Genomic DNA, 135,163 nt, shown 5'->3' with positions numbered 1-135,163 from the left:
AGTAGGTCATCGAAACAAGTTTTTGGTCGTGGCTGTTGCTCCCTCCGTCCCACATAATTTTACACAGTTTGACTTAGCACGGGTTTTAAGAAATGTAATAGAAAGTTAGTTGAAAAAATTGATGGGATGTGAGTCCTACTTTTAAAGTATTGGTTTTATAATAAAATGTGAGTAGGAATGAGATAGTGAAATATTGGTGGGATGTGTATCCTACTTTTAAAGTATTGGTTTTATAATAAAATGTGAGTAGGAATGAGTTAGTGAAATATGGGGTCCACTATCAAAAATGGTAAAAATGAAATGAGTAAAATTATGCGAGACGGACTAAAATGGAATACTGGATAAAATTATGTGGGACGAAGGGAGTATAATTCATCGCTGTGAATTACAAAGTCTGAAGTTATTTAATCATAACTCTGCTCACTCAATTGAAAATTAAAGAAATCATTTTAAAGAAGAAAATGAATACACTTTGAATGAATTGGAATTCATTCTCTTTCATTATCCTTTTGAGGTGCATGTCCACTTTATTAGATATGGACAGATATGGGATAATATCTAGTCATTTAATGTGGGATCCACAACTATAATAAACCTTTGTTTCTTGGCTTCCCACATCAAAGAATGTGAACAAAAGCCCTAAGCATCGACTTGCTTTATGGTTTATATACGCATTCGAATACGAACTTTTGTCGAGAAAGACAGTTGACGCCCTATAGCTTTGTGGTATTTTCCAACCTCGCTTGTGTTTATGATAAGGTCATCGTGATTCAACCATTGGTTACACTATTTTTATGAATAAGACCATCTCCAACATAAAATCAATCCCATTATAGGTTTTCGAAGAAAAAATACCTATCTTTATGTTTGCATTAAAACTATACAAAAAACTTTTCAGATTTTATTTTATTACATTCAAGTACAAATCATTTTATATTTATCAAAGTAAGAAAGAAAAGGGAAGAAAGAGGGGAAGAGAGAGAAGGAAAAATACACAAAAACAAAAACTTACGGGCACTGTTCCAACTGCTGGGAGAAGAAGATAGAAAATAACCTAATTTTATTCTATTAATACTTGGTTGGTAATTAATTAGTGGGCTGGCCCATATTAGTATGTACACATGTTATTGATTAGTTAAAAAGCTACACACGTTTTTTTTTTCCTAATTAACAAATAGAAATACTCCATCAGTTTCACTATAGTTGAGTCATTTTACTATTTCGGGAAGTTTCTTTATAGTTGAGTCATTTCCTTATATGGAGTAACTTTTTTATCTTTCTTACTTTACCCTCTCTTACTTTATTCTCTCTATTTTATTCACTTTATACTTTATTCTCTCTGCATTTTCCTCTCTCTTACTTTTTTATCTATTTATTTAACACACTCAATATTCATTTCTAAAACTCCGTGCCGAAAAGTTTCGCCTCAACTATGGCGAAACGGAGGGAGTATTAATTAGTTATGCCTATTAATATTGATTAGTTATGCTTTATTAAATTTCTACATAATTTGATAGCTTTTGAATTTTAATATTAACAATTGATTTATTTTAGTTTAAAAACTTGACAAAAAAATATTTAATTTTAAACTAATATTATGCCTAATGCATAATATCAAACTATATAGGTTATAAGTATAACAAGCAACAGTTAAACATTAATAATTAAAACGATACCTAATTTATATACTTGTGGTAGTATTTTTTATTGTATTCAAGTTTTCTAAATTATATAATTTTTTTGATTTAATAAATAATAGATTTCATACATAGATATATTAATTAATAAATCTTATCATATTATTTAATTTAATTTAAGTTATTGATAGGTGTCATTGGGTTAGTGTATAATTTAGATAAAATATATAGGTATAATTGAAAAGTATAATAAGTTAATGAGAGAGGAATATTCTTTTGGATTTGAGTTTAGTATAAATGGTTGGAGCAAAATCAATATTTAGTGTGAGATTTACACTAAAATGGGTTTGAGTTTAGTGGAATGGTTGGAGATGCTCTAAAAGTTATAGTTGTGAGTAAAAGTTACACTATTTATATGAATAAAACTATTTTTTGGAATAAAAGTTAACATTTTTGTGTAAAAGTTCATTGCAAATAAATGTTACTATTCTTATAAAATAAAATTTATTATTTTGCAAATAAAAGTTACTATTCTTATAAAATAAAATTTATTATTTTGCAAATAAAAGTGAATGGTCACGCGAAGGAAATTTATTGTTATTACGAATAAAAATTAATGTTCTCGTAAAATAAATATAATGTTCTTATGAATAAAATTTAATATTCTTGCTAATAAGAATGATGTTCTTGTGCATAAAAATTATTATTCTTGAATAAACGTTATTGTTCGAATAAATAGAAGTTTGAATAAAAGTTATTGTGTCAATAAATTAAAGTTATTATTCTTGTGAATAGAAATTATCATGTTAGAGAAAATTTATTGTTGTAATATAAAACTTATTATCCTCATTAATAAATTTAATTATTCCTTTGGATAAGAGATTATTTAAATAAATAAAAGAATTGTTCTTATTAATTTTTAATAATAAAAAAATAGTTTAATAAATAAAATTAAAAAAACTTCAACGCATTGCTACTATTGGGCTTTACTTCAGCAAGATTTATTTGGCCCAATATTAAATAATGAGGAGGGTAATTTATTTGGCGAGTAATTATTTGGATCGATTTTAACCTAATAATCAATATTTTGCTTACACTTACCGAAATCGGAGCGAAATCGAAAATTTTAATTATGAGTTAACCATTCGGGTAAAGCCCACTACAATCGATGAGCACAGCCCAATCCACCAAGTCCGTTCTATCTCTTTTGTGTGCTGAACTTGGCCCGGCTTGATAAGTGCGTGTAGGCTAATTAAGCCCATCACCATTTTTTAGTTCTTAGAATTCAATGGTGTGTGGAAATCACTTCTCTTTTAGCAACTCCAATGAGAGAAGGTACATGAAAAAAGTATATTATATTTATATCTTCTCAAAAAGTGCAATATATCTTTCTAAAAATAATCAGCTCCAAGGATAAAAAGTATATAGAAAGGTATATTATTTTAAAAAAATAAAACAAAGGTACAAAAGCATTAAAAAAACATAAAGTGTAATATATCTTCTCAAATACCTTACCTCTTGGAGAATGATTTTTTATGAAAAGAGGGTAAATATGGTGGTTATATGATTTTACCTCTCCATCAATGGAGAGGTAAAGATACCTATTCAAAATGAGAAAATGTATAATACCTTCTCAAATACTTTTCCCCTTAGAGAATGACTTTTCATGAAGAAAAGATAAATATGATAGTTATATCAGTTTACCTCTCCATTTACTTCTCCCCTTGGAGATGCTTTTAGCAAACACCAATGCCGGCGAGTACTAAATCATAGCTCTAAGAATTTGGTCATTAAAAATAAAAAAGTACAGTACTACTTAATAAACAACTCATAACTAAAGAAAATAATACTATCATACTTGCTAACTTTTTTTATTAAAATTAATTTAGGTTGATCATATATTAATTCCTTTTGTGAAACTTTTGTTATTAGGAGATAGCAGATGTACCAAATGATTTGTTTGAAAGATTCATGTTCCGCAAACTTAATAGTAATTGTTTTTACGAAAAATCGACCCATACCTACCAAACTTTTGGTGATGAAACATAAAAGAGTCAATAAAAAAGAATCCATTTGAATGCAACTCTAAAAAATATCCCGCGTCCATGATTAATACACCTATTTTTTTTGGATTGTCCATAAAAATTAGTTACAAACAAATCAGTGGATATTAATTAGTAATGTATATTTTTCATTAAAAATATTTCAATATATTTTTTCTCACTCTCTCATACGATAAATTTTGCATTAAAGTATATATGTAGAAATGTAGTTCACTATCAATATTATTGGTAGCAGACAAGTGAACGTGAGTAAGTACTATATTTTGTCCAAGATAATATAGCACAACAACATACTATTATAACTATATACGAATGCAGAGAAATGATCAATTGCTAACTAATTAGCAATTCCAAACTAAAATTAAATCTTAGCCATTAGATTGAAAGATCTAGTGGTTGAAATAATGTCATATGGATTATATTTTTAATTAAGAAAATTAATAAATAAAATTAGAGGGTATTAATGTCAATTCTCTCTCATTAAAATCATTTTAAAACTTTAAATTTACGTAATTCTCTCGATTTAAATTATATTTTCGCAAAAAATATATCAAATTAAAGATAATTTTATAAGGATTCCAACGAGATCTCAATTGCATATGTTCCGACGACATTCGGATGATGAAATTTGATATTTTTTATTTTAGTTTTCGTAAATATTGATAACCAGATTTTTATTAACAAATACATCAAAAAATATCAATAAAACCATGTAAAAATCTCAATAAATATGTGTTGATATTTTTTTGTACTAATGTTGATATTCTTATGTCATATTGTTGATATTTGTAATACACTATGTTGATATAAAAAAACATTCATTAAAATTATTATATGACAACATGATGACGATATTATCCTTTTGTTGATATTTTGTCTACTATTTATTAAAATTCGTAGGATTTAATCTTATCCATTCATTTTAAAATTTAAGGATAGAGATTTGGTCTTGATTTTAGATTAGAGTGTTATAAATATTAGAATATGATTATATGAATGCAACTCTAAAAAATTACTAGTACTATATTTTTGCCCACCTAATGAGACATGAAAGACAGTGGGAGGTGGGTCACCTAACAATAGGATTATGTCGTCCTTGCTAAATTATTTAATGTTGATTATCATAAAATACTAAAGCCTTCTAGAAGCAGGATGTATTAACTATAGCATGCTCTTGTCCGCGCGTGACAAATCTTGCTTCTTTACTAGTAAATGATTACTATATCTAGTGGACATGGACATATACATCTGCCTGAAAGTTGGTGAGTTTTTATGATATTTAACAAATGAAAAAAGTAGTGTCAAGTGACATACGCCAAACATGCATGGTTCCTATTAATTTTTTCTGTTGAAACAAATTTGATACATATATTTAGATGAATGTTCAATTGGGATTGGCAAATTGATAATGTATTGACAAGACCATAAAAGTACTAATTAATAAAATTACACAAAGTCTCATGTAGTACAAAATTAGATTATCCTCACTATATTTGTACATATACAATCATACAAGTAGTCCATCTCATAAAAATAATATATCATCTCATCATTTTTACTAGTATGTCGACAATTCATTTTGTAATACCTTGACTTGATTATTTTATATTATATGGTCACCCACTTATGGTGGTAATAGAAGTTGTTGGAGAGGTGATGAAATACAAGAAGGTGATGATGGTGTTTGTTGCAATAATGATTAATTAATACTAAAATATTTTATCGTTTTTTTTTTCAACGGGTGTAAGTGTAATTAATATCCACTGATTTGTTCTAATTGTACTATTTTCCCGGCAATCTAAATGTATTTAGACTGATGGAAATCAAAAGAGAAATTAATCACAAACAATAATCAACAGAATTATTAAAGATGACTTGTCAAATGTCATACTCATGATTGATCATCCCAATCGTTCCCTTATCTTTACTACTATATATAATGCCTCTAAAAGCGAACAAGTAATAATAGAATAGTCAAAACAATTAAAAATGGTCTAAGTGTATAAGAAATAAAAAGAAAGTGACAATTGTAAGTGGAGTAAGTGACCACAATCTTCTAGAAACATTAAGACAGAGTACAAGTGGAAACTTGCTAGAAAATGCGGAAGACGCTTCAACGAAAACTACTCCTCCATCTTAAATTATTAATTACAAAGCATAGCTCTCAAGCTAAACAATTAAAATGAAGGAAAAAATTAGATATCGAAAGTTTCTTATTAATTTTCAAGACACTAAAAAATGAATTGGAAAATAAATTATTACAAAAAGCGGAAAAATCGCGAGTGACTGCACATAATAAAATAATACTATAAACACTGGTAAACAAGGTTTGGTGGGATGCAAAATGTTCTTTTGCAGAATATGTGGAGTCTGTAACAACCCACCACATAAAAAATAAGGCTCCAACAACTTGTATTTTTAATTCAGCCCATCACCCAAAATTGCAGCCACTTATCCTTAAATAGATCTTAAATTAATTAGTACTCCGTATTACATAATTATAGCTTAATAGATATGAAACGTGACTCCACAATAGAATAAGTGCATGGGAATTTTGACCCAGTTGCAGATTTTGGAGTTCCATAAATCAAACTTTAGCCAACGCTTTTAATCAAACGGATAGAAATCCATATCAATTACTACTATATATTTTTAATTAAAATCAAATGTCAATTTAACTTAAAGTATGAAATACATTTAAAATTAAATTCAATAAAACTCAAAGATAATGAAATTTTAAAAATTACTATATTCTAATTAAATTTGTATGCAAAAAATTTTGAATGCAGAATTAAGAAAGAAAAGGTAAAAAAAGACACAAAATTCAAAAGCAACGAAAAACGAATCTAAGCAAAAATAAATGAATGAATACAATACGAACTAATAAAAATTCAATATAATTTTTTTTAAAAGAAAAGACAAAATATTTTAGTTAAGCTTTGTTTTTTGTTTTTTTAGATTTCATTTGGTGTTTTAGTTTGAAAAATTCCAAAGAAAAGGTCAAAAACATTTAATTTAAGCATCTTTTGATTTCGTGTTTAGCTTCTTAATTTTTGTGGCATTTTTATTGATCTTCGTGTTCATCCTTACTAATTTGTTGCATGGTTTAATTATGTTGATTCAAAAACTCCATTATATTGCTAAGTATTGAAGATTAAGTACTTGTTTAGCTAATTTTAGCTTTGGTAGCTTCGTATCTTAATTATAAGAAAAGTCAGTAAAAATGACAATAATTACTTTGTTGTATCCAAGGGAGAGTAGTAGCAACTATCGTAATTGTTTCCTATTGAATTAGCTATCACTTTTGTAGGATAAAAAGTAATTGTTTACTTTTTATATACTCCTTCCATCCCACAAAAATATATATTATAATACAATATATTTTTTATCTGTTCCACATAAATAGTCTATATTCATATTCATTTATGACAATTTTTTTCTCATTCTCTTTTACTTGATATTATGGATCCTACCTTTTCACTATACAATTTTAACTATTTTTTCTCCACCTCTTTTACTTTATCAATTACTCATTAAAACTATATCAAATCTAAATGGTCTGTTTATATGGGCATAGGACAGGAGTAGTCTATAATTAGCTAACTTACATTTTTCCTATTCAACATTATTAGGCACTGATATTACTCCCACCAATTTTTACTTTAGTCTTGTTTTGTTCGATAGTAGATTCACTACAAGAAAAAACTTCTTTTAAGGATAAAAAAATTGACAACGCAATTACTAGCGTTGAATTTTTTTAAAAATAACTACAAATTGACGTCCTTAATAGCATTAAAGTTTCTTTCATGTTACTGAGTACATTAAGTCTATCTTTATTTCTCAAAGAGAGTTTTTTGTATAGTCCCCTTGAGGTTTGAAAAGGATATATATTTAGTCTAAGGACTATAATACACCACACGGCCTTGTTTCAATTTGACTTGTGCAAAGGCATGAAAATAGGGATGAAATCCTGCTACACATACTTTAATACTCCTATATGGTAATTATACCACCATTAGATTTCTTCACTTGAACTGATTCTTGTATGGAAGAGTGGAGTAAATGGTGGGGTTGAAAAAAAAAAAAAAAACTCACCATAAAAAGCAGAGCTACCTACCAAAATGAAGCACTAACTTAAATGCATTCCCAACCACTCACCAAGTTGGTCAAACAACACTAACCCCCCTTTGTCCCTTCCCTCACTCACTCACCTCATTTATATTCCCCCTCTTCCCCCTCACATACTCACTCCCTGTTGCTGTCTCTCTCTCTCTCTCTCTCTGTTGTGTGTGTGAAAATTACATAGTCTCACACATATATAGATAGACATGGGCCGATCCCCTTGCTGTGAGAAGGAGCACACCAACAAAGGGGCTTGGACCAAGGAAGAAGATGAGCGTCTCATCAAGCACATCAAACAGCACGGTGAAGGCTGCTGGAGATCACTTCCTAAAGCTGCTGGTCTCTCTCTCTCTTTCATACCCTTTTAATTTTTTAGGTCAATCAATTTAGGGTTTTGGCGATGACATTATTTTCAATTTCTGAGACAGGTTTGTTGAGATGCGGCAAAAGCTGCAGGCTTCGATGGATAAACTACCTGAGGCCTGATCTCAAGAGAGGAAATTTCACCGAGGAAGAAGACGAACTCATCATCAACCTTCACAGTTTGCTCGGCAATAAGTATGCATTTTTATCTAATGGTAGAAGCTTATTAATTTATACTATTCATTAATTTGTCTTAATTTAATGTTATAGATGGTCTCTTATTGCTGCTCGGTTGCCGGGGAGAACGGATAACGAGATCAAGAACTATTGGAACACTCACGTGAAGCGAAAACTCATCAGCCGCGGCATCGACCCGCAGACCCACAGATGCCTCAATCCGAGCAACAAAAACCCTAGAAATGTGTCCATGCAGACAGACATGGACGATGCCATGCCGGCGATGAGAAACGACGTCGGTTTTAAGGTAGAGGAATACTCCAACTGCAGCAGCGTGGAATTTTTGCACCCACAGATCAATTTGGATCTATCAATCAGACCTCCTCATCTCTACTGACGAACCCTAATCAATGAATGTAACTGCGCATGTGCAGATATTTTTATGGGCCCTTTGATTATAAGTAATTAATTAACTTGGTACTTCATTTTTTTGAGGTGTTTCAATGATGTTATTTTTCTTCAAGATGGTGGATGTAAATGTTACCAACAACCAACAACAAGTCAGGGTTTTAAATGTGGAACTTTTTTGGCCTTGGTGTAATCTACTAACTGATGAACAATCACTTCTCTTCACTCATCATTTATTATAAGCACCTAGGTTTTAGTATTAATTTTGAGTTTATTTGGGTGGTGAATCTCACTTCATATTGGAATTTGGAATTTTTTCTACTTCCAATCCGGCTATCAAATTCGTAAAGTAGCGGCTAGCTTTAAATTATATAAATTGAGAGGAACATATATTGATTCGGGAATATATTGATTCGGGAATATGATCAAATGCAAACTCTAAATATTGTACAAACTCCAAAATATGATCTGAACTGTTAAAAAATTTCAACAGATTACAAAATAACAGCAACAGAAAATATCAACATAGTGTCAACGGTTGACATTGTGTTGATATTGTGTTGACATCAAAATCTTGAAATTTTACAGTGTGTTGACACTATATTGAAAAGTTTAGAGTTTATATAATATATAAATTTACATTTTATCACTATCCAATTGATTCATCTATTTGTATATCGATTCATAGAAATTTATGGTTTGCTTTAAATATAAATGAGAGGAACAGATAGGAGTATTTGGTTTTGGCCTTTGATTGTAAATAAGGCCGTTGAATTTTGGCGTTCTTCAATAGACAAATACGACCTATTAATTGTTAGGGTTCGTTTTCAGTTTTACTTGTACTCTATATTAGTGGAGTATTATTGTACTATTACTATATGTATTGATACCTACCTAAATTTAGGTTCAATTCAATGTATTTCAACACCAAATTTTACTCCTTGGTCTGGTCCTATAGAAATAGGTCATATTTCCTTTTTCGTCTGTCCCATAGAAACAGTCTATATTCATTTATGGTAATCTTTTTTCTTTTTCTCTGTTACTTTATCATTTATGGCCCACAACCCACTCTACAATTTCAACTATTTTTTCTCATATCTCTTACTTTACCAATTACACATTAAAGTCCGTGCCAACTCTAAAGGGCTTATTTCTATGGGACGGAGGGAGTATAAAATAACAACAAAAGAAAACGTTCCTAAATTAAGGACTAATTAACTTAATCTTTGCTTTTTTAGGACACTTCCATTTGCGTCTTCTAATTTTAATTGAGACACCAATAATAATGACAATTTTGAAGTCTTTATGGTATATTTAAAAACATAAATTAGCAGTCTTAATTGCATTAAAAAATGTCTTTAACAATTTTTTTTAGTGGTACATTTTTCCAATTAAAGAAAATCAAAACAAATTAAAATACTCCATTTTTCAATTCAAGTAGTAGCGTATCATTATTTTGTAGTTCACCGTCTCTTAAAAGCATCCACAATAGCGGCTAGCCGATTCGCGTCGCTAGCCGATCGGCTAGCCGAACCATTGCAACCGGCCAGCCGAGAATCGGAGAGAAAATCGGCGTGGGCTAGCCGAGAATCGGGTGCGCTGGCCGCCATTGTGGCGTGCCGATCGGCCAACGCTTATTTTCGTTTTTTTTTAAAAAATTTTTGAAAACCTATATATACGCGATTTTAGTTTCATTTTCATTTGCACCACTTGTTTTAACGAGTTTTCTCTCTTTCTAAATTTCTGTACAAGAGCAACATCGAGCGATGAGTAACGCGGGTGGTAGCAGTGGTGGTAGTGGTGGGGATACTGAGGAGTACGAACGACAAATGAACGAGGCTATGGAGGCCTACATGAACCGCGAGCTAGAGCGGTACATGCGAAGGGTCGAACAGCAGGCGGTACCTCGCCCACCACCGGTTGTCCACCGCCGAGCAGTGATTGATCGGGATCACGTAGCTGCACATCAGCGGCTATATGACGACTACTTCGCTCCGGACCTGCGGTTTCCAGCAACCATGTTCAGGCGGCGTTTTAGAATGCGCAGAGAGTTGTTTATGCGTATCGTTGACGCTTTGGAGCGTCGATATCTTTATTTCCACTTCAGGCACGATGCAGCTGACAGACCCGGCCACACCTCTGTCCAAAAGTGCATGGCGGCAATCAGACAATTGGCCTACGGAGGCGTGGCAGACATGTGGGATGAGTACCTCCACATCGGTGAGACGATTTCTCTGCAATGTCTGAAGTTTTTTTGTCAGGGCGTGATTCACATTTTCGGTGAGCAGTACCTTCGAAGCCCTACCCCCCAAGATTGTCAGAATCTGATGCAGATGCACGGGGAGTAGCATGGGTTCCCCGGGATGTTAGGCAGCATAGATTGTATGCATTGGGAGTGGAAGAATTGTCCGACTGCCTGGAAGGGGGCCTACAGGACCAGCTACAAGTCAAAGAATCCCACGATGATCCTCGAGGCCGTAGCTGATTACCGGCTGTGGATCTGGCATGCGTATTTTGGGGTAGCCGGGTCGAACAACGACCTCAACGTCCTCAACTCGTCGCCCCTCTTCAACGAGAAGTGTCAGGGCATCGGTCCAGCCGTCTCATTTGTGGCCAACGACAACCGGCATGATATGGGCTACTACTTGGCGGATGGGATATACCCTAGGTGGCCCGTCTTTGTGAAGACGATCAGGCACGCGGCAGATGACAAGAAGGCCTACTTTGCGGAACGACAGGAGTCGGCGCGCAAGGACGTGGAGCGTGCATTTGGTGTAGTCCAGTCTCGATGGGCGGCAATTAAGGGTCCAACGCGTTTGTGGGATGTCAAATGCGTTGCTGATATAATGTACGCTTGCATTATCATGCACAACATGATCGTCGAAGACGAAGGCGTACAACTGACTAGTTGGGCCAATGACGATGAAGCCGGTCCAAGCCACGAAACGGTCACCCCGAGCGTACGACATGGGGTACCTCTCGATGAAGTCGGCCGCCTCCAGGAATATGCCGGCATGCGCCAAGTGGATGCTCATATTCAACTCCAAAAGGATATAATTGAAGAGTTGTGGGCACGGAAGACTGCACGGCGATAGTTTTTTTTTCTTTATTATGTAATTTATTTTTTTAAATGAATGTACTTTTTTTTAATGCAATTAATGAATTTTCCCGTATATGTCTCGTAAATTTAATTCCGCAATTTAATCGTAAATTTAATTCCGTAAATGTAGTTGTTTTTGAATTATTTTTATTACGGCTGACTTATTTGAGTAAATGCTGACGTGGCAGGTGGATTTTTAGTGCTGCTGACGTGGCAGGGAGAGAGAATGGTTGGCCTATGGCTTGGCGGATTTCTACCGTGGATGCTCTAATTTTGCAAAATACTCAAGGGATATTTGTACATTTTAAACAAAACTCTCATGATTTTGTTCTTTATAAAACTCACCAAAAAGCATCATCTTAATGAATTAAGTAGGAATTGCACTTGCATATTTTATACTACTATAGTATTTTTCAATATTAATATATGCAGTTGAAGATGTTAGGATCGAGTTTAGAGTGAGGAAACCGGAGTGTAGTCATAAAAAATGCATTAAACTTATTCACCGAAACATAGTTGCACCTGCCGTGCAAAATGAAATAGTTAAAGATGAACTGAAAGTCTACAAAAATATGATAAGGACGACATAGAAAATGACTGTAAAATAAAAGTTAAACACAACTCATGAGTCCAATTGATTTTGTGGTGATCTAGCTCATCCTGCCAAAAATAATGACACCAAAAATAAAATAAATAAATTAAGAGAAACTGAATACACAAAATACAAGTACGAGAAAGCAATGAAACCACCCAATTCACCAAGTAAAAAGAATCACAAAAAAATTGGCCATCACATAGAACTACTAGCAGAGTCAGCCACATCCTTGAGTCTCATCTTCCCACGCTCGGCCGAGCCATCGACGGCCCTATCCAGCCGCTTCAGCCACGCGTCGTAGTCCACTGCGTATGGGGTCCCGCATATCCCGTCCACGTAGTCCGCGAACGCCTTCAAGATAGGCGAAACCTCCCCCACCTGCTGCTGTATCACCCTCTTCGCCCAGCTCCTCTGCCTCCACTTGAGCGCCGATTCCATCGAATCCTGCTGCGGCATGGCTCCCCCGCACACGTAATACAGCAGGTACACGAGGCTCTCCACGTCCGACGACGGGCACAGCTTCCCGTGCTGGAGCGCGTGAGCTGACGAGAACTGCAAGTTCAGCGCCGGGCTGTCTCTGTCCTCCAAGACCGCACGCCCCCACGAGATGAGCACGAACACGCTCCATGCCCTCCCGCCTCGTTCCTCGACTATCCGTATGATGTTCTCCGGCCGGATGTCGCCATGAAGGATGTTAGCCCTCTTCGCGCTTCTCAGCGCCGATAAACAGTCGCGGCAGCAGCGAGTCGCTTCCTCGGCCGAGAAAGGCCCGTCGTGGGCGATGATGGACGAGACCGTTTCCCCTACCGGGCACGTCATGAGCATCGGCGTCCCGCACCACGGATGGTCGCAGCGCCCCTTCGGACTCTGCTTCTCACACGGCCCCGGGTGGACGATCCTGCCCGACGCGATGATCTCTGGTAAATGCTTGCATGAAACACCCTGCTCTTTGAAGATGTTCACCACTTTGGTCTGCCTCTGAACTTGGTACCACAGGTTCATGTCCTCCCACGACGGCTCCAAACGAGACGGGTGCGCCCCAACGTACAACGTCAATAGCTGCGCGTGACAGTCAGCCGCAACAGCAATGTATGAACAGCCATTCCCGTCATTAAGAAAATCTTGAATCTGAAAGCTTTTTATCCCATGGTTCTGATCTTCCAACATCAAAATTTGGCCCGGACTGAGGTCCAACCCTCGACCCTTCCTCTTCGAATCGTGATTGCTTTCGTTATCTACTTCCACAATCTCTCCATTATAACTGCTCTCGTGCTGATAAGGAACGAGAGTGTTATCGTTCTCAACCACCTGGCTCTCCATTCTTCGTTTTTGGAGACGGAGACTATGTTTTGCTGCAAGAGATGCCATAGACTTCCTTGGGGGACCATTCCATTGCACGATTGAGTAAAACATCGCCATAAGTATTTGCAAGGTTCCTAAGTCGCCCCAGTTCACGTTCCCAAGTTTGTTCCATATTCGATCTACACGGGAAATGCTCACTTCTGCATGACACGTGATCCAATCTACCATCGACTGATAAGGGTTATCCAAATCAACTTCCAGCTTTCCAAGGTCACCACCGAGTTTCAAAACACCTCCAAGGTTAGAGTCGAGAACGGATACATAAACATGATCGGTGGTAATATTGTTGTACTTACTCAAACTCCTTGACAGCAGTATATGAATAGCATAAAAGAGTGCTTCACAAATAACCTCAGGGGGAAGCCCACATTCGTCTTCTTTCACAAGATTTTGTTTGAACAAGACAAACTTGACCACATCATCCCAACGAGCGTGTAGGCTGCCTTTGTTTTTTGACATCAAAGCCGCACCACAAAGCCCTCCAAGTCTTCCTCTGGATATTGCCTTGTCAACGGTGTAGAATTTGGAGCCTGGATAACGAGGAAAGGACACAAAATATGGCAACGGTTTATTCCTATGCCAAAATGCATGCCATAGCCCTTCAGCAGCAGTATGTAGAAAATCTTCGAGGGCAAGAAACTCATCTTCTTTAAGATTGTCAGAGGCATACGGTGGGTAAGGCATGCGTAGTAGCTGTTGAAATAGAACTCCCTCCAGTGCAAAGTCAAAGGTTCGCAGGTCATCAATTGAGAAAGGAGAACTAAAATGATGTTCTCCATTAGTCGTGTCACTGAATAAATTCTTTCCAACCCAGTCCTCTAGATGCTGAGCGAATAAATTGAAGTCAACAAGCTTCAACGAATACTCCTTCAGGACCTTGTACACCCTTCTTGAAGTGGGGAGGAATTTGCTTGAATTGCTGGAAGTTGTACGAACAGAAGCCACTGTGTTCATGAAGAATTTATTTGTTAATTTATTTTACCAAGGATAGGGAATCACAACATATCGAAGTAGAAAACAACAGAAACACAATGTTCACACTTAAGAAAGGTATAACCAGTTTTAAGTGGCAGCACAGGTTTCTGTAGGGAAAAATATTCATCGAGCTTCGTTGGCTCTTCTAAACTGACAGTAAGAAACTCATGAACTTTGTGGATATGTTGAGCTTTAACTAACCTATGACAATCATATGATAGATTTGGAGAGTTTTATTGACTGATCCTGTTCTTTTATGCTTTTTCAAGTTATGACATCATTTATATGGCACACTAATACAGTGTGCAAGCTAGAAAAATATATGATATACATCTAAGACTCGACGCATTAATAACAAGAACAACAATGCACTGCGATACTTTAGTGTAATGATACTGTTTTTTAAAGCTTGGATATACATTTTCCTTAACAGAGACCCTCCTCAGGTGGATATTGATGCTTTTCATTCAGCCATCAAACAATGAATCATGGCGAGCACAAAGGTTAGCTAGTCATGTTCATACACTACCGTTATTCAGATATCACGAAAATTGTGTTTTCATTTTCAGACAAAGATAAACCAAAACTAAAAGGTACATTGAAGGATACATACCGGATGCAGATTTCCTGAAACTTCCCTCCAAACTTGGGCCGGGAGATGAATCAGAATCATTTTTCTGCATACCTGAACGCATAAATATAGGTAATTACAAGTCAGGGTGTGAAATACGACAAATTTAGGGAAAGAATAAAAAAAGTATCAACAAAGAAATTGACTTCAAGAATATGACTAAAAGAGGGTGATAAACAGAAATAGAAGAAGCACTCTCGTTAATTTGGTAGTAGAACAGAACAAGGGCAAGACACGGACAAAGACGTAACAACAACAGTTAGATACATTCAATAACTGGTTGCTAGTGTAAGCATTTTGCAACTTGATAATCCAGGCTTGAGATTCCAGAGCAACAGACACAAAGAGATGATCTAAACCAAATTAGGAAAAAAACTCTTTTCCAAGGCAATGCAAATTCCATAGGGTGAAACGAGACAGAAAGCATCTAGCAGTGAAATTTAATCGTTTCTATTGCAGTGTGGGTTCAGAATTTCAAACTATACACAATGATTTTCTTGAAAATGCAGTGCTTTTTGACACAGGTGAAGTTCAAACACAAATCAAAAGCAATTTACATCTAACTTGCTTGTTGAAATAAAAGATCACCTAAAGATATCAAATTGCAGCTAAGTTCCCTCTCTCACTTCCATAAAAGTAATTGAATAGCAAGAGCTTCACCAGTCATAAATGAATCACATTATGAAAAATGGCAATTCAAGCATCAGAGAGTCAAATCCCATGGAATTAATAAATCAAAATATGTTGACCTACGCTATGCCTCATTTCTATCTACCGCCTCTTAACTCCACATTCAAGCATAAGAGATTACTAATTAGGAATCAGAAAATGCTTCATTTTCTCATAGCTCCCAGCATTCAAGATACGACCTTTAGAAATTAAAGTGTAACTAATTTCAATGAAACCGAAAATACAAAAAAAAAACATAGCACAAATTATAAGGCAGAAAAAGTAGCAAATGCGAGCGAGTTTGAGGTTTAGAACTAACCGAGTCTCATATTAACTGAAATTTCCAATCTCAACTTCCAAATCTGTGGCGAATCTTGGCTGCAAAATATTCTTGAAACTCAACAACTTGTTCCCACATAATGCCAAGGCATTATGTGGCCCAAATAACAAGGGAGCAAGAATGTAGAGAGAGAGAGAGAGAGAGTGAGAGGGGGGTCAAAAAAGGTAGAAGCTTGGGTAATGGAAATGAATGCAGAATGTGATCCAGAAAACGAAATGGGTGGGGGGTTTTGAATGATGATGTTGATGGTGCCTCCCACAAGTTTCTATGCCATTATTCAAATGTATGTGGCTGTTGTTTTGCTCTTGTTCTCATGCTTCTTCTTCTTTTGTCTGCTTTCTGTTCTCTCACCATTATTATTTTACTATAAAACTGGTTGAGTATTTTACTAAAGAATAATTTGGCCAGAGTGGATCAATGAATTCTTGCATTATGGGCAATATTGTTTGGATAATTCAAGTATGCTCCCAACCCCCAACTTCCTCACACTGCTATTATTCCCCTCACATTTAAACATTTGACTTTCAAGATTGGTAAATGGTAAAAGCTAAAAATATTGTAGTGTCTCATTTAAAATGAAATATCATACAGTGTTATTTAATAATTTAAATGAGAAGATAATAAAACAGATGCTGGAGTAAAATTGAGATGATAATATTTCAATTTAGAAAACCTATCATTTTAAATGGAACGTCTTAAAATAACAAATCACTTAGAGTGAGATACGATGCATTGATTATTTTAGGGTCAAGAATTGACTTTACGTGTTTTCAATTTTTCGAAGTATATTCAATACTAAGAATTTTATTTAGCAGAATGCATGTTAATAGGATGAACTAATGTATATTAATAGAATGCGTGTTAATAGGAATAGGATGTTAATTTATCCGTAAATATTACTCCTAGTACAGTACTAATTTTCTTTTTGCGTCATAGTTGGATATTGTTTGTGCCTTACAAATGAATTTTCTTATTCCAAATTTGTAAAATTTAAACTACGAACCACGTAATTTAACCTCCAAAAAACAGAATCAACTCAAACTTTGATTTTATTAATAGCTTCATAAATATTATTATCAATTAATATTGTAGGGATAGAAACTATTTTAAGATACACAGACGAGAACAAAATAATGTAAAATTGACAACAAAACCATACTTCTAACTACCCTATAAAAAGATTCGATTTTTATTCTTAGACAAACAAATTGAAGTGGTCTCCATAACGCAATTAAACAACATTTATAAGTTAATGCTATAGCCTATAGGGGGAAAACTTGCGAGTGGTGAAGTTGTGATGGGCTGGAACAGAAATAGAAAAGATATAAGGGATTTAAGTGCAAGGCTAAATATGTACAGATCACGAGCTCAAAAAGGGTAAGTGGGCCCATCCACCTATTTAAATAGGAAGAAACAGCCAACTGCTATTCACATAGCTCGCAACCTAAGCAGTTAGTCCCACTTAAAAGTGAATGCTGCCCATGTCATATTTTCATTTAGAAAGAAAATACTACTCTTTCCATCCAAAAAAATAATATTCCGATTTCAGCTAATTTGAGACTCATTTCGATTGATTTTAAGAATTATAATAAAAATTATTATTAATTGTTTCTACTTTTATATCTAAGTACTATCCATTTTATATTCTCTTTGTTCCCAATAATTTGTCACCATTTGACTCAACATGAATTTTAAGAAATATAATAGAAAATGGATTTTAAAGTTGATGGCATATGGATCCTACTTTTATAATATTAGTTTTATAAGAGCATCTCCAATAGCGGCTAGCCCACCGGCTAGCCGATTCGCGGCGCTAGCCGATCGGCTAGCCGAACTACTGCAACCGGCCAGCACCGAATCGGCGAGTAATTAGGCGAGCGCATGCCGATTTCTAGGCGTTGGCCGATGCGCTGGCTGCCATTGCAGGCTGGCGATCGGCGAGCGCAATTTTTTATTATTATTATTATTTTTTAATTTTTGAATCACTATATATTCGCGATTTTCACGTCATTTTTCATTTGCACCACTTGTTTTAACGAGTTTTCTCTATATCTAAATTTTTGTACAAGAGCAACAACGCGAAATGAGTAACACGGGTGGTAGTAGTAGTGGTAGTGGTGGTAGTGGTGGGGATGTTGAGGAGTACGAACGGCGAATGAACGAGGCATTGGAGGCCTACATGAACCGCAAGATAGAGTGGTACATGCAAAGGGCCTTGCAGCCGGCGGTACCTCGCCCTCGACTCGTTGTCCACCGCCGAACAGTGATTGATCAGGATCACGTAGCTGCACATCAGCGGCTATATGACGACTACTTCTCAGAGAACCCGCGGTTTGGGGCCAACCTGTTCAGGTGGCGTTTTAGAATGCGCAGGGAGTTGTTTATGCGTATCGTTGACGCTTTGGAGCAGCGATATCTTTGTTTCCGCTTCAGGCACGATGCGGCTGGCAGACCCGGCCACACCCCTATTCAAAAGTGCACGGCGGCAATCAGGCAGTTGGCCTACGGAGGCGCGGCAGACATGTGGGATGAGTACCTCCACATCGGTGAGTCGACAGCCCTGGAATGTCTGGTGTTTTTCTGTCAGGGCGTGATTGAAATATTCCGTGATCGGTACCTTCGAAGCCCTACCCCCCAAGATTGTCAGGATCTGATGCAGATGCACGGGGAGCAGCATGGGTTCCCCGGGATGTTAGGCAGCATAGATTGTATGCATTGGGAGTGGAAGAACTGTCCGACTGCCTGGAAGGGGGCCTACACGACCGGCTACAAGGGAAAGAATCCCACGATGATCCTCGAGGCGATAGCTGATTATCGGTTATGGATTTGGCACGCGGATTTTGGGGTAGCCGGGTCGAACAACGACCTAAACGTCCTCAACTCGTCGCCCCTTTTCAATGAGCAGTGTCAGGGCATCGGTCCGGCCGTCAGTTTTGTGGCCAACGACAACCGGCATGATATGAGCTACTACTTGGCGGATGGGATATACCCTAGGTGGCCCGTCTTTGTGAAGACGACCATGCACGCAAATGATGACAGGAAGGCCTACTTTGCAGAACGGCAGGAGTCGGCGCGCAAGGACGTGGAGCGCGCATTTGGTGTGCTCAGTCTCGATGGGCGGCAATTAAGAGTCCAACGCGTTTGTGGGATGTCGGCTGCATTGCTGATATAATGTACGCCCAGGGACGGATGTACATTCATCCTACAAGGGGCAAATGCCCCACCTCAAAAAAATTCATTAGTGCTATTTTGATCATTATTTTAAAATTTTTTTTGAAATACCATTATAAATGCCAATTCTAAAATCCTTAAATGTCTTTGTATGGAATTTTGCCCCACCTATACAGAATTGCTGGATCCGTCCATGTGTACGCCTGCATTATCATGCACAACATGATCGTCGAAGACAAAGGCGTACAACTGACTAATTGGGCCAATGACGATACAGATGCAGCCGGTCCAAGCCACGGAATGGTCACCCCTAACGTACGACGTGGGGTACCTCACGATGAAGCCGGCCGCCTCCAGGCACATGCCGACATGCGCCAAGTGGATGCTCATATTCAACTCCAAAATGATTTAATTGAAGAGTTATGGGCACGGAAAACTGCACGGCGATAGTTTTTTTCTTTATTATGTAATTTTTTTTAATGAATGTACTTTTTTTAAAATGAAATTAATATGTCTTGTAAATTTAATTCCGTAAATTTAGTTGTTTTTGAATTACTTTTATTGCGGCTAGCCTGTGGCTAGCCTTAGGCTAGTCTATTTGCTTAAAATGATGATGTGGCAGGTGGAATTTTAGTGCTGATGGCGTGGCTAGCTTGTGGCTAGCCTATCTCCATTGGAGATGTTCTAATAAAATGTGAGTAGAATGAGCTAGTGGAATGTTGGGTCCACTATCAGAAATGGTAAAAGTGAAAGGTGACAAATTTTTAGGGACGGATAAAAATTGAAATAAGTGACAAATTTTCAGGAACAGATAGTAATAAATTTTATGTGAGATAAAGTTAGTGGAATGCGAAGTTCGTTACCAAAATTAATAAAAAGCAAATGAGACCATTATTAAAAGACATATGAAAATAGTAACTGACGGACAAAGAGAGTACTATTTGTGGCCAAATGAATTTTAATAATAATTTTTAAACAAAACTGATATAGAATTTGGTTGATAAAAAGTACGCCCTCCGTTCCATAGTAGTGGAATGAATCATTTTGTCATTTCGGTACGTTGCATAGTAGTAGAGTCATTTCCTTTAATAGTAAAAGTCGAACATATTTCTTCTCACTTATTTTACTTTCTATTACTACCTCCGTCCCCCAAATTTTGACACAGTTTACTATTTTTGGTAGTGGATCCCATATTCCACTAACTCATTCCTACTCACATTTTATTATAAAACTAATACTTTAAAAGTAGGATTCACATCTCACCAACCTTTTCAACTCACTTTCCATTACATTTCATAAAACTCGTGTCGGATCAAAGTTTGTCAAAATTTGGGGGACGGAGGTAGTACTTTATTCTCTTTTTATCTTTCTACATTTTCTCTTTCCTACTTTATTCTTCCTTTACTTAAATTCACTTAAACATATTTTTTCTTAATTTCCCTGTAAAAAAAATGTCTTTACTGCTATGGAATAGAAGGAATGCTCCATACTAAGTGTCTATTTGATTAGTGGGGATCCTATGCTATGCAAAGCCCCTATTGTTACTCACGTATAAATAAAAAATTAATCAAATAAATAAAATAAATAGTGGCTGCTGTGCAAAATTGTGCAGCTGAGGATCCTCGTCTCTGTTTGATACTTAAAACTAAAAAATGGTAGGAGTACTAGTAAGATAATAAGGTTAAGTATAGAAAACGGCCTTCTCTTCGCTTTTTTCATGTATCAAGCATCAATAAATCCGCAAAATTAGACTTTACTTAGCTTTTCATACGAATTCACACTAAATTTTATGATTGATTTTTTTGTAATATTACAAAGTTAATAGTACTCCTTAATACTCGTTTCCTATTCAGGCCAGACTGCGAAAAAATGGTTTCCTAGAATGAGTAGTTAATAATAGTATTGGGCTTTGGCTTTGAAAGGTCCATCCCAACTACTCCCTCCGTTCCATAGTAATGGAGGCAAAACTTTTCGGTACGGAGATTAAGAAAAATTGTGTTAGGTGAGTTAAGTAAAGAGAGAATAAAGTGGAAAACGAAAAAGGTAGAGAGATGAAGAGAGAAAAAAGTAAGTGAGAGTAAAGTAGGTGTGGAAAAATGTGTTGACTTTTACTAAAAAAGAAAATGACTCTATTACCATAGAACAGACGGAAATGGAAAAACGCCCCTATTACTATGGAACGAAGGGAGTACTATTTGATGTACTCAGTAGTACTCCCTCCGTTCAGTGGAAGCATTTTTAATTTTTGGCACGGAGATTAAAAAAAATTATGTTAAGTGAATTAAGTAAATGAAGAATAAATGAAGAAATGAAAAAAAGTAGAGATGAAAAGAGAATAAAGTAAGAGAGAGTAAAGTAAACGAGAAGAAATGTGTTAACTTTTAGTAAAACAGAAAATATCTCTATTACTACTGTATGTACCAAAATGGAGGGAGTACAAGCTAAACAGTATTAACTGTATTATTATGCTTGTTTTCAAGATTCTTATTCTTTTTCCAATTTCATTAAAACAAATGTCACTATTTAAAAATGAAGGAATTGGATTGCTTTTTCAAATAGGATCGTGACAAATAAACATGACCAAAAAGAACTGGGAACACAGGAGGTAAAGGAGCAATATTTCATTATAAATTTTTAATCACATGATATAAGTATATAATTTGGAAACACAGTTTTCCAAGTCAATCAGCTGACTGTTTTATTATATTAAAAAGACAACACACAAAACATGTATGTCCATCTTAATCAGAATGTTTAGTTGTTGGGCCAGAACTGAGCCTGAAGGTAATCGATGATATTCTTCTCAACCTGGAAGGCCTTGGCCAACACATCAGGGTTGATCGGGGGGTCCGACCCAAACACGGCGTTGGCAATGGTAATGACACCCGGATTCTGGCTGCCGAAGCCAGCAAAAGCAACAGCGTTGGTCTTGCCGACGTTGATCTGGAAGTGGATGAGGCCTTGTGGGAAGACGAAGACATCTCCGGCTTTCAAGTACTTGGTGAAGAGCTTGTTCCTCTGGTTAGCATTGGCAGGATTGGAAGTGACGAACCCCACGTAGAGTTCCCCTTCCAACAAGAAGAAAGCTTCAGTTGCACGCGGGTGAGTGTGGGGTGGGTTCAAGCCGTAGGGGGCAAAGTCGAGCCGGGCCAAGGAAACACCCAGCGTGTTGAGGCCTGGAAGCTGATTAACGTTGACTGCAGTCACGGCCGATCCGAGCTGGTTGGATGTGTTTCCGGGAATGTTGAGACCCTGGAAAAGGAAATCCTCCGCAACCACCAAGTTGGGGTCTTTGCAAAACTTCCCATTCACAAAAACTACATGCAAACAATTTTATTAGTACATACAGATTATAATACTATTGGTTTGAGGGCAATTTGGTAAAAAACAAAAAACAAAAAACAAAAACTATGTATTCTGATCATGTTCTGTTTATTGGTACTTTATTTATCTTTACTACCAAACTGTCCCTTAATAATGTACTAAATTTTAGTAAATCGAATTACCACCGGCCTTGTTATCAGGAAGAGCAACACAGAAATCTTGAAGAGGGTTCGGATCTGCTGCATATGCAATCGAAGCGCACGACAACAGAACAACAACGACGGACAAAGTAAAACCAATCTTCATTTTGATTACTAATTAAGCTGATAAGTATGCTGCCCACTTTTGTTGTAGCTGTGAATTGTGATGAGAAACCCTCTTTTTATAGGACAAAAAGAGTAGTAGTCTTCGTTAATACTCATCAACAATTAAATTAATTTAATTATTTTTAAATATTGAGTCGACCACTTGACTACCTATGCAGATTGCAGAATTGCTTTTAACATGAAAAGTCAAGGCTGTTAATATCTCATTTTCACCATAGCCAAAAATAATAGTAGTATTAAGCATCGACGTATGAACTTGTTGGAACACTACACTATACCTTATCATCAGCCATATAAATAGCAACTGTGACATCGCCATACCTTTCTATGCATGCAGATTCTATTTTTTCTATGTTGTAAACATTACGAGCCAGCAACATTGTCGTCATATTTAAAGTCAGTTTGAACCTTCTCTCTCAATATTTCTGTACCAACCTTCTCCCAAAATTAAACCCTAATTAACCTTTTTCACTAAAATTTGAAGGTTAAAAAAATTGATATAATCTCAATTAAACGAAATAATAATAATAAATTATTAACCAAACATTTGAACTTAAATGCTAAAAAGTATATGTACTATAGTTGAGAATAATAAACAATATTTAACAGTTAATCAATCAATCAAAAGTATAAAATATTACTCCCTCCGTCCAAAAAAAATTGACATAGTTGTGTATGATACGTGTTTTAATGTAAAATTAGTAAAGTAAGAGAGATGCGGAAAGTAAGAGATGAGTAGTGTTAGTGGATTGTAGGGCCATTATTAATATTAAATGTTTAAAACGTTCCATATTTAGAAAGTAGTCTAATTTTGGTGGACAGCCCAAAATGGTAAACCTTATCTATTTTTTGTGAACGGATGGAGTACTACCTATTATTTAAGAAAAAAATAAAATAAAATTTGAAATAGGAACATGGAACCAAACAATGGAATTGAGTAACATAAACGTTAGTTAACATTTACAGAACTAAATTACCTAACTGAAACACAAAAGAAATTAAAATTGAGGAATAAAAAAACTTAAGCACAACATGGTTGGTGAAATACCAAAAAACGGAATACAGAATCCCATCTAATTAAAGCAGCGATATAGATGAGAGATGTTTCCATTGCTAAATGATATCCTTCAAAAGGTGATGTTAATCTACTTTAGCTGTATAAGATAGGTAAGAGTTGAGACTGATTTGTTGCTATCTAAGCATGTGTTCCTAGAGAGTTGGCTCTCTTATTGTAACCCAATAAAAAAAACGAAATACAGACTCATTGAATCCTGAAGACTTAGTGAATATGTAGCTAAGCTGTAAGGTTAAATGACTTATAAATTGTCTGACCAGCTTGCATATGTGGATTAAAGAGCTTATCAGATGTCAAATGTTTTGATATATTATGGAGTATTGTGTTTGTGTAGTTGAATTTATAAATACAAGTTAGATAGAATCATAGAAAGATTGAGGAAAATGAATTTGGAATGTTATAGGGTATGGATCAAATTAAAATCAATTCTTATATTAAAACTAATGCCAAATTTGAGTCCTTATATTAACGCAATGTCGTAGCGCAATTTAGACAATGGACTCGATAAGTTGTTATAATTTTGTAGATTTTTCTAATCTTTGATGTCATATGTCATTTTTAGTGACATTTATTATTTGAATACATATGATCCATTGATAACTAATCTTTAATGGCTAACTACAATTAATTTATAATCATAAGATTTGTAAAGATCCAGTGGTTTATAAATTATCATGTGTAATTTCGTTTTATTATTATTTAAATTTAAAAAGATAAAAAGCCTACCCAAATTAGAATTTTGGATCAAAATGTCAATATATCGTATTAAACATATCAATACGATTCATTGAATATATCAAAACAATTTAACATTAACATTGTATATGCATTATGTTGACATATTATGATAGCTATATTGACATTAAGTTGCTTATTGAAAATTATGAAAATTCAAGATTTTTTTTTCAAATTTTGACATTGGAACATATGCAAGTGAAATCTCGTTAGAATCCTTATAAAATTATCTTTAATTTGATATATGTTGTCTAAAAAAGTAAATTAAATTGAGATAGACATGCCTTTTGAAACAGATAACTCTAGCAATAGACATATATACGAGCATCTCCAAGGGAAAAGGTAAAGGTAAAGTTAAATAACTATCATATTTACCTCTTCTTCGTAAAGTTTCATGCTCCAACTGAAAAGTGTACTTGGGGAGGTATTATACCTTCTTTCATTTTGAGAAGGTATCTTTACATCTTCTTGATAGAAAAAGGTAAAAAGTTAGTTATTTTTGTTTGACATTTTAATTTATCTTCTTTTCTTGGAGTCTATTACTTTTTATGAAGGTATAATAATCTTTTTGAGAAGGTAAATGAGAAATATACTTTTTTCTCTTGGAAATGCTCGGATAAATGGGAAGATTAAGCTCTAAGTTTGTTATATTTAGCAATTAAGCTCTACATGATGTACGCGATCAATCCATATGATGTATTAGTAGTATGAATGCTCATTTTGGTGATGTACGCGATCAATACATATAATGACAACAGAGCATATCTTATGTCATAAGCTTGAGAGGATAATTATTTTGGACATAACGTGAATTTTTATTAGTATAACATCACCGCAGATGCACTTTGGGAATACATAAGTTTCCCAGAGTGGAGCAGTTGTAGTAAGTAATTAAAAAAACAGAACATATAATGTGTGCCTCATCCCAAAGTCTAGTATACGTAGAATGTTTAGTTGTTGTTGGGCCAGAACTGAGCCTGGAGGTAATCGATGATGTTCTTCTCAACTTGGAAGGCCTTGGCCAACACATCAGGGTTGATTGGGGGGTCTGACCCAAACACCGCGTTGGCAATGGTAATGACGCCCGGATTCTGGCTGCCGAAGCCAGCAAAAGCAACAGCGTTGGTCTTGCCGACGTTGATCTGGAAGTGGATGAGGCCTTGTGGGAAGACGAAGACATCTCCGGCTTTCAAGTACTTGGTGAAGAGCTTGTTCCTCTGGTTAGCATTAGCGGGATTGGAAGTGACGAATCCCACATAGAGTGCCACTTCCAACAATAGGAAGGCTTCCGTTGCACGAGGGTGGGTGTGGGGTGGGTTTAAGCCGTAGGGGGCGAAGTCGAGCCGGGCCAAAGACACGCCGAGTGTGTTGAGGCCTGGAAGCTGATTAACGTTGACTGCGGTCACGGCTGAGCCGAGCTGATTTGATGTGTTTCCTGGAATGTTGAGACCCTGGAATAGGAAATCCTCCGCAACCACCAAGTTGGGGTCTTTGCAAAACTTCCCATTCACAAAAACTACATACAAAAAATTTATTACTATATGAATACTAGAATAAGAATATTATAATTTTAATATTCGTAAGTTAGATTACCATCAGCCTTGTTATCAGGAAGAGCAACACAGAAATCCTGAAGAGGGTTGGGATCTGCTGCATATGCGATTGAAGCGCACGACAACAGAACAGCAATGGCGCACAAACCCATCTTCATTTTGATTACTTGCTATATATGTGAGTGTGCTTTGTTTCTTTTTTTTGTTTGAGCTGTGCTGTGATGGATAACTGAGCATGAGAAACAATCTATTTATAGGAGAAAAATAGAAGCCTTCTACTATAATACTCATCACATTTAATTTCAAGTCGATACCATCAACATACGTTTTGCCTTCCAAGTGCTAATTAGCTTCCTGTTATTTCATAATCATACCTAATACATTTCTAGACTTGTTGAACACAAAACTATGCATGCAGGTTCTATATTTTCTATCCAGTAAACGTTAAGAACCTGCTACTTTGGCTTGACAACTTAATTTTGAGGTACTTTTGTTAGTTTTGTGAATTACTGCTATAGACCTACCATGGAGTACAACTTTACACCACATCAAGTAAGAGACAGAGGCATTAGCATATGATTATTAGTGTTGCGCGATTTCTCCAAAAGGGAACCTAAAATAGACAATCACCAACCTTAACACTCTCTCTCAGCTTCTCCTCCTTTGTCGTGCTGCTGCCTCGCTTCTGAAAATATGTCAATCAAACTCTCCTGCTCTTTAATTAGCTCCTCGTGTTTTTTTGCTGCCTCCTCTAGCTGTTGAATGATAATTAATGGTGATGCATCAACCCAAAGTAGAAATGCACTATATACAACCCACACTATAAATCACAGCTTAACGCGCTGTTATTTAAGAGCCCACGGGATTTTACAAGTGACAGAAGTGACCAATTATTTTGCAATCAACCTTACAGGATCATAAACAAATAAATCATGCAATAACATATCAACAAGGTATTAATAGGAAAATATAGTGATGACAACCAAATATCAATGAACACAACCTGAGCTTCGGAGAGATTTGGATCTTTCTTTTTCTTTTTGCAAACTATGCAGCAAATCAAGGCACCTCTCTGATTCACTTGGATTTTACATGATTTTAGAGGGTAGTTTTACTTGGTTTTGATCATATATTGTGTACTTTGAGACATGGTTATAGCTACTTCTTTATTATGTTGGTATTTTGACCATTTTGTGAAGAATGTGTAGAAAAATGTACAAAATATGTGGATGTGCAACTGCTCAATGTTCGAGACAGCTTATCTGGAGATTTTGAAGTCCGATTCGCATGTAATGCATACCATTCTCTTCGTCTTCGAAAGAGCTTCGCGTGGATATCTTACACGTCTCAATCGGAGTTCGGTAGAAGAAGTTATGGCCGTTTTACCAAGACTGCGCAGTGCAGTGACATTGCTGGCGGGTCGCCAGGTTCGTTTGCACTGCACTGCGCAGTCTTGGTAAAACGGCCATAACTTCTTCTACCGAACTCCGATTGAGACGTGTAAGATATCCACGCGAAGCTCTTTCGAAGACGAAGAGAATGGTATGCATTACATGCGAATCGGACTTCAAAATCTCCAGATAAGCTGTCTCGAACATTGAGCAGTTGCACATCCACATATTTTGTACATTTTTCTACACATTCTTCACAAAATGGTCAAAATACCAACATAATAAAGAAGTAGCTATAACCATGTCTCAAAGTACACAATATATGATCAAAACCAAGTAAAACTACCCTCTAAAATCATGTAAAATCCAAGTGAATCAACTCCCCCAAACTTAAACAATTGCAAGTCCTCGAGCAATGAAGAAAAAGAACTAGAAGAAACTTGGATTCAAAAGAGGTTTAGACATCATCATCGTCTCAAAGAATACGGAATAAAGGAGCATATCACAATACAAATTCCATCAAGTCAAGCCGTCGAATGCACTTTTACTACTAACTCGTATATCACCTTGGATTCATGCTTCACTCGGGATGTATATATGTGTGTATATTCACCTCACTCAAAGTGTATAAGATATAAAGTAACACTCAAATCAATCAAAAATGCATGGTTTACCATAGGTTTGCTCAATGTCTAACCTCTCTTCTACTTCGTGTGACAATAAATCTAGAGTCCGAAAGGTCTTTTGTTTAGGTTATAATGTAGGCTCTTTGGTAAGGTAGGGTATATTTGGCTAAAGTGACTAAATTCCCAAAAAGATAAAATCCCAAGAAATTGCACAATCCACTTTCAACTTCAACCATTCGCCAAAACACTTTTCCACAATAACTAGACTCTGTCTAATTTCTTCCCAACTTCCGAAGGCCTTGAATTATTCTCTATATACTATATATATTTTTTTCCTTTTTCTTTTCCATTTTTTTTCTTTTGTTCTTTCTTTTCTTTTCTCTTTTTTTTTTCTAAGTACAACCAATTTTCAACTTGATAAGCTAAACACGACCAATTTCTTTCAACAACTAAACTCTCCAAATTCTTCTTTTCATAGCTCAACAATTCTAGAGTCTAGGATTCCCAACCCACTTGATTAGCTTGACAAAAGAAAAGGCAATAGGCTCAAACTTGGCTATCAAGGGTATTATTATATAATAAGGTTAGTGTTTAGGTAAAAAATGAGGCTAACAACAATGGCCTAACATCTTCCCCTATCTTTAAGGTCACTATGTAAACTCAAGAAGACAAGGAGCAAGTTCTAGAAACACATACACAATTGATGATAAATCACACATGAAAGAATTAAAAGCTCAAGTCTCACTGGGCAAATAGCATGAATCAAGGCAAACAAGCAATTCGTTACTTATGCATCCTATTACTCAAACTCTCAAGTCAATGGTCAAGTGATAGCTCAAAGTGGAAGGTTCTTTTATCATAGACGACTAGTCTTCACCCAAATTACTACCAAGTTTTTCAATTCAATTTCAATTTTTTTTTTCAATAAATCCCAACCAATCAAAGCAAAAATTCATGGAGTTCTAACAAAAATAATTCTATCCTAAAAAAAATAAAGCAACAAAAAGCAATAAGATACGTACCTCGTTAGTGTCCCTATCCACCATATCATCCCCCCAAACTTATTCAAAGCTAAGCAAAGAATAAGTTTGAAAAGTTGGTGGAGAAGGGAGACTTACATGGTAAGCAAGCAACAAAAAAAAAAAAAAACACACCAAAAACAAAATTAAAAGTTACCTACTAGGGGTTACCTCCCCTACAGTGCCTTTGGTTATCGTCGTTGGCTCGACGTCCTCCATGAGCTGCATCATGTCACGCCATAAATGGTGGTGTTGGATTTTCTATCAATCTTGGACGCATATGATCTAGCCAATCTCTTCTTCCACCAAGTAGTTTTCAAAGCTCCATCACAAATTTTGGTTTCCACTTTGGGTGAATTTGCAGCTTTTGTTTTCTTCTCCTTCACTTTAGGATTTGATGCAGTCTCTTCTTTAGAAAGTGATCCACTACATGAACCAAACATCCACCGCGGCAATGAAAAATCTCCCAATGTGGACTCAATTGCTTGTGTCTTTTGGACCTCTGCAACATACACCGCTTTGCACTCCATCTTCATAACAAGTTCCTCATCTTCACGAGTCTTCATAGCATTATAGATAGACAAAATGTGTGGTTTGTTTCCCATACGAAGAGTGAGCTCTCCCTTTGCTATATCTATCAATGCTTTTCCCGTTGCTAGGAATGGGCGCCCTAGGATAAGCGGCACATTCACGTCTTCCTCCATATCCAACACTACAAAATCGACGGGAAATATGAAGTCGTGTACCTTCACCAGAACATCCTCAACAATTCCTTTAGGATAGGTGACTGATCTATCTGCCATCTGGAGTGTGATTGTAGTCGGCTTGAGAGTGCCGATCTTCATCTTTCTGAAAAATGATAATGGCATCAAATTTATGCTCGCCCCCAGATCACACAGTGCCTTTGTCTGTCTGTCATTTCCAATGACGCATGAGATATTGAAACTCCCAGGATCTTTAAGCTTGGCAGGTAGCTTCTTTTGAATTATCGCACTACAGTTTTCAGATATGTTCACCGTCTCATAATCAATCCACTTCTTCTTCTTGGAGAGCACATCTTTTAGGAACTTTGCATACGTAGGCATCTCTTGCAGAGCTTCCACCAATGGTATATTAATGTGCACCTTCCTAAAAATATCGAGAAATTTGGAGAATTGCTCATCCAACTTCTTCTCCTTCACCGCAAATGGGAAGGGCACTCTAACTGTCGTAGGAATGGAGGGAGAGGGCAGCTTTTCTGGCATTGCGTCTTTCTTGGTCTGAATGTCCACCTTATTCTTTCCCTTGGAATTCTCTTCTGCTCTGACATCTTCCTCTGGAGTACTCTTCTTTTCCTCTACAGGCATGGAAGGTCCTTCATAGCTTTTACCACATCTCAAGTGTATGGCCTTGCAATCTTTGGGATTGTTTATGGTCTGTGCTGGAAATTGGCCCGATTGATGTTGGCCTCCCACAGCTTGAGAGATCTGACTTATCTGATTGTCAATGCTCTTCATGTGTACATTCAAGCTTTGCACGTCATTCTCAACTTTTCCCAGCCTTTGATTAGTAATCTCCATATACTTGTCAGTTTTCTCCATGTACTTGGTAGTCTGAATCATGAATGCTGCCAAGATATCTTCTGTAGTAGGCTTCTTCTGCCCATCGACCATTCCATTAGCTACTGTGAATCCCGGTGGTGGTTGTAAAACATTGTTAGGATTCCCATAGGAAAGATTGGGATGCACCTTGTTACCATAGTGGTTATAGTTACCACCCCCTTGGTTGGGGCGATAGTTGTTGAAGTTCATGTTATTCCCTCCTTGGTGCACATAGTTGACACCTTCAACTCCTCCTTGGATCTCTGGCCCTGACTGTTTCATCTCCATAATTCCCAATTGTGTGGTCAAGAGATCAAACTGCTTTGACATTCTATCTATTCTATCATCTTCTGTAGCAGAGGACACCCTGTATGACTTGTTTCTTTCATTATTCCACCCTTCATCAGTGGAAGCTACTCTCTCAATCACTTGCATGGCATCATTCTCTCCTAATTGAAGGAGTGCTCCTCCTGCGCTCCAATTCAGTTCACGCATTGCCTCTGGAGTACATCCCCTGTAAAAAGTTATGACTTGGTGTCCCGGGCTTAGACCATGTTTGGGGCATCTTTTCAGCAGTGTCTTGAATCTAGCCCATGCTTCTCGGATTGTCTCATGAGGCTTCATCTTAAACTGAATTATCTCTGCTTGCCTCCTTAGAACTTCACTTGTGGGAAATACTTCTCCAAAAATAAGTCTACCATGGCATCCCACGTTTTAACAGATCCTGACCCCATGCTGTCGTACCAGTCTCTAGCATCATCTCTCAAGGAAAATGGAAATAGCCTTAATCTGATTTGTTCATCTCTCACCCCATTAAGCTTCACCGTGTTACTGATCTGAATAAACTTAGTAAGATGCTTGTTGGGATCTTCATTGGCCTTCCCCGCGAAAGCATTAGCCTCAGCCATATTTAGCAATCCTGGCTTGAGCTCAAAATGATTGGCATCGATCCCATCGTTGCCAATTGGTGGGTCCTCTACCCCTCTGTAAGCGTACATGTTTTGCACTGGCACCATGGCTTGTTGTCCCTCTTTTTCTTTCAGCTGTTTCACCACATCTGCAAGTTGTAATTGGAGTTGTTGGACTACCGGATCTGGATGTGGTATATTGTTCTCTTCGTTGTCCGCCATTGTTACTGCAACAGGAGCAGGCGGTTCTCCCTTAAGAGGCGAAAGTGATCGCCTTTGGTTGAGCCTTCTCTGAGCGTTTCTCCTTCGGTTGGATGCTTCGATCTCAGGATCAAATAACTTTAATGGTTGCCCCTTAGAGCGAGTGAGCATACAACCTAAAAAGAAAAACACAAAAGTGAGAATAACTCAAAAAGAAAAAAAAATAAAGCAAGTAAAATCTAGATTAGTAATCTTAATTTTTATCACGATATTAGGCTATAGTAACACAAAATTGTCCCCGGCAACGGCGCCAAAAACTTGACTCAACGTATTTTTAACACAAGTATACCCGCCAGCAATCCACGAAAAAAACGCCGTAAGCAGCTGGCGACTCGCCAGCTTCGACGCACACCCAACCTGGCGACCCGCCAGCTTCGTCGGACAGCTTATTTCGGGCCCAAAGTCAACCCTAGGTATATATATATGCCTAGGAAACGCCTCCAAACACAACTTACACGCCTCCTACCCCAAAAATACCACTTTTTCACCTAGGAAGAAGAGAAGAACGAGCAGAGGACGAGTATTCATCGCAAGATTGAAGACGAGACCTCCAATCCGCCCAATCCAATTCTAGGAGTTTCTACTTTTAGTTTTATTCTTGTTCAAACAATGTTTTTGAATATTTCTTTGACTTTTGTGTTGAACATGAGTAGCTAAATCCTTCGTAGAGTTCTACGGGGGAGATACAATGATTCTTATGTTTAATTGATTTCCTTTTTCTATGCCTTAGCTCATGTGGTTATTTTGATTTCTTCTGTGCTTATACATTTATTTGACTGATCACCTTATAAATGCATGTGGATTTTACTACAAGAACTGAGAAGTGAGTAGTTTAATTTGAAAGAGAAGAAATTGACGTCTTTGCCAATATAATCGAGAGATTTGAGCCTTTGAATGAAGCTAAGTATCTTAGGAGCTATTAGGAGTTGTTGCCTTAGTTCTAGGAAGGAGACTTCGGTTCTAGGTAGCAATCTACAAATTATATGCTTTGAGAAAAGATATAGTTTTACCTTAGTGATAGCTTAATAACCCTTGAGACCCTTTGTTGGCATAGTTAGGAAGATAGTTGAGCATAGGATAGTTGTTATCGATCCCGTAGGATTCTACCCTTCCCATCTTTGATCTACATCCGTTTTCTTATTTGCTTTTAGTTCTCTAGTTGTTTTTAATTGTTTTTACCTTACTTTTAAATAGATTTAGAAAAACCAAAATTCTGATTCGTCTAGATAGTAGTTGAGGTTGGTTCGTGGTAATTAGGTTGACACTCATTGTCTCTGTGGATACGATACTCTTTGCTTACTATTTGCTACATTAGCCCCGTACACTTGCGGGTATACTTGTGTTAAAAATACGTTGAGTCACTCTCCTGAAACCGGAGATTCTCTGCTTTCAACTGAGCCAAACTGGAACTTGAATTTCCAGCATCGGTGAAGTGATTCACCTGATAATCAAATAAACAACCAAAATGGAGTACCAAATAAAGAAAGGGATTATCAAACGGCCTTTTCACTCTTTAGAGAACGAGGACTCTTGCAAATGATGTCAATTCACATTGTATAGGTTCAATTTTTAATGATACACCATGAGTCAAACATCCTTTGAGACAGACCTGTCTTTCCTGAAAACATCCTTTGAACACGTCAACCCATCTCTATTACCTCATCAATAGAGCAGTTACTTAAACACTAAAACCAATTCCATCCAGTCCTGGTCGAGTCAAACTGATGAATGATGATCATGGCCTTACAAAAATACTGCTACTTGTGTGCAGTAGCAACTTATTGAGAGAAAAAAATGACATCAGCGTCAAGTCCCATCGTGCTAGCCTTAAAACCTTTTCCATCTGAGACATAGAACTGAGATAGAAAGTAAAGGAGCACTACCGGAACATGTTTCAAAGTCTCTTCGTGCATCAGTCTATTGATGCATGTGTGAATATGTCTGAAGGTGAGATGGGGATGTGGGAGTGCACGCATATTGCAAAGGATATATGTATCAGTGCGTGACACATTTTCTCCATATCCATTATTCCACCGTTATCTAAGTGAAAAGGTTGCGGGTGGAAGAAAACAATCATAAAAAGACCTTTCACCAAACAATCAGAATAGAAATAAGTTTCAAATGATGTAGTAGTTACTTTTTTTTTAATAGTCTACATACACTATGCATAAATGCATACACTACCCAGATTTATTCCACCACCATTGTCTAAGGAGACCTAAAGGCTAAATGTAAACAGGTCAAGGATGAAGACCAACAATTAATGAAAAGATCCTACTTTTACTTTCAAAGGCAAACAAGTATATATTGACGCTTTAGAGCCTGCACAATGCATTACAAAAATACCAGCAAATAACTCAAACTGATGAAATGCCAATGTAAGTTGTCAATTAGTTCAAGTTTATACTGGATTCCAGTTGGGGAAAAAGTGAAAGATATTCACAATCTATTAATTCTCTATACTGAATCATCCATATACAGGGTAAAGTTTACAAAAAAAGCAGTAAGTGAAACTTTCATGATAATACCTTCAATAAACAACATTTTGCCACCATCTTTCTTAGCATAAGTCGCTCCATTGCAGAGCTGTAGGAGTAAGAGTTAATAAAGAACAAGAAGCCTAAGGCAAACAAAGTCCTGTGAGAAAAGGCACTCCATATCATAAAGCAGATGGCAATTGCAATTGCATATGAGGAAAGAACCTCAATCTGTGAAGTGAAGATGAAATGTTTTTATTGTGTTGGGCTTATTGGGCCAAAATTATACTATTCGGCATGTAATTATTTGAAACACCCATCAGCCCATTTATAAATCCAGAAGAAATCAAACTTCATTGCATCTCATATCCATATGCAGATTTCATATACAGTGACATAAAAAGTGTGTTCATCTGATTTGTGTTGGATTTCCGAATCCAATTTGGCATGTGTTACTTCAATTTTGCATACATTGCATTCTTATGCATTGATCCAACCTTCTTTTCCCTACTAATTAAATGGATCATCATGCACTACAACATTATTGTTAATGATGAGAATAACAGAAGCAGAGAAATTAATAAAAGTAGACAAGTAGAGTAATGTTGATAACTCTAGAAACCAATAGCATATATACATTGAGTAATTGTAATCCAATGAATTTTGGGATTCTATTGGAGAGTATTAGTACAATTTACAGCAGAGAAGTAGTACTAAGAAAGGTAGAGTTGTTCAAAACTCTAGAAACCAGGGGTGTTGGAGAGCATCTTTGGCAGTGATCCTGTCGTTGGGATCGAAAGCAAGAAGGCTTATCAGCAGATCAAGTCCAGCAGGAGTAAGCATCGGCGCAGAAACAGAGAGCATCAATTGCAGGGCGGGGCCGAGGGTGAGGTGTATGTAACCCAACTGCTGAATCTCCGAATTCCCCGGGAAAAGCGCCTTCAACAGCACCAATTCCGCCATTACGCACCCCACCGCCCACATATCTATGGCGCCCGTGTAGTTGGTCTTTCCCATTAGAAGCTCGGGCGCTCTGTACCACTGCGTCCCCACTTCCGGCGAGTACGATCCAGACTCACTCTCCCACCGCGAAAGTCCAAAATCACAAATCTTGATACGATCCTTTTGGTTGATGAGAATGTTGGAGGGCTTCAAATCACGATGAAGCACGCCGTTCTCGTGTAGAAACAGAACACCCTTTAGTATCCGCCACACGGAGACCTTGAGTTGGGGCGCCGTGAACGGCTTCTTTCTCGCGGCGATCAGCCTGCTGAGATCGCTCGGCATAAACTCCATCACAACGAGCACTTTCCCGCGCTCGTCCACCGTCACTTTCTTCAACTCCACGATCGAACGGTGGCGAGGCAGCGACTGCAGGATTTTGATTTCACGCAGCGTTGATCGGCTCAAACCCGTCAACTCGTGCTTGATCGCCACGATCTCGCCGGCCTCCGTATCCCAAGCGCGGTACACGACGCCGTAAGATCCCCGGCTCACCACATTCAAAACTTGGTAGCGATTTTGTTGTGGTTGAGGTTGAGAAGAAGGCGCCGTGGTTTGAAGAAAAGACTCGACGAGAGGCATCGTTGGTTTCTTTTCTGAGAAACGATGGTAAAATTCTTTGAAGTTGTAAATGAATTAGGAAGGCAGGTAGGACTTATATAGAATAACATTACGAGAATAAGGAAAGTTACCATTCGCAACGATTTGAACTCTAGTTTGACTATGGTAATAATAATCTTGATTTTTAATTAAGGAAACTATTTAGGATCAACCCGTTCACTTTTTTATGTAAAAATATCTCTTCTGCTTCAATTTGTAATCGGAAAATCTATGACCTTTCTGATTTAGTGTATTAATTTAGTGAATAAATATATTACAATCTTTTGCATTTTATGCGTATTAAGTACGTTTTTATTCTATTTTGAATAAATTACAATCCCTACTCTAGTCTGTCCAATAGAGGTTAGGGGTTTGAAACTTAGCTCCATCTTTGCATTGTGTTATTTTATTTCACATTTATTTTCGAATTTTTCCAGTTTTTTTTATAGATTAACTTGATAGAGGAATTTAAGTAGGATTAGAAAGTCGATTAGAAATAGAAGAGGAATTTAGGGTAGGTTGTTGCTGTTTGGGCCTCAATAATTAAAATATGACTGTTGGGCCTGTATTGATTAAAAATTCATTAGCCCATTTAATCGTACATAGTTTTAAGTCCTAAAGCCACTTTTTTATGTCACAATGTGTTACTCTATTTTAAAATTATTTCGATACGATTATGCGAAGACCTTTGTTCTCTATATTTTGAATTCTGAAATATCAATTCCTCATATAACACCATTAAACAATTACTCCATTTATTTTGCCGAATAAGACTAAAAGTCTGGTGCCGCAAATTGTTCGTAGCCTAAGATGTATTTTACTTTTGCAGATGATTTCTTACCTTTTAATTTTTTATTGATCCTTTGCTATCTCATTTGCATATACTATATCGAATAATACTATTAGAAATTTTATTATAGTATATTAATCGACCCCAAACATAATTCTGATAAAATGATAACAAAACTTTGCAAGAAGTTTGCATTAAATTTTCAAATATAATTATTTAAATATTAGATATATTGCTAATTTTAAGCACTCAGGTATGTATACTTATTTCACTACGAAAACTTATCTTTTAGTAACATAAAAATTTAGACACAATTACTTATATTGGAGATTTTTTTTTTAAATTATACTACATTCGTCCTTGAAATTTTGTCACTTATTTCCATTTTAGTCCGTCCCTAAAAATTTCATCTTTCACGTTTATCATTTTTGCCAGTGGACCCCACATTCCACTAACTCATTATCCTCACATTTTAATACAAAACCAATATATAAAATTAACTTTTCAACATACTTTCTATTAGAGCATCCTCATCCGTGCTCTTAGCTAAGAGCACAGAAGTGGGCCCGGACCCACTTTTACTGCTTGTCCTTAGCTAAGAGCACAACACCCACATCCGTGCTCTTAGCTAAGGACAAGCTCAAAGGTCCCACCATTCTATTATTCAATTTAAATAAAAACATTTCCACAATATTAAAATGCATTAAAATATCCGAAATACTATTACAAATTACAAAATAATTAAAAATTACATAATTAAAATCCTAAAAATTAAAAATTACACAAATAAAATCCTAAAAATTAAAAATTACACTACTCGTTGCCGAATTTCGCCCAAATGTGATTGATTAGATCTTTTTGTAGCTCAGTGTGGGCTCTTGTATCGCGCATTGTGTGTCTTCTTTCCATCCTCTCGTTCACCGTCGTATGCACACCTCGACGTGGGGGAGACCTCGCGGTTGAGCTTCCGGCTTCATCCTCGTCGTAAAAGTTACCCGCCATCGGTCCTTCATCGGCGACATAGGCTTCATAGGCGGCATGATATTGTTCATAATATTCTTGTTCTTCGCGCTCCGCTTCCGCAATGAGATTGGTGAAATCCATTTTTGAATTTTTTTAGAGAGAGTTTGGGTGAGAGAGGAAGATGTAGATGATTTAGTATGAAAAAGTATAAATGAGAGATAATTTGATGTGAAAAGTGGATGATGAATGTGTGTAAGTGGATGATGAATGTGTGTATTTATAGATGATTTTGGGATAAAAAAAAATAAAAAAAATTCACAAAAATCCAAAAAAAATGTCTATAAACGGCTCTATTTTTTTGGGAATCCAAAAATATTTTTTTTTTATTTTTTGGTATTATTTTGAATTAATTATGAATTTTTTTAAAAAAAAAAATTAAAAATCGAATTTGCCAACGGCATAGCCGTTGGCCAATAAAAACACGCCACGTATGGCTGCTCAGCGGCACGGACGAGCTCCAGCGGCGGACGGACGAGCTCTGTCCGGCAGCACGGACGGACAAGGCAACGGACGAGCACCGCTGCGGATGCTCTTACATTTCTTAAAACCATGTTGAATCAAATGATGACAAATTATTTAGGACAGGGGAGTACCAATTAAGGACGCAAAAGAAAGCGCCCTCAAATTAATGATAAATTAACTTATTCTTTTGCTTTTTTATGACATTTTTATTGCGTCATCCAATTTTAGTTGGGACACCAATAATAAAGACGTTTTTAAAAGTGTTGGTGGTATATTTAAAAATACAAACTATCATCCTTAAATGCATTAAAAACGTCATTAACAAATTGTTATGTTGATACTTGTACTATAACCTTCAATCTTCGTTAAAAGGGCGTGTTCACTTTCATAGATATAGTAAGAATTGGGGTCAATTCTTTGAAAATTCTTGCGTTCACCTTTATAGTTTCATATCATGGTGGCCCTAGAAAAAGTCAAGGCCCGCACTGTTTAGCCATGAAATAGCCAATTTCAAAACTCTACTCTGAGGTGGTTTTTAATTTTGGGAAAGCTGCTTACACCCAGAATTGAAGGGGAAAATACATTTTTACCCCCCTCATTTTCGTTCCACCCACACCACTTTCCCCCAAATTCTCCCCAACCTGAAAACCCCTTCAGCCATAGCTCCACTGCATTTTGCACCAAGGTCGGTCGATAGAGGTGAGCATTTCATCTCTATCTCCTTTCTTCAAAATTCCAAAAAAATTAGAAACCAAGCTCAGTTGTTTCTCTCCTCTTTCTCGCGGTTACTCAACACCGTCTCCATCGCTAGTCTTCGCAACACCACCTCCGCCTTCCCACTCGCCGATTCGCGGCTGCTGGCTCCGACACGGCTGGTTCTGCCCGCCGCCATCGCGAGCGGCCGAGAATCCCGAGCAGCTAACCAAGTGAAACTCATCCCTAAAGCTAAGTTTCTTCCTTTTATCTAATTCGAGTTCTTGAAATTGAATTAATTGGATTTGTGATTATCGAAATAGCTTCAGTAGTTTGTTTGATTTCTGGTTTTGATTCCAATTATCTCGTCTCTAATTCTTAATCTTTATTTCGCACTGTTAGTTATAGTTTGGATACGGAGGAGCTTGCAGCTTGAGGTGAAGCTATTGGTGTTGATTCAAGCTTTCACATTTTCAAGCTTTCTTAATTATAACCCCCTCTCTTGTAATCGGCTTGTCGCAATTTTGACGGCTATACCATTGGCGGCGACCGAATAGAAGAGAGAGAGGAGATGAGTCGGACAACAGCCAAAGTGTTTCTGTTGAGGTCGTTGTTGATGAAGAGATCTGCTCCGTGTAGCGCTGAAGTTTTCTGTCGCCGGAGATGAGAAATTTGAAGAATAGAGAAAGGCGTCTGAAGGCGTCTGTGTTGGGAATTTTAATGGGGGTCATTTTCGTCAGAATACATAAATAAATAAATTGTTTTATGTCAAAACTGTGTCTATATCTTGCATACTGAACACTGCATTTTAATTTCAATTATGTGGGACCTACACATGTAAATCTGATCCAGATTTATTTATGTTTCTTTCCTATCAAAGAAGGTGAACACACCTTAGTATTAATGTAGACGTCTGATTTCGGCCGCATTAGCTTCATGTTCTATATATCTTACTAGCTCCATGGTCCTTGACTGTTTTTTCACATTTACTTTTATTTATTTTTGTTCTTTTTCACTTTTTCTGTAATCTCCAATTATTGAGAATTAATATAGTGAAGGCGCGCAAGGAGGATTTTAATTAGACAAAAAGTATTGACCCATATGTACATAGATAATAGGGGTGAAAAAATATGCCGAAATATCAATATATATAGCACTTATTGTATCGAAATATCGATATATACTATACTTAATGTATCGGAAATATCAAATTTTTATTATACCTTGATTTTTGAAACGGTGTGATATTTTATTGAAAAGTATTGATCCATATATACATAGGTAATAGGGGTGAGAAAATATGCCGAAATATCAATATATATTGCACTTATTGTATCGAAATATTGATATATACTATACTTAATGAATTGGAAATATCAAATTTTTATTATACCTTGATTTTTGAAACGGTGTGATATTTTATTGAAAATTTTTAGTATGATAATAGGCGTGAATTTTTGTTTACCATAATATACCGAAATATCTAATATTCTGGCATTCAATAAAATGGATGTTACTTACTTTCTAGTCATATGGATTTCCACGGTGTAATTGTCCAGTAGCTAGTTATTCTAGGATTTTGCTCTTAACTAGTAGGATTTCTGGTATATTATACTATCTTCATTTCACATTAGTAGAGCCATTTCATTTTCCACGTTCGTTTCGAAAAAATAATACTTCCTCTGTCCCATTTTAGGAGTCCCGGTTTATCATTTTTGGGTGTCCCACTTTAGGAGTCCCGGTTGGAATATTCCATAAATGGTATTAGGCCCTACATTCCATTAACCTTTTTCCACTCGCATTTTCTTAAAAAACTAATATAAAAAGGTAGGACGCACATTCCACTATCTTTATTTCACCAACTTTCCTTTACATTTCTTAATACCCGTGCCGTACTCAATCGAGACTCCTAAAGTGGGACAGAGGGAGTAGTAATAAATAGTTAAAGTGAATAAATAGTAAAGTAAAAGAGAGAATAATGTAGAGAAGATGTTCACATTCTTGTATGATATAGGATTTTAGGTGGAGTAGTTGAATATGTTAAAATTGAGTGAAAAAAGTGATTGAATATTTTTGTCCTCCTGGTTCAGTTCCAAGGTTATACTCCCTCCGTCCGTGAATAGGAGTCCCGGTTTTTCATTTTAGTCCATCCGCAAATAGGGATTCTGGTTCACTTTTACCATAAATGGTGAAAAGGGTCTCATATTCCATTAACTCATTTCACTCACATTTTATTTAAAATTAATATATATATATATATATATATATATATATCTATATATATATATATCCATCGGGTTGCGTTAGTGTGCTAACTAATTTACAGTAATAACTAATAACTTTCAATTCTGTGTATTAAAAATATCAACACAAAGACATAATTATACCAATACAACATGTAAATTTTAAATATCAACACAAAGACATAAGTTTATCAGCACAAGAAGATTGATAAATGTATGTTTATGTGTTGATATTTTTAACATACAACATTGATATTAGTTATTAGTTATTAGTTATTACTGTAAATTAGTTAGTATTTGATCATACACCTATATATATATATATATATATATATATATATATATAACTCATATTTCACTAACTTTTTTTTCACCCATTTTTCTTATCATTTCTTAAAATCCGTATCTATAAGAAATGAGAATTTTAATGGTGGACGGTGGAAGTATATTATAGTAAAACTTTTAATAAACGGATTAATTGGAAAATGAAAGTAACCAACTCAATTTGTCACTAATTTCTTTTATTAATTTCGCTTACCATGTATACTTTATACATCAAGGCAGACATTAAATCAGGTTGTCATGCTTGGATGTTTAAATTGATAATTAAGAACCACATTTTGTTGTTTGTACACGTCTGTGCTGTGACGTCTGAATGTTTCAAAATCATTTAGAATCTCTAGTCTCTAGCAAGTAAAGGTTACTAAGTCTAGGTAAAGCGCATTATATATTGTATTATTAGGTAATTTGGTTGATTTAAATATCAAGGCAAAGTTGTTGAATCTTCACTTTCACTCACTGTATGCATAGAAAATGGTATGATGATGTCAAAATTTGATGCATAGAAAATGATTAATTTATAAGGTGCCCAAGAATATTCAAAAGGGATCTGATAACATATTGGTCAATTTAACTAAGTTTCACTGCAAAAAATTTACGGACGTAAAAATTGAAATACCATTAGTTATGTTGGAAAATTTTCAAAAATAACTATAGTAAAAGACTTAAAAGAAAACGTGCTTACATTAATTATACATTTACTTAATCTTTTAATTTTTTTTTCGAACACTTTTATTTGTGTCATCTAATTTAATTGGGACACCAATAATAAGGACGTTTTTTGAAGCGTTGGTGGTATATTTAGAAACACAAATTTGCGTCTTTAAATGCATTACAAAACGTCCTTAACTAGTTTTTTTGTTGCAGTGTTTGTCTGATAAAGTACCAGACTAAATTCTTACAAACCTAAATCCAATATTTTCTTATAAATCATTTTTTGGATTTTCTTTTAATAAAATTTAAATTATATTATCCCATTTTTTGAAAATAAAAATTATTTTTCATTTGTCTGTCTTTAAAATTAAAAACTTTATATTTTAGGAAATGTTTTTCTCTCTAATAAGGTCTGACTCATTCTCCATTAGCAATAGTTTAATCGATTTTCTCTTTCTATTTCTCTTTTATTTTATCAATCGATTATTAAAGTTGTACCATTTAAAAAAAATATTTTTAAAAGATGGACGAAATATTGAATTGAAATTATATAAATCATTTTTTTAATTGGGGCCTCACAATCACTAGCCAATAGGCTTTTCTCTAACGTCTTTCGTCGTTCATGGTTCGATATTCTAGTGTCCTAGGTGTTTATTAGTATTTTATCAACAGAGAGTTGCTAGGAAAGATTTATGAAAAAATTCACACATCAATTTTTGAGCTTGATTTGAAAAAAATTATGCAATATCCATAAAAAAGTCAATCTTATTTAAGTTTGACATTATAAATTTTAATTTGAAAATTTAATCTTTTCCTAAATTGTTGTAGAAGGTTAATATGTAATTTACTTTAAATTTATTAATTGTTCATGAACTCATTTTTAATGTAAAACACCAACCGAGTCCAATTATATATAAAATTTATGTATATTGTGTGATAAAGATACTTATAGGATTTAGTTAATGCATTTACTCAGGCGACCACAATTAATGCACTTGTTTGATTATGCACATAACTACATAAGCGTGCATGACAATTTCAATTTTAACTCTCTTCAAAATAAGATAATTTCAACTATATCACTATAACTCACCTTCTCTTCGGTTGAATTAATATATTTTAAGATAATTTCAACTATAACAGTATAACTCATCTGCTCTTCGATTGAATTAATATATTTTAAGATAATTGGTAAATTGTTATGAACTTAATTTCAACATAGTTTGGTCTTTTTCCGTAAATATTAAATGTTGCATGAAAAGTCATGAACTTTATCGAACTGTGTAAATGTCACATCCGACCCAGCTCGATAGATTTCCGACACAAACTTATCATACGTGACGCGCCAGAGGCGTGACTTGACAAATGACAAATTTAGGATTCAATTCGAATTGTTGAATTAATGCTACTTTTATTGAATTCGATTCGTATATTTATGTCGATTTTTATGACGAATTCGATTATGTTTTCATTTATTCTACATGTATTTTTGTGATAAGTCTAGCGCCATAGATTGCAAAGATAGAAAAGAAATAATCAGAATTAGTGGAGTTTTGCCAAGTCATGCCTCCGGCGGCGCCACCTAAGATAAGTAATTGTGTCAGAAATCTATCAGGTCGGGTTAGATGAGAATTTACACAGTCTAATAAAGTTCATGACTTTTCATGCAACATTTAAAGTTCACGAAAAAAACCCAAACTATTTCGAAAGTCCATGACTCCTAAAAAATCGAGTAAAATGACCGCAGTTTATAAGAAAATATTGGCCTAGTCAAATGCATGATTGGTACTCTAGATTTTATTTTTACTTAGGTAAATTACAAATAAATTTATTCATCCATTATTCATAGATATTCAATCAGACATACCCTTGTGTTTTTTGTGTACTACTTAAATTAATATTTGTCCAGCATGGTAGTAATCATATCCAGAGAAGGCTAAAACTGCATATATATGTTTTCTGATCATTCTAATGCACGACTATATGCTCATTTCCTCACTTTATCCACAGTGGATATTCATACACCAATGATTTCTAGTGGTAATATCTATATTGGCTAAGGTGAAAATGAAAGTTCTACAGCCTTGACTTGCATATTCAAAGCAAAGGAAACTTGCATATCTCAGTTTGCTAAGATATTCTATGTGAGTTGTTTTACACCAAAAATGAGCAGTAAAAAATCAACTTAATTATTATACATATGGAGGTACTTCTACTATATATTATCAATTGATTTTGGGAAGTGGAGTAATTTTTATGGTTTGGTTTGTCTTCCATTCACGCATCATAAATGATCATGTTCAAATATTAACATATACGAATGATAGGCAGTGATGGGGCATGGCCGCAGCCCTTACTACCAAGTTTTTCTGCATCCGTCCCTGGGCATGGTAACATAATCGAGCAGGTGAGCTAATGAGAGAAGATAACAAGAAATTAGAAGAGAAGAAAATTCCTAGCACGTTGTTTGAAAAAGTTATATGGGCTGGTTTATATCCATCGCAATATTAGTTGATGATAAATGGAGAATTGGAGATTGAAGAAGTTAAATATGATTAGATATGGAAAATATGAAAACGTATTAGGTATATGTTGAAATAAGATAATGCACTAATTAGAAGTTAAAACGTGTGAGGACTCCAGTTACTTATTAAATAAAATAAGTTTGAAAATGTGATGAATTTTCTCCTATAAATGGAGGGTTTTCTCATGCTAATTTCCCATCACAGGTTAAACAAAAAAACAAATATACTAGTGTGAGCAGCAATATCATCAGCTAACCAAAATGAAGATATCTTTTGGTTTCGACACCATTTTTGTTGTTATGTCATGTGCTTGGATTGCATATGCTTCTGATCCAAGCCAACTTGAAGATTTCTGTGTTGCAGTTCCTGATGCTAACTCTGCAGGTAATTCATTCAATTATATAAAACCTACATTCATCATTTTCTAATTTCTAGTAGTAATTAAATTGTTTGCATGCAGTGTTTGTGAACGGGAAGTTTTGCAAGGACCCCGACATGGTGGTTGCGGAGGATTTCCTCAAACAGGATCTAAACATTGCGGGAAACACATCGAACCAGCTGGGATCGGCTGTGACTCCAGTGAACGTTAACCAGCTTGCGGGGCTCAACACTCTAGGCGTTTCCCTGGCTCGCCTCGACTTTGCTCCTTACGGGATCAACCCTCCCCACACCCACCCTCGTGCTACCGAAGCTTTCCTCTTGATGGAAGGCACTCTATATGTCGGCTTCGTCACTTCCAACCCGGCCGATCCCAACCAGAAGAACAAGCTCTTCACCAAGTACTTGAACCCCGGGGATGTCTTTGTCTTCCCCCAGGGTCTTATCCACTTCCAGTTCAACGTCGGCAAGACCAATTCTGTAGCATTTGCTGGATTCGGCAGCCAGAATCCGGGCACCATAACCATTGCCAATGATGTCTCCAGGTTGAGAAGAACATTATCGATTACCTCCAGGCTCACTTCTGGTCTAACTATAACTAAAACTTAATTATGCTTAAGATACACAAACAGTATATGTCGTTTCTTTTTGTATAATAATAACTGAAACAGTCATAACTGCTTGACTTGGAAAACTGTGTTTCCAAGTTATATATATGTATGATGTGATGGTGCAATCTTTGCCCCACATAATAAATAAAAGTCTTCTTGTATTCTCTGTTTTTCACATAATTTTGCTTCTCATCCTGTACTATGAATAGAAGAATATACACTGAGTTATGACTGAATGATGAATCGAGAAGATATACATAACAATCTGGAGTCGAGCTTTTTTGGGATCTACTAAGAATATATCACAGATTGGCATCTATCTGGAACTAGTAGAAGCTTTTTTGGGATTAAACACAGTTGTTCAAATATCATGGTTCAATAGTTGCATTTATGAGTTTAAATACTTATTAGAATGAATTTGGTTAACAATTCTCATTGACACACAATTATGATACGAGGACATTAATTTCCGATAATTTGGAGGAAGTTAGGAAATGGTCATAAAGAAGAAACTGTGCCAATGTGTAAGATATCAGCGTTGACCCTGAGCGGCGAGCACCTGGTCTCTTTGGGACGTGTGGGACTTTCAGCAGAGTTGGTTTGTGTGGATGTCAAGGGGAAGTCTGAGGCTAGTTGGTAAGCTTTTCGTGTCTTGGTCCGGACAGTGTGTTTGATGTTCCTTTTTGTTCTCGTTGGTATCCTTCTACCTGCTTTGTTTTGGATGAAGTGTTTTGCTCTCTTTCCTTGTTTGTGTTTTTGCTTTTGCTCTATATTCCGCAGCTCGCCTATCTTAAGACTCGAGCATTTTGAGTGATAAAAGAAATACTAGTAAAACCAGTACCAGACTCTGGCAGCTCCTATGCCATACAACCAGACAAGGAAAAATACTTTGATTTACAAATACTAAATATAACGAGAATCTAATGATGCATGCATATAGGCAGCCACCTATAGTGTTATGTGTTTCAAATAACTTTTTCTAATTGTCTACAGTATGGATGTATGAAAATTTTATCCAGATTCATTCCACCAGTATTGTCTATAGAGACCTCAAAGTAAACAGCTCACGGATGAAGTTAAAAGTATTAGAGCCTGAACAATGCATAAACTGAAATTAACAAAGCAAAGAAATCAATCAAGAAGATGTGGACAAAAATCCTAATTCACACCAAATAACTCAAGACTGTTGTCACACTGAAAGATTTATTAAAGGCCAAGGTTAGTTTCCAAATATAACTTTATACTACTCCTTGATTCCTAAAGTTAAAACAGAGAAAAAAAACTTCATTTCATCTCATATCTAAATGCAGATGACACTGCCATTTCATGTCCAGTGACACCAAATAAAAGTGTCTTCATCTAATCATTACAGTTAAATTTTCAAAATTCAATTTGGCATGCGTTTATTATCCGTTTGTTTGGTTACTGTTACTTCAGTTTTGCATACATTACATGCACTACAGTCTACAACATTGTTTATTTTGAGTTATTGTAATCCAATAAATTTTGTGATTCTGCTGGATTGTTCACTCCAATCCAATTACAGCAACAGAGAAATTAATAAAAGTAGACAAGTAGAGTAATATTCATCACTCTAGAAACAAACAGGATATATACATTGAGTAATTGTAATCCAATGAATTTTGGGATTCTATTGGAGAGTATTAGTACAATTTACAGCAGAGAAGTAGTAGTAATAAAGGTAGAGTTGTTCAAAACTCTAGAAACCAGGGGTGTTGGAGTGCATCATAGGCAGTGATCCTGTCGTTGGGATCGAAAGCAAGAAGGGTGCAGAGCAGATCAAGTGCAGCACCGTTAAGTCCAAGCACCGGCGAAGAAGCATAGAGCATGCTTCGCATCGCAGTTTCGGTGGAGTATTTCTGAATCATTCCTAACTGCTCAATCTCAGAATCCCCCTGGAAAAGCACCTTCAACATCACCAGTTCCGCCATTATGCATCCCACTGCCCACATATCTACCGCGCTCGTGTAGTTGGTCTCTCCCATTAGAAGCTCCGGTGCTTTGTACCACTGCGTCCCCACACCGGGTGAGTACGATCCCGACTCATTCTCCCACCGCGAAAGCCCAAAATCACCAATCTTGATACGATCCTTTTCGTTGATGAGAATGTTGGCGGGCTTCAAATCCCGATGAATCACACCGTTCTCGTGCAGAAAGCTGACCCCCTTTAGTATCCGGCATATCATGACCTTGAGTTGGAGCACCGTGAACGGCTCCTTTCTGGCCGCGATGAGCCTGCTGAGATCGTTCGGCACAAACTCCATCACGACACGAACTTTCCCGCGCTCGTCCCTCGTCACTTTCTTCAACTCCACGATCAAACGGTGGCTAGGCAGCGACCGCATGATTTTGATTTCACGGCGGCTAGAACCCTTAAACACGTGCTTGATCGCCACGATTTCGCCGGTCTCCATATCCCAAGCGCGGTACACCACGCCGTACGATCCACGGCTCACCTCGTTAATAACTTGGTACCGATTATGATCATGCGGTTGATGACGAGAAGAAGAAGAAGAAGAATTCTTCAGTTGCATGGGTTTGGCGTCAGACATTGTTACAAACGATGGTAAAATTATGAGTTAAATGAATTGGGATTGGGGGGTTTATATAAGCATAAGAGTCGTCCCATTATATATAAGGTAAGTTACCATACTTGAAAGAGTTTTTAATTCTAGTTTGACTCGGTAATAATCTCGACAAGCTCTATTTATAAGTAACCACAAGGAAACTAATTAGTGTTAAGGATATCTCAAATTAAAAAATATCTCTCCTGATTCAAATTGTAGTCGGAAAATCTAAAACTGTATTAATTCTTGAATAAATAATTAAATATACAATCTTTAGCATTTTATACGTATTACGTTTGAATACAAATACAGTACCTACTATAGTCTCTCAAATAGAGGTTTAGAGCTTTCAATCTTAGCTCAATCTTTGCATTTTGTTATTTTATTTCACATTTATTTTCGAATTTTCCCAGTTTTTTTTATAATTTGATAGTGAAGATGAAAAAATAGTACTCCCTCGGTCCTCCATCCCAAGATATTAGACTAATTTCTTCTGGCTCAAGAATTTAGAAGGTATTGTTTAGTAGTGTAAGTGGAGTTGGTAATATCAATTCCTCGTATAACTAAACAATTGACGAGTAATTAAGTATTTATTTTGACGAATAAGAATAAAGTCTAGTGCCGCAAATTGCTGCAAACAGCGAAATGGACCAAGAGATCCAAATTCGTCAATCGATCTTCTTATATGAAGTGTCTAGCCAGGACAAGAAACAAGTCCATGGGTCCTTGGGGATAGAAAGAGAGATACTCCATTGATTGCAACAAAAATATCAAAGGGCACTCAATATCTTGCATGTGAAAATAACGTGTTCAATAGTCTCCACCTCGTTCTTACAGAAGGTGCATCTATCATCTTCAATTCCTCTCTATCAGCAGAAGCAATCTATCCTTTGTATTGAGCCTTCCATAGAATATAGTAAACAATAGAAGTAATTGAGCTCGTGGTGGTGTAACATTTCTCCAAACAAGTCTTCTATGCTCGCAAGTAGGATTCTCGATCGTTCTCATGCTTGTTCCACAAATCTTATTTCAAGATATATTTAATCAAAATTACTGGCCAGCCCGGCCCAATGTCATTCTGTACACATTAACACAATATTTTAATTACATAGTAATATAGAATTTAATTTTTTAAAAATAATAAAATTGTATTTTAATGTTGTCCCGTGTGTATAGCTTCCAAACTAAATTACTAGACGTTTTTGTCCGTTCCAAATTATATAATACTCGTATAAATAGTATAATATTCAAAGCTAAAATCCAGTAACAAATAAAAGAACCCAAAATTAAATAACAAAATATTCAAGTACCATGTACTAAGTTTTTCTAGAAAATAAGAGAAAGAAAAGAAAGAAATTAGAAGAGAAACAAACTTTTTCGCGTCTTTCCTCTGCAGTACTATAAATAGTCATAATTTACTACTTCTTTCTGTCCTTTAAAAATATAAAATATTTTATTTTTAATATATTTCTTAAAATTATAAACTTTTAACTTAAAAAAATAAACACAATATGGATCCTACTATCGATTAGCCTTTTGTTTTAGTTTCAGAGAAAACCGATGGTAGAATTAGAGAAAGAGTTTGCAATGGTAAATGTGTTGATGGGATGGGGTTTACTTTGTATAAGAATAAGACAGTCGATAAGTTACCGTTTGACTTGGTAATGTTTGAAGTTCTCTACGGATGTCCCAAATTTTGGTTGGTCTTACCTTACATGCGACCCACGGCGGTGCCAAGTCTCCTCTGTGGCACACAGCTGACTCTGCCTCAGTTTGGCACAACATTCTCACGTTGTACTGGCGAACGGCGATGTCGGGCCGCCATGACAACCAGGGCAAAAGGTCGTAGAATGTGGTGCGGACGCAAGGCCCGCACGGTGGCGGTGGCTCCACCACGCCTGGCTCGCCGCAAAGAATGATGTAGATATGGACTCCAATTCCGAGGTTTTGATGGCCGATTCTGATTCTATTTCCAAAACAAATAACTACCGGGTGACAAGCGTCATCGCAGATGGGAGATGCTTGTTTAGAGCGATTGCGCACATAGAGTATTTGAGGAAAAGCCAAGAAGCCCCAACTAACGTGGTTCAAGAGCTCATAAAGAGGCGAAAAGAAGTAGAATGGTTTATTGATGAAGAGTTTGAAATGTATGTGAAAAGGAACATGTACTGCATATGTGCTCACATATTCTAAGGTGTCAATCAGTGGCGGAACAAAGGGTCCAAATTGCTGTTAAAATTTATTAAATATTTTCAGTGTCAATAATGCAGAAACAACTTGAATATTAGTAATTGATAGTTATGTGTGAGAAATGGATAATGAGATGAAAAACTAGAAAATGAGTAATAGAAATAGTATGAGATGAAATGATAACATCGACATCTAAATAATTAAAGATTCCATTTTTATAATAAAGAGCATGGTAATGAAATTGATTTTACTAATATTATACTACCTCCGCCTCCCCAAAATTTGCTACACTTTGATCCGACATGAGTTTTAAGAAATGTAATGGAAAGTGAGTTGAAAAAGTTTGTGGGATGTGGGTCCTACTTTTAAAGTATTAGTTTTATAATAAAATGTGAGTAGGAATGAGTTAGTGGAATATGAGATCCACTACCAAAAATGGTAAAAGTGAAGTGTGTCAAATTTTCAGGGACGGATCAAAATGATAAACTGTGTCAAATTTTCAGGGACGGAGGTAGTATTTTTATGTATTTTGAATTTTTTTTATAATTAAGTGTATAGTATTGAAATAATTTCAATCATAAATTATTAAAATTATTATTTTAAATATAAAACAATGTTATTGATACAAAACAACTAACTATAAGATTATGATAAACAAAAAAGAATGCATGAATGAATATGCGCCGGAGGGATTTTGATCACTGGTCTAAAAATTGCCAGCGTGAAATTTGAACCAACTGCGCCAGACACATAGTACATACGGAGTATTATGTATTCTCTCCGTCCCAGATAATTTGGGACACTTTGATCCGGCATGGATTTTAAGAAATCTAATGGAAAGTGAGTTGAAAAAGTTGGTGGAATGTGGATCCTACTTTTAAAGTATTAGTTTTATAATAAAATGTGAGTGTGAATGAGTTAGTGAAATATGAGGTCCACTACCAAAAATGATAAAAGTGAAATGGGACAAATTATGTGGGAAGGTCCGAAATGGAATACTAGGTCGAATTATCTGGGACGGAGGGAATATATTTCATGCATATATAATACTCCCTTCGTCCTTCTATAGCTGAGTCGTATTCCTTTATTAGTTGTCCCACCGTAACTTAATCATTTCCTATTTTGGTCAAAAGGACCAACTTTTCTTCTCTCTTACTTTCCTCTCTCTTCATTTCTCTACCTTTTTTTCTTTTCCTGTTTTATTCTTCCTTCACTTAACTCACTTTTAACACAATTTCTTAAATCTCGTTTCGAAAAGAAACACTCCTACTACAGGGGGGCGGAGGGAGAATAAAAAGAAAGGAGGGAACATCTTTTTTGGTCCATGAACTTTGTCAAAGAATCATTTTAAGTCCGTGAACTTCGAAATATCATTCGAGGTCCGTCAACTATGAGTTAATATCAATCGAAGTACTTTTTACTATTTCCAAGTTTTTCGGACGAAAATACAATACCTTGAAGAGTGTATATTTTTATGAAACTTATTATATACTCATATTTTTATAAATATCTTTATTATATATTTTTGACGAATTTTCTAAATATAATTTGACCTTCAATATTGGTATCATTAATTTTGTGACACGCAAGAAAAGTTCATTCTTTAATTTTTTTTATAATTAAATAATTCTTCAGCTAATTTGGCTTGACAACTTAACTTTGAGGTAATTTTGGTGAGATAATTGCTACGATAGACCTACCAAGAACAACTTTACACCACCCCAAGTAAGAGATAGAGGCATTAGCAATCTAACTCTCCTGCTCTTTGATTAGCTCATCATGTTTCTTTGCTGCCTCCTCTAGCTGTTGAATGATAATTAATAATGATGCATCGACCCAAAGTAGAAATGCAGTATATACAACACACACTATATTGCACAGCTTAAGGCGTTGTTATTTAAGAGCCCACGGGATTATATAAGTGACAGAAGCGACCAATTATTTTGCAATCAACCTTACAGGGATCATATACATATAACTCATGCAATAACATATCAACAAGGTATTAATAGGACAATAAGATAGTTATAAAAACCAAATATCAATGGACACAACCTGAGCTCTGACAGACTTGGATCTTTCTTTTTTCTTTTTGCAAATTATTCAGCAAATCAAGGCACCACTCCTGTAACTGCAGATTCTCTGCTTTCAGCTTAGCCAATAAACTGGTAACTTGAATTTGATGGTGGATTTCCAGCATCGGTGAAGCGATTCTCCTGACAATCAAATAAAACAATCAACAAATACCAAATTTTTAAAAAAAGGTCAAGCTCACAATAGTTGCAATGTACTCCCTCCGTCCCACATAATTTGACCCAGTATTCCATTTTAGGTCGTCCCATATAATTTGACACACTTCACTTTTACCATTTTTTGGTAGTGAACCACATATTCCACTAACTCATTATAAAACTAATACTTTAAAAGTAAGACTCACGTCCTACCAACTTTTTCAACTCACTTTTCATTAGATTTCTTGAAACCGGTGCTGGGTCAAAGTGTCCCATATTATGTGGGACGGAGGGAGTAAATGAAATACAGGTCAATCATGTTATGAAACGACCTTTTCACTCTTTAGAGGACGAGGACTCATGCAAATGGCATCAATTCACATCATATAGGATCACTTTTTATTGATATATCAATTCACATCATATAGGATCACTTTTTATTGATATATCAATTCACGTCATATAGGACTCACCTGTGACTTTGAATTTTATACGTATTACGCTTGAATAAAGATACAATACCTACTATAGTCTCTCAAATAGAGGTTTAGAGTTTTCTAACTTAGCTCAATCTTTGCATTTTGTTATTTTATTTCACATTTATTTTCGAATTTTCCCAGTTTTTTTTATAATTTGATAGTGAAGATGAAAGGAAATTTAAGTAGTAGTATTAAAAAGTCGATTAGAATTAGTAGAGGAATTTGGGCTAGGGCTTTGCTGTTTGGGCTTAAATTATAAACATACGACTATTGGGCCTGTATCGATTAGAAATCCAGTAGACCATTTATTCGGCACTTTACTTTTTAAGTCCTCACGCCTCTTGTTTTTGTCATAATTTGTTGCTTTGTATCAAAATGATTTCGATACGTCATAAGATTATGAAAAGACTTTTTTTCTCTATATTTTTTAATTCTGAAATATCAATTCCTCATATAACTAAACAATTGACGAATAATTAAGTATTTTATTTTGACGAATAAGAATAAGTCTTGCCGCAAATTGTTTATAGCCTAATGTATTTTTCTTTTTCAGATGATTTTCTTTCCTTTTTATTTTTATTTTTTGATGCTTTGCTTTCTCATTTGCATATACTATATCTAATAATACTATTAGAAACTTTATTAGTATATTAATCGGCCTCAAACATAATTCTCGCAACTTGCATCTTACTTTTCAAAAATAATTATTTAAATATATATATAGCTAATTTTAAGCACCCACCCATGTATACTTCATTTTTTTTATGTCAAAATATTGTATAATAACATAATCAAGTGCTGAGAGAGAGAGAGAGAGAGAGAGAATTGAAGGGATACACATTAATAATTATATATAAAAAAAGTAAATAAAGGTAAGATAATGGAGAAAAATGAAGAAACTTTCCATTGTGAAGATTAGATGACACCCATATCCTGGGCTTTAAAGCAATTTTAAAAATATAAAAACTCAAAGTAGGAGGGGGGAAAGATTGCTATGATATATATATAATATAGAAATGAGTAGATTGATGTTATCTCATATGCATTTTGTTAATTATTCATCTGATCATCAAGTGGCTGCTTAGTGCTTACATAAACATGGGACACCTGCTGAGGCCATTCAGCAATTTATCCTTTTATAATTTCCACTTTTCAAATTAAAAGTGGAAAACAGGATAAAATCAAATCTACTGGTCTTCTATCTCCAATTATTTAGGGATAGAGAATTAATAAGCAATTTTTTACATGCATGCATGCACGTCCCTTTGGCTACCACCAATTTGGCTTAATAGTCAATACAACTCTTACATGAGAAACTTACTTGATAATTCTTGCAAATAGATTATCAGTTTTATTTCTTTATTGTTTTTAAATATTACTAGTAAATAGTAATGACTAAATTTTTGTGGGCATCGTACTATTATAAATTTTATAATTTAAACAACGTGAGTAATAGCATATTAACCGCGAGAAAGCAGACGAAATTAAAGAGTGCACTTGGATACTATTATATCCACTATAAAAGGGGAAGTTAAAGATAGAAGGTGAAAAGCACAAGATAATGGCAAAACGTTAATTATGATGTCATTGTTTAGCTTTTATTTTTCGTTTTAATTAGCAATATATTCATTCTCTACTTCGTTGCGAGTGTGCTTTGAATATACTCTTTCGTACTTTGTAATTTGATACAGTGCGCAAATCATAATTAAAAATCACTGTTTAAGTAAATAGCCGCACCACCCTAATGTGCAACTAGATTGAGCTAATCATTTCATTAGGAATTAATTAATTAATTTTCTAAAGCACCAAATTGTGTCTATATTTAGAAATGATGCGTCATTTTTACCTTTGATAAGTGTTACTTTTGTGAATTAGCTAATGGTCTACCTACTAATTAAGTCTATTGTGAATTAGCTATAAAATACAAAATCCAGTAAAAGGATGGTCACGAGAATGTCTACATGTCCAAAATCTAAAGAACGGACAAATAAATTAATCTTGTTAAAAGTAGGAGGAACGAGATTGTTGTTTAATTAATTAAGTTATATACTATACTCGCCTTTTTAACAGAAAAGGAAAAAAGTGTCAATTCTTTATTTCTCATCTTAAGACATGATACAATTAATGAATTTCTCTTTTTTCTATTTCCTTTTTTTTTTGAGGCCAATAGTTCATATATAATCTGAATACCAACTTTAATCATAAGATTAGACACCATGATAATAAACTACTAGTATTAAATACCAAGATTAGCTGAAGACGCTGAAGTGATATACTCAACAATAACAACAAAATATTAAAGATTGAGGCGCTTAATTATCATCCAATATACAAACATTGATTGATCAAATTAAACATACAGACAGTGATGTAGCTGCACTCACAAAGCCACAATTGAAGGAGAGATGGCAGAATTAGCAAGCTTTCATAACATGATGAGAGTAGTATTACATATGATATGCAATAAAACTCCTCTTGAGATCACACCTAAATCCTCAGTATTTACTTTTGATCATGTGACCCTTCAACTTCATCATTATGTATCTCACCATTCTTAGAAGCTTCTCGAATATTCTGCGAATCTAATGTTTTGTTAAACTTGATAATTTGCTCTTCAGTTTTTGGCTCCTCCAACACTACAATTTGAGTTAGCACAGTTTCTTGAAGCTTCTGCTTTATGTTCATTTTCTCCCCATTTTTGTACTTAACGTAGAGCCCCATCTGAATCAACCCGAAGCTGAAACCAAGCACATTTGGAATCTACACAAACACAAAAAAAAAAAAACAATTAATCATATATTACATTTTAGAAAAATAAAACCAATGTATATTCATATACTATGAACTTACTGCAACGTTGTAATCTTTGATTAAAAGGCCATAGAAAAACCACATGACGGCGCTAAGTGTAAGGAATAGTGATAGTAGAAATGGCATGTATTCAACACTCTTAGTTTGTATCACCTTTCTCTGCAAACATCAATTTATACAAACTCATCAGATTAATTTTATAATTTCATATATATTATATATATATAGTAATTAACAAATGAATTTAATATGCTGACCAGAATGCACAATGGGGCAACGAACACACACAAGGAGAACACCAGACAGATCCAACCAACCACCATGGCACGTTGCGATGGCTTCACCAAAAAAATAGTCGACGCAACGATGAATCCAAACCCACAAATTATTAGAAGCACAATCATCTTTAGGGTTTGTACCTGCATTTTAATTATAACCTTTTGGTTTAATTATAGGAGAGATTAGAAGAAAAAGATGTTTTGCAGTGTGTGTGTGTGCGCGCACGCGCATGTTTAATTAATTAGAATTACGTACCCTGAGCTTCTTTGGGGCGTAGAAAAGATAGAAGCAAACGTAAATGGTCTCGATGAAACAGCCAAAGGCGTTGATGGTAAGGATAAGAGTGGCATTGGACGACTTGAGAAATGCATAGAAAATCCAAAGCATTGAGCTAAACAATGCCACAACATAAGGAATAGATTGATATCCTTCGCTTGTTTTCTTCTTGTAGATTGCATAGAATGTTGGACTGTATCAATTTAACCATTAATCAATATTCAACATAATAATCAGTCACAAATAATAACAATTGTTGTCTATTGAACTTACATTGGAGAAAGAAACACCATGAACGACACAATGTTACCTGCAAAATGTTATAAAGTGAAATAAATAATCCAATTAATTACACAAGATAGTACGTACGTAGTAATAATAAATGTATGCATGTGTGTAAATTTAATGGCTTTTCTGACATAATTATATAAAATACAAAGGTTATTAGTGTTTACCAAGTAGTCCAAATGCCAAAGCCCATTGCCCTGAGAAATCTGCCATCTCTTTCTTGAAATTTTTGGGATTAATTTCAACTTAAGCTCAAAATAGATTTTGAGTTTGCTTATTAGCTTGTGGACAATACTGAATCCTTAGACAACCTATTTATATACATAGAAATCATGGGACACCTGTGCTAAAGTTTCAAAGCTTAGCCAAAAGGAAAAAAAAAAATCTCAGTTTTGATTTAATTTTAGAATAAAGAACTAGTGATAAATTCTGTAGAGAAAAGCAACTTTTTTGTGCAGATATTATAATTTTATCGTAACAATTAGATATTTAGATGAATCAAATTATAAAAGGGAATCTATCCTTGAATGTGTTCTCCGATTCAGCAAAAACCCAATCGATAATTGTGAATTATTTTAAATTATAAAATCAGTAGTAATCAAGTGGTAGGCGTCGTTTTGCTACTAAATTTGAAGATCATCTAGTGTTACAGGAATTTTGCTTTAAAGAAGTATATATTTATTACAGATATGTTTTAATATAAGCTAATCTTGTTATAGTGGTTTAATTATGTCATTTGATTAGATTTTTTATTTATTTTTTGCTGGCAATTGAAATTCGTTTTTTAGTTTTTATTTCAATTTTACATTCATCAGATAGTAAACAAAACAACAATTTACTTTCTCTATTCATTAAAGACTTTCAAACCTTCCAAATTAACATTTTTTTTTTGAGATGTCTAATTTTCCCTTCCAAACTCACCCATGATGTAAATTTCATTCTATTCCAAACTTGGTAGTGAATGCATGTTTGAGTTTGTTGTCAACTCAAATTCAACTTTACAATTGACTGAACATAAATATTTAAATTTAACTTTTGGGTGATCAATTATGCAATCCATTTTAAGAATCTAACTGATTAATTTTTAAATCACTCCAAAAAAATCTCAAATTATTTAGTGTTTCGGAAACACTTTGGCTTGCACCAACACATATGATCCAAGAAACAACAAATTATGGTACTACGTCATCAAATACTTTTTATTAATCGAAAAAGGCTCGAACCGGCAAATGGCGAGCAAAGGTTTATGCTAAGTGGTCAAAAGCCAAATTGCAAAAAAGTGAAATAGAGAGTACAAAAATTGTAGTATTTCATTTTGTCAGTGAATTAAAACTTTACCTGAATGAAAAGAATTCAGTCTTAATTTCTTAATTAATATGACCAGTCATTTTGACATTTACATTTTCAAATGAATAGTAAATTAAGATATGTACCACTCCCAAGGGAAAAAAAGGAAAAAAAGTGAGTAAAACGTGTGCCAGTTAATAGGGTGGAAATTATACCTTCGTATTTCAAAGTTCCAACATTTGCGATAGTGATGCATTATTTCGATTATAGCCAGTTTTTTTTTTTTACTTTTTATTTTTAAAGTTTTAGCATTTCTCACCTTCGAAAAAATCGATTTTAGCTTTCCTTAAAACTAATTTTCTGTCTCACGTCCTTAACAGAAATAACAATAACCTATTTAATTAAATATATTAGAAGGGTTAATAGTACTACTATAAATTGAAAATTACGTATCGTTAGTAATTTAATGGAGTATTACCTAGTTTGCTAAATTCGTAAAAAAAATGTAAGAACTATTCAGATCAAATCATGCTTTTTTTTTCTTTTGGCTCTGCCAATTTTATGGGTAGGTTAGCTATGTTTGCCACTTCGAATATAGTCAAAATATAAATATATAGAAATTAAATTGCTAAAGAAAAAAAAGGGAATATTTTCCATTTCTGGATATCTCAACCTTTGGGAAAAAGTTGTGGCGCCCAATTCAATTCCAAATATGCCCCTAAATAATTGGGGCATAAGGTTGAATCTCAATCCCAAAGGCTCCCTCACATCCTGGCAGTGGCGGATCCAGGATTCATAAACGGAGGGGGCGAAATATATTTTAGTAGGTTGGTTTAGGGCGAGATTGACAATTTTTTTCAATTTTCGGAGTGACGTCGGGGCAAACAGAGGGGGCGGACATGGTAATTTTACGTTCCGATAAGAGGAAATTAGTCGCACGGAGGGGTCCTGCCCCCCTAGATCCGCCACTGCTGATCCTGGTCTAACGAGATATCTGAGAGGATGTAAATCAAGTATTCAACAGCTTACTAGGGGAGGTTACGTTACCCTCCATGCCTATGATGGGCATGAGAAGCTCACACTATAGGCTGCGAGACTCGAACCAACTGAGTACACACCTAAAACGATTTTTTCTTTAGCACTATGTTTCATAATTCGTAGGGAATGGTCTTAAAGTTTTACTGAATTTAAGCGACGAAAGGTGAATAAACAATTTCCTTCCTTTTAAATTTATGTAATAGCATTATGGGGAACGCGAATTCATTAGTTTTATTACTTTGTTTTATTAATTGCAATTTACAAATTAGAGTAAAGAATTGGCATGCTCAATTAATTGTAAACCAACAGTTTGTAAATTGGATGGAATTGTGGGTGTAAATCTATAGAAAATATTAATTGGTTTCTAAAAAACGTACACCAAACTATGTAGTCACAAATAGAACTTCTATACAGGAGTAACTTATTTTTAAGGGTATATATTATATAATGGTAACTAATGTATAAAACTTTATTCCAAAGAATTGCTTAAACTAATAAAAAATATCTCTGGCCAATAAATCACACATAGAAACTAAGTAATCACTTATGAATTCATACAACTTAGTTTAGTTCCATTTTGATATACGGAATATATATTAATATACAATTCATTTATTTGCTAAAACTATTAAATTCGACGATTAGGCTTGATTTTTTTTTTCAAACTAGCTAGATCAAATCAAACCAAATCATAACCCCAAAACAAACCAATTATTTCCAATTTTCCAATTCCTTGAAATTGATTATTTCATTTCCTGAGAAAAGCCACGACAATCTGTAGCATTGCGACGCCTACACTACACCACTACAGACTATAGTGTACAGTTTAATATTATAGAAACTGATTTGACACTAAACAAAAAATGTTAAGTACATTTGCAGGTATTTCAAAGAATACTTTATTCATTCAGGTATCTACAGTCGACTCTATTATCTCATATCTGTCATGTTTTTGGCTCTTATAGACTATAGTGGAGTTTTAAATTTTAATTAAAGAAGTACTATTGGCCTCCGTCAGGCCCCACTAATAATTCAATTTAGAAAATGATTTGCACCAATCAATTTTTTAGAGGATTATTGCATTAGCGGCGAATAATTATACTATAACCAACGCATATTTTATCTTGTGAAATATTCAGCCTTAATTACATTTGGTTCATTTACGAAATTTACTCGTTAGAAATTTACAATTGATACTAGGCTGATGGATATCTAGCAAATAATAATTATAACATGACAGTTACTAGCTATTAAAAAAATGATGAGATGGACTTATTGTGGATATTCATTGATCAATAGAAATAAAATCACATATATACATTGAAATACTAAATCACCCTCAAAAGTACAACGAGGAAGGATATTATGGGTATAATAAGATTCCAGAAAAATCCAGAGTCTGTAATCATGTTAATAGATTGAACAAATAGTGGAAGTAGCACATTATCTGTTTAATGGTGTGAATCACTATATTATTGTCTTTTTCGGTGCTATAAATCATTATACTAATTATTTTGTGTTTTTTAAAATTTGATGTGAGTCCAAATTTCATTGATCAATAGTTTGATTTTCCAGAATTTGAGAAATAAAATGGAATTGTGGATAGTTTACAACAATAACTTTCTAATCAAATTCTAAGCCAAAAAAAAATTAGCGTTTTGTGACAGTTACTATTAACAATTTTCTAACTATTTTTTAGTTTCGATTAACAAAATCCAGCACATTGGGTAACACTAGAAGTATACTAACATCTAGAGCTCTATATCAATACCTACATACATATTTATATCACCCACCAGATTCCAGGAAATGGGCTTATTGTGCACGAAATTGGGAACTCATGTCAAATTCCCCGAGAGTTCATTTTTTTTATCAAGGATTAGAAATCAAAAATTTCCGTATAATTTTTGGGTATATAAGAAATTAACACCTTCTTTTCCCCTCCTTTTGTGAATTATCTAATGGTACATCCAAGTTCCAACATCTGCAGAAGTTATAAATTTAAAAGAGATAATATTTTCATAGTTTTGAGGTATAATTAAATATGAAGATAATTCTAACCTATATGTAAATTACTAATCTATCCTTATAATTCAAAATAACTAAGAATATTATAGGTGTATTAAAGCTTGCTGGAATACACTCATTTACAATAACAATAATAATACTTATGATATAGTACTATATTGCTTTAATTGGTCCTAGTATGGGTATAAGAGTATTTCATTAGTTAATTGACATACCTATAGTAATATAAAAAATTATATTGAGTTGATTAGTCTTGATTTGCTGATGAAAAGCTTGTCTCAACGTACAAATAAGTGATGGTGTATGTGTAAGGTAAGATCTTCAGTTATCAAGTAATCCTAGGCTATTATATTGCTTATGTGACGTCATTTTTTTCCTTCTTTTTTTCCATTTTGAATAATGTCCCGGTGATCCAAATCAAAATTTCTACGTAAGGAAGAAAGTTTTGTCAAGTTTTCATATAATAGGAAATTATTTGTAAATTGTAAATAATCAAAATTTCACTTTTCATATCGGTTTCCTTTATTTTTTTTTCCGTTTTGATAATTATACAATCTTGATTATTAGTATCGCATATTAATAAATATTTAAAGTGTACCGGGATAACAAAAAGGTTCTATGGTGTAGTGGTTAGCACTCTGGACTTTGAATCCAGCGACCTGGGTTCGACTCCCGGTAGGACCTTGCCTTATTTTTTGCTCCATTTTTGTAGTGTTTTTATTTGTAGACGTCCTAATTAATGGTTATGATAGTGTCATATATAAACATTTCTTTTAGATGAAATTAGCAGTTGCTAGTAAAATACGTGATCCAATTGTAAACACCAAATTAAAAATTAAATTCATGGGATGGAAACATACCACACATACCAAGTAGAAATTGACAAGATTGATAAACAGTGGGAGCTGCATGTCTTAGATTTGTGAACCAAAATTATATTACAAGAAACATGAATTGCTAACCCCCAATTTTATCTAATAGTAGCATTCAATTCGAACCATAATCCATCCCCAGGAAAATAATACCTACAACTACAAGTTAGTAGTAGTCACTAGTCACTGATTCATTCATGGAAACTCAACTTGCTTTTCAATTTTCAATTTTTATAGTAGTAATAAACAAAAATTGTCAATGGCAGAATAGAACCTTATAAGAAACATGCTCCTAAAAGAGACAGTAACTGAAGTATTACTATTGAAGGTACACACCATCAAGATAAGTAACAAAAGGGCTCTTTCAAATCAAAATGAAAGATTCAACTAAATTTCACTGATGAAGATGCTTCATGATGATGAGACTCATATCCATGTAACGTTGAGCACAATTTGTGAGACAATTAGCTTCACTGGAACTGAACTTGCTTCCGGGAGTGCCTGTGATGCATTTGTCCCAGCAAGAAGATGTAAGCTTCGAGATCATCTCACTAATCATGGCCCTTTCTTTTTCTTGCTGAAAATATTCAATATCTGAGTTTACATTTCTGTGAAGCAATCAACAAATAGCTCAAATCAAGCAAGACTGCTGTTATGCAAATTCTGGGGCACTTACTATATAAACCTTATTGCTACCATTACATAATCTTGAATGACTAACAAAGCAAGGCCTAACTTGTATGTAAATGCAATAAATTTTTCAACACAGCTTTAAATATAATGCAAGCTTCTCACAATTATCCTTAGCTATCAAACACCCAATCAAGATAAATTAACTATGATATCTATCACTATTTGTATCATGTCTAGCCGAAACATAACATAGCTACCCAATACTTCTGAAATCAAATCCTTGTGTTATCAAGATGTCAGATATCCATTCCCTAAAAATGATTTTCAATGGAATGGAACAGCTCCCCTCTAAGACAGAACATTTGAATTTTAGCATTGGTGATTGAAAATGGATATAGAACTGAAGTTATTCAATAAACTTATGGACTTACAGCTAGAAGGTTCTGCAACTCAGGGGAATTCAATGCCGAAGGATCCATCGAAAAATTACTCGAGTGTGTTGGTGGGAGAAGATTTAATTTTGTGAATTCGAAATGAAATCAAAACCCTAACAGAGCCTAAAACCCCTCTTCCATCAAACGTCAAAACTCGGAACTAATATGGGCTTGGGCCCATATATATTATTATGCGGTATCACGCCCAAGTCCATAAGGATCAATTGTAATATGCCCTACATTAGTTTATATTTCACTTGATACAAGAAAAATGTTTGAATTTGAAATTAAGTTTTTATTTCAAACTTTATCATTTAAATAATTATTTTAAATTATACTCCGTACATATTTATTAAATTAGGTACTACATTCCAAACACACACCGCATATGTGCACACACATAGTAGAAACACAAAAAAAAAACATTACACACACGTACAACACATTGCACACGACATACACTGCACACCGAATACACACGATACACTCTGAACAGACAAATTCAAAATATACGGAGAAATAACATAAAGTTACAAAACATTATAAATAAAAAATACTACTATCGATTAAACTGAAAAGGAATGATTCGATCATGCGAATGAAAGTTACCTAACAGAATAACGATGAGTATAATACACGTATCATTGTCCAAGAATGTAATGTACCACACACGTGATGGGATATGATGACAATTTTGGGAAGATGTACCAAAAACCATCAACAGTGAACATGATTCATCGCAGTTATTGAGCAAATAATGTGATCAATGGAGTAACATGTGAAGATAGTATTTAGCTTGTAAAGATACTAACAGAGTCATTACAGTAGTACAATTAATGGACACGTATCAACTTTTAACAAATAAAATTTGCTGAAATCAATTCAAATTTTAGTCACTCTGCCCTCGTAAAATGTTTAATAAGTTCCATGAAGATAGAACTTGCATGGATGGATTGTTTAAAAAAGTTCTAACATAGTTAAATCCCACAAGTAAAAAATCATAGATAAAATCCTTACATGGATTAAATATTAAGAAATTTAGATATAAATTTGATTAAACTATTACATATATCTACTTGTTACTGTGTAATTAATTCCAACACTTCGGCCTAAATTTGATAAATTATTATAGTAATCAAAATGGGGCACCAATTTTGTACTACCAAATAAACCACAAGCCTATTAGCTATATGTTTGCTTTTTCGTCACCCGTGAGCAGACTTTATGACTTTTTTTAGGAACAATAGAAAATGTTGCAAACAAAAGTAACATCTTCTCCATGAAGCAAAGCACATATCCATTACCATTTCAATTTTCAAGTCAATTCCCCTCTTCAACTATTTCTGCTTTTTAGGTTTTCTTACCTTTTCACTATAAAAGTTTTAGCCTTTTATATTATATTTAATTCATTCAACTCTCTAATTTTCAAAATAAACCAACGAAATTAAACATAACATGTCCCTCTTTTTAGTGGATCTCACGTTCTCACCTAATTAAAGAGGCCCAACAGTGAACTTTAGATGTCAGATATCCATAATAATCAAAGTGATTGAAAATAAAGCTAATCATGTCAAATTATAACTCCATGCACTAGAACTAGCTAATTGTACTGCTACTATATTAAATAAAATAATTAATTTGGCAAATTAATCATTTATAGAAATTAATTAGTTTGTGTAATTGTGTCTGCTATAACAAATTAAATAAATTATTCTATAGTTTGTTTTCCTTGCGCTGATATATCAATTTGGAATATTGATTATGAAAATGTCATTTAAATTAAAAAAAAATTATTTTTTGAATATTTTTTTAACATTCACCAATTTATTTTCCTCTTTTAAATTCGCAAGTCAATAATATATAGTATTTCCTCATTTTCGTATCGCCAACCGGAGTGATTTATTTTGTAATGACTATGCATTGCATTTATATGATAAAACCTCTCTATGTTTATTATTTTACCTAAAGTTTACATGTTAATCGCGTTCAAGAGATCAAGCACTAGTTTAGTAGCCTTTCCAAAAACATCTATGGAGAGGCTAATATATATTATGAGTTGAATAGATTAAATAGTAATCCAACCTTATTAGCCACAGATAATATCTTTTTACAAGCTAAGCAAACACACTCATTATACATGGAGTATTCTTCTTCACGAAGAAAATAACGTGGGAAATTTTGGCAAATTAGATATGATATATATAGCCTAAACAACTTAAAGCACATTGAACTTTAGAGTGCCAACACAATCATTTCATATTTTAAATTCTTGAATATGTCATGCATTATAATGTTTGCTACTTTTATGGGAATAATATAAAACTTACTATTATACTATTTTTCCTTTTAAAACAATCAATATGCATGCATTATAGTACCATATGCTATTATTATTATTATTATTATTATTATTATTATTATTATTATTATTATTATTATTATTATTATTACTATTATTATTATTATTATTATTGATTTTGAGTAATTGGACGTTAATTCATAAATCATGAATTTAATATGTAATTCAGCTTAGCCTCGTAATCCTAGAGAATATACCTTTTGGAATAAGCAGAAATCTTAATAATCAAGCCATTAACATAATGAGCAGAAAATGAAAAAAAGAGGGGAAAAAGGGAAGGAACCGCATAATCTTTTTCTTAAACACACAGCTGCCTAAAGAGAAAAAGAGCATAGAAGAAAAAGTTAGCCGCAGCAACTATAAAAAACCCTCCATGCAATGCAAGTCAACTACCCTCACACACAATCTATCTCCAAGCCATGGACAAATTCAACTTCATCAGAGATGGAGCAAGCAAGCTTCCTCCCGGCTTCCGCTTCCAGCCCACCGATCAAGAGATCGTCTTCCAGTACTTGGCCCGTAAGATCTTCTCCTCTCCTCTCCCCGCCTCCGTCATCCCAGAACTCGACGTCTTCGCCTTCCATCCCTCCAACCTACCAGGTTTCCTATTTTTCACCAATTTTTTTTATATAATTATATTTTGAGTTTTTGAAGCTTATTCAAAATTTTCATGTTCAGGTGATTCGGAGAGGGATAGGTATTTCTTTGCGAGAAGGGAGCTTGATCTTCGAAGCAGTGGTGGTAGAGGCTGCGGTGGTTTTTGGAAGGTGGCGGGTTTGGATAAACGGATCGTGTGCTCGAAAAGGACTCCTATAATTGGGATTAGGAGGACCCTAGTGTTCTACCAGGGGAAGCATCCGCGAGCCGTCCGTACGGATTGGTTCGTGCATGTGTACTGCATTGTCTTGTCCGAAAACATCAGATGTAATATCCACCACAAGAGACTGTCTCAGGTGACCTATAGTTAGACGTTGTCTTAGAATCATATTATTTCGCAAAAACACTGCTATCATCAGTTGGCATCGCAAAACATATCAGATTTTGACTTAATATCAGGGTCTGATATGTTTTGTGAGGTGAACTGATATTATTGTATCAATGAACTGAATCAGCATTCCTATTTTAACAAATTTCTAATGGAACCACTCCCTAATCTGAATATTTTTGTAACATGTTTATCACTTGCTTGTGTTGCTGCAGGGTGCTCAGAAACAAATAGGGAAATGGGTTTTGTGCCATGTTTTCATGAAGAGGAGTAGTATGAAAGATAATGGTTTGCAGCAGAGATGTGACCATTTTGAGATGAGTGATGCGGATTCATGCTCGTCCTCTTCCTCGTCGTCCTCCTCAGATTTGAGTGTTCTCAGTGAGGTCTCATCAACTACTGTTGACAGTGAAACCACCCCTTGATGTTTAATGATCTCATTAGAATTTATTTATATTCATTGTATGCATCAAAAATTAATAAATAGCTTTGCTCAACATAGCTCCTTGTGTTTATGCTTCAGTGAGACGAACAAATTAAGTCAACTTGTACACGACCTAATTGCTTAAAAAGTTGGTACATTTTGTGAAGGAATAGTCAGATAGAGCGAGGTTGTATAAGCAGCAAGCAAGGCATATGCTTCTCTTGCTTTATCATGTAAAGAAAATCTCTTTTGAGAAGAACATGTGCTACCTTGTTAGCAGAAGCAGATTTCTTTTGCTCTTTTTCTTTTCTCAAAAAGGGAGTGGAGTTAGGCTAAAATGCAACACAAATTATCGCCATGCTTCTTGACATGAAGCATCACAACAAGTGATGCATCCTACACTTGTGGGAGTTTTTAGGAACATGGCCTTTATATTTTTCAGACTTATCCAAAAATATTACTAGTATCTAATTACCTTATATACTCTCCCACTTTCATAAAATATAAGATACTACTATAGTATAATCAATGGCGGTGGAAATCACCTGATCAACACCAAACTATTACCAAACAATAGCTTCACATTCTCCCTTACAATGCTGCTCCTAATATCACTCTTATTTATCACCCATCCCTCCTTTGTTAAAACCGCGCCCGGTCCCGGGCCCGCGCCAACACTCGCCCTGGGGGGCGAGTGGCGCCTTCTGCACGAGAGCATCGGCATTTCAGCCATGCACATGCAGCTTCTCAAGAACAACAAAGTGGTCATGTTCGACCGGACCGACTTCGGCCCCTCCAACATCTCCCTCCCGGACGGCAGGTGCCGGGACGACCCCAACGACAAGGTGCTCACAACCGACTGCACCGCGCACTCCATCCTCTACGACGTCCACTCGAATTCATTCCGCGCCTTGACCGTCCAGACCGACACGTGGTGCTCGTCGGGCGCGGTCCTAGCCAACGGGACGCTAGTCCAGACGGGCGGATTCAACGACGGCGACCACGCGGTGCGCACGATAGCCGCGTGCGGCGTCGAGAGCTCCTGCGACTGGGCGGAGTTCCCCCACGCGCTGAGCGAGCGGCGGTGGTACGCGTCGAACCAGATCCTCCCCGACGGCCGGATCATCATTGTCGGCGGCAGAGCGCAGTACAACTACGAGTTCTACCCCGGCGATTCGAGATCGATTAAATTAGATTTTCTCCGGCAGACGAAGGATGGCTACGAGAACAATCTGTATCCGTTTCTGCACTTGCTTCCAGATGGAAACCTCTTCATCTTCGCCAACAGGCAATCGATCGTTTTGGATTACAAGCAGGATCGCGTGGTGAGGCAGTTTCCCGCCATCACTGGCGGAGACTCTAGAAACTACCCGAGCACGGGATCGTCTGTTTTGTTGCCGCTGGATGAGAATATCACTCCGGTGGCGGCGGAGGTCATGATCTGCGGCGGCTCGTCGCACAACGCGTTCCAGCTGGCAGCAAAGGGGACGTTCCTCCGCGCTGCCACCACGTGCGGCCGCCTCAGGTAATAGAAATTCATGGGCTTCCATTTTAAAACTAACTTACCACCCGGAATTCACATTAAATGTCTCAAATTTTCTTATTTAGATTATCTTGAATGTATACACATTTCAAGTTCACTATTATTAATAAGTGGTCTACATATTCCACCAACTCATTCTACTCAAAATTATTAAGTATTTTATTCGTCCCTAAAAATTTGTCACAAATTTCCATTTCCATCCGTTTCACAAAATTTCTCACTCTTCACTTTTTTATCATTTTTAATAGTGGATCCAGCATTCCACTAACTCAATCTTACTTGCATTTTAAAAATATGACTCACGTCCATTAAATTTTTCAACCCACTTTCCGTTACATTTTTAAAATTCTTGCCCAACCAAAATGTGACAAAATTTAAGGGACGGAGGGAGTATAAAACTATAGTATATAGTCCACATGCTACTAATTTTAGCCGCTCACTTTTCTTCGCAAAGTCAAACAATTTGTTGAAACTCACACCAGCATATATGAGACATTTAATGGTTACTTACGATTATTATAAAATCAATAGTAAATGTAGATCTACATTCTATTGACTTTTTCATCCACTTTCTTTCATAATGTCAAACAATTTTTAAAAACCTGCATTGGTCGAATATGAGATATTTCATGGCGATCGAGGGAGTATACTGTATATATAATCGAATGTGGAATAGTTATATTTATTATTTTGTTTTTCTTGCCTAACATCAGGGTGACCGACGACCAGCCGGTTTGGGAGATGGAGAAGATGCCGAGCGCGCGCGTGATGAGCGACATGCTTCTGCTCCCCAGCGGCGACGTGATCATAATCAACGGCGCGAGATCGGGCGCGGCGGGGTGGGAATCGGGGAGGAATCCGGTCACGACTCCGCACATCTACAAACCCAACGCTCCCGCCGGTAAAAGATTCTCATCCGCGGCGGCGTCCCCGCGGCCGCGGATGTACCACTCGACGGCGATCCTCCTCGCCGACGGGAGGGTCCTGGTCGGCGGCAGCAATCCTCACATATACTACAACTTCACCGGCGTCGACTTCCCGACGGATCTGAGCCTGGAGGCGTTCTCGCCGCCGTACCTGTCGCCGGAGCTGGATCCGGTGAGGCCGCGGATCGTGAGAGTGAGCGGGGGGGTGGGATACAACGCGTCGTTCACGGTGACGTTCAGGGTGGCGGAGTTTTTGGAGGCGGAGGCGGTGTCGGTGAGGTTAATGGCGCCGCCGTTCAACACGCACTCGTTCTCGATGAGTCAGAGGATGGTGGTGTTGAGGGGGGTTGCGGTGTGGTGCTTGGGATTGGAGACGTATGAGTTTGCGGCGTTGGGGCCGACGGCGCCAGAGATCGCGCCGCCGGGGTATTACGTGTTGTTCGTAGTGCATGCTCGAGTTCCGAGCTCTGGGATGTGGGTTCAGATTCAGTGATATGTATATGTATACTAATTTGGTTTTCAAATATGGAGTATATGCAAATTCAACAATTTTGTTGGCTTTAATGGGCTTCGGAGTTCGTCATTATAACGTGGGATATGAATTGAAGCATCAACCATATAATAAGTGGTGACACGCCAGAGATGCTCCACAAACCACAAACGACGAGCATGAGTATTTTTTACTTGTACCACTATACTATAAAGATATAAACATAAAATTTAAAATTAAATATATAAACATAAAATTTATATGCGTCAATAATTTTAAATACTCCCCCCCTTCCCTGAAAATTTGCCACTTATTTCCATTTTCTTCCGTCCCTAATTAAAATTTGTCACCTTTCACTTTACCATTTTTGGGTAGTTGACCACATATTCCACTAACCCATTCCCGCTCACATTTTATTATAAAACTAATATATAAAAGTAGGATTCACATGCCACTAGCTTTTTCTACCCACTTTCTATTACTCCCTCCATCCCCAATTAATTGTCACTCTTTGACCGGACACGAGTTTTAAGAAATGTAAAAAAAAAGTTGGTTGAAAAAGTTAGTGGAATATGAAACCCACTTTTTTATATTAAATTATAATAAAAGGTGAGTAAAGTGAGTTAGTGGAATGTGAGACTAACTTATCATTTATGATAAAATGAAGTGTGACAATTATTGAGGGACAGACCGAAATGAAAAGGAGTGACAATTAATCGGGGACGGAGGGAGTACATTTCTTAAAACCCCTGCCGGGTCAAATGGTGACAAATTATGGGGGATGGAGGGAGTGAAAAAAAAAGGCCAAGAAATTGAGGAAAATTTTCATATATTAGGTATATTCAGTTTCCATATTATACATGAGTATTTATTACACTCGTACAAAATTATTAATTGGACACACCAAGTCATATTGCTAACTTGGCATGCCTACTCTAAACTAAGGAATATTTATATGAGCAAATGAGATAATGAAATATACGATTCACTTACTAAAAATAGTAAAAATGAAATTAGACATTTATTGAGATACGTCCTAATGAGGAAAGAAAATATGAGACATTTAAAGAAGATCATAGGAAGTACTACTATTTAACTACTAAGGTTGTGTTGGCATTGAGCCTAGTTCTGGTATTTGGCTATGGAAACACATGGGGATAGTGGTGACTACTGTCAACCAAAGTGACCCGCGGTGACGAGGAGGATGCGGTGGTAGCAAAGATCTTGCACCAGAACAAACCTAGAGGTGGGTGTGATAACGCTACTCACTGGAGAAAGGAGATGAATTGGAATTTTAGAGATTCATAATTCGAAATTGGGGATGTTATAGATGATTTGTAGACGAACCAGCAAGAGTCAAGACAATTGCGATAGGGGATCCAAGGATGTTGATGGTCTGGATGGCGGAGAGGACGAACCTGGCTGTGGGTTTTGAAAAGAAAAATATTTATTTAAATGAAATGTTGTCATTTTAAGTATACCACCAAATAATGTCGTTTTGTTCACCAGATATGTCTTGTCCAATGCCGGACATACATAGGCACATGGGGAGTCCTTGGAATCCCCAACATTTTCAGATTTGCCTATATAGTGTATCATTTATTCGTAAAATATTTCCTAAAACGTAATGTAAATATTTAATATTAGTAATTTGATTTTAAATTTATGTTTTTATTTGGAAAATCTATTCTTCAATTGTCTTGACACTGACATTGTCATAACATGCATCTTTAATATTTATTGCTTATTTTCAAATTATTTATCTCTCATATCTATTTTATTGGCTCTATATTGTTTATATCGGGATTGTTTTTACTGTTGTTGATACTAAAAATAACAATTGTTAATCGTAGTTTTGGCTCCCTATATTATTAAAATTCTGGGTCCGTCGCTGGTCTTGTCCACTTTGAAAATCTTCGCTATCCATATCGCAACCAATTTCAAAGAAAATTCTACTAACGAGACAATTGTGAAAATTTTAAAAAATTATTTTGAAAAACTTATAAATTGTTTAAATGATGCATACAATCTCCTCTACAATTCCTGACTGGAGCAGACATTCCACTATCCTCTTGATCACATATACTACCTAACCTCGGACCTAGAGGAGAGAATCGTCATTTTGGTACAAGGTAGTAAAGCATCACCTACTTTGCACCGTACATATCATACGCAATAGAGAGTCGTACTCTCGAATTTGAGGTGGGGCCGCCAAACGGAATTAAAGCATTTGTAGTTACTCTGTCTCTATCACAGAAGAAGGTATACATAAATCTCCCCGCTTAATCCCACCTCGAAACGCAGCTCACCAAACGGTTTAACTCTCTCTCGTTTTTTCGTTTTGGTAAGCCTCTTTATTTTTCAACATGTTCGTTCAATTTTTTTCCTTATTATCATTTACACTTGTTTCTGTACTGAACTTAGGTAGGCGCTATACTTTTTTTTAAAAAGTTTGTTGGATTTACTTTAAGCTATTGTCAACGATTTCTGTGACGCGAGATTTGATCTGAAAAAACGAGATTTTATTTGATTATGCATAAATGTGATTGTGGATTTGAATGTATCTGCGTGTGTGATTGTGATCTGTTGTGTTGTTTGAAGTTGATCAGGGAGTTGTAGAGAGAAGCCGATATGTTGGGAGTTTTGAGGAGAAAAGTTGTCTGCCAAGGCGCTCATGCTTGGGTAATTAATTCCTTTTTTGTTTTGCCTTAGTTCATTTCCGCTTCTTGGTGGTTCATTCATTTGACTATTCACTACTCTCGACCCGATTCCTGATTTGGTTTTGGTTTGGAAGGGTTTGGAGCATGGACTTCGAGTGATTGCATCTAGAGCCCTTTCTTCTTCAGCAAAGGTGGTTTAACTACCTCCACCTTGTACTCAGTTGTACGTTTGTTGTGGCCATTGTGAAAGGAAACCTGATTAAATGACTAGTGACTAATGGAAGAGCCTTTCCTGTAAAGAATCTATAAAATTATTTGCCTTCCAAATTTCATTGCTATATGGAATTATGTTTCATGTGTTATTTCACTTTCTGTCTAATTCTATGTTGTCTTGCCCAGCATATTCACTTTACTGACCAGTCATTTGTTGAGACTTGAGAGATTTAATGTTTATGAGATGTATATTCATGTCAACTGATGACGTTGCTATGTTTTCTAGACGATGACAGTTCGTGATGCTTTGAACTCAGCACTTGATGAAGAGATGTCAGCTGATCCCAAAGTTTTTGTAATGGGTGAAGAGGTATCATGGAACATTAAACCACTTCATTCATACATGATTCTTTACTTCAAAATTTGATATTTGTTACTTGAGTCGCATTTTAAACTAAGCTATTGTTATATAGGTTGGCGAGTATCAGGGTGCATATAAGGTGAGATTTGGTTTACTGGGTGAATCCTTCAAATGGAAATTACTATGTAGTAGAACTAATTTTTATCCATTTATTATTAGATTACGAAAGGGCTTCTTGACAAGTATGGCCCAGAGAGGGTGCTGGATACACCTATCACCGAGGTTGGATCTTTTCCTGTGCACATGAGTTTTTAAAATTTGATTAAATTGAAAATAATTCTTAATTTCATAATTTATAGGCTGGGTTTGCCGGAATTGGAGTTGGTGCAGCATATTATGGTCTAAGACCTGTAATTGAGTTCATGACATTCAACTTCTCAATGCAGGTTAGATTTCTCCTATCACTATGTTTTAGCTTCACAAAATTTGTACTTTTAGAATCAAGAATTTTCCTAAATTTTTCCAAGGCCAATTTCAAAATCTTAACTGCCTCTTCTTGCAGTTTCTTCTACCACCATCCTTAGGTATTGTAAGTCCTACAATGACATCCAATTGGTCAAGAACACTAGATTAATATCTTAAGGTGTAATAATCTGGATACTCTGTCCTGTAATGTTAACTTTAAGATGTTTATTAGCCATTTCTTGTCATTGTGTTGGAGGATGGCAGTTCTTTGGTTTTTGGAATATATTTTACTTTTTGTGGTTTATTGCATTTGCACGTCAACTTTTGGAATGAAGTCTATGCTAGAAATTTTTTTTTCTAGCATTTTCTTTTTAGGAGTCTTTTTTTTACATAATTATGAGATGTTTGGTTGAAAAATCAGAAGGAACATTAGATAATGAAAGAACAATAAATTTGGGTCGTATCACTCTTCCCCTTCCAGAGGAAGGGGCTAATTTCTTATGTAGCATGAACTTGTTAGGAAGTGAGTTATCATAGAATCTAATATTTAAAACTAACCACCAAGCTCCTTACAAGTTTAGAATTTCTTTTGACCCCCCTCTTCTCCCCCCCCCCCTCCAAAAAAAAAACCCGCATTTGTGGTGTTTTCTTTCTTTTAGCATTATGTTGCATTCTTACTGTGCTAGTCCAATTTTGACAACTACTGTATAAATTTTCATAGACTTTCTTCTCTTTTTTTTTTAACCTTTTTCTTTTGTGTGGTGTTGAGAGCAAGGTAAAGTTTCTGGAGGTGTTTTAAGCTACACTGCTAGCTACACCTTGACATGAATCTTCTCCACAAAGCATATGTAGATTCTTAAGCCTACTTGCAACCAAATGTGCTAGGGCTGAGTGATGGAGGTAACTGACAAGTTCTTGCTGCAGGCCATTGATCACATTATCAATTCTGCTGCAAAATCAAATTACATGTCCGCTGGGCAAATATCAGTGCCCATAGTTTTCAGAGGCCCAAATGGTGCTGCTGCGGGTGTAGGTGCTCAACATTCTCAGGTATGGGAAATTGGGAATACTTTATGATAGTTAGGAATTTAAAAATATTCTTCTAAGCTCCATTGGCTGATAGCTGTTAAGTTCAGGACGGACTCTGTAAAGTGGCTAAGCATGTAGGCCATACGACTCACTCTAACACTTTATTGCAAGTTGGCGCCAACTTGATAGTTGATTGTGAGATGGTGTCCATTATTGATATAGAATCTGAAGGATAACATGACATATTCTAACTTGATTTTATCTTTCATTAGTAGTGATAGTATAAACTTGGCAGAATAGCACAAACACAGTCCAAATTTGTGATATTAAAAAATATACATTATATATCTTCACCCATGAAACCTGATACTTTGTTGGCAGAATAAAAAACTAAACCTTACACTGCCACTTATATACCCTTTCGATTGTTACAACTTAGTTAAAAATATAAATTTAATTAGTTTAAATTCTAGTTAATACATCATTTGCTCTCTTTCTACAACAAGAATTATTCATAGTCACATGGTTACCTCCCCATAGAAAGATCATTTTTGCTGGAAAGTTGAGCTTAAACTGTGATTCCAACTTATTGAATTGAAATATAAATATTAATCTTGAGCTTCTGAGGTGGTAGTTATTTTTTAATTGTGTTTTGTCCCTTGTTTTCGCACTTGTGAGCTTATTTAAATTTAAAATCATGTCCATATATGTAGCTATCTGTAATTATGATTGGGATTAACAGAAACATAAGGTGTTCACATATCCAAATCTGAGACATGTTGAATTAATGATCAGGATCTGTGTTGCCAATGATGTTACATAAGGTGTTCCCATAACCAATTAATCTTGGAGTGGTTAATAGCTTCTTGTATTTCGAGATGAAAGGGAATTTGATGCAAGAATGATCATTTTGGTGTTAAAAATCATGAGTATATTATTTTATTTTGTTCTATCTTATTGTATTTTATTTGTGTGTTTCTTTTTTTTTTGTTTTTAACTGAAGTTCCAGCCCTTGATGGAATTTTTAACATGATTAAGAATTGGTTGTTGAATAGATTTCTTGTATGTTTGAAAAAGGAAATTGTTACACAATATATGGAGTTACAATTAGATATCATCAATATGTCTATCAGTGCAAACTGAGTTGTATTCTTTGTAGTGCTATGCAGCGTGGTTTGGTGCATGCCCAGGTTTAAAGGTACTGACTCCTTATTCATCAGAAGACGCCCGTGGTCTTCTTAAGGCTGCAATACGGGATCCAGATCCTGTTGTCTTCCTGGAAAATGAGTTGCTGTAAGAACTAATACTTCAGTGCTATGATTTTGGTATGATCCTGACCTATATTTTTTTTGTTGGTGATTGTTTACGTACAGGTATGGTGAGTCATATCCTGTATCAGCTGAAGTCCTCGACTCCAGTTTCTGTCTTCCTATTGGGAAAGCCAAGGTACATTATGCCCTTGTAAAATATCATGTGATTACTGTTTGCAGCTTAATGATTATCTATTCGAACTCTTTTTTGGCAGATAGAACGAGAAGGAAAGGATGTAACTATCACTGCTTTCTCAAAGATGGTTGGATATGCTCTTCAGGTCTGTCATTATTTGTTAAATGCATCGTTGATGCTTAATTTTTGGAATGTAAAATCCAGTCCCACTAAATAGATCAGTGTATATAATCTTAACCCATTGGTTGTACTCACCCTTAATCTAATATGCACAGGCTGCTGACATTCTCGCAAAAGAAGGAATCAGTGCTGAGGTAGCTAAAATCTTTCATTATGTATATCCCATTATACTTCCTTATGGAGAGTGAAGTTGGAATCACAATTATGTTGCCACTCCTTTTTCATGTGCAGGTGATAAATCTTCGCTCAATCCGCCCTCTTGATAGAGCCACAATAAATGCTTCAGTTAGGAAAACAAACAGGCTGGTGACTGTTGAGGAAGGATTCCCTCAACATGGTGTCGGTGCTGAGATCTGGTATCTTATTGTCTCTCTCTCTCAATTCATAGTCCTATCCCTTCCCATTCTTAATGCCCATTTTATGATCCTTTTGGCACTTCAGCGCATCTGTTCTTGAAGATAGTTTTGAGTATCTCGATGCAGCTGTTGAGAGGATTTCAGGGGCTGATGTTCCCATGCCCTATGCTGCAAATCTTGAAAGAATGGCTGTCCCGCAGGTATGCCCATCCGCTCTGTTCCTAGACTTCCAATGATTATTTTCATGTCTGGTTCTATTTGAGTAAATTTATTGGTGGCACAGAGACTAAAGAGCTGGTCCATATATTTTCTCGTGTTGTAATTGATCAACATCCCTCTTGGTAACTAGGTGTGCAAAAAGTTGCCCCAAAAATGTGCTTCTTTCACCTGATTATTTGAGTTGTCGTTGGCATCCAATGTTAAATCTCAACCAGGATAATTCATGCCTCTCCAACTTTAAGAAAATGACTAGGAAACTTGGAAATATCCATGCTTTGTTTTTATGTCTATCCTTGTTGCAACTCAAATAATTATAGAGTATCTGATGTTTCGGTGTGTTTGTCAGGTTGAGGACATTGTCCGCGCAGCAAAAAGATCTTGTTACAGATCAACTGCTCTGGCTGCAGCTGCTTAGAGCTAACAAGGATGGAATGATTCCTTCCTTTACATATTCTTCTACCAACATTACATTTTTTAGACCCTTGTTCCCTCTATCTGAAATAAGTTCATCTAATTTACATTACCACAGATGAGCTACGTATGCTTTTTTTTCTGACGATTTCTTAACACTCAGCCAAATTGGGAAGTAAATGAGAAAATTCAGTCTTCTGGTACAGCTTTTAATGTATGACACCTTCGAAATTTTCTGTACAACTATGACAGTTGTCAGAGTAGTATACTTCAAAATCTCACTTTAATGGTACTAACAAGAGTAAGTTACATATGCTTCTGGATTTTTGAAGATGGAAATCATCAACAGGAAACATTGTTGTCCACATATATGAACTCCATAAATACAGAGGTAGTCTATAGCACGATTTTAGTCACAATATCAAAACTTTCAGGTATCAAAACTACGCTGAAATAATATGTGACTGGCAACCTCTAAAGTCTAAAAACTAGTCTACAATAGATCTTCAACTTGATCAAGCGATCTTTGGGGGAGACCAATTTCCAGACTTAAAATCTCGATAGAAGCTCGACTTCTTTGAAACAATAAAAAACACTGCAACCAGCAAAAGGCATAACAGAAAAATAGAGCAAATCAAGGTGAATTCAGATGTGAAGTTTAGCACAAATTGTCTTGTAAACAAGGACAAACCTGGAATTCCGGGCACAATAATATCAGAATTTCTCAGAATGTCATGTAGTGTTCTTCTCTCATTTACTTTGACCCATTTAGGTCCATTACCTGAAATTGATGAAGAATGGATGAACAATTCTGCCAAATACCTTTGGTGCAGCATGAAAGTTACCATTGTCAAGTGAAGGAAAAGCTCTTTCTTTAACAGCGAAGGCTAATAAACACTCTCGTAACAATCAAAATTGCCACTTTCAGAATAATCCAATTACGCATCAACTTATATTTACTAATGAAGCTTCGAATTCTGTTGAAGGAACATTAAACCCTCACTGATTGTTAAGATGTAAAGAATACCATTTGAAAAGGCAGTGCAAGTAGCAGCATCAGTCTCTTCACCCCCACTCTTTTCCAGATGAGATGCAACAGTTCCTTGTAACAGATAATTAAGAGCTTCTTTTTTGGAGAAACTAACTCCAGAGTCAGCCTGTTGAATCAAGATTTTGCCCCCCAACAAATCATAAATGGGAAAATAGATGGGACATAAAAATGAGAAGAAAGCTAACATAATGAAAACATCATCCAGTAAAACTTTGAGATCTATCCTACAAATTTATTTATTTATTGCTCCCAGAAATGCATTTTAAGAACAATTGATTTAGCTTACAATGACATGTGAAACCTTTTAGTTTAACTAAAAAACAGTTTGCACACTATTTGGCACTACTTTACTCGGGATGACTGGCATGGTGGCTCGGGGAAAGGGGAAGGGAATGATGGTGGTTGCATGGTATCAAGGAATGGTTCCCTTACAGTGACTTTGATATCCCAAACGTGGGAAGTCAGTCAAAATACTCATGAATGCAGGAATCAATGTAATGTCTATAAAATTTAATGAGGGTATATTAGATATGACAGAACCCTGCTGCTACAGAAAAAAAAATCCATCTACAGTGGAACATTTCTTACCTCATAGTACAGCTCAAGAGCATCCCGACTGTAAGCATTATCTGAATCCCAGGGCAAAGGTGGACTACCCTCAGAGAACATGTTTGGAAGCTAAGGATTACAAGATTTAATAGCAATTGGATTCATTAGGAGATACTAATAAGAAAATGACAATATTAGAGTAACTGAAACTTTCACTAGAAAAGAATAATATGACAAGGATATCATGTCAAGATGTTCAAAAAACATATCAGTCTCGCAGAAATCCTCAATGATATCACTGGACATAAACTCTGCATAGAGAAGTACAACAGGCCAATGGAGAATTTTGTTATTGTCAAGCACTGGTTTTTTAATACCAGTGAGTTCTTGATACATTGCCTTTCCAAGTTTTATCTGCCTATCCTCCAAGGCAGAGATGATATCCTGCATGTTTCCAACTAGAAAGATCAAAAAAACGATTACTTTAGCACCCAAGTAACACCAAAAAATACAAACTCAAAACCTTAGCCACTGCGACAGCTTTGGATACTTCAGCTTCATGTCGTTCCTGTTCCAATTTCTTTGCATCGATTTGCTTGGCTAGCTTCTTCAGTTCTTCGTTGTCTGGAGACTGTTGAAGCCCTTTTTCACAATATGATCTTGCTTCATCCAACAGATTGAGCGACAATGATGCTTTGACAGCCCTATAAAGAGCCTAAACTCCAACAGAGGAGTTAGTTACAGACTGAAAAGCCAGCCTTTATACAACAAAATCACAATAAGCACAACCTTAACATTTGTTGAACACAGCTTAATGGCCTCCTCAGCATCCTGGAGACTTCGTCTGTAATTTCCCAAGAGCAGATTCACGTGCGCCCTATTGGAATAAAGAATAGAGTTCTCCGGATCACTTAAGGCCTTCTGGTTAATGGCTCTAGTGTAGCAATCAATAGCATCTGAGTAATGCTTCTTCCCCTTTTTCACATACTCATTTCCCTTTTCCTGAAACGACACAAAATAAGATACACTGTTTTCCTTTCATCCTCCGACCTTCTTGAGTATAAACAGACATATTCTCAAAACTTTGTTTATTGTCAGGTGTGGTTCTTAAATTCCCAAACTTTATCACATTAACACAAGCAGTCATGGACACACATTGAGACAATGGGGCCATTCATTTTGTGGAGTTTTTACACTTGTAAATATCACAATTAGTTGAAAATTTTGCACTATGGCCCCTGCCATGGCTTGAATATGTCTGTCTCTCATTTATACAAGTATGACTCCATCACACAAGCAGTAAACCGCCTCCCCACCTCCCCAGAAAAAATACAAAACAAAAACTGGATTCAACACTTTCTACAAGTAAGGCTTTAAACAATTTTTATGCTAATTTTTAATAATGAGCACACAAAATATTGAATCTTTTTTACTTATTAATTGAACATAAAGAGTATAGGAAACAAATTTAGCCTAGCACTGAACAGATGCAGTTGCCAGTGCTCAAATCGGGCATAAGGAGTGGTGAAGCAATTTAGCCTCTCTTCTATACATGATAATTGCCCTTGGAAGTGATCGACAAGCACTTTCATCAAGAAACTAGATTATTAACAAAATGAATAGAAAAATTGGGTAAATTGGAAGGGGAAAGAACCTTGAGCTCAATAGCAGCAGACTCTTTGAGCGCAGCGATAGCCTGAAGATCAATGATTTCGTCGTTGGTTATGGGTTCAGAGCCAGGTTCCATCAACAAGGCCATGCTCTTTCTTCTATCAAGCAAAATGCAAAATTTGAGTTGAGGTTTTCTAGCATTGATTTTGAACAGTCATCGCTAACGGGCCTCTTGTTTGGGCTTTCTTTTTGGAATAATTGAAGGCTCATTTCAAGCTTCAAATGAGGCCCAATGTATTAATAACCGCTTCTTTTACAACTTACAACTTTTCAAACTAAATTATTATTTTTTATTTTTCAATATCATAATCCTTTATATAATGTTTTTTATTTTAAATTAAATTTATAGATATGTTCCATCATTAACTCGTTAATCATTAGTGATATACGTACGTTAACTCGTTAATCATTAGTGATAGTTCGTTTATTAGTACATATCTTATAGCATAGACGGAATTATTTGTGTTATGGCAGAAATGATAAAAACTCACGTGACAACTAAAAATATTGGTTTTTGGTATATTTAGCAAATGGAAAGGGCTCTCTATAAAATGAAATCTGGTATATCCGATTCCAAAAGATTAATATAATATCGAAGGCTTAGAAATAACAATGGTGCAGTTAAACCCTCGACAAAAGAAGCATCTACTGGTGGTGTCATTAGGAACTCAAACGGAGAGTGATTTTTGGGATATGCCCGACGCCTTGGAGAAAGCTATGTGTTGATTGCCGAGTTGTGGGCTATATACGATGGCTTAAAGCTTGCATGGAAGTACAAACTTCAAAATGTTGTTGTGGAATGTGACAATATCACCGTAGTGCTCATGGTTAACTCAAGGAGAAATGAAGGCTGCAACTATAGCATTGTTAGACACATTTAGGCTTTGATTGATAAAGAGTGGCATGTAGAGGTTAAGCATGCCTATCGCGAAGCAAACCGGGTGGCAGACTTTATAGAGAACTGGGGTTTGAAGATGCACGAGATCTTTCGACTGCTAAACGATCCTCCGGGAGGCATCGATCATCTACTTCAGCTAGATAAGATAGGTGAGTCTGTCTCTCGATCTGTTGCTGCCTAGCATTTGTATCTCTAGAGCTTTGGCTCTCCTCTTGTAACCAAAAAACAAAAAAATAAATAACAAACTTGTCTAAATTTGCTTATTTTTCTTAATAAAACTTGAGCTGCATTTATCCCCACCTCTCATCATCCTTCTCTATCAACTTCCATCCCTAAAACTGTACACAAAAATATGTCCTTTATAACCATACCCCAATCTCTCTATGATTTGTTTTATACACCACAATCTCAATAAATACAGTTGATAAGCAGAGTTGATTCTTGAAAACATGATCACAGCTGTGTCGAAGCTGTTCATCTGCGGCCGAACCTGAACTCCATGGAACGAGCAACGGAGGACGGATAGAATGCGTTCATGAAGCGACGAGAAGGAGCACCGTGAGGCTCTACTTCACCGCTCTTCCTCCTTGAAGATGCACTCTTCGTTAATGACTTGGTATCAAAAGTCGAGGAATTGACCGAAACATCATCTGCGAATGACATAGGGTGGCCGACTGCGCCATCTTGATGTGGAGGTGGGAACTTCTCGCTCTTGCTCTTCCCTTTCCTGTCCGACATCACTCTCAGCCTCTGCACGTTAATTAAAAAAGCTTCGTTACCCAAAAACGCGCCTTTTATTCTCAAGAATATAGTATATGAAATTAAGTTAAGAAACTGGTGCATGCATTTAAATTTGTTTGGAGTTCCGCGTTGGCTTCTGGAGCTGGAATTGCACGGATGGCCTTGTTGTGCACTCGAGTTCGTCTATGGCCATCGTTCATTTGTGACTTTCTACCTAAACCACGTTGCCTGCAAAGATAGTGAAAAAAAATTAGTGTAACAACTTAGAATACTGTAATTGTTGACAATTATATTGAAGAATGAAGAAAGTAACACACCTTTTGGCTGCTTCATCTCTCAATTTCAAATCCATTTCTTTGGTGGGAGGAAATTTTGGTAAACTTGATGGTTCACAGGCATATGGTTCAGTTGTAAAGAACTGGCAAAAACACTCGAAATGGTCAGCAACGAAACGACTTTGATGCAACGTGTTTGCATTGGACAGACGGTTATTTACCTTACTATTCAATGCTGCAGTAGCAGTGCCTCGTGCATGAGGGTCGATTGAAAGAAGAGTTCCTATTAGAGCAAGAGACGACGATGGAAAATCCTTAAACGTCTCCTTTATACAACATTTATACGGCTGCTGGGGTTTGTAGAGAGTCGCATTGGGCAACTTTGATTTCTTCCAGAATTCTTCGGGAGGAGAACCACATAACTTGAATATCTTGTGTAGCTGCTCGACCTAATTCGCAAAAGATCCCATAACTCGAGGTTATAAAATTATCCCTTTATTGTTAAGAAAGTAGGATCAGTAACCAAGCGAGAGATACAGAAACCTAAATAAAATACCTCTGTTCGTCCGCGCAGTATTGGCTTTCCAGAGAGAAGTTCTGCCAGAATACAGCCAGCGCTCCACAAATCGACACCGACACCATAGGAAGTGGCCCCTAGCAACAGTTCAGGAGGGCGATACCAGAGGGTGACCACACGGCTCGTCATTGGTTTCTTGCTTTCGGGATTGAAAAAAGAAGCAAGACCAAAATCAGCTATTTTTAGTATCCCTTCGTTGTCAATCAGCAGATTGGAGCACTTGATATCACGATGCAAGACACCATTGCTGTGGCAGTGCTCCAAACCGGACATCAATTGCTTCATATAGCATTTGACCTGCACGACAAGAAGAGAATGATGAGGTAACTATTATGATACTACTACATGAGTACTACACGACTCTGCTCAGCGCAAGAGAATAGAGCACGATGAAATCAGATGATCCATCAGCTCCAAATTTCTAATATAACAAAGACATCTAACTAGCTTTAGAATTGCAGAACCAATAAGTACATACATAGAAACTCCTCAATAAAAACAGAAAGCAGGGGGAAAAAATATTGTTTGATGCATCCTCATTGCACATTAGCTCCCATCCCCCACCTAAGAGAAGAAAGAAACGAAAGATTCTACTACCAAAGACCCGTGAATAAGCAGGAAAAAGGTGTTTACTTGTACCTACTGTTTAAAAAACAATCAGAAACTTCTTGATAAAGGACCTTTGTTGTTTGTGTACAAAGATGAAGAAGCTAATTCTACTACCGGCATCCAAAACGAACAAATAGAAGATAACAGTTGCTACCATATATCGAAAAAAAGTGAAAAACTTGCATAATTCAAGGAAAAATAATAATGAAAGAACCATGTGTATCATATCAAAAGCTTTAACACTCCAAAAAATCGATATGATTATTACTTCTTTAATAGTAGTACTTACTTACCTGTGCCTCGGTGAAGTTGGAAGATTGAAGCGCAGCAAGGCCAGAAAGATCATGCTCCATGTACTCAAACACGAGGTAGAGGCTGCTTGACATCCGCGAAATAACAAGGCCTTCGAGCTTGATCACATTCGGATGATTTAGTCGCCTCAACACAAGTATCTCTCTTGCCATGAACCTCACAGCTTCCGGCTCAAAGTTATCGAACCTCACCTTCTTCAACGCCACCACCTTCCCCGTCATCAAATCCCTAGCCTTATACACATTGCTATACGTCCCTTGCCCAATCTGTGCAACATTAATTCCCCCCTCCCAAAAATTCAGAATTTTTTTATTCAAAAATTATCACATTACTACTCTACACTCTAATACAGTTATTATCAGTTTATATCACTTGCATAAACAAGAAAGAGAATGCTTAGAACTTTTGTACCTAACGCATAGAAAGTAGTACATAATGCGAAAGCATGAAAAAAGTAGGACCTTTACAATCAACAAAGGGTGACTTTACAAACCTATGGAAACATATTAACGCCGTGAATTGGCGGAATTTGTTAGTACCTTTGCAAGTTTTTCGAAGGAGTTAGCCCGCCGCGGCTCCCACCCCTTGATCTCGTCGCCGGCGACGGCGACGAGCCACGGCGGCCACGCTTCCGCTCCGGCGCCCATTCTCAGCCTGAATTCCGGCACATTCCGCCGTTGATACTTTTCCCGATTCCGGCGAGTGGCTCTTTTTCCAAGAACACACCCCATGAAATCGAGCAAGCAGTTTGTGAAATGTCAACTTCCCATTGCTTGTGTTCAAAATTGTGAAAAAGAAGTGATCTTTTTTGGATGGAATGAGCAGCAGAGCATTTATTGCTTCGTCAGCGAGTTGGTGTGAGTGATTAACTGATGGAGAAAATGAGGTCCCGGGTTTAATGGAGGATTCAAATCAGAGTATAATCGCCCAATTCTTCAATGAGAAAAAACGTGAAATGCTGCGGATTTTCGAATTGGAGAAAATCAAATTCAATGAGTGTATGCTTGTCTGTAAATTTGTTATTCAGGTAAAAAGAATATAAATAATTAATTTGAACAAAATCAGGCATGATTAAAGAATTTGGCCTTTTTCTTCTGCTTGGAAATATAAGCTGCTGGCGTAAGTAGACTAGTATTTTATTTTTTACTCTAAATAGGGAAATTAAAATGTTTTATTGTATAAAATTAAGATATTTAAAAATAAATCCAAACCTCCAACTTCTTTGTTTTTTCTGGTTTTTCTAAATACAACAACACTACAGGACAGTCTGAATATTTCTCTCTTGTACAAAATTCAACTAGTCTGATTCAATTCTCGTGAAAAGAATAATAAGAATAAATACCTAGAACAGTGATGTTATGAATATTTTTCAAAGATGAAATAAAAAAGTCCAATTCGTAGACTTTTTCAATTTCCCTCGTCCTTTTCATTCTTTACTTTTTTTTCGTGATTGTGATTCAACTATATTAACTTACATTTCTGTATTTATTAAGAATAATGCATTCAAGTGGTGTCCTTCCTTTAAATCCCAAATCAATTAAGACTCTTTTTTTTTCAACTATAACGTATTCTAGAACAAAAATTGATTTTGAGGTGATTTTAAATTAAAGATTATCTGACTAAAAACTCCTCTTGGTATCGTGTGAAAGGAAAACACGCCAATAGAATTGATATTTTTTATCTCTTTAAACACACCTCCCAAAATTGAATTTGATGTGTTATCAAGCACCAATTTTTATGATGCGAGTAGTCTCATTTCAATCCTAATTTATTAAAATCTTGATAATTACGAGTACTAATTAGTAATTATAACTCAGTATTATAATAATTAAAATTTCACAATTTGAATTTCTAAATTAAATAAACCGAATTCCTAAATTACATAACAGTTAGCTTATGTTAATTACATACTACTATTTCAGATTAGGTTGATTGTATATTTCAGCTTACGTTAATTATATGTTTCATTTCAGTTCCAAATAAATTATGTTGGCTGTGATATCATCCAGTTCCAATTTCTTTAATGGGAGCAATCCTATTTTAGTCTCAATTGAATTATATATTTATTATAATATTAATGATTTTAAACTCAAAAATAAAATTGTTAAAATCTTCATAAATTTAAATTCTTAAATTATAGTACTCCATATAAAACAAATTCTTAACTTACATAATTTAAAAATTTCTGACTTACATAAATGAAATTCCTGATGTTTCTCGATGAGCTCCATCAATAATTCATGATGCCGGTGTTCGAGAAATGATTGAGAATTTAGAATAAGATAAATGACATATAGATGATGTAGGGTTTTGTTAGATATGTGAGTATGTCAACAACCTACGTTATAAAAATTAATCATGTTTTTTCTTCCCCATTTTGATATATTTATCTAAGTCTCTATCAAGTACTCCTTCTAGATCTTTCTAACAAGGCAAATCCTTTACAATATTTCAATCATTTTTTCCGTCATTTCCTATTTTATCAAGGCGAATCTTTTACAATATTTCAATCATTTTTTTCCGTCATTTCCTATTTTATTAATTTTGGACTAGAACTCACGTTTTCCAGTATCAAAACAATTTGGACTTTCACTGTAGGCAGCTGAAAAGCTTTCAATTTATTGGATGTATGCAATCGCAAGCCAGTGCACTGGCTAACAGTCAAAATAATCGAATATCACATATCGTGAGAACATTCTATGAATTTATTAGTACATACTTTAGTCTGTCATTGCAATATAGACAGACTAATTGCAATAATAGACATTTATCTACTTTTTGAAAAAGTAGCATTTTGTAATGATTTAAAACCTATGAGCTAAGTACTACGCAATCTTAATTTATGTGTCAAATAATATTTCAAACTTTACTTGATGTTGATTCGGAAAGTTCACAAAAGCCTATTTCCTTTAAGAGATAACTTTTTCTCTGTTCATCTATTGCACCAAATCAAAGTAATCCCCTCAAAAATTTCAATTTAATATATTCTTTAATGAGTTGTCAATATTCTGTTTTTTAATACAACTATACTCTTTAAAGGTGACATCTAGTGGTACAAACTTTACTTTATAAGCGAGGTCTACTGATTAATTAATCTCCCTTTCCAAATGAAAAAACTCCTAGCTAAATCCAAACTAAAACGAATTAAATGATCTTTTTATTACATAGCTAGCTAGTAGTATCATATATATAGTCCTATTATACTTCAAATTTGAAAAAATTGAATATCCATTTTTAAGCATGGTAGGTTGTGTGCATATTAATTGTCCAAAGCATGAGCTAGGGTTGGGACAATGTGACTTCAAAGACATTCCATCACATTCACCCTTACACTTCAAGTGTTATTTTCATTCACTACTCAATCATATATTAATAATCACTCTCTTTTATAACATCACCATGCATTACATTCTCTCCAATTGTTACAAAAACAAAGATATCATGTCTCCTAATAAACTCAATTCTCTAGCCATTCTCTTTGGCCTTATTGCAGCCTTAGCATCCACAAATTTGTTGACTCCAAACATCACGAAGCACCTTGTCGATTTTGTCCCTTCGTCTCTTTGCTCCATTCCATTTCTCGTCACTTCTTTAATTAGGCACAGCCATCGCCACGGCCACCACCATCATACAGACGAAGACAAGCCTGGCAACAAGACCAACATATGTGACAATTTCCCACCCGATTTCCCCCCTCCTGACACCAACACAACGTCGTTTTTCTGCGTGGATCGTAACGGATGTTGCAATTTTACCACTGTCCAAGCAGCTGTGGACGCGGTTGGTGTCATGAGCCCCAAAAGGAACATAATTTGGATTAACAATGGGGTTTACTTGTAAGCCTATAAATCAATAATCCATTTCTTTTCTTTTTTTTTTTCATGATATGGTCTTTGATTAATTATTTTTCAAATAAATTCAGTGAGAAAGTAACGATTCCAAAAACAAAACCTAACATCACATTTCAAGGGCAAGGCTATACATCAACCGCAATCGTGTGGAACGACACTGCCAACTCCGCACATGGCACCTTCTACAGTGGCTCTGTTCAAATCTTCGCCCCCAACTTTATCGCGAAAAACATAAGTTTCATGGTAACTGTACATAAAAGAATCCGAAATTTTATCAAATTCTATTTAGTTTTATTTAAACATGTGAATAATATTAAATCAACGAAGTTTCAGTTTTTTCAATTGTTTCATGTATGCACAAAACGATGTTTTAAATATAAGCTTTTCATTTATTTTCCTTCCATTTTCTTTTTTATTTTTAATAAAACAATATCGTTTTGAGCATCATCAAAAGACGTTATTTTGAAAAAACTTCAGAACGCGGCTCCAATGCCCGAGCCAGGAGCGGTCGGAGCGCAAGCAGTGGCCATCAGAATCGCGGGAGACCAAGCGGCCTTCTGGGGGTGCGGGTTCTTCGGAGCCCAGGACACGCTCCACGACGACAGGGGCCGCCATTACTTCCGAGACTGCTACGTCCAAGGCTCGATCGACTTCATCTTCGGCAACGCCAAATCCATGTATCACAACTGCCACTTAGTCTCGATAGCGAGCCCGGTCGCGGAGGGCACCAAAGGGATAAACGGAGCCGTGACGGCGCAGGGCCGCGCCTCCAAGGACGAAAACAGCGGCTTTGCGTTCGTCAACTGCAGCATCGGCGGCACGGGCAGGATCTGGCTCGGCCGGGCCTGGCGCCCGTTCTCCACCGTCGTCTTCGCCTTCACGACGATGTCGGATATCATCGCGCCGGAGGGGTGGAACGACTTCAACGACCCTGCTAGAGATCAGTTAGTCCCAATATTATTATTCTCACAAAAAAAAAACAATTTTTTTTTTTTTTTTAGTGTTGTGAATTTTTTATTTTTTTCTGTAGGAGTATATTTTACGGAGAGTACAATTGCACGGGCGATGGAGCGAATGCGGCGGCGAGAGCGATTTATGTGCAGAGGCTTAATGACACACAAGCGTCGCCGTTTCTGAATGTTTCCTTCATTGATGCCGACCAATGGTTGCAACCTTTTACATCTTAATTATGTGTATACATGATGCTAATATAATTTATGCAAACCTTACAAGGTAAAAATTCTTTGATTCATCTGAGATAATATTTGTCTCCATAAATCAAGAATATTCAAAAACTGATTTTTATCATTCTTTTGTTTTTGGATAAAAGGTCGATTTTGTTCAATCGTTTGGAATGTTTACCCAAAATGTCTCACTGTTAAGAAAATTACTAGTACTACCATTTAGTATTCACCGTTTCATTTTTGAGAATAAAATATACTGCAAAAATATTTTGGTGATCGAATATGGGCGTGACAACCGAAGTTACACGCCGATTGAGTAATCGATGTGTAATTTTGTGTAATTAATGTGTACTTTGCGTAATAGACGTATAATTTCTGTTATCACATCGATGTTCAACTCGCCGAAAATTTAACTCGGGACATTTTATTCTAAAAATGAAATGATGGTGATATCAAGTGGTGAGACATTTTCGGATAAACGCCCCAAATAATTGGATAAAATCGACCTTTTACCATTTTTTTCATCTCCTCTCTTGTTTGGGAAAAAAAATTCCCTAGTCCATCCACACCACATGACAATCTTATTTGGTGTGCCTAGCTAATAAAATCTTGTCAAATGGAAATGTGTAGTATACATGGCCAAGTGATTATAAGGCATAATATGATGTTTTAAGGAAAGTTTTATAGTTCCCATATATAAAATGATTATCATATTGTACTAAAATGATTGTCATGTTGCACCACCAATTTTTTAATTGAGACTATTATTCTTTTATATTGACATATAGAAATTATAGTATTTATTTATTTGATGGGTATTTTTATTTTATTTTTATCGATATATACATAAATTATAGTAGTATATTGGCATCGCACACAATAAGTTTAATAATATGTGAATGACTATACAACGTAGTTATATTTTTATATTTTACCATTACACATTAACTATATATAATGATTATATTTTTAGTTAAAATATTGATTAAGATAGTTAATAATAATAAATAATCTGATGGATTTTATACAATAGACAATATATGAATAAATTTCAATATGAATTTAAATAAACATCAACTATAAAATCTAAGAAGATAAAACTTTACTAGTCATAAATATGTCGTCTTTAATTTATAGTTACTTAACTGTAAAAATAATTATAAAATAATGAAGATAAAAATTATATATATATATATCAAAACATATAATCAATAAATTATAAATATAGTGAAGAATATATTTACTTGAATGGCTGACGACTTTTTTAATAGAAATGAATTAATTAATTAATAATTTAAAGTATTGTGTATACATATGGTTGTATATTAAATATGGGAATTATAAAAGTTTCCTTAAAACATCATATGTCTTATAATCACTTGGCCATGTATACTACATATTTCCATTTGGTAGGATTTTATAAGTTAGTCATACCAAATAAGATTGCTATGTGGGGTGGATGGACTAGGGAATTTTTTCTCCTTGTTTGGCCCTAATTCAAGTTTTTGGCATGATTTAAGATACTATGATAAAAAAAAAAAATGAGACTACATCCCATTAACTTTCTACCAATTTTCTTACATATTTTCTACAACTCATATTGAGGCAGGATTTTAAATTGCATACGAGGAGAGCATTATTATGAAAAGGTCTCATCTGCATATATAAAATCACGTATAGAAGATAGACACTCTCAATGTGGTCATATGCATATTATTGAGAAGGCTAATCATTTTAGCAACTTTACCAATAAGTGTCAATAGCTTTCTAGAGTTGGAAGTACCATTAATCATATCACTATCAGCGGGGTTGGTCATATATAATTACTATCAAATTGAACACTTTATTTCTTTTATTTTAATATACTAATGATTTGGATTTTGGGGTCATATATAATTACTATCAAATTATGATGATGATTGTCCCCACAATTATTTTTCTTGGTTATTAATACGAACACACTGGAAAGATATAAATTAAAAAAAAAGTCGCCCCAAAAGAATATTGAGAAGTACAAGTGGACACTGGATAGCATTTGATTTTACGCGATACTTAAACATGAAATAGTCAAGATTTTTCCATGCGCCGGAGAAACGAAGCATTTAATTGTGAATTTTGTCTCAATATTGGAAGGCCAGAATATTATATTTCAATTCATCCCATAAAAATAGATATTTTGGGATGATACGAGTTTTAATATACTATTAGTAAAGGAAAAAAAATAGATATATAGAAAGAAAATAACTGGAACAAAATAATGTTAGTGAAGAATGAGACTTACCTCGTTAAAAAGAAAAAAATTTAATAAAAATAAAAATTAATTATTTTTATAGGACGAATCAAAATGAAGTGAATGCCTATTTTTTATTAAATGGAAAAAGTATATGGATGGATGAGTATTACTAATTGACTGTAGAAACTAGAAAACATTAATAGATGTAATGCCAGTTTAAATTAGGTGAAAATATATTTAAAGCATGAAATTCCACGTCAAAATAGACTTTCTATTAATAAACAATATATTACATGGAAGTGAGGGATCGTAGTCAAGATAGTTGAAAATTTGACGTCTCATAATAATGGTAGTGACCAAGTCAATTATGTGAATTGTCTGCATACTCATAGCTTTTAATGAACATATTAATTCGTAATCACTAATTATCAAAACAACTCCCACCATCTAAAAAATATTGCCCCATTTTTAACTTGTTGGATGTTGAGGGGTGATAACTTATTTTTCAATGTTTTTAATGCTCTAACTATGTTGATTTTGTAGCGAACAAATGTTTGTTAGTTCCTTTATGCTTTGAAGTGTTTTATCTCGTGAAATGTAGGTTTTCACTATTTGTTTGAATTTGTAGATAGTACTATGAATTAGGTGACTTGGTCCTAACAAAAGTTTTAGTTCGTCTCTATACAAGTTCGTAAGCAAAACAGATTTAAAATCCAAACACGCGCGAAGAAGAAGAGAAATACAAATAGACATACACAGAAATAACGATTAAGAAAATGATCATCGTCTTAGGCCTAAAAACAATGACCTATCTATTGATCGTCATTTCATATGCGTAGGTCTCCTGAACCCATGGAGTGGACAACGAGTGGCCAACAATTACCGTTTTAAAGAAAATTAAAGGTGTCATCATTTTTTATGGTAACCTTTATTCCCAATGAGGTGTGGATAGTTATTTTTCATCCTTACGATTTTACTAAGATTGAAACGGGCTTTGATGATTGCAATTGGGTTACAATTTGGACAAAACATTGGGCCATCAAAATTTTGAAGTTCATTATAGATGGATGATATTGAAGATTAATGATCTTTAAATCTTTCTTTTTTATTTTCATTTCACTTTAAATTTCCGTTTTCAAACCAATTATATATACGATCGTCCCATTTCTTTCTTCTTTACGAGTTTGATTTTTCCTAATATTTCCTTATTTCTCTTTATCAAATTATGCAATTTTTAATTTTCCTCTTTGTTTCTTTAAATATGTTTTAATTTAACCATGCAAATTTAATTTAATTAAATAATTTGTTTTAGTTATACAAAAAAATAATTTTAATCTGTATAACCGCTGAAAAGTGTAAATAAATGTCAGCAAATATAAAACTGCAATTAAATTATCCGACAAACAAGTAACCAACAATTATCAACCAAATAACCATTAGAGCATTCCCAATGGAGGTGGCGAATTCTCGGCGATAAATCGCCGGTTATCGCCGAATTATCGCCGGCCATTGTGGCGAAGTCGGCGATAATTCGGCGATAATGTTGCCGTTGCTTCGCCGAGTGGCGTTCTAACGCCGGATTATCGCCGAGCGATCGCCGGCCACTGTGGCGACGCTCGGCGATAATCGGCGATAATTAAAATTTTTTTTTTTTTTTTTTGAACCCAACGGCTATTTTACATTCCACCCCTATAAATATTTCCTCCACTTCCTCCATTCATCACCCACAATCTTCATTCTCTCCATTTTCAATCTCTTCTCCCAATCTTCAATTTTCATCAAAATTATGAGCTTTTGGAAGAAAAGTTCCCGATCGGGTAAGGATAAGGGTAAGGGGAAAGAGTCGAGTTCACAAATTCCCAACACGGATGAAGCAAACGAGCAGTGGATGCAGTCGTTGTTGGCGATGGGTTCTCCTCCCGGCCAACTTCCATACGGGGGTCCGTCTCCTTTGCAGACTCCTCCGGCGCGGAGACTTTCTCCGTACTTCAACTCTGCCGGCAGAATGCCCTTTCCAGCCGACGATGTGTATCGGCCCCAGTTCGACACCCCCGGATCAACCCCAGGCGACCAAGAATCTCAGGCCGCGACACTGAGCGCGGAGGACTTCGAGGTGGAAGAAACGCCCACCGAGCCGCCTTCTAGGAGCGGGAGGGGGAAGGCGCCGGCGTCGTCGGCTGCGACTGATACGGGTTCCGATGAGAGGCCGAAGCGGGTAAGGACTACTTACACTCTGCAAGAGTCCGAGCTGATAGCCGACTGCTGGGCGGACACGTCACAGGACGCGGAGCGCAGCAACTACCAGACTGAGATCATATTCTGGGAGCGGATTGCCGCGAAGTACAGGAGCCACAAGACTGCCTCAATGAAGGACCATGGCAGCGAGGCGATCCGTCGGCATTGGGAGCGCCTCATGAGGGACTGCGGGCACTTCAACGGTATTTATTCTAACTTGATGACTCACATGACGAGTGGCCAGAACGAGCACATGGTCCGAGATGAGGCCATCCGGATGTATAGTAGCCAGTACTTGTCGACGAAGGGCTTCAAGTATTGGAACATCTACGATAAGCTGAAGGATCTCCCCAAATTCCGGACGGGAATGCACGACGCGCTGCACGGGAAATCGGTGCGCTCGCGACTTAGCGTTTCGGAGAGCGAGGGGAGCGCGGCCCACATCGACTTGAGTGGGGATGGTCCGCACGAGCGCCCGGAGGGAGTGAAGAAGGCGAAGGGGAGGCGGAAGGGGAAGGGCGCAACGTCGGAAGTCGCGTCGGAATCCGTCATCGACTTAGAAAAAGCCACTTATTCGAGCAATGTCGCCAATCTGACCCAGATGTACACGCTGTACTTCACCGGCGGCGGGACCCCTGAAGAAAAGGCGGCCCTCTGGAAATGCATCCAACACCTGCAGAGTACGCTGGGGCTCGATCCCGACGCCCCTCCGGCCCCTCCGTCTTAGATTTTTTTTTTTTAAATCTTTGTTTATTTGCGTTTTTTATTTGTAGTTTTTTTTTTCTCGTTGTATTATATTTTCCAATGATTAATACAACGATGAATTGTTCATTATTAGTCTATTTATTAAATACATTTGTAGGGAAAATTAAATAATATAAAAAATAATGATGTAAAAATGAAATGTTGAGTTAGGGAGAAATAAGGGAGAAATAAGGGAGAAACCAATGTAGCACTTGGCTAAAAACTGGGGATAAATTTTGGTGCTGATGTGGCGCTGATGTGGCAGGAGTTAGGGAGAAATAAGGGAGTTTTTAGGGAACTCCATTGGGAGTGCTCTTATCCACTAAACCGCCTAAACTTGAGATCTCTCATTCTAGTCTTCTAAAAAACAAAAACATTTGAAATAAAAAAATATGATCAACCATAGTTATGTGCAATGATACACTTGTAAAAGGAATAAAGAACAATATAGAAATTTGAATTAATGTCCATACCAAAAAATCATTTAATTTATCCCGAGCAGTATGTAACAATCAGAGACACGACATGTGATTGAAACAAATACGAAAAAGTGTACTTGTAAATAAGTAATAATATTACGGTAAGTATCATAAAAATAAGACTTTATTACCCCAAGTGTCAGAGCTAAATATGGGTTGTTTCATCCAACCAAGTGAAAGAAAGTGGTTGAAAGCTTGAGAAAGATGTTTCAAAATTTATGCTCTTTTGCCTGCAAATTTCTATTGATTATTTATCATAGGTGAGGTATATTATGATTGATCTGTGATTAGAAATATCTTCCTGATAATTACTTTATTTAAGTTGTACTATCATACATAATTATAAATTAAGTCTAAATTAATATACTGAGTATATTACAAGGAATTTCAAATATTTACCCAATAACCAAATAACAAAACTAACTAGACCACTTTCAGGGCAACAGAATTGTTTCCACTTTTTCGTTGCGAAAGAGTTACCTTTATTCAAAGTATTTTTTTAATTCGATCACTTTAAAATATTTCACCTTTTTAGTTTTTAATTAGTATAGTCAACTTCTTAATTAGGGGATAATATTTTAATATAACTAGGGTTTACTATTATCTTTCTTTTTAAAAATTTAGCTAATCGTTTTATTTATGGAGTAATATAATTAAGATATATGATCAGGGTTCCTATACATTCTTGTAATTGGATTTATAGTTACTTTGGTTTCCATCAGTAATTACAGAACAAAAGAAATTAAAGGAAACAAATTGAGCAAAAACGTCATAGTAATTTTTGGAAGAAATGTGCGTAAGCGTAACATGCGTTGCCCCTTCGAGCTAGGTTATCATACCTTGACCCCCAAAAAATTAAATTAATCAATTGTTACGTTTTTAGCACCAAATCAAATTTCCAAAATGATTAAAATACATAGGTTACATTTGAGCCTAGCTAATTTTAATTGGAAGAAATGGAATTTCAATTGATATTTTTTTTGTCGAAGTGGGATCGGAATAGAATTATCATACGTCAATCAACATGAAATTAAAGCTTAACTATCCTTTAATATTTCAACGATCGAATCAAGTACAGCCCTTTTTTCAACATGAAATGAAAGCTAAAATGATGGGAGATGCCTTATTTTTTATTACTAGTACATTTTTTTTATTGGTATGTATATTAGAGAACTTTACACAATGTAAAATGATTGAGTTACACTCTACATATATACACTCTCACATAATAAGGTATCTCGAACACCATACTTATTAATTAAAACAAAATCTCTTACAAATTAAGTTGTTTGAAAATATTGATTTATATACAAGACACAATTAATAGTTAGCACAACTCATTGCCGGCCTCGTGGGCTTTATAAACCGTCACCCCCCTTAACTAGAATTTTTCTCATCATAAACGCTTTAGTCATGTTATCACAAACTTGGAGTGTAGTGCTGAAATAAGTGAATGAATGATAATGATAGTGTAAAAGTTTGCTTTATCACAAACAACACTAATAAATTGTTTTAATTATGGTTTCCAAAATTAGACATACATAAAATTAACTCGGAGTATTACTAATAGTGCGAAAATCAATCAAAGCCGCAATCCTTGAAAATTACTTGTATATGATTATTTATATGCATTTAATATGTCGCGGCCCAAATTCTATTAGGGTGCGTTTGGAACACGGAATTGGAATTGAATTGGAATTGGAATTCTATGGAATTGAATTGGATGGAATTGAATTCTAATTCAATTCCAAATCCCCTGTTTGGTATTATTACAGAATTGATATAGAATTGTATTATAATTCCAAATCCATTGTTTGGTAACTTAAAAAATTAACATAGATTTGGAATTAGTTTGATTATTTTTAAAATAACATTCACTTTGAACAAAATACTATATATTATTTTTTATTATCTTTTGATAATTACTTTTGCATTCATTTTGAACAATATACTATATATGCATTAACTTAAATCTATACTTTTTTTATATACCTTTAGGTATATAAAATAGATTGAAACTTGTTTACTAGAACATACCTTTAGGTACTATGAATGGATAATTTCTAGTAAGTGCATCTCGTAATACTCTGCTATCTGCTGCAGATCCTTCCCATCCAGGTAAAATGTATGTAAAGCTCAAATCACGAGAACACACAGCCAAAACATTGGTTGTTATCCTACCCTTTCTATTCCTGTATCTTCCTTGATCATTCAATGGAACACTTACTTCAACGTGTGTTCCATCAAGTGCCCCGAGACAGTTCTACATCACGAAAGTACTAATTAATTAGTATAATTTAGATAGATTTACAAAAAAATAAACAAATAGAAAAATACTTACTTCAAACCAATCCCATTTTTCATCTTCGAAGCCATCCATGACTGTTTCTCGTTGGACAACATAATGACTTCCTAATTTTAGTATAGTATTTAATACTATATGGAAGTATCTACTAACAGTCTCTCCGGATCTAATGAAATCAAAGCCGACTTTACGGTTTGTTAAATTAAAAGAGATGACATATAGAAACATGGCTACTACTTCTTCAACCGTGATATTTCTTGTGGTTTTCAAACCTATCTCTTTTAGCTTAAAACATAGCACAGTAAAGCAATGCCTAGTCAATCTAAGTTGTTCCTTACAAGTTCTGTCACTTCCATAATAGAGCCGTCTTACATATAACTCGCGTGCTATGGAAAAGTCAAGGCTGGGCTCTTTCACCATGTGTTGTTCATGCCATTGAAAGACTAATGTAGCAAATTTCACAACTTGAAGAATAGTGAACACCTTAGTCGAAGAACTCTCATCGTCACTTCCATCACCGGAGTCATACTCTTGAATATCCATGTACTAAAGTTAAAAGATAGTGAAAACTTATAAGCTATAACATTATCACATTCTAACCATAATATAAACAACAACCATGACAAAAAAATTGAGGAAAAATGAGAAATATGAGGTATATGGCAGCAGATGTAACTTTAAACACTTGATCAAGCATACAACTTCCATTAAAAACTTATATAGCTTCATTATAAACAAATTTCGAAAATAAAACAATTGAAAAGCAACATATAATGCTAGCCCCCTTTTATATGTGAAACTGCTGCCTGTGTGGACAGCCAGAATCCCACCTCAATTTTAAAAAAAGAAGCAAATAAATCAACAGATTAGCAAGGAAAAGCAATAAATTAAGGAAAATGGGCCACGATAACTCTTCTTCCCAATGATAAAACCGATTCCACAACTTAAAGAAAGAGCTAAAATTCCAAAATAAGCCAATCTTGAAATTCTCGAGATAACAATCTACAGTCCCTTTATCCATTTCCAGACCCCAGTTCATTATAAAATTCTCAAGATAACATTCAATAACTTCAAAAAAATGCATTCTTTACCAATTTCATAAAAAAAGAAGTAGAAAAAAATCACACAGCAGTTCCAATTTCTCCAAAACTCATCAGCATTACACGAGCAAGAAATAGAAAACTTTAGCATATTTTATCCGAATCAAACAACGTCAACTAAATCCTGTTGTTGTTCTTAATGTGCACACATGAGAAACACAGTATAATATGGAGTATGATTTACAATTCCTGGATTTTCTCATTGTAAAGTAATAGGCCACATAGTAGATATAAATTGAAGTAATAGTACCATAGCAACCGAGAGAAGAAAATGACTTCTTGTGAGGATTACATCATTAGCCAATACATACAGAATACAATCCAGTAGAGTTACATCAAACTAAACCTAGACAAGATAATGTCACTGTTTGATCAAAACGACTGCAAGGGTAATAATCCAATTTGTAACTAGTAAACTAAACATATACTACAATTCACATTACTGAAGAAAGATAAAATCCAAGTAAAGCTTATAGCCATGCTTGCATATTCTAAAATCCAAGTAAGTCATAAATATATATTGCTAAAGAAAAACGTATAAACAGATACAAAGTTAACCAATAACTCCAGATAAAGAAAGACCTACAATTCAACTACATTTTTAATTTGGCAAAACTTTCATCACAGAATTAAAACGGTAAAGGTTGCAAAAGGGATATACCTGGTGTTTGGTTAAACAGCGACGGATAGCGCGAGTCTTCTTAGGGCGAAGATCGAGAGACAGATACTTTTTGTTCTTGTAGGCTTCTCTGAGAGCGGATTTCTGCTTCTGCTTCTACAATTTTATCAAAGTTGTAGTTGCTGAGAGTAGGTCTCTGACATCGAAGACATCGAACCTGAATTTTCACTCCTTATGAGACTCACCTTACCACAATTAGCACACGAGAGTCGAAACAACCCAAAAGCCAAAAAATTAACCATAGCTAACAACTACAATTGAGATCTGAAAAAATTAACCCAGATAGAAACCCAAAACCCAAAAACGTCGGCTAAGATAAAATCCAAAACGTACAATCGAGATCTGAAATTTTTTTGGAAGATTAAATTTTTTTTTTGAGATTTAACAGTAAATACAAATTCGCAAATTCAAATGCAAAAACGAGAAAATACGCACCATGAATCTGAACTTTTGATTGGGAATAATTCTTGTGAACAGCGATAGAGCAACGATGGAGGCAGATCTGCAGAGAAGGGAAGAGTCGAGAGAGAAGGGAAGAGTCGCGAGAGAGAAGAAGAGGCGGAGAGAGTGGGGGAAAAAATTATGACCCGGTTTTTTATTTTGACCCGAATTAGATCCGCGTGTTTTTTAAGTTTGACCCGGAAATTGAGATTTTAGAATTCGAATTCTTTTATTGAGGTGTAGAATTGAAATTATAGAATTGAAAATTTTGGAATTATAATTCAATTCTAATTCTATAACTTTTTGTGTTACCAAACAATGGAATTGGAATTGGAGACTCCAATTCCAATTCCATAGCTCCAATTCCATGTTCCCAAACACACCCTTAAGTATTTTAATATGCTTTTACTTGATTTAATTTGTCGCTTCAAAACACCAAACCATGGACATATTTTTGTGTAATTATGACTACTGGTATAGTGCATACATGTCCAATGGCTACACTTAAGTAAGCACTTATTATTTTATGATCATTACTTCACTTATTATTTTATGATCATTACTTTAATTAAATTATATATGACACTGGGTGCTTAAGTATTAAGATACCCATGTACTATCAAATATGTTTAGGCAAACACTTGAATGAGGGATATTCCTCATATACTATGTTTAAAAAATGTTTGAGCTTATATACAAACATCCATATTGATCTAATCATTTTACCTCCAACATTAATTCATATTAAGTTGTTAATGGCTTAGTGCTGTTGATTTTCTTGGTTAATTCATATATTCTTGGACGCCACTCTCCTATTAACATTAGTTTTGGAATGGATGGAGAAGTCCGCAACATCTTTTACTATAGTTTTTTTTTTATATAAAAAGAAGGTTGCACATTTCATCTCGAAAAAATACTCTAAACTTATATATAATATTTTTATTCTTAATAATAATTTTTTTAATTTTACATTTTTACTTGGAATATGAATCACGCCAAATTAGCTTAAATGTCAAGGGCTTTGGGATATGCCAAAGTTACAATCTTCATTTTTCAATAATAAATTTTGTTTGTACTCATGGTGAATTGCAAGGAACATTGACCAAGTCCATCATATAATCATGATAATTGGACATTTTTTAGTTTTGGTAATTTCATCCTTTAAATACTAGTACTTAATTTAATTTTGATGCTTTATCAAATGTCATAGAAAAAATTTAGATAGAATTACACAAAAACAAACAAGTATCTTTGAAAAATATGTAACATTATTATCTTTATAAAATGAACATTGCATACTTTCATGAGTGTATGTACATATAGAAAAGTCCTAGGTTGTTATTCATAGTAGTTACGAATCCATCGCAATAGAATTGTAAATTATATATAAAAGCCATAGACGTGTAGCAACAATATATGAATATAACCATACAAACTCCATTTATCTTTACTTTTTCTTAAAAAAATCAATAGAATAATAATCTTCCTTTAATCTAGTATACTAACATGAGTAGTTTGTTTACACGACAGTTAATGAATGGTATTAAATTCCGAACCTACCTTTATTCAACTAGTCTACCACGTTTGCGTTTAAATCTTAACTCCTCTCCTCTATAAACTTGACTACCCACCCTCATCACTCCTCTGCATTCAATAACTTGCTGCTGAGCGACAGAAACCAAAACAAAAAAAAGAAAAAGAAACAGAATAATGGCAACAACTACACCAGAAAAATCCCTCCCCATCCCTCCCCTCAAAACCCACAAACTCTTCTTCCTCTCCCAGATTTCCCTCAGGCTCTTCGCCGCCGCCGCCACTCTCGCCGCCGCATGGATCATGCTCACCGCCAAACAATCCTCCGTCGTCTTCGGCATCCAAGTCGACGCCCGCTACTCCTACTCCCCCACTTTCAAGTAAGACATCATTTTCTGTGTGTGAGTTGACCGAGCAGTAGAGAGTAGAGAGGTTGATAATGCCTAATAAGGCCAAAGGTCTCAGGTTCGAGTCCTCCATGGCGCGACCTTTAAATTTATGTTCATTTAACCATTAATTAAAAAAAAAGTAAGACATCATTTCCATTTAATCAACAATTGATAACAAGCGTTTCTCAGGTTTTTCGCGTACACGAATCTCATCGTGTGCGCCCTGACGATCCTGTCGCTGTTCTTCGCCTACATCGGCAACAAGGCCGTGGATCCGGCTTACCACTTCTACATTTTCCTGCATGATTTGGTAATGTTGGATTACTTTTAGTGATAAATCAGGTTTAATTTTTAATTTGGTGGCGCAGATGGTGACGATGCTGCTGATGGCGGCGTGCGCGGCAGCGACTGCGGTGGGGTACGTGGGGAAGTACGGCAACAGCCACGCTGGATGGGTGGCGATCTGCGGCTACTTTGGAAAATTCTGCCACAAGGCTACTGCTGCTTCGTCCATTTCGTATTTGGCTCTTGTTGTGTACCTCATTCTCACTGTCCTCTCTGCCAACAAGGCTCGCCATATCGTCGTTTGATTGAACCTATGTATGTATGTATGTATTTGCAAATTTAAGTTTATTTAGGAGATGATTTCAACATATATTATACTACTAGGTCCTAGGAGTACTTATTAAGATATGAAGTATATGTAGTTTGTTATGTTAATGCTAAGTAGTGTTTGTTTTGACTCTGAAGAAACATGAGAATGAATTATTTGCCATAGAATTGATCAGTGTATGAATGGTTCATAAGACACAAATTAAATTTGTACGGTTAGGTTAGATACAAAATTATCTAGTTTATCATCAAAGTACATACTCAACTTGGAGATGTTCGTATCATGTAGAAATGGGAATTTCAATAAAAATCTTTAAAATTAAGTTCAAAAACATAACTAACTTGCACCACAGCACTTTAGTACAAGCTGAAAATTTTGAAACCACAATGTCCATTTCACAATTTAAATAATATTCGTATAAGAAAAACAATGTACTAATAGAAATTAGAAATTAGTATGGGCTACTAACAATAGTGCAACAGCCCATAACTTTAAAGTAATATGTGGGCTGTCAGAAACTTAAATTACAAACAAAAATGAAGGAATTATTTTTCCCCATTAGGACCGATTAATAGTATTCTATTGGATTCAAGTTCATGCATGTATGGTCCTAAGTCCTAACTCCTTACTATTTGTGCAATTCTACATCCATCACAATACATTGTCTAAATTTGTCCCCCCCGGGATAGTAGAATGTAGAAAAGAACGAAATAGATTTGTTGGGAAATGATTCAAATGAATGATGATTGGTGTGGATGGTTAAGGAACTGAATTACTAATATCTGAACAGAGTGGTTGTGGCATAGATTTACCATAATACTGTAATAAATACTACTCCTTCACAAAAAATAATCTTATTTTATCATTTTAAAATGTCCAAATAAAATAGTCTTATTTAATAAATATAAACTAGTATCTCATATTTTACCCACATTTTCTTCTATATCTCATGTTTTACTCATATTTTTCTCTTTTTCACTAAAATACATATAGTACTATTCCACAATTGGTCTGTTATTTTCGGTGGACTCAGGGATTATTGTACACATATTATTAATTTATTATGATAATAAAGTCTTAATAACATGTACTACAAATTACAAAACTAAGAAAGACAGCTCTATGATTCTTAAATGATAGGTTATGCAATTCTTGCCATCTCATATTGACCGCACCACACCGCGTCCATACTTTTTAAATGGTGCAATTCTTAATATATTATCACTTCACCAAATTAATTTTAGCAATCAAATGATGCAATACCAATTACTCCATGCCATTTAGGGATATTGGCCTCTAATATCATGAAATTTTCAAAAGATTAGATTTTTCCCGCGAATTTTTAAATTGGCAAATAATATTACAAACTTTGCCTGAGTTTATTATTTCCCAACAGCAAAATATTTTTGGCAAATAATACCGTGATGATGCAGATCTTTTTCGTAATTTATTGACAACAACAACTTCAAATTTTTCAATCTTTGAGGATAGTTTTTGTTGAAACACATCCTCCAAAATTGTTATTAAATCCATTAATATAGCCAAAATTTATTAACTGGTGGAAATAACGAATTCGGGTAAAGTTTGTGATATTACGTGCCAATTTAAAAATTCATGGAAATCTAACTTTTTAAAAGTTACTACATGATATTAGATCCAGTATCCCATTATTTAATACTCCCTCCGTTCCACAATAAGAGTTACTCTTATTATGAGCACGACTAGTGCATTGGAAAAGTTAGTGGAATATGAAACTCACTTTTTTATATTGGTTTTATAACAGAATGTGAGTGAAGTGAGTTAGTGGAACGTGTGACTCCTATTGTGGGGACGGATCAAAATGACAAAGTGTGACTCTTATTTTAGGACGGATGGAGTATCTTTTTAATATTCTTCTCTATATTTTTCATTAAAATTATCTTTATCAATTTTCTAATATAAAAATACTCCATTTTAGCAATTACCAAACTCTAAAACCTAAATGCAAACAATTTCAAAAAAATTATGAACTTGGCCGCTGCAGCCATCGGAAACTTGGACCACCTAAAGAGATGCCTTGATTGCACATGCAGCTGATGAAGAGAGATAGATACCTCTACACCTTCTCAACCAGACAATCAACCACAAACTGGCATTAAATTATTACCGATTGTAACTAATATAATACCACCTATAGTAAAATCTCAGTAGCTGAGCAATCATCGTATAATTATTTCTAGCTAAATATAAAATCCAAAGTCCACATCACACAACTAACCTCAATAAGATTGTCAGTGCCATAACATCACATATCTAGTTTCTTTTACAAAATCCATTGATAAACTAATGCTTCAGCAGTCATAAGTTGAAGCATACATATCATAAAATAGCATAGCATGATGGGACTTCCAAACTGCACAGATGCAGCCTGAGTTAAACGAATCGTTGGATCAACGAAGAGGACGAGCTCGAATGGCAAAGGGATTGCAGAACTAATAAGCTCAATTGAGTTTATTGTGATGAATACAAACAACTAATCATGTTAGTTATACAAGCACCACAAACTTTCATCAGCTAACCACAATTTTTTACTTTCCTACAACAAACTTCAACAACAGTTAATGAACAATGTGTAAGAAAACTAACAAAACAGAACCAAAAAATACAGACCAAATCAAACAAATAAATTAGTACTATTTTACAAAGAGATTGAGACACACATTTTCACCTCAAGAGCGGGTGAAGACTCGCCACAGCTTCCCACGTCCAAGGCTGTCGAGGAGCTTCTTAGCACCCTCGATATCCGCCTCCACGAGCTTCTGCAAGTGAGCAGAGGCGCCTGCCGCCACTATCTGCTTCTGGCATTTCTTGCTATACAGCAGCGATCCTAATATCGACATGACATGCTTCTTATCCAAGGTGTTTAGTGAAGGATTCAATAGCTGAACTGCAGAGATAATACCCCTCTCTTCCTTGCTGAAAATTCTCCTATTTCCAACATAACTCATGAGATTCGACAACAATTCAGCAGCGGCCTCCCTCTCCTCGACTGCCTTACCATCCAACATGCTCACGAGGTGAGGAATGCACCCCATTTCCCCCAATTCCTTCCTTGTTTTGGTATTGTAAGCCAAATGAGAGAGAGCTTTCGCAGCTGCGATTCTAACCCCTAAAATGCCACAGCTCAATACACCAACTAAGTGGCTGAGAAAGCCATCTGCAACGAGAAACTCAGCGATGTTTGGACACGAAGCCATTGCTCTCACCATCTCCACAACTACCTCCAGACTTTGAGCAGAAGGGGCAGAGTTCCAGATATCTTTCAGCGTTTGAATTCCACCTTCCCGTGCAACGAGCAGCTTCAAATCATCGTCTCCAGCCACCAAATTGCACAAGCACCCAACCGCATTCTCCTGTGCCAATGCTGTACCTGAATTGCACAATGCCAGCAACATCAATACACTGTTTTCCTCGATGAAATTCTCCCTCACATCCTCGAAAACGGCTAGATTCCGCAGAACTCTAGCCGCCAGTGCCTGCGAATTGGGGGTTCCTTCTCGACAGATTTCCAACAGCGAAGAAATTCCCCCTCTCGATCCAATCGCCCTGGCGTTTTCCTTTGAATTGCTCAAAACCCTAAGCGCGATGCACGACTTCTCCTTGGCGTATACGCTCCCGGATTCGAGCACTCGCATCAAATTGTTCAGCAATACCAAACCCTCAGCCAGTAAATCGTGCTTGCTCGAATCCTCCGTCGAGATTCTGGCGATCGCGCTCACTGATTTCTCCTTCAATTCGGAGGAAGTGCTGCAATCGAGAAGGCGCACGAGCACCGGAATTATCCCCTGCGCCACCGCAATCAACAAATTCTTAGCGTCTTCCTGTAACAAACCAATCAGCGATTCTAGGGCGGAGCTTTTCGATTGGGCGGAACCGATCTGCAGCCGGGTCATCAAGTACCCGATTTCGGCCCGGACGGATTCTCTCCTGGCGGAGGACGAAAGAGCGAGCAAGCCGCTGTTGATGATTACTTGGAGATCGTTGGTGTGGGCATCGAGCTTGGCGGACAAGGAATCGACGTCGTTTTGGGTTTTGAGCTTGCCGGCGGCGGGAGTGGGGGAGTGGCAGAGTGAGGAGAGGGAGGCGGCGGAAGAGCACGTGGCGGAGATGGAGCGGAGGAGGTCTGAGGAGAGCGGGTTGTTGTTGTTGAGGTCGGAGAGGCGGTGGTGTAAAGATGTGAGCTTGGTGGTTATGAGCGACCATTTGCCCTTGAGGATTTGGACGCCGGAAATGGAGTCCAAGAGGGAGTGGAGCTGCTGCTGGATGTCGGTGACGGCTGATTTAATGGTGTCTTCTTCCTCATCCTTCATGGCGGCGGTGTGAATATGCCGGAAAATGGCGCAGAGGGAAAGCGTGGAATTGCCGATTTTCAGGAATATTCACAATTATTTACTCATCATTCTTACTATACTTTCTTTATATTTATATTAGTACTCCATTTAATTATATAAACGAATTCATAAATGAATCTCTTAGGTGGAGCAATAATTTTAGAGTAAGAGCATTGGCAGAAGAAAAGCTTGGTTTTACCAAGTGGGAAATATAGGATTTTAATCTACATCAACAAGAAGATTAATGAATTTAATTGTGTTGGAAAATGGAAATTAATTGTCAAGAGCTATTTAATGCTATAGTTTAATGAAATAAAAGAAAGCAAGGGGACGGCAACTCTTTCTAGAGTAGTTTTATTCACAACTCCACTGAATAAATACTCTCTCCGTCTTCGTATAAAGTGTCATTTCTTTCCGTCACAGAGTTTTAAGAATATTAGGAAAAATAAATAGAAAAAAAGTTAATGGAATAAATGTCTCAATTGTATGTACTAGTTTTAAATGATAACGAGACTCCTATTCATGGATAGAGGGAATAGGGAGTAAATTATTTTTCCAACCTTTAAAATATTTATTACTACTCCTTCCGTCTTAAAAAAGATGACTCATTTCCTTAAGTGATATGTGATTTTATAAAATTTTATCTTATGTGTTAAGAGCACTCCCACTGGCGACGGCGAAAATCCGGCGATTTTTCGCCGGATATCGCCGACTTATCGCCGGCCATTGGGAGGAGTTCGGCGATTGTTCGGCGAAATTCCTACCGATTTTACGCCAAGCGGCGTTTTAACGCCGGGCTATCGCCGGCCACTGTGGGGAGCTGTTCGGCGATTTTTCGGCGATGATCAATTTTTTTTTTTTTTTTTTTCCTCAACGGTCATATTCTAATTTCCACCCCTATAAATATTTCATCCTCTTCCTCCATTCATCACCCACAAACTTCATTCACACAAATTTTCAATCTTTTTGCTCTCCAACTTTATTAAATGAGTTCTGATTCATCGTCTCGTGCTCAGTCCGACGAGGAAATATCACATTCTTCTTCCGAAGAAGAGGTACCTCCCGCTCCCACCGGATGGGATGTAGCGGGTTTCGCCAACAACCCAATCAACAACTATATCTCCCGCTACATACAAAGCGAGATCGCTCGAATGCAGCAGCCACCCCCCCAACGGCCAATCCGCCGGCGGCGCCGATACATCCCTCGCAACCACACTGGTGCGCACGATCGGCTGTTCGCCGATTATTTCGCGGAGGAACCACGTTATCCGGCAGATGTATTTCGTCGCCGGTTCAGAATGCGCCGCTCCCTCTTCCTGCGCATTGTTAATGCGTTGTCCGCGCGTTACCCCGAGTTCCGGCTCCAGCGAGACGCAGCAGGGAAGCCCGGACTATCGCCCCTACAGAAATGCACTGTTGCCATCCGGCAGTTGGCATACGGAGGGTCCGCCGACATGTTCGATGAGTATCTGCAATGCGGCGAGACGACTGACAACGAGTGCCTGAATAATTTCTGTCAGGGCGTGCGAGAGATATTTGGGGAGCACTACCTTCGCTCGCCGGACGCAGCTGACTGCCAGTTCCTACTGGATTGGCACTGGAGGACCCACGGCTTTCCGGGGATGCTCGGCAACATCGACTGTATGCACTGGCAGTGGAAGAACTGCCCAACCGCGTGGCAAGGCCAGTTCACTACCGGCTACAAAGGTACGCATCCCACCATCATTCTTGAAGCCGTTGCCGACCAACGGCTTTGGATTTGGCATGCTTATTTTGGTATAGCCGGGTCGAACAACGACCTAAATGTTCTCAATTCCTCGCCCCTTTTCAACGAGCGGATCAACGGGTTAGGCCCCTCCATCGAATTCACGGCCAATGGCAATGTGCATAACATGGGGTACTACCTGGCTGACGGCATCTATCCGCAATGGCCCGTGTTTCTGAAGACGATCAGATGCCCACTCGGAGATAGAAGAAGGTATTTTGCGCGAGCGCAAGAGTCTGCGCGCAAGGATGTGGAGAGGGCATTTGGGGTGCTCCAATCGCGATTTGCACTGGTAAAGGGCCCGACGCGCTTTTTCTACCAGGGGGATATTGCCGATATCATGTATGCGTGCATCATCATGCATAACATGATCATCGATGATGAATACGAAGGCGTCCTCGACGTCACCAACGACCCAAGTGTTGCATCATCGAGTCACGGTGACTCAACCGAGTCCGCCCGCCAGGGTGTACCGCACAACGAACATGAACGGTTCCAGGCGTTCATGGACATACACCAGAAGGAGGCCCATCAAGCACTACAACACGATATCATCGAAGAATTGTGGGCAAATAGAAACCGCGCCCACCGCCCTTGAATTTTTTTTTTGATTTTTTTTTTCCATTCGTGTACTTTTTTTTTTTTTTAATTTTCTTCGTTGTAATGTGTACCCGTGTTTAATACAACGAACTTTATTACTATTATTTGTTTTATCTTATAAATTATAAGCTAGCTTTATTATATATAAAAATAAAACAATTAAATTAGTGATGAAGTAAAAATGAAATGTTGAGTTAGGGATAAATAAGGGAGAAATAAGGGAGAAACCATTGCAAAGGTGGGCTAAAAGTTAGCTAAAAACTGGGGATAAATTTTGGTGCTGATGTGGCGCTGATGTGGCAGGAGTTAGGGAGAAATAAGAGAATTTATCCCCAAACCATTGGGAGTGCTCTAAGTTGGGAGAATAAAGTAAGACATAGTGAATAGAATTAAAGATAAGAGATACTTTGTTTTCAATTATACTAATTCATTATTTTGATCGGAATAAATCAGAAAGAATAGTGAATATCTTCGATAAAATTGAGGAGTACTAGTTTTCCACCTTCACTAAAAATATGGAAATGAAATTGGAGGCAACAAAACAAGGCCAAAATGATTAATTTTCCTCATTGATTTTGTATATGATGCTTTTCATGTGGAGAAGAATATTTCGTCTGCCACTTTTATTCGTTTATATTTGCTGGAATTTATTCAATAAAACCATCTTAAATCTGGTGTAGCCATGTGTCAAAGATCATAGACCAAAAATACTACTACTAGTGCAGTGTATAAGAATATTTTCCGTCCTATAAAAATTGGTCATATTTATTTTTTCGTCCGTTCCATACAAATAGTCATATATCCATTTATGATAATCTTTTTCTTCTTTTTTTTTATCTTTTTATTTATGAGTCCACCATCCACTACACAATTTCAACTAATTTTTTTTCTTCTTTCTTACTTTTATCAAATTACACATGTGTCAACTCTAAATGATCAATTTCTATGGAACGGAGGGAGCAGTAAGTAACCTTAAACGAAGTCAATAGGATAGCAACTTGCAAGTGTGAATTGAGAGGGACGGCAAAATACGTACTCCTAGATAGGATTGATAATGTATTTCACAACAATTATTTGGTAAATATTTTTCATTTAAAAAATTACTCAAACTGTTCCACAATAAATATGCCATTTTTTATGGACACAGCATTTTTTAAGAGTTGTTTGACTTTATAAAAAAATAGGTTAATAAAATTAGTGGAATATAAATTTTATTTTATATGTTAATTTAATAATAAAATGTGAATAAAATAAGTTAGTATAATGTATTATAGTTTACAGGTCAAAAAAAAAAGTTTATTGATAGAAGAAAAAAGGAAAAATAAATAAAACATATAATGACGGATGAATGAAGTAGAGTAGTATTAATTCAGAGTGCAAAATGCATTAGATTTAGAAGTGTGCATGCATATATGGGTGTTCCAAATGCACTATATACTTTATTCACAATTTATACAAAGTTTGAGCTTGCTTTTCGTCGGAGGAGTAATTATTTTCTCATATAACGGTTTCCTTTAAGTTTAATAAAGTATAGCTTTTAGATTTTCGTTCCATTTTTGTGAATCCTAAATTATTCTATCCTAGTATCATAAACATAAAGTGCATTTCTTAAATCAACACTTTGTTTAAAAAAAGGGCGGGAAATGTGGATGATAAATTAGAAAAAGTGGGTATAAAATTGCATTAAGATAAAAGGGGTAGTGATAAAATACAAACTTATATATTGTACAAATTCAAAACTTCTCAACATAGCTTCAACACTGTTTCAATACAATATCAACATAGTGTAAAATTTCAAGATTTTAATGTCAACACAGTATCAACACAACATCAATCATTGACTACCGTTGAACATCTGTTGATATTTTTCTGTTGATGCTTTTTTGTGATCTATTGACATTTTTCAATGGTCCAGATCATAATTTTGAGTTTGTACAATATTTAGAGTTTTCATTTTATCAAAGATAAAAGATTGACAACTGTGGATAGGCTGGAATTTGTTCATCATATATTCCGCTAATTTTAGTCGCTTCATTCGAATAGCGAGTAGGACATATTTTAAAGATGGGAAATAGTAATTATTTTCGCGCAAATACAATTTTCAATAGTCATCACTTCACTTTATTAAGCGAACTAATAATTATTTAGTAAATTATAAGTTATTCACATTTGGTACCCAAATTAGAATGGCTTTCTTGCTAGTCAATTTGTAGGGCTGAACAAGATCCTCTCTCATAGGCGCTATTTGTGTAAATATGCGTCGTGGACCAATTATGCAGGCTTGAATAATGTGGAAGATAAGTTGTTGACCTATAAAATCAATAACGCATTGTTAATTAATAAAGTTCTATTTCTAATTAGCGATGATCGATTGGGGAATGCAGAACGAAGTAATTAACAATAATTCAATATATTTTCTTCCTTAATGTAGTACGAATAGCAGTTGTTTTAATTTTATTTCGCCGTATTCCATTATTGTAAACCTGGATAATTATAATTGCAGGCTCCTCTGTTGCTAACTGCACTGTCCCTGCTAACAAATCTGGATAATTACAATTATATATTGTATTTGGATGAAAATAAACAGCATATTAATTATATATTGGATAAGAGAAAATATATTGGACTTGTTGACTGTGTGATCTGCATATTAATTATATATTGTACAAAATAGCTAACCAATAAAATTGGCACAAAGTTTGCATACAAATTCCAAGAGAATACAAATCACAATTAAAATCGGTAATGTAGCTACTTCAATGAACACAGACATCTGATCCCATCATTTTCGTTTGTGAGAGAGAAAGTGCGTCAGATTGAGAGGAGAGACAAAGTCATTAGTTAAACACTCCATCAATTTGACACACTTTCTCTCTCACAAACGAAAATGATGGGATCAGATATCTGTGTTAATTGGAGTAGCTACAAATTTTAATTGTGATTTGTATTCTCTTGGAAGTTTGTATGCAAACTTTGTGCCAATTTTATTGGTTAGCTATCTTGTACAATATATAATTAATATGCAGATCATGCTATCAACAAGTCAATATATATTCTCTTTATCCAATATATAATTAATATACATTTCATTTTCATCCAATATATAATTACAATATATATTCTCTTTAATTAATATGCAGATCACACTACCAACAAGTCCACACATTTAAAAAGGATTGATTCTTGAAATGAAATGATAAAATAAAATTGTGTCATTTGGAGTTGACATTGTTTTCCAATTAGTGGACATAGGGATTGGCTTGTGGCATACTACAAGAATATAAGAAATACGAAAAATAGGTCAAATGGAAAATATGGTTTAAAAGCTTGGGGAATTTACATTATGAGATTTGTTAGACTTCGAATCTATTCCTTAGTTAGCATACAAAGAATTCACACACTCACCCACCCACCTCTCACAATCTCAATTTTACTCCCTCGGTCTTATAACAGGGAGTCACATTTGGTGTGAGCACGAGTTTTAAGAAATGTACTCCCTTTATCCGAAAATAAGAGTCCTGTTTTTTCATTTTAGTTTGTCCGCAAATAAGAGTCTTGATTCACTTTTGCCACAAATAATAGTAGGGTTTCATCTTCCACTAACTCATTCCACTCGCATTTCATTTAAAACTAATATATTCAAGTGAGACCCATATTCCACAAATATTTTTCCACCTACTTTTCTTAACATTTCTTAAAACCGTGTGCCGCCCATAAATGGGAATCCTAATGGCAGACGAAGGGAGTGAAAAATAGTGAATTGAAAAAGTTAGTGGAATATGTGGTCCACTTTTTTATATTGATTTTATAATAGAATATGAAGGAAACGAGTTAGTAGAATGTGAGGCGAATGAAGTATGTGGGATATACTTATTATTTATAGTAAAAGTGAAATGTGATTCTTATTATGGGACAAACCAAAATGACAATATGCAATTCTTATTATGGGATGGATGGAGCATATGTTACAGATTTTGGATTGAACTCAATTAAAGTTGACAACAAAAATATGGGTATGGTTGATTAGTCCCTCCTTCAAGCTGCAAGATTTTATTCCCTCCAAAAGATGAAAAACGTATTAGATTCATGTGACGAGGCACACTTTTTATCCACTAATTATCTATAAATACTTAATTTTTCATTTGCAATCAAATTCATCAATAAAAGAAGAGAGGTGTAGCATGAAAAAGAAGAGGGATGTTTAATATAGCCAAGGATGACTTGCCTAAGCCGTTTTATAGTTCCACAATTTGTATAAGATTCAAATGGATTTTGGGCATATCATTCTTGGCTATTCAAATTCCCTCTTTTTTATCATGTTATGTCGTCTCTTCTTTCTTTTCACCGTTGTGAGGATTTGTCTTTTCATATTATGGATGAAGCAAGTGAATTCGTGATTAAATAATTAAACGATGCAAAATAATTTTCTAAGTTGATTGGATGTACGAGTTTTGTGTGTTATTATTTTTTATGCGCTAATGTGGTCTATGGAGTTAATTCGAAAACTGCCTACATATTGATATTGATTTCCTCATGTTGTTCTCCCTTTGCGAAGTGGGGCCAATTTGAATTGTCAAAGTTTCTACTTCTCTCCATTTGAAAATAAAATTTTCTTTTACGGTTGTCTCTTTCATATCACTTTGTCTTACTTTATTTCTTTTGTATTTTATTGTTAACGAAGCACACTTCACTAATATTAGTTCTTTTGACATTGACGTTGCTTCTACCAACAGTGAGTGCATGTGTATAAATATCTCTCGTTCATTCTATTTTCTCTCATTACCCATCTTTCTCTTTCGCAGCCCCCAACTATCAACGATGCAACTGCTTTTGATAAAGCCAAACAATCCCACGACTAATAACAATAGTGGAGCAAGAGTTTTCCTTCTTAGGCTCGGTTATTGATATAAGTTACTCAAATATATTCAATTTGTTTGGAGCATGCCTACTTTTTGACCTACATATTATATCATGTTCTTAATTTCAAGTTATTATGCATGTAAATAATTGTCAATTAATGCAAATTACACATAAAAAAAGATTCCACACATGACATCGCAAAATCAACCGGGAAAGGATCGAAGAATGTTTTTTTCTAAAAGTGAAGAGAAAGGGGGGAGAGACTCAGACTCAATTTTCTCCCACCATTGATTCTCTCGCTCGCTCTCTCCCTCCATTCATTGGGATCTCCTCTGCGATTTGATCAAGATGATCATCCCCTATCTCACCGCCTTGACCACCTACTTCAGCTATGGCCTACTCTTCGCCTTCGGTCAGCTGCGCGATTTTTTCCGCAAGTCTGTCGATTGCTGGTCTGCTAGCACCCTACAGGTAATCACGATACGCATTTATTTGCTTGTTTCTCCAATATGCATCTAAGATTGAATTATTTTCTGAAATGGAAGGGATATGCGCCCATCTGTTTGGGGCTTGAGGATTTCTACATTCGCCGCCTGTATTTGAGAATTCAGGTTCCTGTTTTGCATCCGAATTTCCTTGCTATTTTTTGTTGATTTCATCTTCGGCTTGTTTTAATCGATCAATTTTATGATTTATTATGATTCATGAAAATGTCAATAGGTCTTATTGTCATGTGTTTACTGGACTTCATATTACATTTGAAAATGGCTATTTTTGCCTGTATGTAAAGTTGATTCTTGTAACTCCGGATAGGAAACTATAGTAAGGAAATAGGTTAAGGCAGTTCTTTCATCGATGATATAATGTAATCAGTGCCTACAAAACTGGCCATGAATGTAATCACTACATGTGATTCTATAGTAGCCTCTCTTCATTGTCAAAGGAATGGGTTTGATGTGTAAAATCCTACGTATGTGATTTTTAGGATTGCTTCAACAGACCAATATCAAGCCCTCCGGATGCTTGGTTTGATGTGGTGGAGCGTGTCTCCAATGATAATAACAAAACACTAAAGTAAGTATTGACCTCCACATTTTCATTTCCAAAAAGGTATTTTGCTGTAGGTTACAATCAATATATTCCAATTTTCTTCATTCTTCCCCACTAATAACAATCAAACTCCCTGATTACTTAGTTATAAATTTTATTTTGATTTGCATTCTGTTGCACTATGAGAGACCAAATATCCAGTTAGACTGGAAAATTCCAGCTTCCATATGAATTCAGGACCATGGTTTTTCAGCATGTAACTCACTCTAAGTGCAATTCTTATTGTAATGGTATTTTCCTGTAGGCGAACAGCAAAGGTTAATAGGTGCCTGAACTTGGGATCTTATAACTATCTAGGATTTGCTGCAGCAGATGAATACTGCACACCTCGTGTAATTGAGTCCTTGAAGAAATATACTCCAAGCACCTGTAGTACTCGGGTTGATGGAGGTAAATGTGTTTCCACATGATATTGCCAAACAGAAGCATGCATCTGCTTAAGTGTATTTTGATGAATAAAGTCTTTGATCAGGCACAACAAAATTGCATGCTGAACTGGAGTTGTGTGTTGCCAATTTCGTGGGAAAGCCAGCTTCTATTGTATTTGGGATGGGTTATGTAACAAATTCAGCCATTCTCCCTGTACTAATTGGAAAGGTACAGAGAATTAGTTGGATAAATAAACCTGATATATTTTTTTATTTTGTATAATAGTCCTCACTCTGGGCATTTTTCAGGGAGGTCTGATCATTAGTGACTCTCTGAACCATAACTCAATAGTCAATGGTGCTCGTGGATCCGGGGCTACTGTTCGAGTTTTCCAGCATAACAGTATGTACATCCTCCCAGCCCCCGGGTGTGTGTGTGTGTTTAGATGATTGATTTATAATAACAATAATTATTACTTCATGCCATCATTTGATTCTCTTGATATCCTTTGTAGCACCATCACATTTGGAGAATGTTCTGAGGGAGCAAATTGCTGATGGACAGCCCAGAACTCACAGGCCCTGGAAAAAGATAATTGTTGTGGTGGAGGGAATCTACAGTATGGAAGGGGAACTTTGCAAGCTCCCTGAAATTGTTTCCATCTGCAAGAAATACAAGGTAGATATCGATACATGATATAGGTATCTCCATGTTTGCTGATTGTTAGCATCTGCTTTCTGTTCTTTTTAAATAGTTACTGCATTCATCGGTTCAGATGGTCTTTTTGGTCTGTCTTTGTCTAAGTTCTATTTATAAAGTTTTCTATGAATAAATATACATTTATATCTGGTGTAATTATCATAAAATAAAACTTGAGATCTGCTTTTGAAGCCTTCCAAATGATGATTTTGATAACATTTTTTTCAAAAAATTTCACTTTGGTGCTCTGGTTATATCATGAGATCCAAATTTGATCTGTGTTACTCTCTCACATTTTATCCTTTTGAACAGGCATTTGTTTATCTTGATGAGGCTCACAGCATTGGAGCTGTAGGGAAAAGTGGAAGAGGTGTTTGTGAACTCCTAGGAGTTGATACTGCTGATGTGGATATAATGATGGGAACTTTCACTAAATCATTTGGATCATGTGGTGGTTATATTGCAGGATCTAAGGTGCATCCCTTAAAAACTCTGTCAAGAATTTATATTACTTCATTAGATTAACTTGTGATAGCCGGCAAAATTAACTCCGACGATGTCATGCCATCTCATAAATATCAATTGATTGGCATGGATGGTATTATCACTCTCTTTTACATGACATGCTGACATGGAGACGTCTGTTCATTTCTTGCTCTTGCAATGGTGCATGCTGACATGTTCTCCCACCCAGGAACTTATTGAATACCTGAAATACACATGTCCTGCTCACCTTTATGCCACGTCGATATCAGCACCAGCTGCTCAGCAAATTATTTCTTCCATCAAGGTTGTTCTTGGAGAAGATGGTTCTAGCAGAGGTAAGACGTTTCTGTCGTTAGCTTTTTTGCTACTCCACTTTTCAGTTTCATGTATCTTCCAAGAGTTTTATCCAGCTTCACGCATTTTATCATGACAGGGGCGCAAAAACTAGCTAGGATTCGTGAGAACAGCAACTTTTTCAGGTCCGAATTGCAGAAAATGGGGTTTGAGGTTCTAGGTGATAATGATTCCCCTGTTATGCCAATAATGCTCTACAATCCTGCAAAAATTCCTGCCTTTTCACGAGAGTGCCTCAAACGGAATGTAAGCCTTCTTTTCACGTCCGATCTTACATCCATGTGCCTCATCATTGTGTGATCTAATTGTATATAATGATATCATAGGTTGCTGTGGTTACGGTTGCTTTCCCAGCCACCCCGTTATTGTTGGCCCGTGCTCGCATTTGCATTTCTGCTTCTCATTCAAGAGAAGACCTTCTCAAAGCTTTAGAGGTTAGCCTTACTTTCAATCATTTTCATCATTGAGTAGCCAGCTTTAGTAAACTTGATTTGCCGACATATTTCGGATCACCAAACACATCAAAGCTACCTTTTCTCCAAGATTTTGGCATTGCATGATACGTTTTTTAAGGTGGGGTGATCGATATCTGACAATACGAGACTTGACAGGTTATGAGCACAGTAGGGGATATGGTGGGTGTTAAGTACTTTCCGGCGGAGCCGAATAAGCAGCAAGTGGAGGTAGGGCAGGTTAAGGTAGATTGAAGAAACACCAATGTTACATCCAAGTTTAGAATGACTAACGTATATAGGAATATCATTACCCTTGTTTTTAGCCAATTTATCTGTGAAATTCTGTTCTACTTCTGTTGCGTACAGAAACAAATAATTTATGCACAGTGGCTTGGTATTCAACCTCCCAAATTTTGGGAATAATATCTTTTTGCAATTGTCAATGTTATCCACTTTGGGATTAATTAATTAACTATTAAAAATGTTGGATGGTTGGGTGGCCATCGTGTTGGCATGTGTTACTTATATCAAATAATCATATGACAAACCAAAAGATAGAGTAATTTGTTACTATAGTCTAGAGACACATCCATGTGGTGGCATGTGTTACGCTGGATACTTACAAAACTTAGAAATAATTTGTGTATACTGTAACTTGAAATTGACCTTGCATATTAATCGCATTATCACTACACAAACAAACACAAACAATCTTATGTATATTCCACACTACTATGTCTCAGTCTAACATGTATATTACCCATTCAAACTATACTGATACAACTTTTATTCGGTAAATAGGAGTATTTTGTTAACTGAAAACATTTCTCATCAAACACAAATAGTAGTAGTAGATTAAGATGTTACACCACTGAGAATTTTTTATAAATAAATACTACTCCGTAGTATAGTAATTGTTAAGGTTAAATATAAGGAATCGTGTCCAAAAAAATTACACACTGTGGACACCCAATTACACAATTGTTACATTCTTTTAACAGATAAAGGGATCAAATTTTATTACTCCACGACAAACGACATCACTAACTACACACAATGTAATATGGAAAACTGAATCCAACTATTCAAGGTGTTGTATAAATATATGCATGTAGCAATAATCTTATTTGTTAAAGTTATATTTTAAAAATTCAATTATCATTATAGGGGTGTAATCAATTGCTAACTTTCTTAAATTGCTAACTCATCAATCCAGTGTATTAAAAATGTCAACACGATGACATTAAAATGTCAACACATAATTTTGTTAAACTTCAATATAATGTGTTGATATTATGCGTTGACATTTTGATATCACCATGTTGACATTTTTAATACACTGTATTGATGAGTTAACAACTAATACACTGTATTGATGAGTTAACAACTTAAATAGCTAGCAATATAATCCATTATGGTTATATATGCAAACCGCTGTAAATCTTCAAATTTGTACCTTTGTTATATTGAGTCATTGTCAACACGTGGTTGCAAATACTTCGGATCCTAAGAAAAATGAGAAACAAATAAATCCCCCCCCCCCCCCAAAAAAAAACATTTCTCATTTTCTTATCCTTGTCAATAAAAAATAACTCATACTTATCTGTCATTTTCACTCTAAGAAGGGATAATATTATTGCACCAATAATGAAGTTTCACTCAAAAAAGGGACAATATTATTGCACCAATAATGAAGGATAATGTTATCCCTCTTTCACATGATTTAACTTCCTTGTTATAGATAAGAATGAAGAAGAAGGGTTCAAAAAATGAACATTTTCTTATCTTCCATCTTCCCTTCCCACCAAAGTGAAACCCCATAGAAATGCAATGGCTCAAACAACAAAACCAATTGAATTATACATTAAATAGAGGAAATGCTATAAAAAGTTCTAAATTGAGAGGTGAGATAAGAGAGAGTTCATGAATCAAATTACAAGAAACAATCTCAATTTCTACTATATTCACAATTACAAACTGCTATATATCCTAATCTGCCATGCCAAAGTCCATCTTAATTGTTCAAGAACGTTTAACAGTTCCAACAACTAAAACTTCAGTCATCTTTACTTCACAGTTAAATTAACAGCAGCAGCAGCAGATCAAAGCAAATAGTTCCATTTAAAGATAGGCATTTAGAGCATAAAAAGGTTCAAGTTTACCAGTTTCATCTGTGTCAATAGCACCCGAGAAGTGCCATCAACAATATTGGAGAGATAACAAAGCTGAGGAAGGACCAAAGCAATCAATCAGTCTGGGAGGACATCCAAAAACCTAGATGGGAATCAGTAAAAAGACCGATTCTTCAAGGATTCGGCACATCCTACTGAGACAAAGAGGTGATCAACCAGGTTCAACTCCGTAAATAAGGCTATGAAAGAACCAATCTTGAAAATGATCATGGTGAACCTTTCTACGCTTAATGCTTTTCATCATGAGCATACAACACTTCTTTCTAAGTTATACCTCATACAAATTTCTAATAGCTAAATTCTGATAAATGGCATATATTTCATCCAGTCATTATAATGAACAGGCGAACGAGGCATATGGAGTTTTCACAAGGTCGGACACAAAGTATACCAAGCAGTAGCACACCAACAAGACATAGAGAAGGATAACAATAATTGTAGCAGACACAAAGTATTCTAAACGACAGGAAGACTCATTATCATTCCAAAAAAGAGCTACAAAAGTTGTTATTCACACTCTCTCACTACAGCTGCATCATACGATAATAACTGCCACAATCAGAGCAAAAATATACCTCTAGTAGGTTATTATCAAACAGCAAGCTAACTGAGCATCTACACAAAAAAAAGTACCGAGTTTACCCAACTAAAAGCAGCAACAAAACCTAAACTACACATGTAAACAAACTCGTATATGCACTATATTTTTCAGCAAAACGAGCATCCAAAAACTCCACCAAAGAAGTCTTGCCATCCCGAATCCATCAGGGAAACTCAGGGGAACCATCTATCGAGTTTCTGGATAGACGAATACAGTTTCCTTCGTATCCCAACCTCATTAATCCCCATATCCTTGAGATCTTCAAGAGTCAGTAACGGCAGAACCGCATCATCCACCCCATGAATCTCAAACAGTGTCACATATTTTCCTAATCCCAAATCATTCAGCCACATCCTCACACCACTACTATCTCCATCTTCTTCCCCAGCCATCAAGGATCTCCCCATTTCACTGGAATGGCGATTATCACCCAATCCCCTCTGCTTTCCACCCACATTGTCACGATCTCCACTCAATTTTCGATTCTCAATATCATCGTCGTCACCTAACGACTGATTAGGGCTAGACGGATCAGAATCCTCAGCTACTAAATCGTTGCTAAACCGATTCCCACCCAAATCCCCCTCTTCTTCGACGTCTACGTGTTGTTGTTCGAGCTTCCCACTCTCACCATCACTAGACAATCCAAGATTTCCATTTTCTTGATCCCCAATTGCCCGAGATTTCGAATTGGACGACCTAACCCTCTTCCTCTGGAAATCCCTATCCCTATTAGCGGCAGTGAAATTGCTCCAACCCCCAACCGCCGCGTCGTATTCGAAATCAAAATTCCCCAATCCGTCGCCCTTAGCGGCGGCGTTCTTGGCGAATTTGGAATGCGCGGTTTTGGCGGAACGAGGCTTTCTGGGTGTGGGGGCGCCTTTCCTGGGCTTCCATTGCTGCTGGATCTTGCGATGCCCGGGGTTCTCGTAGTAGGGCTGGTGCAATCTCACGCTGGGCCGCCGCATCCGCTTGGGATTCTCCTGCGGCGCCGCCTCTTCGCCGTCGCGCTGCATTGCTTTCCACTCCGCAGCGGTTGTTTTTGTTTGTACGCAAATTTCAAGAATTAGTGGGTTCGGAAACAAGAGCTAGAATCGGGAATGAATCAGTAATTGAATTGAGGCGGTGGGATGAGAGAGAGAGAGCCGGCGAAGGGGCGCTGGTCTATTGTTGAATGAGTTACGTGTGCGTTTCTGTGTCTTTATAGGGACCGTTTTTATTTTTATTTTATTTTTATTTTTGTGAAAAATAGATTGTGGAATGACACATTTTTGTGAAAAATAGATTGTGTAGCATTTTAGATTTTATGCAATTTTGTTTATAAGATAAGAGCAGACAGAATAAAATACTATACATACTAATAATTCTGATTCTGCTCTATATTTATTGCAATTGATATTAATAATGATTAATAGTTTCTACGTGTTTTTGAATTATTGCACATTTAATATAATTTATACTCTATCTGCTAGCGAGTCAAAAAATGATGAAAAAATAAACATGCTTGATAATGACAATTGAAAACTTCAAAAATTTCTATTGCAATATATGTGGTTTATTTTATAGTACTAGAACACGATTTATTATGCAAAGAATAAAATAAAAATGTATACAACATAATGTAGTACTATAACATAAGCTAATTATTTAGATCTTGGTAAAAAAAAAATTCAGTGTAGATTGTAGGATACGACTTAGAGGGAGTTTCTTTGAAGGCGGTGTTTATGAATGGTTTGAGAAGTTTCCTTCTTGAGAAGAAAAGCGAAGCCACGTTGCTTATTACCTTTTGTGGTAAAGAAAAGTGGATAGGTGGACACAGAGAAACATTATGAGAAGAATTTCAATAGATTGTAGGTGGGGGCAATAAATCTTGAATTTATAACATCACTTAAATAAGAAGTAATTGAATAATGTCGTGGCAAAAGAATACAGTAATACTACTATTCACAGAAACATAACTGATCTAACAGAACATTATGACAAGATAAAAAGCTCATGTAAACAAGGGGTACCATGCCCCTTCTTCTTTTTTCCCTCTCAATCATCAATGTTGAAAAGCTGGTAATTTATCTTCTTTTACCTGGATGGAACTGTGCAGAGCTGGCCATGCCTAGGATGGTGCTCCACAGGATACATCGTCGTGCCTTTCACGTATTTTTGATGCTCAACGGCAGCTTTTCTTGAGCTCGATACTTGCTTTGACTTGCCCTTGATTTGCTTTGAGACGATGGAGCATTTGGCTAAGGGATCGGAAGATCCAGCTCCAACTCTCCTGCGATGCAACACGACACAAGTTCATTAGATGAAACGTAATAAATCAGAGATATCCAGAGTGCCATAATAGGTAAAAGGAAAATACTTCCATAACTTCTCTGATGCAATTCGGGCTGCTGTAATTAAACTGCGGCTGGGTACCGACTTCACAATCCGATTTGGATCAGACCGCAATGGAGAGTGGATCTTGATAAGCTGTCAGAACATATTAATTAATGAAATTTAGTGAAGTCTGTGAAAAAGTATGAACTTTTGATAGAGTAATATTTACTTGCACAGATGATAAATCTGATGATCATTCATTACATATCGACAGAACTTACTGCAAGACATTCCATCATTTGATAGTATGCCCGACCATGCAGAGGGGTATGCCCTTGTCGAGATTCTGAAAAGTACCTAGTCCTGAGATGAACAAAAGGGTCCATTATTAGGTAAAGCATTATATTAAATGCAAGTCCTTCATCACATTTTTCCAATCATACGTACCATTCTTTATAACCAGGATCAACGGTAAAACCATACATATCAACAGTGTCACAAATGGAGAGAGCAAATTCAAGAGCCTTTAGCCCAGTGCCTTTTGCAGCTGAACCAAAGGATGCTCCGAGCATCAGATAAACCGGATTTAGTATGGGAACTTCCTACAAAAAACGAAAAAAGATAAACTTAAAAGTAAGAGCATTGCATGTTTAATTGCCTATATTTCTAAAATGAGTTCCATTTGAAGGGAAACACAACTGGCTAATGATAGAAAAACTCAGACGAGGGGTCTGAGGGAAAACGATAGTGACTTGCAACTGGAAGGGGAAAACCTATTTGGTAGGCAGAAGGAAAATGATGATCTCATAGAATGAACCTAACATACTAGATGGAAAAAAGTACACACCCGGATCATCTTGTTCATGATATCATGGATTGTTGTTTTGACGATCAAGACCTCCTTCCCCTTCTCTGTAGGTTTAAGATCATTGATATGCCTGCTTATGTAAGCTAACAAGATGTGAAATGTGTACATACCATACAACTCTGCGACTTTATCAAGAGCTTTTGCAGAACCCCTGTTGAGGAGGCGAAACGTGCTTTTTGTACCAACGTATTCTGTGAAATTCTGCATAAAAGATTATGTATGCAAGAAAAAGGATAATCTATAGTTAAGACTGTTACACAGTATACAAACCTCTATAGGCGCTCCATTCTCTCTGAAAACAGCATCATAGCTATCTATTTCTTCTCCAAACTTGTTCCTTAGAAGATCACCTGAGTTACCAATGACAGCACATCGGCTATATTTCCTTGGTGTAAAAGGAGGATTGTCCGGAAGCACCAGTAATAGTTTCTCTATGCACACAGTTTTATTCTCACATTGATTCCTGCAGCAATTAAGATCAAAATCTGGTCCATATAGCTTTATTTTGAGAAAAATCAGCATTCATTTACATTTTAGTAGAAAAGATGATCCAGAAGTTTTTCCCAAAGAAATTTTTTACATCTTCACCAAAGATTATATACTAAACATACAAGCAAGCTTGCAGTAAACTGTAAAAGAGAACGAGAATGTTATTTTTCACCATTTGGAGGTTTCAGATTTCAATCAGATCTTCCAAGCCATCAGTCACCACGAACATCTTAATCAATACCTAATGAGTTATTTAACAGCTACCACATAAAAGCTTCAACAGTAGTAATGATTTGGGCCTCGTATGTGGGATCACAGCTAATATATGAGATTATTATGCAGGGCTTATGTATCAAAGCTACTTACAGTAGTGCTCCCTTATTGATCCTCTGCCAAGCATAATTTCTCCATCCATTTGGCAAAGCATCAATGTATTCTCGAGTCAAAACAGTAGTACTATTTCGCACCTGCAAAAGTCCCTCACTAAACATAGCACAAGATAGTTCCCAAAATAGAATGCGGACCAAAGAGCTATTAAGTGAAGAATTTAAGATTATTCTTCTACAGAAAGAAAGATGGAATGCTATTAAAGTTATACAACCTGCGTATTTAGAGACAAGCAGTTGTTTCATTCTGTTAAGTGTTAACGAATAGAACATGAGTATTCCATATAAATCTTGCACAGCACCAATAACACTAACCTGCTCCCATGTAGCTACTGCTTCGCAAAGATTGAAATCAAAAGTCAAGCCTTCAAGTTTTCCCGATTTGGGATCTTTCTATTCAAAAAATTTAACAACAGTATCAGACATCAGTGATAACACAACAAAATACACCCAGGGGCCGAAAATATTAACTTTCAGATTTTTGAAAAATTATGATGGGAAAACCTGCAACTTAAAAATAATTTGAAACAAACAATGACTGTTAAAGTACAGCATTTACAAAATGCATACCCATTTTGGGACAGTGTCACTGGGGAACTGCAGCGAAACCTCACAATCATCCCTACCCCTTACAGCCTGTAAACCTAATCCATTTGCACTCTGGAAGATATCACTGCATCAGATGGATGAACTACACAATACCAAGTAAAATCTCAAACATGATTATTGTAGTCTCTAATGTGGGAAGCGATAAAATACTAGTAGATCTTGTCACCAGAAACTCAAGAGATGAAGCTAGGTTGTGCTGCTATTTTGTCCTTTATCAGGAAAGTTAAGGTCAAAGTGGCATCTACCACCACTGGGGAATTCATGCAGGGAAAGGTTGTCCATAGAATAGGCCAACTAACAGCAGAAAATCCTATGCTTGGAATACAATCAGGGACTGGGACTGGGACTGCGACTGCAATGGCCGCCATTTCATCCCACTTTCAAATAAAAAGATCATAACCCCTATTTATGCAACATTCTAGCAACCTTTCTAGTTCTACAATCTAAATGGAGTATATAGTAAAACTTAGCATGGCCATGAAACTTAACAATGTTTTGATACTCAAGAATTAGTTTTCATATAAAAAGAACATAGTTCTTGATATATACAATTACAATCCAATCAGAATTTCATAGGACTGAACAGAATATCGAGTAAACGTCAGACATAAATAAAATAGCAAAAACACCAACCACACACTTGCCGAAATGACTCTGTAAAGAACTCAATGCCTCCAGATCATCACTGGAAAGAGGAGTCCTATCTGCACACAAAATTGCAAATCAATCGAAATTTTGAATGCAAACTGAAACGAACCAAACTTGCATGTTGATTACCAAAATTCGAAACACCAGTAATGTAAATGAGAAGAGCTCCAATCCCAGAGGCTAAAGCAGCAAAAAAGGCCAGCTGCAACAGCCTCATCTAAACTCTGCAATTCGAACGAGAATGCATCAAATCAGAGTTTTCTCTTTTGTTAATCACTTGGATTTAAAAAGCAAGTGAAATTTAAGATTATTTGTATTTTCTGTATGACCCTTCCTCTTTTGACAACTACGATAGCACCCCTAAATACTTTCATAATATAACAATGTGGTCCCTTTTGTTGTTTTAAAGGACTAAATCGCAATTACTAGGAAACCGAAAGGGAGAAAAATCACAGGTTAGTCGTTATAACAGCAAGAGGAAGCAGGGGCTAATCGACTAAAGCAATTTCAATCATCATCACATTTCACCTTCGATCTGCCTCTGCGAATATTCGATCGAATCTGTGATCGGCGGCAATGGCGACTCGTTACTGGGTGGCGTCTCTCCCCGTTGGCCAAGGCGGCTCCGCCTCGTCTGTATGGAGTCGTCTTCAGGAATCAATCTCAAAACAAGCCTTCGACACCTCTCTCTACAGAGTATTGTTGATGCACTCTACGTTTTTGTTATTCGTTGCAGATCTCTTCCGAAACTCGTATTTTTTTGCCAATCCTGATTCGCGAATTGTGTTGTTTTTGTTCAGTTCAACATACCGAATCTACGAGTAGGCACCCTGGATTTGCTTTTGTCTCTCAGCGACGACCTATCCAAGGTGAGTTGTTTCAAAACCTTAGCTGATTTGGTTTAAATTGTTATCCTGTTGTTTCGCTGGAGTGTGATTTATTGTTTTGGCAGGCAAACAACTTCATTGAAGGAGTGTCGCACAAAATCCGTCGTCAGATTGAGGAATTGGAGAGGGTGTCCGGAGTTGTTAGTAGCTCGCTAACTGTGGATGGGGTTCCTGTGGACTCTTATCTTACAAGGCAAAATTAGATGCAAATTATTGAGTTTTTGTTATGCGTTGATGTTTGTTAGCGTAAGGATTTGACTAAAGGTTCACGATTTCTGTAGATTCGTGTGGGACGAGGCAAAGTATCCAACAATGTCGCCGCTGAAGGAGATTGTGGACGGAATCCATGTACACATTGCCAAGATTGAGGATGATCTCAAGGTAAGCACACTCTTTTAAGTCGAGGCCAGCAGAGATTGGTTTTTATAACTCTATAATATAATATTTTGTTTTCAATATGAATCTTGTCAAATAAAAAAGCCTAGCAAATGAAGCTTTGGCGGTACCATAACTATTGGAGAGATTAGTTGTGTCATCTAACGTTAACCGTACTTGCTTATTGAGAGAAAACCACCAAAGTTGCTTGGTTACTCTCTAGTGCACTAGTTGCCTTGTTAGATATTCAACAAGAGGTTCCAAACATGTACTGTAAAGAGAGAAAGAAGAGAGGTTTTGTCTAAGATTTAAGATGTTGATGTTATGTATGTACTCCTTTTACCCCCTTAACACTCATTTGATTTACCTAGTGTAAGATGCTCCAAATAAGGCAATTAGCTTTTTTCTGACCCAGGTCTTCATTAGCTGTTAGCATTACACACTTGTTCTTTATCCTATACTCCCCCCCGTCCCATAAAAATAGACTACTTTACCATTTTGGTCCGTCCCATAAAAATAGAAACTTCTATTTTTATTAACTTTTCTCTCTCTAATGAGGTGAGTCCCATTCTCCACTAACAATTTTTCAATCACTTTTTCTTTCTATCTCTCTCCTACTTTACCAATTGTGCGTTAAAACCCGTGCCATTCCAAGACGTGCTTTTTTATGGGATGGAGGGAGTATAAAGTATCTGGATGGCCCCGTTGCACTTTGCGCTATGAAGCGGAATTATTTGGTATCCTTTGAACTTTGAAGAAACCTCTCTAGTTACTATCTTCCTAAAATCCATCTGACCTGACTGTTTTCTGGCTCGGGAAATATTCTATGCAGCTTTAGAGAAATAATATCATTAGAATAGACAGTGATGATTAAAAATTTGAAACTGTTATATTGGTTATCTTGTGTCTTTCTCTGTTCTATTGCTGTGATTGTTGTCTTATATGTTTCTTACAGTAACTCAAACCGCTAGAAGCATTCACTGGTTAATATTAATTTTTTTTTGCAAACACTTGGTAAATCTTCGAAGATACAATTAAAAATATTACAATGCATATGAAACAATAAAGCAAACTTTTTTGTTATTGCTAAATTTTCAGAAGCATTGTGATCTTAGCAATTCAATGCTAATATACATGCCAGGTCACAGGTGCCAGTGTGATGATGTCAGTTACCAGTTATGTTTATAGTATTTTGTTTATGTAAACAATATATATCTACCCATGGTCTTGCATGCCTTGTATCTGGGCCTGGAGACATTAGAATGCAAATTAAGCTGGTTGATTTATTTCACAGGTTCGTGTCGCTGAATATAGCAATGTGCGCAGCCAACTTAATGCTATTAATAGAAAGCAGGCTGGAAGGTATGTGACTAATTTAAGCTTTGATATTTCTGGGATTTGGGTTTAGGCTTTGTGGTATGGTAAATTTAAGAATGAAATAAAATATTAGTTAATGAATAAAATATTATGCTTTGTAAGATTAAAGGTATATGCTGAAAAGCTGTCGTTCTGCGTACCATATAACTATTAATTTAGAACGAGTTCAACTTTTTCTCAGATCTTGAATCCTGATTGAATGCTGTGAGTACTGGTACTCCTTGCTTTTCGTGTGTGACAAACATAATCACTTGTTCATAATGCAACCCTTGTTGACACAAGTTGTGGAATAAAACTTGGAAATCCATTTGATATGAACTCTATCAGGGTTTAAGTTTCCCAGTATGACTGTCTTGGTAGTTCCTACTGCTTTTGAATATAAATGCCTGTTTTCTCAATTTGGTGGCTGTTAGACGTGAACGGTTTGGTGTCTCACTCTTGAAAAGGATTATATCTTTAAAAAAGGAGCTGGAATAAAGTTAATCATTTATGAGAATGCACCTGGATGAGGACTATAAGTCTATAATATAACCAATGCAGATGATGAAATGTCTTCTTTTGAGCTGTAGTGGTTTCACAAGCTATGGCTCTAGTTTCTTGCTTGGTATAAATCCTTTATATTCTAAGATAAACCCATATCCAACTACAATTCCCCAAAAGCTGGAAAAATAGTTATAATATTTCTATCTATGATCTACATATATTAATTCAGTCCTCATAATTGACTTCTGAGAGGTGTTCTTCTGGATACCCTTCTATCTTTAACAAATCACTTGAGACTTGAAACATCATTGTGAATTCTAGAAATATATCAATGAGAGTTTCCTACTACTTTTATTGGGAAATCACCCTCTCAATAATTATTAAATTGAATATGCAGTTGGTATTTTAGAATTTTCTACTCCTTACTAAGACTTATTCTTAATTTATTAAAGAAAAATACTACTTCCAGAATGGTCATTAGATAATTGTTAGTGAGGAGAGAACTTTGTGGTTTGAGGCTTGGTGTTCGTGTCTATTCACATTCTGCTGGAAATGAGAATGGTCTTCTATCTCTCTCTCTCACGCACAAACACATCCATGCACGTATGAACACACAGTTGCTTGCACGCAGTTTGTGCCAACAGGTTTAAGTTTCTCGGTGATAATAGCACTAATGCATCACTTTATTCAATTCTGAATGTATTCTAACTCCTGGTTCAAATGATTTCTAAATGCAGCTTAGCTGTTCGTGATATTTCAAATTTAGTGAAACCAGAAGACATTGTTAGTTCGGAACACTTGACAACCCTTCTTGCAGTTGTGTCAAAGTATTCCCAGAAAGACTGGTTATCAAGCTATGAGTCTCTGACATCATATGTGGTAATTACTCTAGTTCCTAGATGGGAGGTTTTCTCATTATTCATCTTGACTGCAGTAGAAAACCTACCTGTCCTTTTTCCATTACTGGTTGTATAGACTAAGTGCTGAGGAATAAAGAAGCATCTCATCAAACAAATTTTTTTGGCGTAGAGCTTGTTGTCATTTAACAGCTTAGTTTAGTTTCCTTAATGTATACATTCAATTCGGATTTGAAAAATACCACCTCTTGATTATACTTTTTGTTTAGGTTCCCAGATCTTCAAAGAAGTTACATGAGGATAATGAATATGCTCTTTACACTGTGACATTATTCAGCCGTGATGTTGACAATTTTAAAACCAAGGCCCGTGAAAGAAATTTCCAGGTAAGTAATGGTATATCCCATTTCTTTTACTATTTTTTTAATCATCTCTATGTGATTTTATAGTACACCTTGCAACTATTGCACAAGTTATGTTAAAATTTATATTTCTCCAAAGCTGTATCTTTAATAAGACCATTTACTAATATTACTTTTAATCACAGGTTCGTGATTTTGAATATAATCCTGAGACACAAGACAGTAAGAAGCAGGAGCTTGAAAAACTGATGCAAGACCAGGAGACAATGAGAAGCTCTCTTTTGCAATGGTGCTATACTAGTTATGGAGAGGTCTTTATTCCCCCTTCTATTTCTGAAACTAGTTTTCTCAAATGTATGTGTGGACATATATGAAATATGTTCTCCGAGTCTCAGTGACTTCGATGGAAATAATAGAAAATTTCTGCGGAGTTAGATATAGACCATGTGGTTTCTTACATGGTCAAACATGCCTTCCTTGGGAAGGCTGGTGACACATTTTCTGAAATTGTTTTTTAGGGACTTAAGTTTAGTCTTGTTCGAATGCACTTTCCTTGGGAAGGTTGGCGGCAATTGCCTGAAATAGTGCCCTACTTAAACTTAGGTCTGTTCATTATCCTGATATATTCTCAAACTTGATAGGTAGTAAATTTTGTTTTTTGCAGGGAGTTTAAACTGGGGTAATTGTATTCTAAAGCCATTAGATCCATTCCATGGATGTTGGATTACCATATTTCCTTCTCTTTCTTCCTTTAGATTTATACCAGTAGTTACTGGATTTATATTTTCGCATTCTGTTGCAAATTGGTTTAGCTCCGTTTAACATCTTGTAAATCCAAGCATTTATATGACTGAAACTATAATTTCATCATTGAAACAAAATATAAAGTGAAGATTCGTTTGAAATATTGAAATTTATGAGATTGGCAGTTTGTTATAATCATTTGTTCCTGACAGCGTTAGAACTTAAAAGCAGCCAACAGATATATTCCATCTCCAATTTTAGAACATTTCACACCTTTGTTAAGATCAACACCCATATGCTTTCCTTCAGAGCCGAAGTATAGCCAAGAATCAAATAGGCCTGGAAATACATCAGAGTACTGATAGATCATTCGCATGTCTGTTGTAATCTGGACTATAATCATTGGATCTACTGTATTTCTAATATTTTTTGATTAACTCGAGTTTACTATAGATTATCATCTTCATTTTCATTTTTAAGCTGTTTTAGTTTCACCTTCGTATCATGGAATCAATTTGATAACCACTTATATCTTTTACGGTAATGCCTAATTTCTAGCAATTTGTGCATGGGCCAGGACTCACTAGCTGTTTTCTGGGATCATCAGCTTACTCCATTGTTTTTCCATATGTTTTCCTTTATCCATTTGAATTTGATTTTTTTCTTTCTATTACAGGTTTTCAGTTCCTGGATGCACTTTTGTGCTGTAAGAGTCTTTAGTGAAAGCATTCTCCGATATGGCCTGCCACCATCTTTTCTGGTAATTATACTGCCTCTCTCATTTCTGTTGCTATTTCTAACTCATGTCCTTGTAGGGAACTCTTACTAACCATCTCTTTCTCTCTTTTACTTCGTCGCCTTTTTGTCTCTCGTAGTCTGTTGTACTGTCACCTCCATTAAAAAGTGAGAAGAAAGTTCGCTCCATTCTTGAGGGAATGTGTAGCAGTTCAAACAGGTACTACTTTAATTTGCTTTTTAGTTCTTCCTGCATCTCATAAAACTTTTGTGGACTTTTTTTAGATAAAAAACCCAAAGCCTGTGACTTTGTTGGACTATAACTCGAACTAGATTTTGCTGAACTGGTAGTTTTCTAGGATGAATGATTTCTGGATTGATTTATCTCCTGTCACCTCACGAGTCATGACTTTGTGGATTCTTTTTTACTCATCATACAACATTTATATGAAGGAAAAATGGCAAAGCTTTCAATGTGATATGAATGTATAGCAGTTACTGTTATGAATAGCTTGTCATCTATCAATGTGAAGAACATACATCACTTCTGTTTAACCAAGTCAAACAATTCCCTCTGTAGGCAACATTTGTTATAGTAACTCCCTGATCCTTTTGAGCTCGGATATTAGTAAAATATTCCACTGAAGAGTTCTGTTGTTTCATCATTATCTTCTGTGTTACTGCAGCACGTTCTGGAAAACTGAGGATGATGGAGGAATGGGCGGCCTTGCAGCAGGCGAAGCAGATGCTCATCCTTACGTCTCATTCACCATTAATCTTATTTAAGGTGAGACGCTGAAGTGTCACTGTCCCTTTTTGCGGCCCGTTGTCTTGTTTTATTGACAATAATAAAGACATTCTGTCCTTGTATAATAGTATATTCCCGATTCTTTTCTTCCTTCAGAAGCATGTGCTTCCTGTACAACACTCCCCACCTATTCTTTTTCTGCAATTGCTCGCCGAACTTCTGTTGTCTGAAGTTGTGTTTTGATGGATGTTATTGAATGTATTATCAGCACCAAATAAGTTATTGCTATGAAAATAAGTCACTTTGCTCCGAAACTTTCATTTTGGCATCTTAATGTTGGGATGTTGACATCCAACAACAGCTTTCATAGAGAGATAGAACAGGGTAGATACTGTTAGCCTCTTATTTGTTTGCTAGATTACATGAATATGCAGTCGGCATGTCACAGAAAGGGACGGAAATGCATGATCTCTGCAAGTTGGCAAATTGACAGTATGGTGTAAATGTAGTACCCCCAAAGATGTGGAATATAGAATGGATCTCTGTGATTTTACTTATTCTCAGACAACATTGCACATGTTATGCATAACTTAGTATTTTATGAGTTTGTTGCATAGTGCAAGAGATAGATAGTATTTGCCAATTTTGCACTTATCTCGACAGTTGACACAGTCAGTATGAGAAAAACTGGTAGAGATGCTGATCACAAGCCACAGAAACACTGATCCTTCATCACCACACAATCTATGAATAAGATATGGATAGCAGAAAATATAACTAATCATTCATAGGCTAAATATTAAACCATTTTATTATTTGTTTTCCAAAGAAAATTATAGGCTTTTAAGAGTTTCCAAACTGAGATGCATTAATTTAGAATTTGGATTGATGTTGAGAGTGGATTTTGTCTTTTGTGGTATGTTTGAAGAAATTGAAATGTTTGTGAGCATTATGGTAACCTCTGAAATGTATTAATGGGAGTGGTCCTTAATCCTTCTAGCCTCCATAGACCACATTCCAAATTTTCAACTGTAATTAATCACAATTATTTCCCCTCGTCATGCTTATTCAAGAGGACCAGTCTAAAACTAAGCCAAAAATAGCCCTATGGCACACTAAATAATAGAAATATTTTAAGTATTGAATAAAGAATCATCACTCATTATTTTCTGATTAGGTTGTATGGAGAGGCAAACTAAAACATGTAGAAATACATCCAAATGAAATTTCAAAATTCAATAAAATATTGAACATAGAAAGGGACCATTGTCCCAAGTAATCAATAAGACAAATTGATCACAAAAATATTAAGAAGACAAAGAAGCAAGTAGGGATAAAGAGAATAGTTCATATTAGGCCAACCCATGCTTTAGACATATCAAATTCGGACACCACCTTATTATATAAGTGTATATGTTAGCTTCTTCTCCCCTAAATGGATACAAAATTAAGTAGACAATGCGATTTAATATGAATATGCACCATCCCTCACCAACTACCAACCTTCACCAATTGGAGCTCTAGGTTGGCGGTCTGGTCCCATCAGCCTCCGCCCTAGGCTGCAGTTCGCGGTACTAGGCTGGACCAACACGATGCAATTAAATACATAAAATTCGAGGAAATGGTCAACAAATTTGCGCGTTGTAATTGTATTATGATTAAGAACTTTTATTTGTTAAATGTATCAAATTTGTGTGAGGATGTGACTGAACATGTTGGGAATTAAACATGTTGGGAAATGATAAGGTAGATCAGATAGAATCATTGCAAAGAAAAAGACGAGAGAATGGAGAGAAATCGAACTTTGTGTTTTCTTCCACACAACAACATAACTCATGATAGGATATATCTCTACTATTTGTATGCTTTCAACTCTAATTTTATTATCATTATTCACAGTCTAAAGTTGTTAGTTATGGCAATGACTAGTTAGATAGAGGTTAAATATGCATGGCAACAGATGATAACAATTTTTTTTTTAAATTAAAGTCATCATTATTTCATTGTGGTACTTACCTAGCATATGTAGTAGACTAGTACTATTATTGAATGACAACTTTTTTATCACCGACAAATTATTTCCATACAATTTTTATGTTGAGTTTCATATTAAACTTTTAATAGTTCACCAACGACGTGGTTAATTTGAAACATTATAATTTATTCTGATTTCTTATAAAAATTGGACGACAGAAGACATCTTATTTAAAAATAAAAAGAGATCATAAACTTTTTAAAGATCTTATTACAACTACAATACTCTACAGAAACAATTTGCTAACTTTTTAATTAGTGCATTGTTGGACTTATTTTGGCCTTCAATTAAATCAAAGAAAAGCATCAAAAGAATCGGAGACACTTTACACATGGATAAACTTCAAACGCCTTATGATTTATCCACTTCAATTTTCTTTAAATTCAATGTATAATTCTTTATTTTTTATGTTTGGTGGCAGTTGAATGAAGTTCTGATTGACTCATCACATGTCTTTCTCTATAAAAAATCGAAATAAGAAAAACGACACATATATACCACATTTGATCAGAGGAATTATTTCAATCTCGTCAAACTTCAGATATAGTATAAAATAGTAGTATTACACAAATGAATAGAGACAAAATTAAACTTGTAATTGAGCTCACATTTGATGACCTTCAAGTAAATGTTACATCTTCCGTAAGTGATTTGAAGTCCCGATTTAGTATTTTGATCTATCCACAATGATCCTTGACGAAGAGACTCGATTTATTATTTTGGTCTGATCGTGACTATTATGACCTTTAAGTAAATGTAACTTCTTTTGTCTATGATTAAAAGTCTCGATTTGTTCATTTATAATGGTTTAAAGAATTCCGATTGTTATTTCGATCCATTCGTGACTAGGAGACTTATATATATATAATATGGACATAAAGATGAAAGTGTCTGACTTATGGAGAAAGAGTTCATAATTAATTGTCCCAAAATATGAAGAAAATAGAATTTGTGGGTCATCACACCAATTGTCTTTTGTTTCTCTTTTTGGCAATCTGGATCTGAATAAATTTAGGTGTTAGCAAATGGAGGAGCAAGATAGGCCAATCATCAAATCTTGGGGTCAAATATAATTAAAGTACCCTCCCAATTCATTAAACAAACCCATAAATTATCTTATCTTATTTATGGGTTGGATTAGACTTTTAGATATATACTTAATTAGGGCCATATTAGTTTATTCATAATGTAAGTGATAAGTTGGA

General features: G+C 35.8%; 19 protein-coding genes, 2 long non-coding RNA genes, 1 other non-coding gene and 2 pseudogenes across 29 annotated transcripts; 11 read left to right on the top strand and 13 right to left on the bottom strand.

Moving 5' to 3' along the window:
* Nucleotides 1-7,939: 7,939 nt before the first annotated feature.
* LOC125211409 (myb-related protein 308-like) lies at nt 7,940-8,851 on the top strand. Its single transcript, XM_048111184.2, has 3 exons — nt 7,940-8,161; nt 8,251-8,380; nt 8,456-8,851. Exons 1-3 carry the CDS (start codon nt 8,029-8,031, stop codon nt 8,757-8,759), a joined length of 567 nt encoding a protein of 188 aa, XP_047967141.1. The 5' UTR covers nt 7,940-8,028; the 3' UTR covers nt 8,760-8,851.
* A 3,606-nt stretch (nt 8,852-12,457) lies between these two features.
* On the bottom strand, nt 12,458-16,663 carry LOC125217103 (uncharacterized). 4 transcript variants are annotated; one of them, XM_048118929.2, is made up of 3 exons: nt 16,422-16,663; nt 15,416-15,487; nt 12,458-14,771 (listed from the first exon to the last, which is right to left on the bottom strand). In XM_048118929.2, exons 1-3 carry the CDS (start codon nt 16,429-16,431, stop codon nt 12,661-12,663), a joined length of 2,193 nt encoding a protein of 730 aa, XP_047974886.1. In that variant the 5' UTR covers nt 16,432-16,663; the 3' UTR covers nt 12,458-12,660. The 4 variants fall into 4 exon arrangements, with proteins under 4 accessions (XP_047974886.1, XP_088925361.1, XP_047974887.1 ...); XM_089069235.1 differs by lacking the exon at nt 16,422-16,663 and adding an exon at nt 16,187-16,388; XM_048118930.2 differs by lacking the exon at nt 16,422-16,663 and adding an exon at nt 16,022-16,178.
* Nucleotides 16,664-22,219: 5,556 nt separating this feature from the next.
* LOC125215579 (germin-like protein subfamily 1 member 13) lies at nt 22,220-23,280 on the bottom strand. Its single transcript, XM_048117034.2, has 2 exons — nt 23,120-23,280; nt 22,220-22,930 (listed from the first exon to the last, which is right to left on the bottom strand). Exons 1-2 carry the CDS (start codon nt 23,241-23,243, stop codon nt 22,368-22,370), a joined length of 687 nt encoding a protein of 228 aa, XP_047972991.1. The 5' UTR covers nt 23,244-23,280; the 3' UTR covers nt 22,220-22,367.
* A 2,584-nt stretch (nt 23,281-25,864) lies between these two features.
* LOC125215794 (putative germin-like protein 2-1) lies at nt 25,865-26,842 on the bottom strand. The gene is made up of 2 exons (XM_048117343.2): nt 26,667-26,842; nt 25,865-26,589 (listed from the first exon to the last, which is right to left on the bottom strand). The coding sequence occupies exons 1-2, from the start codon at nt 26,782-26,784 to the stop codon at nt 26,024-26,026; spliced, it is 684 nt and encodes a 227-aa protein (XP_047973300.1). The 5' UTR covers nt 26,785-26,842; the 3' UTR covers nt 25,865-26,023.
* A 3,047-nt stretch (nt 26,843-29,889) lies between these two features.
* On the bottom strand, nt 29,890-31,866 carry LOC148930452 (uncharacterized). Its single transcript, XM_089066477.1, has one exon. The coding sequence runs from the start codon at nt 31,864-31,866 to the stop codon at nt 29,890-29,892; it is 1,977 nt and encodes a 658-aa protein (XP_088922603.1).
* A 7,296-nt stretch (nt 31,867-39,162) lies between these two features.
* LOC125190291 (uncharacterized) lies at nt 39,163-40,389 on the top strand. Its single transcript, XR_007170897.2, has 2 exons — nt 39,163-39,464; nt 39,577-40,389. It is a non-coding gene; the product is annotated as an uncharacterized LOC125190291 (long non-coding RNA).
* Nucleotides 40,390-45,439: 5,050 nt separating this feature from the next.
* On the top strand, nt 45,440-46,206 carry LOC125209672 (germin-like protein subfamily 1 member 7 pseudogene; annotated as a pseudogene).
* Nucleotides 46,207-47,920: 1,714 nt separating this feature from the next.
* Nucleotides 47,921-48,781, bottom strand: LOC125209673 (uncharacterized; annotated as a pseudogene).
* A 7,259-nt stretch (nt 48,782-56,040) lies between these two features.
* Nucleotides 56,041-57,611, bottom strand: LOC125217133 (bidirectional sugar transporter SWEET13-like). Its single transcript, XM_048118964.2, has 6 exons — nt 57,518-57,611; nt 57,336-57,372; nt 57,042-57,255; nt 56,765-56,926; nt 56,547-56,666; nt 56,041-56,456 (listed from the first exon to the last, which is right to left on the bottom strand). The coding sequence occupies exons 1-6, from the start codon at nt 57,561-57,563 to the stop codon at nt 56,199-56,201; spliced, it is 837 nt and encodes a 278-aa protein (XP_047974921.1). The 5' UTR covers nt 57,564-57,611; the 3' UTR covers nt 56,041-56,198.
* Nucleotides 57,612-62,315: 4,704 nt separating this feature from the next.
* On the top strand, nt 62,316-62,387 carry TRNAQ-UUG (transfer RNA glutamine (anticodon UUG)). The gene has a single exon. It is a non-coding gene; the product is annotated as a tRNA-Gln (tRNA).
* A 398-nt stretch (nt 62,388-62,785) lies between these two features.
* On the bottom strand, nt 62,786-63,782 carry LOC125216475 (mitochondrial import inner membrane translocase subunit TIM8-like). The gene is made up of 2 exons (XM_048118189.2): nt 63,640-63,782; nt 62,786-63,152 (listed from the first exon to the last, which is right to left on the bottom strand). The coding sequence occupies exons 1-2, from the start codon at nt 63,685-63,687 to the stop codon at nt 62,970-62,972; spliced, it is 231 nt and encodes a 76-aa protein (XP_047974146.1). The 5' UTR covers nt 63,688-63,782; the 3' UTR covers nt 62,786-62,969.
* Nucleotides 63,783-66,400: 2,618 nt separating this feature from the next.
* LOC125212976 (NAC domain-containing protein 83-like) lies at nt 66,401-67,483 on the top strand. Its single transcript, XM_048113298.2, has 3 exons — nt 66,401-66,601; nt 66,680-66,954; nt 67,202-67,483. Exons 1-3 carry the CDS (start codon nt 66,421-66,423, stop codon nt 67,409-67,411), a joined length of 666 nt encoding a protein of 221 aa, XP_047969255.1. The 5' UTR covers nt 66,401-66,420; the 3' UTR covers nt 67,412-67,483.
* A 446-nt stretch (nt 67,484-67,929) lies between these two features.
* LOC125209674 (glyoxal oxidase-related protein) lies at nt 67,930-70,443 on the top strand. The gene is made up of 2 exons (XM_048109262.2): nt 67,930-68,935; nt 69,667-70,443. The coding sequence occupies exons 1-2, from the start codon at nt 68,007-68,009 to the stop codon at nt 70,370-70,372; spliced, it is 1,635 nt and encodes a 544-aa protein (XP_047965219.1). The 5' UTR covers nt 67,930-68,006; the 3' UTR covers nt 70,373-70,443.
* A 2,124-nt stretch (nt 70,444-72,567) lies between these two features.
* LOC125214716 (pyruvate dehydrogenase E1 component subunit beta-1, mitochondrial-like) lies at nt 72,568-77,914 on the top strand. The gene is made up of 15 exons (XM_089068441.1): nt 72,568-72,713; nt 72,971-73,051; nt 73,164-73,220; nt 73,529-73,612; nt 73,716-73,742; nt 73,823-73,885; nt 73,963-74,049; nt 74,993-75,118; nt 76,257-76,390; nt 76,471-76,543; nt 76,623-76,688; nt 76,819-76,857; nt 76,955-77,079; nt 77,165-77,279; nt 77,645-77,914. The coding sequence occupies exons 2-15, from the start codon at nt 73,001-73,003 to the stop codon at nt 77,711-77,713; spliced, it is 1,116 nt and encodes a 371-aa protein (XP_088924567.1). The 5' UTR covers nt 72,568-72,713; nt 72,971-73,000; the 3' UTR covers nt 77,714-77,914.
* A 139-nt stretch (nt 77,915-78,053) lies between these two features.
* Nucleotides 78,054-81,092, bottom strand: TPR2 (Tetratricopeptide repeat (TPR)-like superfamily protein). 2 transcript variants are annotated; one of them, XM_048115845.2, is made up of 8 exons: nt 80,964-81,092; nt 80,099-80,311; nt 79,833-80,024; nt 79,553-79,753; nt 79,349-79,429; nt 78,737-78,866; nt 78,401-78,490; nt 78,054-78,304 (listed from the first exon to the last, which is right to left on the bottom strand). In XM_048115845.2, the coding sequence occupies exons 1-8, from the start codon at nt 81,066-81,068 to the stop codon at nt 78,225-78,227; spliced, it is 1,092 nt and encodes a 363-aa protein (XP_047971802.1). In that variant the 5' UTR covers nt 81,069-81,092; the 3' UTR covers nt 78,054-78,224. The 2 variants fall into 2 exon arrangements, with proteins under 2 accessions (XP_047971802.1, XP_088924566.1); XM_089068440.1 differs by having other exon boundaries at nt 78,054-78,490.
* Nucleotides 81,093-82,217: 1,125 nt separating this feature from the next.
* Nucleotides 82,218-85,415, bottom strand: LOC125216127 (putative serine/threonine-protein kinase At1g54610). The gene is made up of 7 exons (XM_048117754.2): nt 84,932-85,415; nt 84,374-84,658; nt 83,451-83,768; nt 83,116-83,343; nt 82,937-83,037; nt 82,724-82,847; nt 82,218-82,628 (listed from the first exon to the last, which is right to left on the bottom strand). Exons 1-7 carry the CDS (start codon nt 85,121-85,123, stop codon nt 82,353-82,355), a joined length of 1,524 nt encoding a protein of 507 aa, XP_047973711.1. The 5' UTR covers nt 85,124-85,415; the 3' UTR covers nt 82,218-82,352.
* Nucleotides 85,416-87,806: 2,391 nt separating this feature from the next.
* Nucleotides 87,807-89,505, top strand: LOC125209675 (Pectin lyase-like superfamily protein). Its single transcript, XM_089068221.1, has 4 exons — nt 87,807-88,228; nt 88,315-88,486; nt 88,721-89,187; nt 89,274-89,505. The coding sequence occupies exons 1-4, from the start codon at nt 87,834-87,836 to the stop codon at nt 89,428-89,430; spliced, it is 1,191 nt and encodes a 396-aa protein (XP_088924347.1). The 5' UTR covers nt 87,807-87,833; the 3' UTR covers nt 89,431-89,505.
* Nucleotides 89,506-97,155: 7,650 nt separating this feature from the next.
* On the bottom strand, nt 97,156-99,758 carry LOC125209676 (uncharacterized). The gene is made up of 4 exons (XR_016136353.1): nt 99,638-99,758; nt 99,185-99,359; nt 97,460-97,969; nt 97,156-97,381 (listed from the first exon to the last, which is right to left on the bottom strand). It is a non-coding gene; the product is annotated as an uncharacterized LOC125209676 (long non-coding RNA).
* A 1,504-nt stretch (nt 99,759-101,262) lies between these two features.
* LOC125216594 (CASP-like protein 1F1) lies at nt 101,263-102,345 on the top strand. The gene is made up of 3 exons (XM_048118348.2): nt 101,263-101,556; nt 101,755-101,875; nt 101,934-102,345. Exons 1-3 carry the CDS (start codon nt 101,354-101,356, stop codon nt 102,153-102,155), a joined length of 546 nt encoding a protein of 181 aa, XP_047974305.1. The 5' UTR covers nt 101,263-101,353; the 3' UTR covers nt 102,156-102,345.
* Nucleotides 102,346-104,641: 2,296 nt separating this feature from the next.
* On the bottom strand, nt 104,642-106,683 carry LOC125216196 (uncharacterized). Its single transcript, XM_048117853.2, has one exon. The coding sequence runs from the start codon at nt 106,525-106,527 to the stop codon at nt 104,887-104,889; it is 1,641 nt and encodes a 546-aa protein (XP_047973810.1). The 5' UTR covers nt 106,528-106,683; the 3' UTR covers nt 104,642-104,886.
* A 6,439-nt stretch (nt 106,684-113,122) lies between these two features.
* LOC125210708 (long chain base biosynthesis protein 2b) lies at nt 113,123-117,669 on the top strand. Of its 2 annotated transcripts, XM_048110284.2 has the most exons (12): nt 113,123-114,244; nt 114,319-114,384; nt 114,759-114,847; nt 115,128-115,273; nt 115,356-115,480; nt 115,561-115,654; nt 115,767-115,930; nt 116,264-116,425; nt 116,646-116,772; nt 116,871-117,037; nt 117,118-117,225; nt 117,403-117,669. In XM_048110284.2, the coding sequence occupies exons 1-12, from the start codon at nt 114,122-114,124 to the stop codon at nt 117,496-117,498; spliced, it is 1,467 nt and encodes a 488-aa protein (XP_047966241.1). In that variant the 5' UTR covers nt 113,123-114,121; the 3' UTR covers nt 117,499-117,669. The 2 variants fall into 2 exon arrangements, with proteins under 2 accessions (XP_047966241.1, XP_088925274.1); XM_089069148.1 differs by lacking the exon at nt 114,759-114,847 and having other exon boundaries at nt 114,188-114,244.
* Nucleotides 117,670-119,890: 2,221 nt separating this feature from the next.
* Nucleotides 119,891-121,221, bottom strand: LOC125209678 (uncharacterized). Its single transcript, XM_048109266.2, has one exon. It carries the CDS (start codon nt 121,053-121,055, stop codon nt 120,213-120,215), a length of 843 nt encoding a protein of 280 aa, XP_047965223.1. The 5' UTR covers nt 121,056-121,221; the 3' UTR covers nt 119,891-120,212.
* A 706-nt stretch (nt 121,222-121,927) lies between these two features.
* On the bottom strand, nt 121,928-125,643 carry LOC125212372 (sialyltransferase-like protein 2). Of its 3 annotated transcripts, none has more exons than XM_048112520.2 (12): nt 125,485-125,643; nt 125,341-125,411; nt 124,669-124,758; nt 124,414-124,491; nt 124,079-124,179; nt 123,494-123,686; nt 123,334-123,424; nt 123,203-123,267; nt 122,803-122,957; nt 122,637-122,718; nt 122,399-122,508; nt 121,928-122,311 (listed from the first exon to the last, which is right to left on the bottom strand). In XM_048112520.2, the coding sequence occupies exons 1-12, from the start codon at nt 125,570-125,572 to the stop codon at nt 122,116-122,118; spliced, it is 1,320 nt and encodes a 439-aa protein (XP_047968477.1). In that variant the 5' UTR covers nt 125,573-125,643; the 3' UTR covers nt 121,928-122,115. The 3 variants fall into 3 exon arrangements, with proteins under 3 accessions (XP_047968477.1, XP_088923235.1, XP_047968478.1); XM_089067109.1 differs by having other exon boundaries at nt 123,203-123,262; nt 123,334-123,414; XM_048112521.2 differs by lacking the exon at nt 125,485-125,643 and having other exon boundaries at nt 124,414-124,487; nt 125,341-125,387.
* A 151-nt stretch (nt 125,644-125,794) lies between these two features.
* Nucleotides 125,795-132,237, top strand: LOC125216125 (V-type proton ATPase subunit C-like). The gene is made up of 11 exons (XM_048117750.2): nt 125,795-126,051; nt 126,156-126,224; nt 126,308-126,435; nt 126,524-126,623; nt 127,912-127,979; nt 129,215-129,356; nt 129,604-129,720; nt 129,882-130,007; nt 131,117-131,200; nt 131,316-131,395; nt 131,862-132,237. The coding sequence occupies exons 1-11, from the start codon at nt 125,932-125,934 to the stop codon at nt 131,959-131,961; spliced, it is 1,134 nt and encodes a 377-aa protein (XP_047973707.1). The 5' UTR covers nt 125,795-125,931; the 3' UTR covers nt 131,962-132,237.
* Nucleotides 132,238-135,163: the final 2,926 nt, after the last annotated feature.

Source organism: Salvia hispanica, chromosome 3 (assembly GCF_029641045.1).
Source record: "Salvia hispanica isolate PSC_SH4W2 chromosome 3, Shi_PSC_v1, whole genome shotgun sequence".
NCBI classification, from domain to species: Eukaryota; Viridiplantae; Streptophyta; class Magnoliopsida; order Lamiales; family Lamiaceae; genus Salvia; species Salvia hispanica.
This window is presented reverse-complemented; position numbering and strand designations above follow the sequence as displayed.

Bases quoted from the DNA above. Each gene is read 5' to 3' on its own strand.
- LOC125212976 (XM_048113298.2), top strand. From the start codon at position 66,421: ATGGACAAATTCAACTTCATCAGAGATGGAGCAAGCAAGCTTCCTCCC. The intron at 66,602-66,679 runs GTTTCCTATTTT...TTTCATGTTCAG, and splicing joins CCATCCCTCCAACCTACCAG to GTGATTCGGAGAGGGATAGG. The intron at 66,955-67,201 runs GTGACCTATAGT...GTGTTGCTGCAG, and splicing joins ACCACAAGAGACTGTCTCAG to GGTGCTCAGAAACAAATAGG.
- LOC125212372 (XM_048112520.2), bottom strand. From the start codon at position 125,572: ATGAGGCTGTTGCAGCTGGCCTTTTTTGCTGCTTTAGCCTCTGGGATT. The intron at 123,425-123,493 runs GTTTGTATACTG...TCTTTTATGCAG, and splicing joins AGAATGGAGCGCCTATAGAG to AATTTCACAGAATACGTTGG. The intron at 122,958-123,202 runs GTGTGTACTTTT...CGTTTTTTGTAG, and splicing joins TCATGAACAAGATGATCCGG to GAAGTTCCCATACTAAATCC.
- LOC125216475 (XM_048118189.2), bottom strand. From the start codon at position 63,687: ATGGATCCTTCGGCATTGAATTCCCCTGAGTTGCAGAACCTTCTAGCT. The intron at 63,153-63,639 runs GTAAGTCCATAA...GAATATTTTCAG, and splicing joins AGTTGCAGAACCTTCTAGCT to CAAGAAAAAGAAAGGGCCAT.
- LOC125216127 (XM_048117754.2), bottom strand. From the start codon at position 85,123: ATGGGGTGTGTTCTTGGAAAAAGAGCCACTCGCCGGAATCGGGAAAAG. The intron at 83,344-83,450 runs GTATTTTATTTA...TTTGCGAATTAG, and splicing joins TACTGCGCGGACGAACAGAG to GTCGAGCAGCTACACAAGAT. The intron at 82,848-82,936 runs GTGTGTTACTTT...CTATCTTTGCAG, and splicing joins AGAGATGAAGCAGCCAAAAG to GCAACGTGGTTTAGGTAGAA.
- LOC125211409 (XM_048111184.2), top strand. From the start codon at position 8,029: ATGGGCCGATCCCCTTGCTGTGAGAAGGAGCACACCAACAAAGGGGCT. The intron at 8,162-8,250 runs GTCTCTCTCTCT...TTTCTGAGACAG, and splicing joins ATCACTTCCTAAAGCTGCTG to GTTTGTTGAGATGCGGCAAA. The intron at 8,381-8,455 runs GTATGCATTTTT...TTAATGTTATAG, and splicing joins CACAGTTTGCTCGGCAATAA to ATGGTCTCTTATTGCTGCTC.
- LOC125216196 (XM_048117853.2), bottom strand. From the start codon at position 106,527: ATGAAGGATGAGGAAGAAGACACCATTAAATCAGCCGTCACCGACATC.
- LOC125214716 (XM_089068441.1), top strand. From the start codon at position 73,001: ATGTTGGGAGTTTTGAGGAGAAAAGTTGTCTGCCAAGGCGCTCATGCT. The intron at 74,050-74,992 runs GTTAGATTTCTC...TTCTTGCTGCAG, and splicing joins CATTCAACTTCTCAATGCAG to GCCATTGATCACATTATCAA. The intron at 76,391-76,470 runs GTAAGAACTAAT...GTTTACGTACAG, and splicing joins TTCCTGGAAAATGAGTTGCT to GTATGGTGAGTCATATCCTG.
- LOC125215579 (XM_048117034.2), bottom strand. From the start codon at position 23,243: ATGAAGATTGGTTTTACTTTGTCCGTCGTTGTTGTTCTGTTGTCGTGC. The intron at 22,931-23,119 runs GTAATTCGATTT...GTTTGCATGTAG, and splicing joins TCCTGATAACAAGGCCGGTG to TTTTTGTGAATGGGAAGTTT.
- LOC125215794 (XM_048117343.2), bottom strand. From the start codon at position 26,784: ATGAAGATGGGTTTGTGCGCCATTGCTGTTCTGTTGTCGTGCGCTTCA. The intron at 26,590-26,666 runs GTAATCTAACTT...TTTTGTATGTAG, and splicing joins TCCTGATAACAAGGCTGATG to TTTTTGTGAATGGGAAGTTT.
- LOC125217103 (XM_048118929.2), bottom strand. The intron at 14,772-15,415 runs GTATGTATCCTT...TCATGAACACAG, and splicing joins TTTCAGGAAATCTGCATCCG to TGGCTTCTGTTCGTACAACT.
- LOC125209678 (XM_048109266.2), bottom strand. From the start codon at position 121,055: ATGCAGCGCGACGGCGAAGAGGCGGCGCCGCAGGAGAATCCCAAGCGG.
- LOC125217133 (XM_048118964.2), bottom strand. From the start codon at position 57,563: ATGGCAGATTTCTCAGGGCAATGGGCTTTGGCATTTGGACTACTTG. The intron at 56,667-56,764 runs GTCAGCATATTA...TGATGTTTGCAG, and splicing joins TTGCCCCATTGTGCATTCTG to AGAAAGGTGATACAAACTAA. The intron at 56,457-56,546 runs GTAAGTTCATAG...GTGTTTGTGTAG, and splicing joins TCAAAGATTACAACGTTGCA to ATTCCAAATGTGCTTGGTTT.
- LOC125209675 (XM_089068221.1), top strand. From the start codon at position 87,834: ATGTCTCCTAATAAACTCAATTCTCTAGCCATTCTCTTTGGCCTTATT. The intron at 88,229-88,314 runs GTAAGCCTATAA...AAATAAATTCAG, and splicing joins ATTAACAATGGGGTTTACTT to TGAGAAAGTAACGATTCCAA. The intron at 89,188-89,273 runs GTTAGTCCCAAT...TTTTTTCTGTAG, and splicing joins AACGACCCTGCTAGAGATCA to GAGTATATTTTACGGAGAGT.
- LOC125209674 (XM_048109262.2), top strand. From the start codon at position 68,007: ATGCTGCTCCTAATATCACTCTTATTTATCACCCATCCCTCCTTTGTT. The intron at 68,936-69,666 runs GTAATAGAAATT...GCCTAACATCAG, and splicing joins ACCACGTGCGGCCGCCTCAG to GGTGACCGACGACCAGCCGG.
- LOC125210708 (XM_048110284.2), top strand. From the start codon at position 114,122: ATGATCATCCCCTATCTCACCGCCTTGACCACCTACTTCAGCTATGGC. The intron at 114,848-115,127 runs GTAAGTATTGAC...ATTTTCCTGTAG, and splicing joins GATAATAACAAAACACTAAA to GCGAACAGCAAAGGTTAATA. The intron at 116,773-116,870 runs GTAAGACGTTTC...TTATCATGACAG, and splicing joins AGAAGATGGTTCTAGCAGAG to GGGCGCAAAAACTAGCTAGG.
- LOC125216594 (XM_048118348.2), top strand. From the start codon at position 101,354: ATGGCAACAACTACACCAGAAAAATCCCTCCCCATCCCTCCCCTCAAA. The intron at 101,557-101,754 runs GTAAGACATCAT...AGCGTTTCTCAG, and splicing joins TCCTACTCCCCCACTTTCAA to GTTTTTCGCGTACACGAATC. The intron at 101,876-101,933 runs GTAATGTTGGAT...TTGGTGGCGCAG, and splicing joins ACATTTTCCTGCATGATTTG to ATGGTGACGATGCTGCTGAT.
- TPR2 (XM_089068440.1), bottom strand. From the start codon at position 81,068: ATGGCCTTGTTGATGGAACCTGGCTCTGAACCCATAACCAACGACGAA. The intron at 80,025-80,098 runs GTTGTGCTTATT...GTTGGAGTTTAG, and splicing joins TGTGTTCAACAAATGTTAAG to GCTCTTTATAGGGCTGTCAA. The intron at 79,430-79,552 runs ATATCCTTGTCA...TAGCTTCCAAAC, and splicing joins TTTTTGAACATCTTGACATG to ATGTTCTCTGAGGGTAGTCC.
- LOC148930452 (XM_089066477.1), bottom strand. From the start codon at position 31,866: ATGAAGCCTCATGAGACAATCCGAGAAGCATGGGCTAGATTCAAGACA.
- LOC125216125 (XM_048117750.2), top strand. From the start codon at position 125,932: ATGGCGACTCGTTACTGGGTGGCGTCTCTCCCCGTTGGCCAAGGCGGC. The intron at 126,624-127,911 runs GTAAGCACACTC...TTTATTTCACAG, and splicing joins AGATTGAGGATGATCTCAAG to GTTCGTGTCGCTGAATATAG. The intron at 131,396-131,861 runs GTACTACTTTAA...GTGTTACTGCAG, and splicing joins ATGTGTAGCAGTTCAAACAG to CACGTTCTGGAAAACTGAGG.